Genomic DNA, 112,727 nt, shown 5'->3' on the forward strand with positions numbered 1-112,727 from the left:
TGGGGTAGAGGCAGTAAAACACATCAATCTTAATAGCAGAGAACTTTTATTTTGACAGAATTAAAGACAGTTACACCATCAATCATGCAGAAAAGGCACAAAATGGTGCATTTAAGAATCGCCAGAATGTAGGAAATTAAGGGTTTGATGCTGAAACTGTTCTGGCGGAGGACCTCCATACCCCTCCATTTCATTTGTGTCCCCCAATGTTGAAACAAAACCTACGCCCATGCGGTCTGCTGACTCTGTGGTTTCTTCTTGGCAGCTACAGACGTGTCTGTTTAGACAAGCGTTTGGGAGCTTGTTCATACTAGGTCTGCATTTTATTTATATATTGTGTATTCTTGTTGTGTGTTTTTTTTCTTCCATTATGTATTGCATTCTATGACCCCATATTTTAAATACCTTGCTCAGGCAGTCAATTAATCTTCTATGACTTTTTCCTTGTTTGTGTATAATGCCTTTGTAAAGCCTATGTCTGTGAAACAAATACAAATAATTTTAACTTACTTACATGTGACTAGATCAACAAATTCAGACTGATGCTCCGTATGAGATGAGACACTGGCACCCTCTTTCTTCTCTTGACATGCATGACCTCCTTACACCAGATACCCAACACTACACAGCTTCAAACAGAGTCGTTATCGTTCCACTGCTTGTGCGCCATCTAGTGTTGAAAGGCTGTCATGACAACTGACAGCAGAAACTCTAAAGGTGTTTGTACTGCTGCACAAACACCTTTAGATTTTCCTGCTCAGCAGTTCAAACTTAAACTGAAAGTGATTTTTATTGGGTTTTTTTTTTGTAAATGGAGCAGTGTTTGTCCCCCAAAAAGCAGTTTCATGTTACAAATCAGTGTTTCTCTGATGCTGTTGAGAATGTTGCAAACAGGCCACTGACCCAGCACCTGCTAATGCACACTCACCTTTTCTCTCTGATAACTTAATGTATGCTCAGCTTCTTTCTGATCCAGACCTGCGGGATGTTTTTACCAGGAGCTGAATTATCCGCAGAGGTCTCCTCCTCTCCAGAGCAAACAGACCCAGTGATTAAAACTGGTGCAAACATTGAATAAAGCAGTTTCATGTTGAAAAAATAAGTGTTTTTCCGACACTCTAGTGAGCCAGTGTTTGGTTTGTCCATTCTGGGCCACTGTAGACACATGGCGGTGCAACACGGCAATCTCCATGGACGAGGAACCGCTCCTTATGTGGATACAAACAGCTCATTCTAAGGTAACAAAAATACTACAATTCTTATTTTCAGGTGACTACACACTAAAAAAATCATACTTTTTATATAATATTTCATTTCTGCCAATGCATCCCCACAAACCCTACACTGGACCTTTAATGCTTGCATGTTTACTAATGGTTAAGTCACCCAGCCAGCATCAGAAAGCTGTATGACAATAATAATAATAATGAAAACACTTTCACAAACCAAATGTACAGTATACCCAGTAACAAATGGTAGGCAGACAATTCAGCAAATAGAGATGGTTGTGACCTCAACAGAGCTCTAATGCAAATGTCAGTGACTCAAAGTGTGACTGCTATGACATGTAGTTGCTGTCTGCTTATTGTGATGTTTTGCTGCTCCCTAGTGGATATACATTGACTATTATTATATGTCTCAGCAGAGTTAATATCTTGGAAAGATATTTACTACAGTTCAACCATGCAATTCTCCTGGGTGGATCATGATGATGTCATCTGAGGCATTTTTTCAACCCTTTTAGACCTGAGCAACTTGGCTTGATTTCTTTCAAAAATATGGGAAGATGGCAATGAGCAATGAAGGAAGAACCCCCCCCAAAATTGCAAGAAATTAGTAAAAAGAGAAAATTAAAAAACAAGAAAATTAGTAAAAATAAAAAATAAAAAAGGGAAGGAAAAGACCTTGAAAAAGTGCTTGAAAAATATTTTTAAAAATCCAGAGCATAATTTCAAAAAGTAATAATAATTAAAAATATAGGCTAGTTTTCCCCTAGTTTTTTCCCTAAATTTAAAAAAAAAAATAATTTCTGAATCTATTTATTTTTTGCAATTTGTGGGACATTTCTTACCAGGTTGCTCATTGCCTTTTTCCCATGTTTGTGAAAGAAATTGCAAAAATTTGCTCAGGATTCAAATTAAATACTTGCGAAAGGCATCTGAAAGCAGCACAAGAAAAGTGTTGATGCTCCAGGTTTCAAAGGGTTAAGACTTTAATTGAGGTCCCACTGATAGAAGGGCAATGTGTTGCCTGACATACAGTATGTGAAATGCAGGATGCACTTTAGATACTAGATTCAGATTGGATTAATAACACAGTGTAAAGAGGGATTCGGAATGGATAGATAGAAGTAAGTGTTAAAATGCTTCAGGCCTGTAAGATTTATCCTCTTCCAGTGCACATATGGCAGCTCTCTACTGAGCTCCAGTCTGCACAAGTTTGCTTCAATTCCACTGCATGACCACAAGATGGCAGTCTTCAATCTATTATTGCACTGAGATCTCCAAAGACATGTTTCCCTCCACCTCTCATGATGGATTGAAACTGAACCATGAGCTGTGCTGAGTTTCAAAACATCAGGAGGAAGTGGGGAAGAAATGTTTGCATTTTGGTGTGTTATAGGTCAGTATAACTTAGCCAGATTGTAACTTTAAGAGAGGCAACCAATCAACTCGAAAAATACGGTGATGGTTGAGAATTATTGGTCAAGGTCAAGAGGCAGTTCAGCTTTTTCTCTCTCTTCCTTACACATGCTGCTTATTGATTTCTATGCATTCCTACTACACTGACAAGTGTATTTTCTTTGACAGTTACAGAGTATTTTAAAAATGCAAACGTCAGCTTATCATCTCCTGCAGCTGCTGTTTTTTGTTGAACTGCAGCCACGCCAGGAACAATCACCTGCATACCACAAATTCCTCTGGAAGTATGGGGGCAGCTTAGGAAAAAAAAGGTCTCCCTTTTTCTGTCTCTCTCTTAGAATTAAAATCTGCTTTCACACAGATGCTCAAGAGTAAAATGTGCAGTTTCATGCTGTCATGTTGATGTGATAATCAGTGTATTCAGTTCTGTAAATAAAGTAATATACTCTACAGTTTCTTGTCATGATACAACCTGTACTGGGGGAATGGATTCCATTGCCCATATATGGGCTTTGGGAAGCAGCGAGCTCTGACGCAATCCTCTCTGCTGTTACTTTAAATGGCTTCAGGAAACAAGGGCTCCCACTCACGTCATGGGTTTTCCTTTGCATGTCCCACAGGAGCAGGATGTGCTTAATATGGGCATCTGTCTGTTAACCTCCACCCACCTTTTCTCTTCTCCTTCTAAAGGAAGTAACACACACTGGGGGATGGGTGAGACTGGAGCCGAGCACAGAGAGACAGTTATAGGCAGGCTTTCTTCACTGGTGCAGACAACCAGATCAGTGGAGTGGTGTTCATTCCTGGTGTGGGAAAGACTATTAATAGACAGAAATATCTTTCACAGTAGACTTTTCCTGCGTCAGGGTTTGCATATAAATCAAATACACTGTGGCTAAAGTATTTTTACTATCTGGATTAATTAAACAGCAGTCTTTTGGTCAATTTTTGATTTGGTTTCAGTGACAGAATGTCCTTTAGGTGGGTTAGATGTAATAAATCAAAAGTTAATGTGAAAATAATCCCTGATAGATTGCACTTATTGATACTTTAACCATCAGTAGGTGCAACTGCAATACCTTATTGAGCTTTGACTGTTAAAGGAACAGCCAAACACATTTGTCAGAGTCTGGATCGATTGGATCTGTGCAGCCCTACGAAGGCTAAATGCAGTAACTAACTTTTGGTTTTATCTTGTAACAAAATGTCCTAGTTCAATCTTGTTCTGTTCCAGTGAAAATAGGGTGCAGTAACAACAAATTCCACCAAAGTCCCAAAGCAAGCCACAGTAAATGGTGTTACTGAACTCTGCTTTTGATTGTTTGAGATTTTGGGTTCTACTGGGCTGAGGAAAACAACAGGAAGTGTATTACAGCAAATGGTGAACATAAGATTGAAGAGGATGTCCACGTCAAAGTGGAGCGTTGTTAACTTTTTCTAAGATGGGACTTATACAAACTGAATGATGCAAGAAATGAAAAGTTTTCCTTGTACTAATGCAGCTGTTACATCTCATGCAAAGGTGCAGCAACTACAGTTTTTGTGCATTTTTGCAGTCAATCACTGATCATGGTTTTAGGTGTACAAATTGCTTTATGAGTACCTATCTAATAAGTGCATTACCACTTTTCTACCTGTAACACATTTGGCTGGACAGCTAAAAAAACTTTGCAACTTTTCAGTAGTCAGTCTTTGCAGGACAGTACGGCCTATATCCAGTGCAAAGACAGGTGCATGTTTGGCTGAGCTCTGGAAAAATACTGGGAGGTGCAGGGAGCTGCTGAAGTCCAAAGTCCAAAGCTGGCTGCATGTGATAACCTACTTACGTAATCTAAAATCTAGAGAGATTAGTTTTAAATGCAGGGTGAAGTTATCTTCTAAAATGAATTGGCTGAAAAAAATATAACCAAAGAAATAACAGATAAGCTAGAAACTGCTATGATACATATTTTATTCATTCATTCATTTCAATCACTGTAAGGGGCACAGTGGTGCTCCGGTTACTCCGGCTTCCTCCCACCATCCACAGGTTAATTGGTGACTCTAACTTGCCTGTAGGTGTGAATGTGAGTGTGAATGGTTGCCTGTCTCTATGTGTCAGTCCTGTGATAGTCTGGCGACCTGTCCAGAGTGTACCCCGCCTCTTGCCCAGTGTCAGCTGGGATATGCTCCAGCCCCCCCGCGACCCCTAACAGGATAAACGGTTACGGAAAAAATGAATGAATTTCATTTCTATTTTACTTTATTGCTTTGTATTTACATACCTCTACGTCATACTCTTGTTCTTACTTGTTATAATTCTCTATTCTTTACACCGGAGCAACTGTAGCTAATCATAATTTCCCATCAGGCATCAACAAAGTATTTCTGATTCTGAAAGCTTTGTCTTCCGGCTCACCTGCCACCTGCGTGACCTGTCTGTATCTTAATAGGGCCTATGCTACAACATTTAAACATCGCTCATAGTGGTGGTCAGTGGTGTAATGTAACAAAGTAATAATACATTTTTGGGGAGTTTCTGTACTTGAGTATTTATTTTCTGTCAGCTTTCACTTTTACCGAAAGCAGTTATTAAATACGTGAACGACGTTTCGAGCCATCGCTCTTCATCAGGTCATGATCTGATGAAGAGCGGTGGCTCGAAACGTCGTCACTTCACGTATTACATAATTGCATTGAATAGGAGCCCTGCAGTGTGCAAGCTTTTCTTTACCTTTTCAGATTTCCACATTTTTGAGCTCAGCACCTGCACAATTTTGTTCGTGGATGTGCGTGCTTTTTGCTGCTTTGTCAGCTTTCACTTTTACTCCACTACATTTCGGACAAACAAATGAAGGATGGGGAGAGAAGGAAAAACTTGATTTTGTTCTTTAAATCCTTTAAATTGTGAAAAAGCCCTTGTCCTTCTTCAATTGTAATATAGGCTCAATTTTTTTAAAGGTGGTGTACATGTTAGGAAGAAATTAAATTCATAATCCTCAACATTCAGACTGCTTAATTTTTATTATTACCAGCATTTATTTGCACTTTCCTGTCAATATTTAACATTTAATATCTTAAAATGACTTTTGATACTTAAGTACAGTAAATATCAGACAGTGGCTCCCAAATGGCCCAGCTATGGGCTCCAGATTTCTCCTAAGTCGTCAGTCTAAGGTCTACTCAGTTTAATACGGTCAGTATCATACTTGTGTTTATAGACCCATGACCCAACTTTTGGACCGCGACCCACCAGTTGGGAAGTAATGTTCTAATAGATGACTTTAACTTGTACCAAAGTCATTTTCTGTGATTATATCTGTACTCAAGTATGGCTTTTGGGTACTTTATGCGACACTGGTTGTGGTAGTTGGAGAGACTAGTATTTCCTGAGGTGGTACGCAGTGTGAAATGTTTGCTGCTGATATCCTGTATAGCTGTATTTGAATGTTTTTCTTGTGGGTGCAAAATTGTGTGATAAAATAACACTTCACCACAATTAACCTCTATATCTGTTTGTGTAATGATGTAATAAGCAGCTCCTGTTTACTGTCTCTGTGGTAGCATGTGAGCATTGCAGTTATTTGGGGGTTGTTTGGGTGCCTGTGGGTCATTCCTTTGTTTTCTCAGCATACTTTAAGCTTCCTTTGTCTTTTTTATTTGCATGTGAGCAGTTAAATATGCTGCTGCACAGCCACAGTTGTCCAACCAGTTGTTGCAGGGCTGTTTTGAAACAGTACACCGGGTATGAGCCCGATGGGCGGGGCTCTGTCATATGACGCTGGGCGAGTGACGTCAGCGAGGTGATAAGTACTTGCCCTGCACCCAGTCTGTATTGTGTCTGTGGGTGAAGTCTGTGGGGAAACACTGAATCTACAAACCTTAACCAGTGTTTGTCCGGGACTCATTTCCAAAACAAGCCGTGACATGGAGGTCAGCGCAGAGGCCAAGAGGATCATGGTGGTGGCTTTGGGGAAACTGTACAGCTCCCGCACCCAGAGAGGGGGTCTCCGTCTCCACCGGAGCCTCCTGCTGACTCTGGTGATGAAATCCGCCCGGGACATGTACCATGCGGCCCAGGCGACGGCGGAGAGTGTTGCCCCGGTGTGTGAACAGCAGCCCATCATGGAGGTGACCACGGAGCCTGCAGGTGCTCAAATGGAGCTCCAGGGTGCCACCGAAACACCTCGGACTTTACCCGGAGAGGAGGTCGCGGCCTCCCCCACAGAGCTCCGCCACGACGCGGACAACAAGGAGAACATGTCCCCGACTGGCCCGACACAGCAGTCCAGGAAGAGACGGGGCAAAGCGGCTGTGGAGCCAGACTTCCTCCCGTGCAAGAAAGCAAAACTTGAGCAACAGCATCTCATTGTAAATACAGTTTTGCTGGACTATGTGAACTGCAGCAGTGAGCTGGGAGCCCCCCCTGCCCCCATGCCTCTACACAGAGCCATTGCAGCGTGTTGAAAACCTGCGCGGATTAAAGGCTATAAACTTTTCGACACGTCCTGGGAGCCTGAACGCACCGTCAGAGGGCCTCTTACCGGGTCCTGTGGACGGAAACTCGGGACAAGGTGTCCTGGAGCGTGACTCTGAACAAGCCCGGGCATGTCACAGGAATCACGGAAGTTGATGTGTAGTAGTCCCGGTGACTTTTGGCCTAGTTATTGGCCACAGCTCGCAGGAAGGACCGGCTTCAGCTGGCCAGAGGCGGAACTAAAGAAACTGGTTGATCTGAATGAGCTGCCTTCATGAACTCTCACAGCTCAGAATACATTTTACAAGTGTGGGGACCAGAGATGACACAATGTTGGAGACGTGTTGATGATATCAAGTGTAAAACATTCAATGACAACTACCTCAGTATTTATTAAACTTTTTTTGTACTTAAAATGAATTTGGAGTGACGTGTCATTTATCTGTGTCAAAAGCTTCAGAAGCATGATAGTAAGAAGGGTTAGATGTGGTATGTGTGGGTGTGTGTGAGTGCGACAGGAAACTGGTTTTGAGTGTGAGAAGAAGTTTGCTCTCCTTCCCCCACAACTTCACATCCCCCACACTGATTTGCAGAACAAAAGCAGGAACAATTCAGGAGATGGCAGTCAAAGGAGTGAGGGGGAGGTCGTAAACCCATTGACTGGCCACACAGGGAACAATCAGGATCCCCTGGCTCTGCAAGAAGAGTTTTAACTGTGGCCTGAACACTGTAATGATAGTAGTCATTGGTTCAGGGTGCTAAAGGTTATGTAAAGAATCAATTATTTGTGGAGTGGAGTTGCTAAACGACAGAGTGTGGGAAATTATCAGTAATTCCTTACAGTAAACTGAGATAGGGAGATAAGGGTGTTACAAAGTTCAACACTTCAAACACCAGCAGCTGGAGATGGATTTTGCAAATTTAACATCCTTCAAAGTCACAGAGTAGAAGTCAAAGTAAAATATTACATACATGCATATCGAATCAAATGAAATGTAGCTTTTATTTATTATATTAAATTAGGTAGCTGCAAGTTTTGGAATGTGATGCCCCTATAGACGACGGAGTGGGCGCAACAGGGATTCACCGGTGTTGGGGGAGGGGGGTCAGGCAGGAAAACAGAGGAAGGAATGTGGGGGGAAGTGCCTGTGTGAGCCCCATGAGGCCCCGACGGTGCTGCTTATTCTTCCGGCTGAAACCGGAGCACCCTGTCTGTGTACACAGAGCTGGGAGGGGTGGCCGGAACAGTCTGGACATGCCTGTGAAAACACACACACACACACACACATACACTCGTTCACCTTCTCATGTTAGTCCTTTTCTGATTACTCACACACTTTCATTACTCCTTTTCTCTTTCTCTCACACGCGAGCCCATTGTGAAGGAGTATGCTGACACATCCGAGTCCTCCAGGCATATGATACATGTCACTGTCTGGTGGATGTTTGGTATTCTTTAAACATCAAGCATCAGAAATATAAGAGGTGAATCCACTTGGAGCAGCTGAGGTAATTTGGATCACTTTCCCTCATCAGCTCTTTAGGTTGTTAACTTAAGGCATGACCTGCAACTCTAATACACTTTTTGTCAGATTCAGCAAATATCATTTTGCAAAATAAATTCATTGTTCATGCACAGCTCTGTAAATAGGAAACAAGGTGGCTCAGACTGAGCTACAAACACTATGCCGGCTTCCCTCCTTCATGTCCTCATCCACTAGGAATGGAGCCACGCCAGTGTCAATAGCAATGGATGGATAGCACTGATGGAAGGGGCGTGTTTGTTTGGGTGTTGAGTTCAAATATCATAAATCTTTCTCCAGAATTGTAGACTTTAAAACTGAAATAATAAATGTTCTGTATTACCAGTGGATCCAAAGAGAATTATTACTCGACTCTGCAGCTCCTCTCATGTCATCACTGATTGTGAAAAACCCACTGTACGGTATCTTCCCAGCACCAAAAGACAGACAGACAAAATCCCCTTTTACGCTGCCTGTACAAGGCGGGAATGTTGCACCATTGTACCTTGCCGTTCGGTATAAAGATACCAACATGGAATGGGAGGACAGAGTTGTTCCTCCTTTAAGCTGGCAGAAGTAACAGAGCCTTTTGACATCTGTGTAAAAAATGAGAGTTGGCAGGACGGGATGAGCGTGACGTTTTGACCAGTGGTTCTCAACCAGGGGCACGGGGATCCCCAGGGGTCCTTGAGGGAGTTCCAGGGGATGTCCCGAGACATGGGGAAAAGTTCATTTTTCACTACTTTACTCACTGTACACATAAGCCCAGTGACTGTTCGGATACAGGTTTCACTTCCTCCACAGTTATCTCCTTGGCTGTAGAATTCTGGTCTTCATCACATCCAACAACCAAATTCTTTCCAGACAGAAGTCCCTGAATTGAAATCTTATCAAATTTGAATCTGTGACCTAATGTGTTGCAATTAAGGGGGCCTTGATATGAAAAAGGTTGACAACCTGTGGTTTTGACGACGTGTTATGTGTGCAATCTGCCACCGGGTGATTTAAAAAGCTACTACTAGCAGTTAGCAGCCAACTTAAAGAAGACCAGCAACAAAAATGTCTGCAAATTACGAACACAATAGCCCTTTTGACACAGAGATTGTGCTATACAGCCACTACAAAGTCCCTTCTGTATGCCTTCTTTGCATTTTTACACAGAATCAAATGATGGCAGCATCATTCTGCTCCAGTTTGTGATCATACACTGCATCATGGCTTTGTGGAATCAAAAGAGGTGTGACGGGCGTGACATGTCACACACGTCAGCCTCTAGTGTATCAAATATCATACACTGCGGCAGCACTTTCTTAACAACAACGGCATTAATGTGTCAATAATATGTCCCTGTTATATGGCAGCTGATCACGTCCTCTACTCGAGGATAAGAAGCTCCCAGGCTTCATTGTTTTCCCAATTTTCAGACATTTACAACCGCAGTTCTTCTTCTTTGAATTAGCCCCTAACTGCTAACAGCTACTTTTTAAAACTCCCGCAGTGGGTTGCACATATATCATGTCGTCAAAATGTCACATCTGCGCTGCACATGATCCTGTCCTATTGTCTATCCTGTTATACTGACATTGTTTCAGCGCTGTCACTACCTCCCATGGCGGACTAAAGGCGAAACCACTCTGTCCCCACATTACGCGACTGTACCTTACATACAGCACGCTGAGGCGGATATGATGGCTTCAAATTCCCGCCTTGAACAGGCAGTGTAAAAGTGGAGTTGCAGAGGATGGGATCAACGGCCATATGGAAGGGACTGTATCTGATTATTATGGCCATGTTAATGCCATTGTTATAGTTTCGAAAGTGTTGCCCGACATGAACAATACATGTCACACTAGAGGCTGATGCTGTTGTCTTACATGTCACGCTTCTTTTGCTTCTGGAATACAGGCATGCTACCTTAAATCACACACTATTATACCGGCATTGTTTGTGTAAAAAAGCAAAGGTAGCATAATGAAGGTCTTCACCGCTGCTGAAAGGCCTAAACAGAGCTAAAATGTTAGACTTCCACCACAACTTTAAAGGGTGACAATATATCACTGTTGCATTTACAGCTTGTTCTACTGCCCTAAAGTGGCCCCAAACTCAAACTGATGCAGCTTTAAAGGTACCCTGTGGAGTTATTTTGTGAGTGAGCCCTGTTTTTGTTTATTGAGAAACAAGGAAGCAAGCAAAGCAAGCAGAGACAGTGAAGACAGCAGGTGAGTAAACAGAGATGTAAACAATGCACGTCATAAAAAAGGAAAAAAAAAAACAAAACTGAATTTGCAGATGTTTTTGTGGCGAAGGAAATGCATTCCACACCTTTGTCAGACCTTAAGGATTCATACAATGCATCTTGGTGAGTAACACTGTATGTAAACATCACTTCTGTTTGTTTACAATAAAGTCACACAGTCATACACGCCCACAACACACATCCTCTCAGTTATAAAGACTGAAGCAGTAATGCTGGCAAAAAAATGAGGCAAAGCGGTGTGCATTCTCTCTGGTTTTTATTCTTTAGGAAGAGTTCTGTTTGGAATTACAAAATGCACTGGTAGAAATAGCGGTGAGACAGTTCGAGAGTGCGACAGATAAGAGTGTGAGAGAGACAGAGTTAGAGAGAGAGAAAAAAGAGGGAGTGAGTGAGAGATCAAAGGTTCCACAGCCAGTTTGAATGAGTACATCATCAGATTTGGCTCGCTCCTGCACCCCCTGACCCCCCACAAAAAGTAGAAGGGAGAATACACCATCTTCTGAACTGTACTTTCTTTTCTTTGTATATATATATTTTTTTAAAACAGTTCTTTTTTTTTTTTTTTTTTGTGGTGTTCCTGAACATGGTCGTGTTGTGCCTCAACCCCATGTAACAGAAGAAAACAAACTCTCACCAAAGTCTCTTTTGTGTTTTTTATTCTTTAAACATTTTTTTTTTTTGTAATTTTTAACCTTTTTTGTTCTCAAAAATAGAAGGAAAAAAGGAAACGTTGCTTTTTAAAAACATCTATCTATTTATATATCTTTTTTTTTTTTTATCTTTTTTAATTTCCTCTGAATTCATTAATCTGCTTTTTCTTTTATGTCCTGAAGATGACTGTTAACCCACGGTGTGGCATGCACATAGCACATGCATTTCTGGAACTAGATATTTTTTCCTTTTTTTAAAATCTTTTGTACTTAAAAAAAACTCTTTTTTTTTCTCAGTAGCGGCTTTACATTGCTTTTTGAAGACTTTGTGTGGTTAATCAGCGTGTTAGTGGATTTCACTGCAGCATAGACACAAAGATGGATGGTGAATGTTTGGGGGGTTTGCATGTTTCATTCAGGGGGTTACTGACATCACACATACACACACACACATACACACGAAGATTGTTTCAATGATTTGACTAAAACATTTCAAAGATTTCAAAAGGATTCCTGGAAACAAAGAATAATAACGCAAAGCAAGCACAAAACAAAACGCCAAAAACTGACCTGAAACACACTCATCCATCTACACATACACACACACACACACACACACACACACACACACACACACAGGCAAAACCCCCACTTACACGCACACACCACAACCAGGAGCTACATACTTAGTGTGCTTTCTGATTTTAAGTGTAGTGATGTGAAAAAATACTTGTCTGTGACATTCCACTGAGGTTGGAAAGACACTAATAGGCAGTTTTTTTTCTTTTCTATTTTTTCGGTGCATTCTCTGGTCAACATGTGATAGGCCTCCAGGTTAAAAAACGCAGGTCAAATAAACAAAACAATAACAATAATGGTGGGGCTGACAGTGGTGTGCGTTAGTGACAAGTGTTAGTTTGAGGCACACAGAGAAAACACACGGATAGAAATAAAAGATATACAGGAGTGATACACACAGAACGGAGATGGTTTCTGGGACCGTGACGAGGCCCAGGCATCTTTTCTCCAACCCATCTGAGCTGTACGCCTGTGTTTACGCAGACGACGTGGTCTACAAGTGAGAGAATGAGCTACTCTCCGTGTGTGATAATCAACTCTGAATCAAAAGTGAAGTCAAAGGAGAGGTACAAAAACTATAGGGACACTGTTTGTCACACAGCGCCACTGGAAGGTCACAAGCGGTGGTGGAACTCTGCTTTAGCATCTGCAGGAGAGAAGACACATCCAAATAAATGCAGCAGTCTGTGGGGAACTGCTGAATTTGACTGATTATTTTTGCAGGGGCTCACAATCAAATTCACCCACTGTCTATGTTGACAGAAAGTGACAAGAAAGACAGACATATCGAGTGTTTTGGGAAATCTCTGACTGATGTTTGCGCTCCTGCAGACTCATTCTCCCACAGTGCAACTGTGGGGTTAGAGCTCCACCTCAGGGTTGGAAAAATGATTAGCCGAGCTCAAAATAAAACACACAGAACAGAACATCAGACCAAATATGGAGAATCTGTCTCATTATCACGATCGTCATGATCATTAGGAGTTATTATATTATCTGCTTATCCATCATTACCGTCAATAACAAAGAAAACAAAGATGAAGAGTTTCTCTCCTTTTGCTGCCTTTCTATTGGTCTCTTTCTCTCGGATCTCTCTGTTTTAACCCCAAACCCTGGAAGACTTTGAGATGTTAATGATCCGTCCGACTTGTAAACCAATATCGACATCTCTTATCCTCTTTACCCTGCTTCACGGTATATTCACCCAAAAAGTGACTTCCACAAAAAAAAACGTGCAATTCCAGCTGTATCAGTGGCAGGCATCTGGCACAGAACGTACACACAAACAAGCAAAAAGTAATCATTTTCCTTTTAGATATACATACAGTCACTCTCCAATCTCCCTTCTATCACTTTGATTTTAGTGTAGATGAAGGTACAGAGAGAGGAATGTCACACAGAGGAGAGAGAGAGAAACAGAAAGGCATTCTTACTGAAAAAAGAGAGAAACCCTACAGACCACAACAGAAAGGACCAAGTAAAATTTCCCCCCACATACAGTAGATTCTCATTGTTGCTATTATTATTATTTTTTGTATCATTCATGCAGGATTCCACAGGGTGTACAACTCCGCAAGTCTAAAAAACGAAGCTGTGTGGGGTGCAACAGAAGATTCAAGCTTCAATGTTTTGAAGAAGTAGAAGAGAAGGAGGAAGAAGAAGCAGGAATAGAAGAAGAAATACTGCAGAAAACAGTTACTGGTTTGCTTTTTTTTTGTTTCTGAAACCCATCTCCACGTTTTTTTTTTGTTTTTCTTCCTTCGTAGGTTGCGGGTTGAGGTTGGTCTAATTGTTTCTGGGAGGAGGGTGTTCTCCAAGGACGACGGTAAACGTCCCCATCACACCCGTCCCGTCCTCTAGATTTTGACCAAGGGACTCGTCAACCTCGTGCAGTGCTCCCCAACTCTCCCACCCACTTGGCCTCCTCACCTCATACAGGTGGAGGGCTCATTGTCAGATTTGTTCTTATTTAAAAACACAGATGATAAAACTCATCAATATTCAACTGGTGGCTGGGAGGGTTGGATTTGATTCTTTTTGCTGCTAACTTAACTGAAGTTAGCTTTGAGAAGCAAAAAAAAGAAAAAGAAAAAGGTCGTTCTTTTGTCTCTGACTGTAAAGTGTCTTTTGTCGAGTCGCAACTCTTGACATCTTGTAAGTGGCTGTAGCTCGTTGCCAGAGGCATAATTTAAGACACACAAAGACTAGTGTCCGTCACCCCTCCTGCTTGCATCCTTATAAACTGCAGTTTGAGGTTGGTCTTATTTGGCATCAAGATATGAATGCAACAACAATGCAAGCAGAACGTGGAGGTGGTTTCCTCTTACACCACTTGTTTCTCCAGATCCTGCCTCAGCATTCTTGTTCCACCCCTTCATCCTGACACCTATCCCTTCGTCTAGCCCACCATCACTGGGACATGCCAAGCAGTGGAGGAGAGGAAAAAATTGAACAGGCAAGAAAGAAAGAATCATGGTTTCCCTTGGCAGTCAGAGCTCCGGCTCAGAGCTTCCTATCTCCATCTTTCCGTCCATCTATCAATTCTGTTTCCTCCTTACTCCCCTCCCCCATCCCCAGAGGCTAGCACCAGTCGTCGTCCTCCGTCTCGCTGTAGGGTTCATGCAGGCCCTTGCGGGGACCTCTAGGATGCCCGGCTGGAGGGGGGACCTTGTGAGGCCCAGTATGTGGGGGTCCATGAAGATGTGTGGAAGGTGAAGAAGAGCGGTAGCCATTAGGCAGGCGACGCTGGGCGGCAGGCTGCATCTGGCCCTGTACAGGTCCAGTCAGGGCGGTAGTGGGAGGGGGCGCATGGCCGGCAGTCCTAGGTGAGGTGCGACTGGACTGTGGGTGGGGGGGAGGANGGGTGGGGGTTGCCACCCTGCATGGGGTTCTGCTCATAGGCAGGTGGTTCATGGTGGGGCTCATAGTCTTGGTAGTCCTGGTTGTAGAAGCAGCCATCCCCTTCAATGGAGCCACCTCCTCCACCTGTGTCCCCCCAGCGGGGTGGGGGATGATGACCCTGGCGGGATGGGCCGTGGTGGGCCAGGGGGAGGCCAGCGGGGGGAGGGCCCTGGCCTTGGGGAGGCTCAGGAGAGAAGCGGCGTGGGGCAGGGGCTGGGGGTCGGCCTTGTGGCCCCCCAGGTGGTGTGGGCATGGACTTACGGACCACAGGGGAGTAGGTAACATGGGGCCGGGGTGTTGCGGGGGTCTGAGGCAACTGTCGACGGCCTCGACGTGGCGTACTGGTCCCCGAGGTTGAGGGGACGGGACTTCCGCTGACCGAACTACTGCCCTACACGAAAAGTGAAATAAAGCAAATAAAAAGAACGAACCACAAATTCAACGACAGAACATGTAGAGTAAAGAGGATGGGAAAGATAGAGTATAAAACAAATAGAGAGACGGAGAGAAAGAATGCAAGATAGAGAGGCAGAGAGAGTCCAGATAGACAAGCAAGAAAAGATAAGAACAAGAACCACAGCAACAATAAGAATAAAAGCACCAGTCATAATGTGCGTGCAGTGGAGGAGAGAAGGGCAGAAATGAAAGGCATCAAAAAGTAACAGAGCAGAGGATGTGGACAAAAAAGATGGGTTTCCAAACAGCACCATACAGAGAGAAGCAACATGTCACGCAGAGGAAAGAAACAAAAGACGACAGGAGAAAAGAAGGGTAAAGGGTTGATTTCCGGAGCAACAAATGTGGCACAGGGTAAATATGGTGACTAAACATACATAAAATGTGTTTGGTTTTAAATCATCTTTAGTGAGCAGTGTGACATGTGTGTAACATGTCAAGTTATAAAAAGTTATTTTTTTATAACACCAAGGCAAAAGTTCAAATGAGAGGAGACAATTCTCCCTCAATACGTCTTCCTTTGCAAGACAACTTATAACATAAAGATTCAATAGAAAAGGCTGAATAGGAGCATCGCAGAAGTTTGTCAGCAAAGGTAGACCATAGATACTTTTTGTTTCCTATTTTAATAGGAAATGTCATAGGTTGTGTGTTTGGGAAAATAATGCCATAAAAGGAAAGGTAGTGGGGGAGGGACGTGAGGGAACAGTGGCAGTCTATAAACATTTAGGCAGGGCAGGGACAGCAGTCAGGTACTCAAATATACATTCTTTATGCATATTTGTGGGGTTGTTGGAACAGTGAAAACAGTGACTTCATTTAACAAACAAGTACTTGTATTCACACGATTATACCCACAAAGAAGAATATGTTTGTGTGCATGTAGTCAGACATATATACAAATGTACATGAAGGGCCCGCGCTATTGTTGCCACAACTTTGTGTTGTTAAAGCCACACTTCACCCACAAAATGACCATTCGTATCAATAACTCAACCCTTGATATGTTGAATTCATGTAGCAAACTTTCTTCTGGCAAGCCTCTGGTGAACGGAGAATCCAAAAAGTGAGAAAATTCTTGTTGAATTGTAGCAAAAGAGGAGCAAAGAATTTTCTCAGATCCAGATTCTTCGTTCACCAGGAAGACATGCAGGGAAGACACAATTTTGTTCTCAAATTCAATGTAACATGGGGTGAAAAATTGATATGCAAATGGTAATTTCATGGGTGAAGTATTCCTCTGAAGGACAACAACATGTCTTGGGCTCTAATTTGAGGGCAGCAGGAAAAAGTAGAGTAGTCCTATCGTAACTCATGATGTTTCAGTGTCCTATCCAGAGGTCCCTCAGATAACTAGAGGAGATCTGTTTGCCAGTAGGCAATGTGCTCATCAATGTTCTCCATCAGAGGAACTTAGTACTGTCTTTCTTTATCACCAGAAAAGACCACCTAGGCATTGTTGGCGGATTCAACCACGCAACCACTGTCAAACTAGAGGCCCTATATTTTTCAGCATAACACTGAAAATGTGGTCATACCACTGCTTTTGTTCAAACTGAACACCACATGCACACAAGTACCCAGGAGCCCACCTGTCTGTGCGTCAGGCACTCGCGACCCTCGCTGGGCGATCGCGACCAGCGCCGGTCCCTTTCTCTCTCCCTCTCCCGCTCATGCTCTCTGTCGCGGGAGTGCCTGTGTCCGTACTCGCCCCCTCGATCTGCTACATAGCGCTCCTTGTCCACGGAGCCGTGGTGGTGGTGGTGATGGTGGTGGTGCTTGCGGTCTTTGGATCGGCCGCGGTCTCTGTCACGATCCTTGTCTTTGGACGTGAGGTCGCCTGACTGGGTGGTTGTGCTCAGGTCTGTGCCCAGGCCTGGTGGTGGAGTTTAATGGAGTGGTTATTGGGGTGTGGTGAAAACATTAAAGACTGCTATGACATTAGATAACGTTTCATCATCACCTTGTATCCACCTTAAAAATAATCAGAACACAAAACCTTTTATTTACTTGTCTTAATACAGCATCTGTCAAACCATCAGGTGTTTCCTCTATGTGCTTTTGTTAATGTGTGTATGTGATCTTTCCCACCTGTGTCAGCCTCCGTGTAGCGACAGAGGGACCTCTCAGACGCCCGATGACTCCGGTCTTTTCGCCGGTGTCCATGTCTGGAAGTTCTCCCCTCCTCAGGCACACGCTCCATGTTGTAGTCGTCCACCCCTCCTTTGTCTCTGTGGCCCCGCCCAGACCTGCTGTGGCCCAGCGACGAGGCCGAGCGTTTCATGGGACTGCTGTCATTGATGGTCTGAGAGAGAAAGTGAGAGACCACCAAAGAAGGAGGGGAGAGAGAGGGAGAGATGCAGGGAGAGGTGTTTCCTTTGATTGTTGAGTTGGTGTTGTCTGTGAGCTATGGGTTAATATAAGAGACACTGTGTATGTGTGTGTGTGTATGAATGCATGTGTGTGAATAGCGTCTGTTTCTTGAACTCAAAGCCCACCCGCCTTCTTCCCATATCATACACTCCCACATTAGTAGTAATGGTCCAATCATGCTACTTCAAAAATATAAACACTGTATACAGATTATAGGGCAGGGGTCGGCAAGAAGCAGCCCATGGGCTAAATTCGACTCTCCATCATAATTAGTTAGCCCCAATTAAACATATCAGCAAATGATCTTAATTACCCCTCTAATATTCAAAATCCTCCCTCATTCTGCACCAGACTGCTGAACAAGATTTAAAGGCATAGTTCAGATCTTCTGAACTGGGGTTGTATGAGGCACTTATCCATAGTCAGTGTATTAGCTACAGTAGATGGCAGTTGTCATGCCCCCAGTTTGGAGAAACAGGCAGGAGTCCCACCATTAAAGCTAAGCAACGTACTGCTGTGGACAGGACTGGCAGTAAAACATATTTAAGCCACCTAAAAAAAATCATTATCAGTTAAAGTGTAAGCTTCATTTAGACTTCTTTTCCGCTTTACCTTGGCATTTCTGGCAGGGAGGCTGCTGACAACTTCAGTTCCCAATCTATGCTCTCGTCAACGCTACTAGACTCCTTTGACAAAACAGTAATTTTGGCTTGCCGAACACGGGAGCTGCTGCTCTTGTCATGTCTTGTCAAGTTTTGTTTTCTCATTTCAGTTCTGCATTTCCTGTTTTATTTTGTCTACTCTCCTCTCGTTTCAGATTACTTCCTGTCAAGTTTCCCTCCGGTGTGATTACCTGCCCCGCCTTAATGTGTTGCACCTGTGTCTCATTGTCTTCCCTCTCCTCATGTATTTAGTCTGTGTGCTCCCTCCTCAGTGCCAGTTCGTCTCAGTAGCGTTCCAGCCTTTTGTTTTCTAGTGTCAGGTTCCCAGTGTTAGAGCCAGTTTTGTATCTGTGTCCAATGATGTGTGGGTCACTGGTTTCCACAGTAGGTGGTGTGTAGACAATGGTGTCTGTGAAGGTAGTAGAGGAAGAGTTAATTACTCTACAGGCGTGCTGCTTACCAGGAGAAGCACACAGTTTTTTGACCGCCGTTTAGTGGCCTAACTTTGAGCCTTTTGTTTGTTTCGCATACAAGTATAATGGTATAACTGTGTGTAGGTCGACAAAGGCTACATTGTTAAATGGACCAATTGTTGCAAATAAATCTACGTTTGAGCCATGCATGGACTCTGATTCATTCAGTGGAGCCGCCACAGATGACGCGTCAATTAGAAGTCCTGGTAGCAGCCCCTCAGTGGCTTAGGTTTTTTGTTTGGTAGAAATCAAGTCATTACACCCAGTGTTTTGACTTTTGCCGTTTTTGGACTTTGACTCTGCCTTGCCCTTTTTGGTAACTTTTTCACCTTTACCTGCCGTCTTCATTAAAGACTGTTTTTGAAAAGCCCTTGAGTCGTGCGTTTGGGTCTACTCCTTGTGTGAAAACCTTGTCAGTTCTACCACTGCCTTAATCAGTTAGTTTGTTGATGTAACTGTGTGACTTTGGTGAATCTGAACTAACCCTTTAAAATGCCAAAGTCCCACAATCATGCAAACCAACTGATCACAACAGTGGTAGACCAGCAGCTCCTGTGTTAAGCAATGTTAAATTTGTGTTTTTTTTCAATGGAGTCTGGTATAGCGGTGTCAGCTTCCCGTTGACAAGCGCTGGTGCGGCAAGGTAAAGCGGTGACAATATTTTAAATACAGCGTACACTCAAACTGATAATGATTTTTTTAGGTGGGATTTTTAAAAAATGTTTTGTTAGCAGCAGCACATTGCTTAGCTTTAGTGTCGCTACTCCTGCCTGCCTCCCAAAACTGGGTGTGTGCTGACTGACATCTACTGTAGGTAATACACTGCCTGTGGATAAGTACCTCATACAACCCCACTTAAAATGATCACAACTATCCCTGTTAATGTGAAGATCTACTGGTGCTGAAATGAAGCCTAATAAAATGACCAAATAACTATCAGATGGCTACTAAAACAACTTTTAATTCATGATCTCCACTGCGCCTGTGCTAGCCCCCAAACTGCTCAGAAAAACTGACTCAGGGCTGAAACTAATTGTCGACCCCCGATACAGAGGAATTATAAAGTATATAACAAAAAAAGAATAACAAGAAATAAAGTAAAAGAGATGATGGCAAACAGCCATGCCTTCCATGCGTCTGTTACTTGCTTTGTGAAAGAAAAAAGGAGATAGAAATGTCAGTACGACTTGCATCAGTCCTCCATCATCACCACCCATAAATGGCACATTCCAGGCTGCACAAAAACTCCTCTATTTCTGCTCTGGATCAGCGTGCTGTCCTCCAGCCATGCAGTAGGTACATAGGGGTTGTCCTGAGTCCTCTACCCACATGAGAACTTCTTTCTGCAGTGCTGAGGCCTCATGCTCTGAGGTGGGACAGCAGGACAGAGCCTATGGTGCCACAAGTTGCTGACCTGGGCATGTAAACCGTATCAGGCTACTTCAGTGCTAGATCCTTTCAGCAGCTAAGCTGGCCAGTTTTCCAGTTGTTGTGTATTAGACCAATCAGCTGACAGGTTGGCAGTTGGCAGATGCATATAAAGGTTTATCTGGCCTCATAGGAGTAGCACTGAGAATCCCCAAAATATATCCATTCACACACACATATATACCAATCCTCTTTCTGTCTCTCATCATTACCCATACACACATAAACACACTCCCACTTAAACGCATTTCCTGCATGCAGGTGTGAATGGAGACTCTGACACAGACGGGGAAACGCTGACAACATCGAAATGGACGAGCACACAGGCATGAGGACATAAAGCAACAAAGCACTAGCAGCAGCTGAGAGACTGAGAGAGAGAGAGAGAGAGAGAGAGAGAGAGAGACAGAGGCCACGAGACAGTGTGGCATGACTGTTGATAATGACAGGGGACGTGCAGAGTTCAGCCCAACTCCAAACCCCATTTGTTAGGTGCATGAAGTAGCCAAGGATGCTGGGATCAGTTTGGAAGCTGGGCTGGCATCAGATTGGTTCATGCCAAAAAAGGGCTGTCCCACAAAATTTGAAAGAAAACCCCTGCCATGTTAAAGACACAACATGGAGACGTGAAAAAATGAGGAAAGAAAGAAGTTCGGAGAGCGTGAGAGGGAGAGGGAGAGAGAAAAGAGAAAGAGAGAGACGAGACAGGGAAGACAGGGTACATACACTGAGGTTACTGCCACGTTGTCTCCCTTTCCTCCGCTGCTGTATGAGCACAGAGAAGACACACACACACACACACAGAGCCACAAATACACCAAAGGTGTGGTCACACATGGAGCATACACGCAGAACCAAGAAGGGGAAAGCGAAGTAAGGGAGACAGGGATGGATAGATACGCAATGGAAGAGAAAAGAGGTACAGTGGAGTACAAGTAAAAACCAAAGAGTGTTAGGTGGAGGTTCAACCCAAAAAGAGATGGGGTGCCACAGTGGAGAGAGGAAAGACAGACAGAGAAGGAGGGACAGAGAAAGAGAGTCTGATTAGACACCGAAGCAGCAGTGAAGGTGGAGGAGAAACACTTACCACAGAGACTGGGGGTGGTTGGAGCCAAAATAGGGTTATATATATAGACAAGTTCACCATGAAAATGCTAAACCAACTGCAACACGGTCACAACAGCGATGACGACAATCAGCAAAATACACACACAAATGGATATGCATACACACAAACACACCCACACTCAAACGGCGGACAACAAAGTGACAGAAACAGTGTGAATTTCAGGGCACAGAGAACAGTGAGAGCACAGAAAAACTGCTGTACACACACACACATATACACGACACACAAACAAATGTAACACACACACACATCTGTAAAACGCAATATCATGCTGGTTCCAGTCCTGGATGAAAAAAAAAGCCCCCAAAATTCAAAAAGAGTTCAGCACAAGCAAAACCTTTAACAGGAAGGAAGAGACAGTTTAGTAGAAAAACAACAAGAAAAGATAAATAAAGAGGGGGATATAATGGTGGGCAGAGAAGTGTGTAAACTGTATGTATGTGTGCACATTTGTATTTATAAATATGTTGTGCGCATATGACAACCAGAGCACTCACCAGGATATGAAACAATATAAAACGGATGAGTGTGTTCAATGGAAACGGGACAACCACATGCAGGTGGCAGAATGAGAGGAAGAGAGGACGACAACAGGAGAGGAAGAAAAAAAGGAGCAGAAGGTCCCACTTTGCCTTGCTGTGGTCCTTTTGAATTCACGTTGGGAGCTCAACATTTCAGCAAAACATTTCCATGTTTTAGCCAGAAATATTGCCACGATAGCATATATTGTTTGATGGTAGTCACATTACTGGTGGTTCCTAGTACCTAAACATGTAACCTTTGTGCCCCAGTGTTCGAGGACTATTGTCATTTAGCAGGAATCCCTTTTGACCCTGTGCCAAACTTTCTCCAACATGGATTCGAGTAACCACAGCAATAAATCTTACGCAACAAGTCAGACCTTTGAGAATGTGATCTTTTCGAACAGAGGAGATGAGGAACAGAGACGATGGGGGAAATAGAAAGAGAGTGGAAAGGTGAGAATGCTGCTCACTTGGTTGTCGCCTGGGAGGCGGGGCATGGAAGCGGCCCTGCCATGGCCTTCCATTGGTGGAAAGTGCTCAGTATCCGAGTAACCATCCTGCCCCATCTCTCTCATCTCTACCGTCTGAAAACAGAGCAGGAGAGCAGGAGATGCTGTGACGGCTGCCATGAAAACTGACAGGGAGTAGGGGGATAGGTGGGAAAGTTTGTTATCCAAAGAAAGCAGAGAATTGAGGGTCTCAGAGAGGTAAAAATAGTCAGTGGGAGAATTTGGTGAGTGTGTGAGTGTGAGGAGGGACTTTGTCTTTTTTTTTTGTTTCTTTTTTTAGTTTTAAATCGTGCGATGAATGAGGAAAAAAAGGAGTGTTTGGATCTTAAGATCGTGAGTATACTCCAAATAAAATCAAACCCAATGTTCGCAAAGGCTGCTCTCAAAAATGGAGCATCAAGCAAATGTAAATATTCTTTGTTGAATGGCATCGACGCCAGATGGAGGAGCTCATGAGTCGCAGCAGGGAGGGAACCCATGTGCAGCCCAAAGGGCATGTGAAGAACACAACTGATCCCATGACAGTGTTGGCCAGGTGCAGAAACTGATACACTGTACGCAGCAAACTTCGGCTGGTTGGTTTGCACACATTGTTATCAAATCTAGATCCAGCATGTCGTTTTGGTGACAACAAGGCAAATGTTCCAGTGCAAATATGTCAAATTCTATTTTGTTTGGAGTATACCTGGAAAAGTGGAGATGAATCTGGCAGCTGGGGCTATTGGCTTGGCCTTGTCTTGCTTGGCCATACTTCGGTTTTTAACAGAGGCTTGGCACTTCTTTGTTTTCTCAGACCCTATTTTCCCACGTTCTTGTGTCTAAGTGACTAATGGGAACAACTATATTTGAAAGTAGTCAGTATTGAGCAAGACCGGTCAATTCCTGCCGGCAATTGAGCACTGTCGATTCACATCCACTAAAAGTGTTTGATTTTGCCACTGACAGGCTCAGATTGTTATTTTCAGTGTCTGAGAACATTACGGAAATGATCCTGAAAGAGACAGACCTTTTTGTTTAACCAGAAACAGACCTGAAAGCATATTTTCACATCTAACTAGGTGAATTTATTTCAACTAAATCGCAGTTGAGGATTGTTGGAAGAGTAGAAAGATGATCCAAGACGGCTTTTTTGAGTTTTATTTTATCTCTGTTGACTTTGAATGAGGTGTGTTTTTACAATGATAAAATTACAGTTTATTTAAATGGAGTCTGGTGGGTTTGTTTCTGGTTAAAAAAAGGACCTTACTCTTTAAAAAAGAGGTCAACCTCTGTAGGGACCCTTCCCATAATGTCAAACACAAACAATCTGAGCCTGTCAATGGCAAAAACAAGCACTTTTAGTGGACGTAAATTAACAGTGCTCAGTTGCCCACACAGATGACATTGGCTGCAGCAGTCTCACACAATACTGGACTAATTTCAGTAATTGTTGTTCTGATTAGTCACTTAGACACAAAAAAATGGGAAAACAGAGTCCAGTGCCTGCTCTTTCATTTCACTATTTCAGCATTCAATATTTAAAAACAATACATAATAAACTCTAAATTATGTAATGCCAGAAAAACTCTAAACCACTCGCAGCTGCTGCTTGCTGCTCAATGACTCCGTCTGTCATCACATTACTTGTATCTTAGTATTTGGGTGGTGTTTTCCTATAAAGGCATTTGTCATCTAATGTCTCCAGTTGTTGTTGTTGTTGCTGTATGATTTGCCTCATCTAACTGCAGGTTGTCATTCAAACTTGTTTGAATGAAGCCGACAGCCACTCTCTTCTATCCGACTCCTGAGTTTAAACTTCTCCAGACCTCTGTTGATTGATATGGAGAAGTGGCTATGTCATGGGGCTGACTGATACAGAGACCTGTCAGGCCCTTCAGGAGGTCTACAAGCAGAGAGGTTTAACAGCATGATGACAGAGACATGAACCACTCTGAAAACAGAGGCAAGATAGACTCTGAATGAAATGTGGAGAACGTACGGCGAAGGATAAGTTCAGTAAGATAGAAAACACTGTGTGAAGAGACAGGTTTGAGAATGGGACTAATCAAAGAAAGGTTAACGCCATGTCAATGCTAACTGAAAAAGTCAAGGCAAGAGAGATCACAGAAGATGGAAATGACCTACTGAGTAGAAACAATATAGGCAACAAGGCAGTAAAGATGGGACAGCATGAGCTCTGAGCTTCTCTATTTTGTGACAAAGTGGCTTCAGGATACCCAGTATGCCTTCTACTGACAAGAGTAGCCCCAACCATAAGCATAAGTTAACGTTGCTATTACTGACTGGACTGGAGAGGAGCATAACAACATTAAACAAGAAGCAAATCAATGCCCTGACTAACAATAGGCTGCTGTATTTCTACTTTTGATGGACAGTCCACCCCCAAATCAAAAATACATTTCTTCCCAGTGTAGTATTATTTGCTACACTAGATTGTTTTGGCGTGAGTTGCTGAGTGCAGATATGTCTGCCTTCTCTCAAACATTATGAAACTGGATGGCATTCAGCTTGAAGCGCCAAAAAAATACATTTCAAAAAGTCAACAGCAATGTCTGTTTCCAGAAAACATGACCCCATAAACAGACTTTGTTGTGAGCAGTTTCATGTAGGAACTATTTTCTCTTTACCAAAAACAACACCTGCGAAATGTATCACTGTGCGGAAGGACGTGTGCATCTATTCACAGACAAAAAGCTTGATGTAAACATTAATGGCGTCCTCCATAAGCTGTAACGTTAGCTAGCTCAGTGGTGCTACGCATACATTTATAAAAATAACTAGATACCGGGTGACAAAATGGCGTCTATTTATTCCAATGGAGTTGCCTGGTGCATACGCCAAAAAAGTTTCTAGCTTCCAGGTTTACATCCGCGCTATGCATCCCACTGAATACACGCAGTAGTGTCTCTCCCACGGGCCCTGCTTGCGAGTTCCCAGAGACTTTATATTGTGATGATGTCACAGATTTTTAAATCACTTCTCTCAGCTCAAAGAAAGTTTTCCAAACATAGATCAAAAATTCATAATACGAAGAGTCATAACTGACCTTGTTTGGGGTGCAAGGTGTCCTGTCAACACTTTTACAGACGTCTCTTTTATAATGGTGAGTCTATGGGGAGTTTTTTTTTTCTTTTTTCTGCAATACCGCAAGTAGCCACTGGGGAAAATTGGCTGCAAGGCTGAGCAACATTCCTGACCTGGTGCAAGGTTAACTAGCAGCAGATGCACGTTTCCTCCTGTGCAGTGATGCGTTTGGCAGGTGTGGTTTATAAGAAAGAAAATGGTTCCTACATGAAACTGCTCACAACATGGCCTGATGATTATTCTAAGTTACCGTGTCATGATTTCTGGAAAGAGGCATTGCTGCTGAGTTTTTCAAATGATATATTTTGGCACTTTGAGCAACACAAGCTAGCATCCAGTTATTTCAGGCATTCGGCAGCTCACACCAAAACAATTTAGACTGATAAATAGTGTAGCATTTTTGATTTTGGGATGAACTGTCTCTTTAACCTCAGTTATAATGAAGGGGAACACAAACCTGATGCCCTTACGTCTTCATCTCATTCATGTAACACACAGAGGTTATAATTACTGCTTCCAATGGAGATGGAGTAGCAATCCGTGACTGCATGGAGTTCATTTTACCATTTAACTGTCCTCAATTGTTCTTTGGGAGTTCATTTGGTAGCAATGACATGAAAGTAAAAACAAATGTTAAATGGACTGAGTGTTTGAGTTCCTGTCCACACAAACCTGGTGTGTGACAAAGATGTATTTCATGTGTATTGTGTGTGTGTGTGTGTGTGTGTGTGTGTGTGCTGTTAGGTGTGTGGTCCTGGGTGTGTGTTTGTATGAGCTTTCTACCTGAGAGTTGGTCATGCTTCCCAGGCCATCCTCAGGGTGTCCCTCAGGGCTCCAGCTGCCGACCTTCTGGGACATCTCCTGAGCACGAGCTGTCACCCATGATTGGCTCTCCGGGACCCCCCCCTCCACCGGCCTATGATACACACAAATACGCCGACACAGACGCATCTTCCTTTACTGATCTGCTTTCAACAAACCACCACCTGTAAAGTAAAACACGACAACCGCATCCAACTCACAGGCTGTTGACCGTCTCCGTTGTCTCAGGTGGAGGGAGGGCGTTGTTAAGTCCCGGACCCCCATCCTGGGCGGGGGAAGGTGGCTCCACGCGCTGAAACAGTAATGGCGTTCGATTCTGTGTGAGATATACAACATGGCCGTCGCCAGCTATCAGGCAGACTGACAGGGAAATGGAGGGAGAAGGGGCAGAGCAGGAAAAGAGGGGCATGTACAGAGGGGACTGTCGGCCAGGCAGAAGAGGTAATGGAAGAGGAATAAATGGGAGGGAGGGACTCTTGAGCAACTCATGTCCAGCAGCTAGCAGGAGAAAGAGATGGGTGGACTCAGGGGCACTTTGAGACCTGGCAACCCTTTGAGGCGTCCAGGTGCAGGACTCTAACCTTAAAGTGCTTTATAGAGTCCAATAAGGAAGTGGAATTCACCCACTCAGTCTGGAGCTCAGGGCAGGATCATAGGGAATGATAGACAATCATTCTGGGTTTCATCTGATGATCACTTGTCATCTGATGACGGATATAAATACTTGAATGCTGAGGAAAATACATTTCCAGAAACACAGAAGAAAATGTTTTCACAGCAGGGGACGTCAAATATGAACTGATATAAAGGGGAGGAATAAAGGAAGGGCCTCGTTCAAAGGAGGGATGGAGGACATCATGGCAGATAAACACTGCAACAATCCTGTGGAGGGGAACATACAGCAGGTGAAATGCATGACGGACAATGCCACATTCATTGTCATTCATATATTGATCATTCACTTAAGAAGTTTCAACAGTACCTATCAACCTTTTGCAATTTCAAACAATTCTATACTTACACATGCAAGTGAGATGAAAAAAATAAAACGTTGTCAACTTTCATATTCAAAATTGTAACTGTTTTGCTGCCTCCACCTTTATTCAAATCCAAACTGGAGCAAAACCTCCATCTATGAGTGCACTAATTACAATATAATACACAACATGTAAAGCGCCCTTCACACTTTCACATTGTTGTGTGATGGTATCTGCACTACTGGCATAATTGGATCATGAAACACTGCACAGGTCTCTCACTGGGTGTTGCTACAACATATGGTGGCCCAGCCGAGACAGGCAGCAGCCTACAACTCGGCAAGTGGACTACGTAGAGGGGATGATGTACAGAATGTGTTGTAGGAGAGAAGTGGACTGAGTAAAACAATATGTCTGTGTCGAGTGTGGAGCACTCCGCTTGGAGAGGACTGCAAAGGACGGAGGTAGAGGAACAGTGTACGAGACAGCAAAAAGAGGATGAAGGACGTTTGATGTTTGAGAGACGTCTTAAGTATCTTTACACATGCAATGAAATATCAGGTTGGCGAGCGTCCCCATGCACTTCATATGTTTATGATCCGAGCTGGCTACATAAACCATTAACTTAACCATTAACTACATTATCTTCTGATCTCAATCACTACAATGAAATAAAGTGGTCAGCTCTAACATTGACCTGGAGGGTAGAGTGCAGCAATATCATAATGCAAATCTAACAGTCCAAGGTTACAGGCACGGGCGGTGGGGAGTGAGGAGGTATTGTATCTTCACAAGCAGCTGATACAGGAAAGAATCGAGCTCAGCAAGAGGACTCCGGTGATGTTCAGGCACGGGCACATTAGGGGCTGTGACAACACTTCAGTCTGCTTAAAGGTATACTATGCAGGAACTGTGTAGCTTTCTCCTGGACGCGTGCATCTTACAGTCTGTGCCTCGCCTCACCTGCAGGCTGTGCCCAGAGACGTCCCAAGCACAGACAAATACGATGAAAATAAGGCAGAGGGCAACGTCTCAGCAGATAAATACACTGCCACACACTTCTGGAGGGTTGTCAGTGAGTCTATGCATTTTTTTTTTTTAGAAATATCCTGCATAGTATACCTTTAAAACCAAACCCAGCAGTCTCAATAATATTGACTGCTATATAACAGCAACTCCTTGGTATAAACTACTAAATCAGCATTTTAAATTTTGTGAAAAGTATGCCTGAACGCTAAATTATGTTTGCATTTTAACATTCCTACAAAAGCAAAAAGTAACAAACTTTGTCCAGCAGATGGCAGCACTATTTTGGCTGTTAGAGAAGAAGCATTGCATATAGGAGATAGGAGATTGCATTAGATCACTAAATGGTTGTGTTCAGCCCCTGTGTGCTCCTTTGAGGTGACAGAATTAGGACTCCTCCGTGGATCTGAGATTGTCACAGCCCAGGTTTGTATGAATGGGAGTACAGGCCCGCAGCCTTGATTTCAGTGCGTCAGTCTGCCTTTGACTTTAAAGGATTGGATGCAGCTAGAGTGTTATTTCCTTGAGACAGCAGTACCTGCTCATCACGAAGAGCCTGTGAGCGCTTGATCTTGCTCTGCCGGTAGTACTCCATGATCATCATAGCAGCGTAGATTTTCCCCACTGTCAGGTCTGTTGCTGCTGAGAGAATGACAAGTTACCCTGCAAGATTAGACCTTTTGGTATGGACCCTGAGCGCGAGGAATGGTAGAGAGGGGGTGAGGCATGCACACAAACAGAAAAAACATTACATACACACACACACACAACATTGAGCAAATAGTCTTTTCACAGACAGATTGTTTTTTTTTTAACTGTATCTTACTTTAGTTTAACTCTATGTAGCATTTATATTTGTCACAGGTAAAGTCTTGTAATCCAAGCATCTCATTGTGATATAGATCAAACAAAATTCAGTCGCTCCGAGAATCTGCAATCATGTGATCGCAAGAATCAACACAAATTGAACCAAGTCCTTAAAAATAAAATGAATCAAAATAAAATTTATGATATCTACACTGTTAATGAGTTCTTTGGACTTGGTTGCAAATGTAATGCTAAATAAACCATACACTTTGATAGCAAATCTCATGCATTTCACAAACTAAAGCAACTACTGTTTCATGCAACTAGTGCGTTAGCACCTGTGCATTTGTGTTCAGTGTAATAACACTAAAAGATATGCAGTATGTTTTATCAAGCACAGCCAGCCATCTAGTGCACAAAGCTGACCGCCCCTGAAGTGAAAAGACGTCTATAGAGAGTTGATCTATAGTGAGGCACCCTCTGATCTCAGGCACAGGGGTGGAGAAGTGTTGGGGTCCTAGAGTGGTGGTGGGTTCATTCTGGTGAGTGTGGTTTTTGAGGGTGAAAGGAGAGGTGTTAGTGCAGCTCAGTCACCAGAAGAAAATGTAAGTATTGTATGTTTATGCAAAGTACCGATACATTACATTTGTACGTTGCATGTCACTTGTCTCTGTTTCCACTGCGGATAGAGCCATGAAAAGCGGTTGTGTTGTACCGAGTCACCGCTGCATTTCCTGCAGGAACGATGCCTCGAAAAGCATCTGATTTTTTTGACTGAGACATTGCTGGGTTTCCAAGTGGGATTGTGCCACAAAAAATAGGTATTTCAAGTCAAAACATGATCTTTTCCTAACCATTACCAAGTGGTTCTTGTGAATACACCAGACCAAATATTAACCACTGTTGACGAAATAACGAAATATAAAGTTCCAAAGTATCTGCTTTATCCATGGTTTGCAGAAACATTCAATGCCAACATTTATTTTGGTGATTGGGTTGGTTAGGGTGTTGTGCATGTACTTGTCCTGCCCCTGCCATGCAGCCTGTGCTTTGTCAGTGCTTGTGCTTGTTTTGTTTTTTTTCATGTTCAAACATTATGTCTTCATATATCTGAGGTATATGGGTGTGGATGTGAGGGAGTAATGTGCCAGCTGTATCAGAGGGTGCAGCAGTGAGGGAGACTGACTGAGAGAGAAGCGGTCCTCAGGTGGCGTGAAAAGAAACAACGTTGGAGCACTGGGCGGCACAGGGTGGCTGCATCCGAGCCACATTGTTGTGCCTGCACCACACTCTGCAACTTACACTTGTGCGGCGTAACCAGCAAATCCAGAGTCTTCTGGGAGAGGTTGGGCCAGATCGCCATCATCTCTTTTCTGAGCTCGGCGTCCATCTGGTGCTTGTCAATACCACCTAAACCAGATTCAACAAGCACGCGCATGCACATTCATACAGATACATACAGACGTATATGGATACACAAACATCCATGCCCAAGTACACACACAAATTCATACACGTGAACATGCACACACAGAAATGCACATTAAGAAAGTTTAATCAGAAACATACAAGTGCACACAAGCCATTCATACCCATTCAGGTTGATACAGAGAAGGTATAAAAGAGGACATACAAACAAAGAGAAGATTTTTATTAGTGAGGTTAGAACTGCTGTGATAAAATCGTATTTGCATTGAAAAATGTACAAAGGTGATTCAGTTTACAAGCTGAAGTGACAGAGTCTCAACTCCACAGGATCTCAACCTTCAGCCTCACACACAACATGCTACACACAGCATCTACTCCCACAGAAATCTCACTGTACTTAAGCTACAGAAGGAGAAGCATCAGGATGAGCTGAAGGTTTCAGGGCTCAGCACAGAAATAGCAGACTACGGGAGAGAGGAGAAGAAAGCATGTGAAAATCGGACCAGAGGAGGTAAGAAGGATTCCAAACCTTCCGTACCCTTGGCGATCTTGATATCCAGTGCCGTGCGGATCAAGGCCATGAGGGTGGAGTTGAAGTGGACCGTGTTGTCGTCGGCCACGGGAAGATCCATTCGGAGCAGTCTCTGTGGGAGAGCCAATTAGGGTGAGCGGTGAGAAAACGGGGAAGTAAATGGGCTGGCTTATGTGGAACCTCCAGGTGAAAGGGGGAGGGGTGTTGAGTTTGTTGGCAGGAGGGGGGAAGGGGGAGTGGGGAGAAGGGAGAAGGGAGAGGTTTGGGTAAAGGAGGATGAAGGAGCTGTGCATAGAAACTGTAGCAGGCTCTGACTCTGTCTGCCTGTAGCAAATGGCTCAGCTACTGTATTAAAATGGGTAAATTTGATATTCAGTGCAGCTGTGACGGCAAATTCATGTGCAGGGATCCACACATATGAATCTGATGTCATATGAGAGAACCTGTGAGTGCAAAGGCATCAAATAAAAGCTTTTTTTTCATATATTCATTCATTTCAGAACCACAATGTTATCTATGTATGTGTGTTGGCATCCAAAAGGCCTCACAAGTTGGTTAAACTGGCAATCTTGAGCCTACAATGAAGAAAGAGGAGGACAGGCTAAGCAGCCGCTACTATTATCCAGAGCTCCCTCTAGGGGTTTGGAGGTTCACAGTGAAAACAACAGAGACCAGATGATAAACCAATAAACCAAAAACAACCAAGGGGCCGATCTAAGGTAAGGGGAACACTTTGGTTTTCGTTTATTGGTTTAATCCTTTGTGGTTTTTGTTGGTTTGTAATTTAAACAGACAACACAAAGACACACACCAACTCACAGATGACAGAGTGACGTTCGTGTGTGTTTGGTGACAGAAGACGGCGACACCCCCAACATGCAGCATATCATGCCTCCCCCCACATCCTGATTAAATGCCTCTCCTTTAATCCATCCATCAAAACTTTTTCTTTTTTAATCTCTATTCCCCCAAACCCTTCTTGCACATCCCACCCTCATGCGGCATGCGATGCACACGCAATATGCCTCTCAGGACAAGCAGCTGCGCAGCCGTACACAGAAAGCATCCTCTGTTGGCGACAGTAAAATGAGTTTGTGAGTTGTTGTAACGTGGCTGTTATTGAAGGGAGTAAGAAAATTTGTAGACGATGGGGCTAAGCTGGAATAATAGAGCAACTAGCTCTATCGCTAATTATCTGATGTCTAATGTGTGAAAAATGGGCACAGACTTGGAGGGTTAATAGGTGAGAGAGAGCAGCATTCTGTGGAAAAAGAAATAAGGAGGAACAAAAAGTGGCGAGCATGGAAGTGTTGTTTTGGTGCAAAGATGCAAAATGATTGTTCAGGTGAACATAGTCCAGGTATATGTAGGGAACATGGGGTGGTAAGAAATATTTCTACGGCCAGAAAATAGATATAATACAAGTTGAAAGGGAAAGCTTAAGGGAAAGAGATGATAGAAAAATAAAAATCAATAGGTTAATAGGTTATGAGCTGAAGCGTGTAAAGAGAAGAAGTGACCAAAAATAGACAAAACTATGCAAAGAAACATCACCACACTTAGTTGGCTGTGACTGTAAGAAAGCGGTCCTGCCTGAAGGCTCTGCTGTCTCTCTTCAGGACAGAGAAGATCAAAGTTTAAAAGCAGTGGAGCTAGATGGGTCATTGTTCTGTGGACTGGTCGGAAAGTCAAAGGTAAGGTTTGGATTTCTCTCATTGGCAAGGTGCTGAGGGAAACGGGAGGTGAGGAATAAACAGACAATCTGGAAAATTCTTCCAGTAATAAATATCAAGGGGCATATTGAGATGTTAGGGAAGTTTTGCCAAACCCATGCATGTAAAGCATGTTAGGTTGTTGAGCAGGGGGGGGCTGAGGGTCTACTTTTTAGTTCAGGGAGGAGGCTTTTAGGGAAAAAAAATTTGAGGGAAAAACCAAAAAGATGAGGAGAGAAATAGAGAATCCAATGTGAGGTTGGGGTTAAAAATAAAAACATGATAAAGAGACAGAGTTAGAGGTGCAAAAACCTGGGTCAAATAACACATTTTCATTTTCCTTATTAGTGTAGTCCAGTAGGCATCACAACCCTCGTTTCCACCACTTAGAACATTACAATGCTTATGTTTTGCATTTCCATTATATTAAGGTGTGGATGGTACCAACAGAACCGCTCCATTCCACCCAGTTCACTGACTAGAAACTAAAAGGTGGAGCTAGAAACACTTAATGAGTCAAGAGTAAACTGTCACTCTTTCTTGACTCTCGAAGAAAGAACACGAAACATTTGACGTCCCCCATTGTGTCTGTTTACTGAGTCAGGTCTCCTGTGTCACGCTGGATTTGATGTCATGCTACTTACGTGGTTGACGCAGCTAGTAACAATGCAACCCACATTTAAAGCCTTCTTTACACATGCACTGCAAACCTGGAATCTTGTAGACTCAGACGAGCTATATGTGAGAACGCGATTGTCCGAATCAGTTGGATCGAACATTAAACGGGCTTCAGCCTGCCGGCTCCCTAAAGACTGCAACGAAAATGTCTAGTTGGAGAGACAATGAGATTGTGGAACTTCTGTCAGTAAGGGCTGGAGCCAAAATCGTGACTGCGGTGTAATCCGCATCATGCCCTGCCTTCTGCACGCTCTACCCTGGCACCACTTCTCGCCTGAACCAAATGGAGTATTTCCAGTAGGCGAGAACGCTTCTTTGAGTTCTGTCTGCCGAGGAAACGCAAAACAAATCTAGGGTTTACGGACACATCTGTACATAGTACATACGGGTTCTAAGGGTACTAAAGCATTTGGTGGAAACGTGGCTATAGATGGAGATTTCTTAGAATATAAATGCAAATTAAAAAAAATTTAAAAAATTTTTTTGACTGACGACCTCCTCGTATTTAAGCCCAATCCTTGTGGAACCGTCAGTTGTACAAAATGTCAGTGCTATTTGCCCCAGGTCTGCAGGAGAAGGAGAGGGGATGGATAAAGCAATGGTTAGCGATGGAGTGATCTCCTGTGCCTACAGGCTGTTTGGCCGGCTGCCCCCTGAGGCTCACAGTGATCTGCCAATGATGTTTCATGAGACTGTCACGGTAATCACAAGAGGTGTTACAGGAACATGTAGTGACACAAAGGTAAATTTCGTTGTTATCATTCTGTGTATTTCTATTCAGATAACAATTTGTGTGAGGTTAATTGTGTCTGTGTTGATCATATGACACACAGAGGTCTGTGCGTGGGGTTGGTGGTTATCGGCCATGCAGAAGGCAGGTGAGGGTGTGTATATGTGTGGGGAGGGGAGCAATATGCAGAGATGAGGGGGGCTGGAAACAGAATAGAACTGCATTGACGACAGAACCAAAGGACAAAGAGAAGATTGGACTTGCAGATAGAAAAGGCTGCTTGGGGGCTTGGAGCTGCTACATGAAGGGTGACAGAAAAAGAACTGCTTCTGTATGGCAACCAAAGGCTCTCTGAGGAAAACACATCACTGAGACAAGCCCTTCTGCTCTCTCTACCATTAAAAATAACGGATCATATCTATGTGTAGGTTGAGATGACCTAGTTCTGTGTGTGTTTGTGTGCATGTGTGTCTGCCCCATCCACAGGGTGGAACGAGTCAGAGGACGTAAGTCTAGCGGACCTTCCAAGCCCTGCTGCACACGCATGTTTCTGTGTAAGAGTGTGTGTGTCTACATATATTAAATGTTTGTCTAATTAATTAATATGTTCAATGATTTTTGTACTTAGATGTTTAAATATTTGCATTCATGTTTACTCTAGCTACCATGAGTTTATTTACGTTTATTCTATTGATTATGATGCGTACGGCTTTTGCATGTTTGTGTAGGTGAGTTTGTGTGTCCATCGTGCACGGTGCAAACGAGCTGAGAAGGTCCCTCTTTTCGTCCCCTCCTGTGGATACACACCCCAGCCTGACTCTCATCCTAATTGTCTTGCTACCTCCGCCCGCCAATCCCACACCACCACACAACGCCACAACACCGACCAGCCCACCCCCACTTTCCACGAAAAGAAACAGAAACAGAACTAAAGAAACAACGACACTAAAGTTTACACCACGTTGAGCGCTTAAAAATCCCTGGCCCCTCCCTCCTGGACCCGCCCCCACCCCCGGACACCCGTAGGAGACTCGGGTGAAGATGTGGTCCTTTCTGACCTTGTAGGCCACCCGTGCCGGACACCTCTTCCCGAGGCCTAGTGGGGGGCACATGTGCCTCAGCATGTCATACATTTCCCTGCAACTGATCCTGCCACTGCATCATCAGCCAGTGCCATCACCCCGTTAACAAAAAAGGGAGAGATGGAGATATTGAGAAGAGGGGAGGAAGTGGGAGAAAAATAGATGTAGTAAGAGAGAGATTGAGGAGACAATTGATCAGAGGATAGAGTTAAAAAGAGAGGAGGAGGAAAGGGGAGAAAGAAAGAGAAAAGGACCAAAACAAAGTAAAAGAACAAAACAACAGGAAGACAAGGTTATTGGGCTGATTCAGAGAGACGGTGGCCGTGTGGCTTCTCTATGAGCTACAGTACTCTCTAACAGATCGTCATAAAGAGAGGGAATAAACGGCAGAGGGAAGGGAGACAACAGGAGGAAGATCAGGATTGGAATTTGAGAAATAAATGTTCTCTTGTCGTATCAAGAGACAATTCTGTGTAAGCAGGACAAAGGCATGTATATAAACGTGTGTGTATGTGTGTGTGTGTGATTGTGAGTGTATGCACAGAAGAGCAGGGCAGAGCTTGACAGCAGGCACCAAGCTGCTGCTGCTCGGACGAGGAGGGAGGGGAGGAGGAGGAGGAAGGGGTGTCAATGCAGTTTCTGTCTTTCCCCCCAACCCCCAAAAAACCAAGAACAATGCAACACTACAGTGGGCGACCGTAGCTTGCTACATTATAGCCATGGCTCCACAGCAAGCAAAAGAAAAGAATATTCAGAAAAGAATATATCTATAAAAAAAAAAAAGATTTACAAAGAGGTAAAACGTCTTAATGTGGATTTTTTTTTCCATTTCACTGAGTGCATTTCACATGCTTCTCTGGGTGTCTGCATTGTCCCGCACATTCTCTCAGCAGTTCAGAATGCAAGTCGATAATGGTGGAAAAGAAGTTGTAAAATTGAAATGAAAAAAGAAAACAAAAGCGGCATTCACTCCATTCCTGGATGCTGTGGCTAGCAAGTGTGGTTGAGAGATTTTGTTTGAATGGAAGTCAAACCTTGCAGGCCACCCTATGGGGGCATTTCTTGCCTAAGCCGAGAGGCGGGTCGATAACTCGTAATAAACTGTACATGTCCTTATAATGAATGCGCCCGCTGCAAGAAGAATACAGGGGAGTTAAGAAACACACGCGTACACACAGGAGAACACGCACACACACACCCAGAGAGAAGAGAGAACATTGGGAGGAAGAGCACAAGATTGACAAGTACACAGTATCTGAAAATACTTTACAACATGTTTACGGTAAATAACAGACTCTGTAGACACATCTGCACCTGAATGCACCTTTGCAAACTCTACACACACATTGTTAAATGTGGTCATTAGTTTCACTTTTTCAAAATATGCCTCCTTTATTCTGTTTTTTTTTCTTTCTCTTACTCCTCACCCTTAGTTCAACAACCCTTTCCTTCCTCTCTCCAGTCCAACCCCTAACTGGATGTCTGCACAATGTAATTAAGGAGTTGCAAGCAGAGTAGAAAAGCATGTGCTTGGTAAACAGCTAAATGCTTAATAACTGCTTGTGGTGTGCAGATTCCCTCCCTCTTAAATATGTGTTTAATGCCAGCCAAGTATCTTTGTTCCCTGTCTTCTGATTCCTGCGCAGTGGTGTTCGTGTCACAGTCAGTAAGGTGGGGCTGGAAATAGCGTGTTAGTTTCGAGGAGGAGAATGTTCCCAACATTTTACACATTTCTAAAACACTGTGTGATGGTTTCTAAGCTATATAAAACATAGAGTTTAGCCTTTGATAACCTGCAGTCAACCTAGTCTTGTATTCATCTTTCCTGTACATTTCATTCTCTTATTTCCTCTTGCTTTACTTTTCCTTTACACTTTCCCTGTTGAGTCCATGTGCAGTCTACAGGACAGCATAAGGGCAACACACAGGCACTGGAATACAGATACCATGATATGTAGCATGTCTACAGTCGACATTTAGACTACAGAGTTGGACAAGGGAGCTTTGTTTGAAGTGTAGACGTTGCCACAGTATTTTATTATTTTTTTTATTTTTTTTGTAGTATGCAGATTCCAGAAGAGGGAAAGGTTTGGGAAGGCATGGGAGGTATTTCAGGACAGTTTACAGAAAAGAGGAGGAACGGGAGGAGGAGAGGGGTTGTACGGTGTGAGAGAGAGATAACCAGATGCCTGATGAGGTTATGCTCAAATCCGTTACAGCCCCCTTGCAGCTCTTTTGCTAGAAAATTCTGTTCTATTAGTTGACACTTGTGCTTTGTTCATTTCTTGTGTCTATTTCAAGACCATTTCAAACACCTTGTTATGATGCTTTACAAAATCAAAATAATATAATAAAACAAGCATAAGAAATGTACAGGTCTTAAGTAATGACTTACGACTGGTTCAAATACAACCAGCGATGTGAATACATTTATGGATATAAGTTCTGTTTTCACATTAACTAATCATGAAAGGTGTATGGTGCCAGTGTCAAGGCCTGCCAAATTACTGTTGTGTGTATGTGCACCTGAGTGTGCGCACGTTACCACTCACCAAGCTGCAGGATCATACTCGGCCCATATCCTGACATACTCATCCAGGTGGTGAGGTCCCAGAATGGATGAATCTCTCGTCAGGTACTCAAAGTTGTCCATGATGACGGCTACGAACAGATTCAGCATCTACACACGATCACACACAAGTAGGAAAATGAAACATAATATTTTAATGGCAGAGCACCAGAAATGTGTTAAGTCGCCTGACTATTGATGAATTACTGATTTCCTTTCGAAGCTGTAGCTAAGAGCAGCAGAACAACCTGAGACACTGAAGAAGGGCATATTCGGTCAGTTCTTTGTTTAGATTAAAGACAAAATGAAAGTGGGACTTTCCCATCTGGACTCCTGGGATATGGAATACCTCGCTAGAGGACGATATGCTGACATAACAGGATTTTCTCATAAAGCACAATATTTTCCTGCAGGATTTTATTGTATATACCTTTCTATAAAATCTGATCCATGGGGCACGTAATGCATAATTGATATGTTTTATGCTTTCTGAACGGTACTGGATCATAAAATAGGGACAGGGTGCAAATGAAGGTGTTGGATTATGTATTACGTACTCACCAAGAATGAACAGAAGAAGATGAAGGAGACAAAGTAGAGGTAAGCAAACTGGCTGCCACACTCTGGCTCTGTGTTCCCTGACAGGGGGTCGCAGTCCTTGTTCCCGAGGCATGACAGCATGATCTCGTGCCACGCCTCTCCTGTTGCACTCCTAATACACACAAACACTTGCATTGATTTACGAAGGATTTGGAGTGTGCAATCTGCTAGGTTTAAGATGGTAACTCAAAAATTCTATGATTTGTAAATAAATTAGGGATGTCACAAGAACTCATATTTCAGTGCCAAATCGATGCTAAAAACCTCATGAATACACATAGACTGGTACTTTGTGTTTGGGTTGGATCATCAGGAATTAATGATAAAATTTAAATCAAATTCAACTTCAGTGTTTTTAATAAAGGAACTTTTGTTTAAGCAAATAGGATTTAGGTTTTTATCTCTGGCTGTTTACCATGGTATTGAAATGGGTATTGAGAATCATAGAATTTCACTGGTATTGGTTATGATGACTAAATTCATGGTATCATGACATGTCTAGTATATATACAGATTCACGCGCACACACACGTTCACACACACAAGCACCTGAATAGCAGCATGAGAGCCTGTATGAAGGTCCTGAAGTTGTTGTGCTGGTTGATGGCACTCTCTCCGTCTTCTTCAATAGCGATATTCCCAAAAAGCTGTTGAATGCAGTCAAACTGTTAACACTGAAAACCAGACTGTAGTTGCTCGTCAGTGACCTTTCTTTGCCTCTAAAGAAGAGTCACAATCTAAATACTTTAAAGCACACATGCCACTTTCATAGTCATCCTCCTCCTCCCGTTATGCACCAAATCCTTAATGACCATTATCATCATCCTCATTCATCTTCTGTACATCATCCTCCTCCTCCACATCATTATCCTACTAAATATATTTAATGCATCCCAAAAGCACTTTAGAAATTTTTAGGTTGAGGCTCTCACCCACCTGCATTCCAATGATGGCGTAAATGAAGAACAGCATGGCAATGAGGAGGCAGACATAAGGTAGTGCCTGAGGAGAGACACATTCATCGTTTGGTTGTACGCTGGATACATATGAGAGCACTGAGCGTGGTATATGAGGCTGCATTTAGGCATTGTCTTTATGTATATGCACAGTATTGGATGTATGTATTTCTATATAATCTACAAATGTGAATGCGTATGATTTCTGTGCGTGTTATGCTGTATAATTGGGTGTAAACCTTGAAGGACTGAACGAAGGTCCAAAGCAAGATGCGGATGGTTTCGCCCTGCCTCAGCAGCTTGATGAGACGAGCTGCCCTGAACAGCCTCAGGAAACTTAGGTTGATGAAATTATTCTAGAGTACAGCCACAACATGACCAGAGAGAAAGAGAAAGAGAGACAGAGAGAGGAGGGTGTAGAGAGGATTAGGATTGAAAGTTGAAGATAAGAATGTGAAGATAAAGGGGAAAGGAAACAATAGAGAAAGGTGAAAGAAGGGGGAAAGGAGTATAGAAGGATTTGGGGTTGGAATAAAGGGAAGAGTAGTTAGTCGTAGTGCAAAGTGTGCAAACAATCTTTGTTAGACATACCAAAACATAAAAAAAATTAAGAGGAAAAACAGTCAAATCCAAACTGAGGGAGATTCAAACTCAAAACAAATAAAAGAATCAGGAGCCAAACAAGTCAAAGCAAACCAAACTCAAATCAGCAAGGCTCCAACAAGCTTTTCATATCCAATAAGTAAGACAAAACCAAACAACACAAGGGAAAGGAAATCATCCAAATCTAACTAGTTTCATCCAATTGGGTTACGTAGTAGTAATTGTGGTAGGAATGGTGAGTAGTTAAAAGTGCAGGGATGTCAGGACGTTTCCTTGGAAAGACAACCAAATGCACTAATTCTCTCAAGGCAAAATATGCAGTATTTCAAAATGAAGCAAGCCCACAGCATGCAGATGTGCACCAACACAAGGCAAACTCATAAAGCTAACGGCAGCCGATGCACCATCTAGTAGGATTGGCTGCTAATGTCCTGTGACATTCTCGGTAGGGATGTCACAGACAAATAAGAGCAAGAGGGTGGCTGAAGGACCAAATAAGGTCATTATATCTTCAGTCACTTTCTTTAAAGGAGCAGTGTGTAGGATTTAGTGACATCTAGTGGTGAGGATTGCAGACTGCAGCTGAAACTTCTCCAGTGTGCCAAGAGTAAACTCCCAGTTAAGATTCCTTCAGACTGTTCAGGAGGTTTTATAGAGGAGCTGAGTTATTAATCTGACAAGGGGATTAAAACTGGTCAGAAAAAAATTAATAAAGCAGTTGTGCGTTACAAATTAGTTTTCTGACGCTGATTGGCTCATAGAGGGGACTGCTAACTACAGTGGCCAATGCAAAAGCACAAATGACTCTACCTAGAGCCAGCGTTTGGTTTGTCTGACATTTCCAGGTGACTATACACTAAAGAAAACACATTTATAATCCACTACATCCACTATATCCCCCTTAATCCTACACACTGAACCTTTCAGTTCGTATATTAGTCTCACCAGTATGATTATGGTCCCTAAAAACTGTGTTTCTATGTGTTGGTTAAAATTGATTTTCAATGGAAAGTTTACTAGTTTTATTTTTATCTTTTACTTCCAAATTATTATAATCAATTTATGTGAAATCTGTAATACAGAGTTCGTCATCTATGTATCACAGTAAACAACAAAAGAGTCCGGTTGAGAGTGAGACTTGAAGTGCTCAAAAGGGACTGGCAGCAGGCACATGCAGGTTTCATCTACAATACTGGATGTATTACATCGCTATGTGTGTATGTGTGTGTGTGTGTGTTTGTGTTGTGAAAATAAAGGGTTCCTGCCAGAGACATGCAAGGGGCAGCATGCATCACTTGTTCTCTCTGCCACGGGCAAAGCTTTGGATTCACTCTGTCGCTACTGGAAACACTCTCCCAGTCACTGTCATATGTGTGGGTGTGTGCGTGTCTATGTATGCGCATACAATGAATGGCTAATCTCAATGGATAGATGGAGCGATCTATTCCAGTTTACACAATCCGATCCTTTACAGACTGAACAGTAGAGGATGTACAGTGTGGGCAGGATTTACGACTGAATAAAATATATGTATTTATACAGTGACTGGTAGAGAGGTTAAAAAACTTGGCAACAAATGAAAATTCTACAAATTTAGAGCTCACTCATATTTGAGGGTTCTGTGTGTTGGGGGGAGTCAAGCAAAACATGCACATATCACATAGGCTGGGATGCAGTTAAAACGGATGCAGTAAAAATAAGATCTCCAAAAAATTACAAACCATCTACATGTGGATGTTGCAGACATATGGTTTATAGCAGCAAATTTTTGGATTTTTGGTTGGTTCGAAGAACAACCAGAGAGATTGACCAAGCCAGTTGTCATGGGTGGACACAGAGGATTCATAGTGCATTTTGATTGGGTGGAATCGCAGGAAGTAGTAGGTGTTGGGGGGGAGAAAGGGAATTGGGCGAAGTAGATTACAGTAGATCGTCGTTAAGTTTGTGGACGATTTAAAGAAAGCATGTAAAAAGATAAAAACAAGAAAGAAATCAACAGTCATTACAGAGAAAAGTTAACACAGAAGCAGCTTTTGGTCTGCACATTTTGTGAATTCACACAGCAGGGGTACCAAGGATCGAGGCAGCACGGGATTGTAAGGGTTCTTAATTAATAAATATGACTGTATACCAATATCAGTCAGAGAAATATTTACCAGAATCTGGCTGGACCATCAATTAAACCTCAAGAGGGCTTCAATCATTGGTATCCCTTGCTTCCTCAAACAGAACTGGTAGGTGAAGTGTCAAGGTTACAGAGCTTGATAATGGCTGTGAAGCTCTTGAATATGGTCTAGTGAACACTATACAAATTTGACTTTGTGTGTTCACATAGAACAGAAAACAAATCTTTCATCTCCTGTTATTCACATGGGTTATTTACTCCAAACAGCCACTGTACCAATTGTTTAGATGTTAGCTCTAATCCAGTAAACAAGCATTTTTCCTTTCACCTTTGTATATTCATGAAGTAGATTTATAAAACCCCAGAATAAGCGTGATATTTTTTCCCCCCAGTCAAAATATTTCCAACATGAATGGATGCCCTAGTTAGCGCTGCCCTAAGCAAATTTGTACGGGCTTCAATAGAAGTGAATGGGAAACTGAGAGAATATTTGTAGGATGGTAGTTAAATGCAATCTCGGAACCCTTCTGCTGTCAGCCCAACGGTGATAAACCTCTGGGTGCAACAGTCAGTATTTTGGGGACTCCAGCCTAGCCAGCGAATATCTTGGCCAAGACATCCTCTTCAGTGTGCTGCTCATTTTAGCTACTTTCTATAGACAGATATCTGTATATGAATTAAGACAAATAAAAGAAAAGGCTAGTAAAGACGAAAGTCGATGGGTTTCGAGACTGCACTTTACCCAATGCGTTACGCCTCTCCACATGGACTGTCTACCTGACACTCAATACTATTCAAAGTACAATTGAACTATGAATGGAAACCAGAACGCCTCAGATACCAAAATCTTTCTCCCCTACCTACAGATTCATATGCATTATCTGTTTATAGAGATGAAGTGTAATCTGACCATTTGCGTCCTCACGTTGACTGTATGTAATCATGTCGCATCTTAAATCTTTTCATGTTCTGTCTGAACACACCTTTATAGTCATTTTCAAATAAGAAAAAGTTTCAAAAATGACACTTTCCCCCAGATGCATGCATTTTCACATAGCACACCTATAAACAGATTCATGGCCAGGTGCTACCTGGTTTGTGTTTAGGGCTTAATAGGTAAGGGGCTGTACACATGCTGCGTTTTTTTGCCTGCTCAGATTCTTTGTTTTCAAATGAGGCACGCTCAAACGCCGTCGCTATGCACACACTTTCCCGAGCACCTATTTTTCAGGGCCTGATGGCTACGCTCTGAGATAAACAGAGTTCAACTTTTGGAACGTAGCAGCACGCACCGCATGTCATGTGACAAGGAACAACCAATCACTGCAGACAGATATCTTTCCCTTCTTCGGTATATATCAGTCTGTGGTAAGTATGTAAGAGTTGATAATTTTGGTGCAGAGCTGCCAGAGCTTTACATCTGTCCCACACACATTAGGCCCACACACATTAGGCCGATACACACGCCTGCAAGAAGATCAGCTCTGCACTCAGGATTTCAGGTAAATATGCTACGATACAGTACTTGTTAAGGTTGCTTAGCAACCTCAGACGCAACCTACCGCCGCACTCTTGAAAGCTGGCTCAAAAAAGGCACAAAAGTAGTGCCCAGGCGGCCAAAGATGTGGCATGTGTACGGCCCCTAAGGCTACCTCAGGGAGCTACTCTGGACGTCTGATACTGGGAAAGAACAGCTGAAACAAGTGAGTGTAATTGTTACGTAAAACTCTTAAATGAACCAGCATGTTTTTTACGTGATGATGGGTGTCACTATATTACAGCATCTCACCTTCACTGGCTCAAAGCAATTTAGTGCACTGTGTAGAAACAATGTGACGCTAACGCTAATCTAGTGAATCAGACCACTCCCTCTTAGCTATGATGTTTGAACTGTTTGTGGTCTAATGGACCTTCAAGATTTCAGCTGTAGTTACTAACAGATGTCCCATGCAACTGCAAACCTTCATTGGTCAACTTGAGATGTGATTTGATCATTTCAATAGCATTTATGTTGCTTGCAGAAGCTGTGCGCTGGCTCACTACAGAGCGTCAGCATGCTTCCCGCCTTGCTGTCAGTGGCTCAGTGCTGCCTAGCTGGAGTCTGGTCTCTTCTCGTCCCACCAACTGGGACAATTATATAAGACTTTCAAGAGATGTTCATGCATGACTGAGCAATGCAACACTCACAGTGGCCTCTAACTCATGCTCTCCTCTAACTCCTTGTCTTGTCTACTGTATGTGCTTTAGACAATGTGACAGACGTGAAAGCCCATAGACACATGCTGACGCTCACCTAACAAATAGTCATACGAGTTCAACAAACATTGCTAATACAATATAATGTCTGTCTGTTTACAGTTTTGACTCCTCAGTGTAGATATCTCAAACATACTGATATACACACAAATGCCTCAGATCCTGCTACTTACCCCGAGCTCGGTAACCAGGATGTCAGTAATGCTGCCCAGAACTGTCACACAGTCAAAAATATTCCAGGCATCTTTAAAATAATTCTGTGAACGGGACAAGAGAGAGACAAAAGGAGAGAGGAAAGAGGGAATATGAGGTAGAAATAGGGAAGGCAAGTGGGTGATGAGGTGACGTGCAGAGAGTGAGACAGTTAAATGTTGAAGGACATGGGATAGATATGAAAATAGATCAAATATTGACAGAGAAATGGGCGATGCAATGAGATAGTTAAAACGATGCAGATAGAGAATGAGATGTACAGAGTGAGACAGAGATAGAATAGAAGTCAGACAGAAAGAGAACAAGAAAGTGGAAAAAAAAAAAGGCATGTCAGTGTCCGACAGGAACAGGAAAGAAATCAGATAAGACAAATGGACCATCAGTGACGGCACGTTGGATGGATGCCAACAGACAAGCTAGGGACAACTTGTACTGCATCAGAACACTACACCGGCCATCAAACATCACATACTGTAATATCGCTGTACATCATAAACTAAACCGACACAAAGTCAGACTGAATTCTGTCTAGTTTCAAAAATGCTCGTAAAAGGGGTATCGCATCCCTCTCCTATGCGTAATTCCCTCCATCTGCCCAAACACATTCATCCACAGATATACATAATTACACATTTTTAAAATGTTCCCTTTAAAAGTAGAGCATCTCAAAGAGGAAGAGGCACAGTGAGGAACAAACTGTGATGAGCAAGGTCTGCCTCTTTTGCTCTCCTACATATTGCCTGCAGCCAAACTGTGCATTAGACAAGTGGAGGGACATGGAGGGAGCAAGGGAGGCGGCTATTAAAATAAACCACCTTGACAAACACACACACACGGACGTCTCTGAGGCCCGCTGTTATTTGTGTGTATTATTATGCATGCTGTGTGTTTGAGTGCGCTCTCCCAGATTCAAATCCTATCCTGTTTAATCTCCACCCTCTCTGTAATCTCTGCTTCTTTTTTTTTTTACCGCCTATCTGTCACTCACTCTCGTTCCTCTAATTACTGTAGCACTGTTACCCCTCTGCCCTGTATCTCCTCCCAAAATATATCCCCAAACCATCTTATATCCATTTCTTCCTCATCTGCCTCCCTACCTTTCCTCTGCAGCTCTAGTAACTGCATACTTTACTGCTGACTTGTGGCAGTTTGCATCTTTGCTTTTACCTTTAACAGCTCATCTCTTCCCCACAGTTTCTCCTTAACTATGTGAGCAATAATGCCCGACAGACAATGTGTCCCAGTGTGACTAAATAATGGATGGACTGTGATGAAGACCTCGATGACATGAAGTGAGGTGGCATTTATTTGCTGAATCCATTGTGTTGTACAACTTAGTGTCTTTAAGCCTGTTGTTTTGGTTATCTGGAGTCGCTTTAAATACTTTCTTTTAAGTGGGGCTGTACAGAATGTTTTTTTTTTAACATCTGAAGCTTCTATTAAATCTTTAAACAAAATCCACAATTTTAATAAAGAGATTTTTCAGATTAAATGAGTTACTCTTTGTACTGTAATAATATTAGAGCCAAAATAGATTTTTGGTTGTTGTGGTTATATAAATGTCAGTGAGGGAAGTCCCAATCCAATACTTTTATTTTCCTATGTAAATACAGTTGCACAATTTAAATGATTAAAAATCAAGCTTTACAGTTGAATAACTCTGTAATGCATTAAGAAAAAAATCCTACTGCATTCAAGCTTTTCCTTAGTGTTTTTTCTTCAAATTAACAAAATATACATAACAAACCCTCTCTTTAATCTTTTGGCCTCGTCACCGTCTTGAAGGGATTGCTCTGTCCCTTTAAGAGAATATTTTCCAGTGTTTGAGTTAGCCTACCTGAATGAACTGTATTCCGTTAAGTGCTTATTTTCATCATCATCTTTTACGCAGATTAGGGCACATCAGTAAGTTATTGTTTTTGGCATTTTGGTCATGGGTTTTTATTCTACTTGCAGTAGCTTGGTGAGTGAGGCTCAACACAGCTGATTGTGTCTCCTCTGAGCAGTGCGGTGAAACACCATGCGCCACATGACAGCAAAATGTAAGATACTCTCACACTGAGCTGAAATGAAACGAGTGCTCATAACTTTGGCAGACAATATTAACAAAAAGTCTCATAAGTTTTGCTGTCGTTTATGACATACTGTGTTTTGCATTTGGTGGAGCTGAGCCCACTTACACACACATGAGCAGCGGAGTGGAGGCGAGACAGACAGTGGAGAGGTGGAGAGTTGACGACAGCTGCAACCCATGTAGCTGTGCATGGAAGCTTCACAGGTGAAAACACTTGACAGCTGACTTTAAACAAAGGATTGGATTGGGCTCTATAAAGCTCAATATAGCCAATCCTGATCATTTAAAAAAGGCTTGATTGGCTCCGATACCAGTCTTTGAGATCAGATTGGGATATCCCTAATGTGATTTATGACGTCGTTGGACTGTCCCATTAATACAGGTGTGTGTGTCCCTCTGTATGTGCGGGAAACAGATGTACAAACAGTTTTTTGACAGTGAAAATGTTGTTTTGGAAAGGCTAAACTCCAGCAAATATGGACTGAAGCAGAATACTTCATTAATATAAAATGTGTTTTGAATTTTGGAAATAATTAGATCTATCTCTTTTTAATAAGTTTTGACTTTTGGACATGTTTGGATGTTTGGATCACACGAATTGTAAACAATCCTCCACAGCCACCACTAGAATCTAATCCTACAAATAATATAATACTAATAATATTAATGTGGCCTAATACTTATCTGCAACTGTGCAAAAAGACGAGTTTTAAACAGAATTATTAGACATGCATGACTTGCTGTCATCGGTTGTCATTTTTTAAAAATAAAATGTTAAAAATGTTTGCTGGATGAATCTCAGCCATTGGCCCCTCCTTTTGTCTGTCATCGCACTGTTGTAAACTGGCCTGGTAAGCAATAATAATACTGTGACATCATGTAATAATAACGACAAAAGATTTTCAGCACTCTCTACAAAGATACAGTAGAGCAGAACATCCTCACGACACAAACCCACACACACATACACTCACCAGTGCTCCAAAGGCGATGATCTTGAGTACACACTCCATGGAGAAGAGGGAGGTAAACACTATGTTCAGGTTGGCTAACACAGCTTCATAGGTATCAGAAGCTCCGTCATACTATAAACAAACACACACACACACACACACACACACACACACGTGTACACACAGGCAGCGCACACATTCATACCCACAAAGCAGTGTACAAATACAAGAGGATGGATTGCCACACACACAGATGAGGGTGCGGACACACATACAACCACAAACACACAAACACACACCGCCAGGGACAAAAAGGAGGGCGAGTATAAAAACATATAAAGAGACACACAGTTCAGCTCACCCAATGGAGTCATTACAGTTTTTATAACAGGAAATAGTGTACACAGCAACATCTGAGTAAGTCCAAGTAAGTGTTTTATGTTTTGTAACTGAGATCGAGACAGCAAGAGATAAAGGTACAAAGAGAGAGACAGATGTTAACTTCACAAACTCAGTCATAGTTAACGTTATTTTGCTGGTGTGTTTATGTTAATGTGTGCATGACTGGTTGGAGCAAGTGGACGTTTACCTTCATCATCAGCACAACTGTGTTGAGCGCGATCATTGCCATGATAGTATACTCAAATGGCGGCGACACCACAAACTCCCACATACGGTACTGGAAGCTCAGCTTGTTCTGAGGCATGTGGCGTGTCAGAGGCCTGGCATTGATGGCAAAGTCTATACAGGCTCTCTGCAAAGAACAAACAAAAAGCTTTATTTTTCTCATCCCAATACAATGCGCTGTGTTCCCTCAGCCGGTTCCGCTGTAAAAGGCCATTAAATGACCATTAAGAGGCCTGCCACACCTGCTATTAGGTTCAGAAGGCCGTTATTATATTATGATTATTATTGGGTGGTGACCTCTTGTGGCTGTAATAATTATGACTCGAACAAATGAGGAAGTCAGGTGGTGTAGTATAAAAAGCTTGCAGCAGAGATATGGCTGGATCAAACAAACACAGGACTTTTACCCAGGAGGACAGAGTTTGTGTCCCGTGTGAAAACAAAACCTTACCGAAGTGAAAATGAATGAAACTGCAACCATTTCACGATGTTGGATATGCAAACCACCATTTAATGGGATGATAACAGCAGCTGAACCTAACAGTAGATGTGGCAGGCCCCTCCTAAAACATGAGGCTTAAAACTACACATAACAGCCAATTAATGGACTGATAAGTTTCCTCTACGTAGTCCTTCTTCTCTGCCAAGTACTTCCAATCCTCCCTCTCCCACCCTTCATGTCACCTTCCCAATACTCATTGTCTTTATCTTCATTCACTTCCTTAATCCTTCCTCACCTCGTTCTTTTCTAAACTGTAGTCCTCCATCATCTTGTCTCCTTGCTCCTGGAAGGTGATGATGATGAGAGCCACGAAAATGTTGACGAAGAAGAAGGGGAAGACCACGAAGTACACCACGTAAAAGATGGACATCTCCATCCGGTACCCCGGGCTCGGGCCCTGGTTCTCATAGGTCGCATCCACTGAATGCTTCAGCACCCTGCATGGTAAGAGAAGGGATCGATGGATAGTTAAAGGTTGTCAGAAAGCGTGTGTGCTGCATCATGTAACCGTGCATGTTCACGTATACTCACTGCGGCCACCCCTCTCCGGTTGACACGGTGAAGAGGGTGAGGAGGGCCCAAGCCACGTTGTCGTAGTGGAAATCGTATTTCTTCCACTCCCGCTTCTGCGCCTTCACTTCGTTATCACGTTCATACACCAGATACTCGCCCCTGAAATACACATCACATCATCAGCACAATAAAGGGGAGAGGTTTTTATTTAGAAGGTAAACGGCACATTTTCACGACTCAGGGTGAATACAGTTGGGTATTTCCTGACCTGCAATCGCGCTCAAACTCTTTGGATTCATCAGTGCAGTAAAAGAAGCGTCCCTTAAAGAGCTGCACGGCCACCACAGCAAAGATGAACATGAAGAGTAAGTAGACGATCAGGATGTTGAGCACATTCTTCAGGGAGTTCACCACACAGTCAAACACAGCCTAAGGATGAAGAAAGAGAACAACAGATGGAGACACAATGGTTACTCTATGAAAGAAATACATTGGAGTGAAATTATTTGTGTGTTTTGGACTTGGATTTTGGCATCGGATGCTAAAGATGGTACATTTTGGCCATATTTGTACTGCTGTCTGGTAGCAAATGATGAGAAGATGCAAAATTTGCGCTATTCATGAGACATAATGAATAGCGCAAGCCTATCAGCCTTGAGATGTAGTTGAGATTCTCCTGACATTACTGAGAGTCAGAAATGGAGGACGGACTTATTGCCACCGTCTTTAGGCACCTGGAGCTCTTCCACTCACTGTCAGTACAGTACAGTGACAGAACAAAAAAGGAGCGGGCTGGGAGATTAGTGAGCGAAGCCATAGGACTACATGGTTGGTTCTGGAAATATGTATTTGTGATGCTGACTTGAACAGTAAAATAATAAAGAGTGTTGCCAGCTTGGTTCACGCTTGCTCAGGGTACAGACTCTCCATGTTTACATCACTTGATCCCAGCTATCGACTTTACTTTACAGCAAACAAAGTTAGCCTTTAGCTGACTTCCTCAAGTAGTTGGCACAACCATTAGCACAGCTGTCAAAGGCGAATATTGTCCAGTTGCGAAATACTCCAAAAAACACTCCAACAATTTTATTTTGTGAGTAACGTGACACAAAAATTTGCTTCACATTCAGTGTGAACTAACCATGAGATGCAGTGTATGTATCACTGTCAGTGTGTCAGATATATCATGTACAGCAATGAATTACAACGAATGCTGAGCCTCGTTTTATTTAGATGTCCCCTTGATGTCAAAAAAGTAAAGGTAAGTATAATCAGAGGTCAGACATTTCCTGTGTAAACATACCTTGAGTTTGGGCAGACGTTTAATAGTCTTCAGAGGTCGTAACACTCTCAGTACCCTCAGAGACTTGATAGTGCTGATGTCTTTTCCCTTACTGCTCCCCCTGTATACAACACACACATGCACACACACACACACCAACACACAGGCACAGATATATACATTCACACAAGAGTACACACACACACACATACACACACAAATAAAAAGAGTCAGCAGGTTCAGGTGGATGCGACAGGCTTAGTCCTCTCGATTCCAAAATGGCAGCGGGCAGCCATTCCTTGATGGTGTTTGTGTCCGAGTTAACTCAAAATGAGTAACTGCGTCTGGGTTAAATACATAGCAACACATGCAGCATTGCTATCATATTACGCTTATCTCTACGTGTGAGGTTAGCATTGTAGCTACATGCTAGAGTTAGGTGGTATTTTACAACTACAGTACATGCTATGGGAACAACTGGTGTCATTCCTGTCTGAATGCTAACTCGTGGCTACACTTGTTTGATACTTTGCAACGTATTTCAATGCTTTACAAAGACGGCGAATGCCTCGCCTTGCACATGCCCAGCTAATGGTGAAGTATATTCATGCTGCATTGAAACCTTGCTTCCCATGCTGCAATATTTCGTCTTTCAGCAGCAGGTTAAGTGATGGAGAACTCTAGTCTACACAGAGACATTTACAGAGAGAGTTTGAGAGCCATGTTAGCAGCTGACTAACGGGAGCCATGTTAGAGCAGCAACTTACAGAAAAATACCCTCCTGATAACATGATGAGAGCCTACAGAGCCTTCACATTGTAAAGCTATCAAGATAAAACTCTTTAAACTTAAAAACATAAGTCACAATTTGCAATGGTCGTGAAAATGAACAGCCAAACTCTCTCTTTTGGTGACTCAACCAGTTCATTCATATCAACTCTAAACTACAACTAGGATAAGCAGGTTTCACAGCATTGTTCAAACAGCATGGAATCTTGTCTTGTGGGCCATTTTGGCAAAGACAAAGATATTTTAGCGAGCATTTCTTGAGTGAAATGCTAAGCCAAACCTCTTTATTTTAAGCACTTTTTTTTCTTTCTCCGTACATGTGTGGAAAAAACCCTTTTCTTCAGTCGCAGTGGACACTTCACAAAGCTAAAAACTCGCAAATCTAAGTCCGTATGTGAGCCTCCCAGTTACCTTGCTGAATATGCACTTTTATATCAAACAAAAGTAAAAATCTTTATGCTAAAAAGGGGCAAAACAGAAAAATAATAACCCGTTTACTTAGATAACCGGATAACTAGCATCATGGCAAGAATTACGGTAGTTTTAACTCCCTGCCCTGATTCTTTTATTTCTTAACCCTGATTTCTTACTTATCCATCTGAAAATCAGGGTGAAATAAATTAAGGAACACTTGATCCACAAAATGATCATTTGTGTATCCGTCACTCGCCTCATGTTACGTCAAATTTGTAAAGAAAACTGAAAAAACTTGGGGGGGTGGAGACACGCGTTGGTCAGCGCAGCCCCCTTTTTAATTCAATTCATCAAAAATTTGTTTGTTTGAATTCTTTGTTCACTGTGAAGGCATACAAGAAAATCAAAGTTTCCTTCGTGAATTCAATGTAACACACAGTGAGTAATTAATATACAAATGATCATTCTGTGCGTGAAGCATTGCTGTAAGGTCAAAAGTCAGAGACAGTGGTCCTTAGGCGAGAAGGCAGCTGTGTGTACAGCTGCCTGTGTCTTACAGCTGTTAAACCAGATGGTCGTCTGCTGGTGGTCGTGTGCGTGTAGACTTTGTGTGTGCAAGTGAGCGAGCACACGTGTGTATGGGTGTGTGCTGTAATTGCTAGTGTATGTATCCCTGTACGTGAACCACTACTCGCTTCTGCAGTGGGTTTTTTGTTTGTTTTTTGATGCACTTCCCGGTGCTTTTATTTTATATATTTTTCAAATGTTATCTGAGTGATTCAGCTGACGACCTGATGCAGGTAAGCTTGAGGTTTAGTTGTGTTTGAGTCAGAGCTGTTCCATGGTGAACAATGGAAAAACAGGGAAAAACAGACAAGTACAGAAGTCAACTGTGATGGATGGAAAGGAAAGAGATGTGTGATCAGAAGAACGGGCGCTGAGAGTGCAGAGGGAGAAAATGAGGAGGAAAAAGACAGAGAACTTTACCCGCCGCCGCTGCTGCTGGTCCGAACGGAGAGATGAGAGAGGGGTGAGAGACAGCGAGACAAAGAGAAAGAGACAAAAAGACAAAGGGTGGGAGAAAGAAACAGAATGGGACACAGAGAAAGTAGGGATTTCGAGGGAAAACATCCATATGAGAGACAGAGAGAGAGAGAGAAAAAAAGAGAACACAAAGCCTGCTTTTTGTTAGATCAACCCTCCCAGCCATAGACTACTGTTAACAAATCTAACACACATTAACATAAAGACGCACACTGAAAATGAGACAAAATGTGTGACTAAAACACAGCACCTAACTACGCCTTTATCTCTAACATTTCATGAGTGATGGGTTTACTGACCAGATACTGCTTCTGGGAGCGACTATTACTACTATTACGACTATTTCTACCTCATGAGTTATACTGTATGGCAGAGCTTAAAATACTGTTAACGAGGACTGCAAGAAATGCATCAACATGCCCACATATGAACTCATTTTGAGCACATACTGCCGACTAGAACAAACATTGCCTGGTGAAAAGAAAATCTCAAAATGTCAAGGTATACATTTAAGCTCGCCAAACTCGCTCAGTTATCAAGTATGTCTGCATGCGCCGGGAGCCTGTCTGGTCATAAAGCTCAGTCTGGCTGCAGAAATGTGCAGGACGGCAGCACAAGCGGTCCAAGACACCAGCAGCCCTCAGACCAGACTAATTGGATTAAAGGAGCGATAAACATCTCCATTGAGACTGCTGAGCCTTTCTGGAGTGCTGTTTGATTTTCCACCAATTGAATTAAGGCACTATCTGGATGTGTATGAGTCTGTTCTGACTGGTTTGGATCTCTCCATCAGCCATTAGTGTCGTTAACCCCTATCATAGTTAAATCAGACTTTATTGCTTCAACTGGCGTAATTGATTGTTTTGAGTTTGTCCTTATGTGAAAATACAGTATTTACCAGCCTTGCCTGTATAAAAAATTGTAAATGTCGAAATCGCTTTCAATAGCTGCTTCATTGTCTCTACATGCATCTATTTATTAGTTCACAGTTAACATTTCCCCGAGAAGTACAGACTTTGTCACAGAGAGAGAAGATAAAGACCCACATGTAAATATGTGACAGAAACAGGTTAGAGGACACAAAGTTAAGGACAGAAGCACACAGATAAATAAACACAAACAGAGACACAGACAGAACCACACAACTAGAAATAGGGGGGGAGAGAGTTAGTGAACACAAAAATGATTCAGAGAGAAAGACTGTAAAAGCCAGTCTTATAGATGAGGCACCATCACTAGAACCCTGGAGCACCTGCCACGTTCATATTTTCTTTACAGGACAAGCTATTTCTCATGTTCACGCTGGCCTGCAGTCTCTACCGTTCTACTACCGAGCAGAGGAGTAGTAATTGTTCAAACTTTCTTTGTAATAAAGAGAACAGATCTCAACATTTTTGTCTCTCTCAAGCACATGCTACTTTATGATGCTAGCTTCAGCTAAAGACACATTCAGATCTTCATTCAGAGTGTGGACTTTGTATTCCCACAGACCAGCTGCAAAACAAAGACAATGTGAGACCGTGTTGATACAGGACTCAGAATAATAAAGCTGGAATCTTTCATTGATGCTACAAAAACATCAATAGACAACCTCCACCAGAGAGGTGGCACGATACTTGTTCATCTATTGACATTAATCTTACCATAGTGCAATGCAGCCATTGGACATGTAACAGTATGCAGTAGAAGACGCTTATAGTGATCACTATAAGCAGAAGATTTCAACCATTTTTTTCTTTTTCATTGTTTCCCATGCAGATCACCATCTAATTGATATTTCTACATATTTATGACAATAATATAAACCACAGGTGCTTTCCCCATGTGCGTTCGTTTCCTGTCTCGATGACTAGCAGCCAAAAGCTTCAAGAAGACTATGTTTTTCATCGAGAGAAAATGCCTTTCTTTTTCCTGTCGTGATTTGAGTGTGCATGCAGCACCAGCCTCACGTAGGCAGCTGGAAGCAGACGAGTTACGCGAGGCAAGTGTCACCGGAGTAAGGTAAAAAATAAAATAATATGGAATTACTATAGTTTTAAATTGTGCATGAGAAGACCCAAAATGAACACTGTAAACAGACTACTGGATTACAATATGCAAATTCTTTTAACTGCATTTGTATAGGAGTAATTCTAAGTTTTTGATCCATGTAACTGTAACTATGATCACAAAAAGCAGTAAAAATACAGTAAAAATAATGATAGTATAATTATGCAATGGTAGATTTTCCTTCCAGCTACTGGATACTGCTGGTCATAAACTACAGTGTAAAGGCAGGTTTGTTTCCCTAAATACACAGTGGAGAGATGTAACACTGACTTTAAGAATTCATAGTAACTCTGTAATGAGCATGGTGAGAGTGAGATTAAAAGATGCATTTTCCCAACTTCATATGTTTTTGGCATCTTTTCTTTGTCATATTTGACCTGTAAGAACTCTGTTGTGTGATATTTATTTCTAGGCCAGTAGGAAAAGAGGGGTAAAGTAAGAGAGATGTCAGGTGTTGCTATGAATGGTGAGTGAGGTGGTGAAGGGATGGACAAAGAGCAAAGCCTCTTTTGCTCTTTGGAGATAAGGGGAGATAACTATAAGTAGGGACAGCTAGGTATTTTGCTCAAGTCCTTTTTGTCTCTAATGAACAACTGAAGGCTTCAATGCCGTTTAGCTTCCACAGATTTAAGGTGATTTTAAGGCTAAGTGATCCGGACCAAACTTCAACCACATTAATTAACAGGAGGGAACAATGGTAGACAATGGTAGAGAATATCATGCCGGGAAATGCAAAGTGGAGGGGCTCTCTTTGGTTTACACTTGGTACACTTCCCATCAGCTTATGTCTCAAAGACATCAAGTTAACAAGAGTTAAGGCGGTACCAAGCATAGTTTATCAAATGCATTATGCAGCATGCATTCAATTATTTATGTCACTTAGGCATTTACATTTTGATATACATGGATATGGAGGCCTTGTGTTTGTATGGATGAAGACCATCCTCATCAACTGAGTCTATGAATGAGTCTATGAAAGTTAGTCTCAGTTTGATATCAGTTCGCTTCCACTGAAATTTGATAATAGAGTTGGATTCATGGAAACGGTTACGTGGCCTTGAGAATGTCAAATCTAAGACATATATGGTCATTTATCATCCCAGCAATAACATTTCTGTTCATACTCCTCTAAGTCAGATCTATTACTGAAGAAAACTACATAGAGGCAAAGTCATTCTCTTCCAGGGGACCACAATAAGACCTTATTGCGTAAAAATATGTACAGTACAATGGGGAAAAAACAAATAATTTTTTGATCCGTTTGAATTGCGCCATAAATTACACGTTTGTCGATTTAAAAGATGATTTTGTGAGGCAAGAACCTCGCAGTGTTGAAGCATAAAACCGTGAAATGTTGCAATTCGATTTACTACACAAAAGTAAGCAGTATGTAAGTGACGTCATAGTTTTCTCTCTGGCTGAAGCTACGATGCCTGTGTGTTTCGTACTCAAGTCTTGCTTGTTCTTTTGCTTCCCGGATGATACAAAGACCAGGAATTGCTGCATAAAACAAATCAGATTACCATAACTTTGTGCGTGCATCATAGCTAAGTAACCTAGCTAGACAGCTAGCTGGTGTTGGTGACATATATATCATGTGAGACAAGAGATGTAGTTCACTAAGAAGTAAAGAGACCTAAGACAAACTGTGACTTTTTTGACTTGTAAAACTACCTTTAAATTGGCACAATTCAAATGGGATCAAAAATTATTTCTCTCTCGCTGTTGACTACTGTGCACATTTTTCTGAATTAAGATCACATGACAGACACAGGGAGGGGCGGCACTTTGCCTCTCTATTTCATCAGTGCAGCTGTACTGTACAATTAGCTCTCATTTTACCAGTTACACCTGTCCAACCTGATACAATCCAACACAAAAGTCCGGCAATAAAGCCTCTTTTTGTGAAGCTTCTTTCCTGACACTGCGTCATGCCCTTAGAAACTAAATCTAATGAAGGGCCACTGTATTGAACTGCATTTGATCAGGTAATTTGATATATATTGCTATTTTATTGTGGCTGGAAAATTAAATGGATGGAGCAACCTCTTCCATCTTAATCCAGCAACTGTAGTATTCAACACAAGAGAGGGCTTGGCGCCATATGATATGAATGGCGAAGGAGCAAAAAGATTTGACATACAGCAACGCCAATTTTCTGAAGCCATTAAAATTAACATTTAGTGTTTTCAGCCCTGCATCACCAACACATACATTTGAGGGAGTTTCAAATGGTCACTTACTTGTGCAGTGAACACGTGGCAGGTTCAACGTAACCAGTAAGTAATTCTCTCCTTTTCTTTTCCCTCATAGAAAAAGCAATGTCCACAGGCCAAAGCATCTTGGTCTCCATGTGAAGATGCTTCCTGTGTCTACTACATCTACAATAACTCTTAACCCTCACACAAGACCACAAAAACTAAACATTTGTTGGGCATGTGTGCACAGACTTTGTTGTTTCCTGAAAATATAAACTAGATTTTTTTAAGTCATGAAAGAGTATCAAGCACAACCTCATATTCCTGCAGATGACCCGTGAGTATTTGTGTCCGGGGTTACAGCATTGCCCCTGTGAACTTATTGTATGGTATATCTTAGAACTACAGCAATATCACATTACATTTAACGCTCACTGCAGTCCTGAGGGTCTGCTTCACTTTATATTCTCCCCACCCATGCAGAAGCATGACAGCAAATCCCAAAACTCACAATTCATGCTTTGTGCCCAGCACAGTACTCATAAACTAAGCCCTAACTTAACCCAGTTATGCAAATTTAACTGTATTTTATCCACACAGTCATGCAGATTGAGGAGGGTTTAAAGTACCTGCTTTGCTGTGGAGAAGGGCGTGGAGATTTTTGAGAGCCAGCTCAGCATGACCTGGCCAGGCTTTGCATGGGGCCTTTAGCTCTAGAACGCCCTGGGCACTAAAGGGTTACAGGTGCAAAAGGTGGTCCTCACCTCTCACAGGGGGAGGAAGAGTTGGATAGGAAGGGGATGCTGGGATACTATTTTTACTACATGTTGGGGCGTAGGGGGGTTGGTGGAGGGGCTTAGAAATGGCAGGACTATAGGAGCAAAGTTGACTGAGAGAGAAAAGGCAGAAAAAATAGCCAACTATAGAAGATTGGCCATTTGTAAGCATGAGTGAGAACAAGTCTAATAGAGGAGGGGACAGGAGAGAAGATAATATAGAAATGGCGAGAGACTGAGAAAGATGTGTGAGACAGTATGAAAGAACAGAAGTGAGAGAAAGAGAAAGAAGAGGCAGAGAGAGCCTGAATTGAGCCATGGGTGAATCAAGCAGAACAGAGGAGGCTGTACTCCAAGGTGCCAGTGAGGCAGTAGAAAGGCAGGAGACAAGGAGAAGCAAGAAGGGGAGAGAGGAGGACAGCGGGAGGCAGGAGGGAGACTTACGTGAAGGCGAAGGCCACCAGAGCACCACTAACCACTATAAAGTCAAGGATGTTCCACAAGTCCCGGAAATAAGAGCCCTGGTGCAAGACCAGCCCCAAATCCACCATCTGAAGGAGGAAGAGAGAACCAGATTATGATATGTTTGTATGGATGTGCAGTTCAGCTTCAGTGTGCAATAAAAAAGTGCCTGATCCTCATTTGGGCTGGAGTTCTCAGTTCTTCAGGAGGAAGCTATTGATCATTGATTTCAAACATCGCCTTACCTTTATCAGCATCTCAAATGTGAATACTCCTGTGAAGACGTAGTCGAAATAGCGTAGGACCTGCATAAAGAGAAAGAGGGAATTATTTGCTGCTGCATCTAGCAACAATGGAAAAGAGTGATAGGTTGGATACAAATACACAAATACAAAAATACAATCCATATCATGTTTAGTCCATGTGGCAGAAGCAGTACTTGAGTTTCCCTCTGGATAAGTCTGAAACATTTTAAAATCGTAGGAGCTTTAAGTGCTCGATTTATTTTATTTTCCAATTTTCCAACTCCCCTCATGTAGAGGGCTGGAGTGCTACTACAAAGAAAAAAAAGCAACCAGCATATTAAATGGACACCAAAGCAATATGCATTGTAACAATAACAACATAGGAATATGCACATAATATTTCACGCAACAAAAGCATTGGTGTATAAATTTATGTTGACTGTCTTACATTGTTGCGAGGGGATTCGGGCCAGACAGGATCTTCAGCAGCCAGGGCAATGCTGCTCATGGCAATGACCAGCAGGATACACATCTCAAAATAACGCAGGGTGCAGACGTAGTGACACGCCCGGCGAAACCTAGGAGCAGATGAAGACATTTTTATTTTCTTGCATTAGTTTTATACGGTCTGCTTTTATGTAGTGTGTGGGTTACAGCACTTACGGGTTGGTTGTGGACAGGATGAACATGGAGCTGAAGGGAGGCATGGGCCTGGGTCCTCCTTCCCCTCCCTTCTCATCATCATCATCATCCTTATCCTCCTTCGCGGGCAGAGGCTCCGTATTGGCATTTTTATTGACTGAAGAAAATAAAAGTTTGTTCTTTAAGTGTTAAAGAGGAGATAAGATAATAGAAGACACACAACACAGACTCATTCTGCCCTTACCCTGCAGTATGGCATTGGTGGATGGAAAAATTGGCATGTCTACAGCTGTGTAGTCAGGGTGGGGCAGCCTGATGACACTGTTGGTACGGTGATGTGCGATGCTCCCGTAGCTATCTAATGTGACCAAACTCCCATGAGTGCCACTGTTAGCAAGATGGAGGGCAGATCCAAAGACAGGGGCCACAGTGTGGTTGGCAACTGGGTTAGGGTGAGCATCGCCGGGTGGGGTAGAGCCAGACACCAGTTTGGTGTTCATAAGGTTGTCCATATCCTCACTGTACTGACTGTCCTGCCTGGAGAGGGTCTTTTGAATGGGCCGTGTGGTAGAGAGGTTAGGGACACTGCATTCCCTAGAGAAGAGTTAGAAGAAGTGATTGGTGAGGAAAAAAGAAAGCGAAAGGCAGAGATGATATCCAGAAAAAGGCATGACAGGGGCACAGATAGAGAAGAGGAGAGAAATAATGAGGATAAACTTTTGGGATCAGAAGACAGACAAATCAGTGAATTGATAATTGCATCATATTTACAGCTGCGTGCAATGGACATACTTCCTTCTGTGCTGGCACATCCTCTTTCCCTCGCCCTCTGTTTGGTTGCCATGGCGACTTCTTCTTGGCCTCCTCTCATTGCCATCAACAGCTCCCTCCTGCTCTCCTCCTTCTCCACTTCCGTCAACCCCTCTGCTCTTATGTCTCCCTGTCTTTCCACCTCCTCCCCCGCCATCCTCACCGTCCTCAGCAGTTTTTCGATGTGACCTGGGCTTCCTGTGTTCTGACTGTCCTCCCCCTCGGCTGCCACTCCGGATGTGATGATGGCGCCTGGATGGCCTCTCCTCCGAGCCCGGCCCAGGAATCACTGTAGCATCCAATCGGACATGAGAGGTGTGGTGGTGGTGCTCTCCTTTACGACTCCGCCTGCTCTCTGTGGACTCGCCCCGCTCCAAGGGAGGCTTGGCTGGACCCGAGCCTCCTCCGCCACCCCCTCCTACTTGGCCACCATGTTCGTGTAGGCGGGTTTGTCTGTGGAGCTCATCAGCTGGATGGTGCTGGCTGAAGCAGAGGTCTGAGTTGTTTGCGGTGGTCTTGTTGGTGTTGTTGTTGCGGTTTTCGTGGGGGTCAACCACCAACGGTCGATCCAGGTGGGTCTTCATGTCTGGGCGGATATGACGTGAGTAGTTCACCTGCGAGGAGAAGAGAGGATAGAGGGGAAGCAAAGATGGAGGGATTGAAGATACAGAGGGAACAAAGAGGAGTTACAATATCAAGTTATAATTCAAAAGCCTTTTTATCTACCATTAACAAATACTAAACTATCCATATATAAACACCAGCTAAGCAACATGTTAACATATGTCGTCATCATTATCATAGCCGTCACTTGTGTACACTGATAGCACAAGTCTAGGGGCTTTGTTGCCTTGTCCTTTACATTGTTTTGCTCCTCCCTCCCTGTCCTTGCCTTCCAGCGTTCGTCAGGGTCCAGCTCATTATAAAGGGCCTCACGGCTGGACACCAGAGTCTGCCTCCTCAGCTCTTTGGTGCGTTGTTCCCACACTGACTTGTTTATTCCCTTATGGTTCTTCTGCTGCTCCTTACTGTAAAATGAAGGTGGAAAGGGAGGAGGGGATGGACAGCATTAAAGACCTGTTAAAACACATGTACTGCTGTGAAGATACACACACACAAAGACATGAGAATGATGTAAAAAACCAACACCAAAAAAATATAAGTACATAAAATAGCCGGGACATAAAGACACACTGGGGGCCACAGACATTGAAAGGGTCACTTGGCTAGACCTATAGAGCGAGGCGGCTCAATAAAACAAAGTTCTAGGTGTCTACACAGCTTGCCAAAGCACAAGGCTGGACAGATCTACTTTGGTAAACCATATGGGGACACAAAATGGAGGATAACACTGAGGTGAGGTTATAATTTGTTACAATAATCTATAATTAACCTACCCAAACTAGTATATACAATTCAGTGACAGGATTTTTGGACCCCTAAATCCCAACCAAGCTTAACTGAATACCGTAAAACTTCAAATAATAGCCCAGGCTTTTTTTTCTTCTTTTTTTTTTCCTGAACTCAGTCGGCCTATATTTAGGACAGACGTCTATATGGACATTATACCTAAACAGAGTAAGGTGGGGACACTTTTATTTTATAGTTAGCAAGGCATACACGACAACACAATACAGAAAGATGACAAAATATTTTTAATGTCAGTTAAAGTGTGGTCTTTGTTTGATTAACAAAGTGAGAAGACAGCAAGCAATGGATTGGAGTATACATAACTGAGGAATGGACACATATTCTGACATAATAACCGCTTCAAAGGTAGGAAGTCACCACTTTTTCGTCTCTTTTATTTACCATGCCAGTAAATCTGAATGAATTACCATAAAATGCAGTCAGTGATTTAACTGTGGAGAATCTAACCAAGCTATCGATGTGTAGCATGTCCATTTTGACAAAAGTTTAAACATTTATATTTGGATGTGCAATCTAAGCAGCTTAGCACCAGCTCAAGTGGGTAGTCTACAACTCAAATAGCTTTTATAAATCCTAAGAACTAGAATTACTGTCTCAGATTTGTACGACTCTGCGCACCAATTGTCATAGTTACATAGGACTTCTTGAGCAATGGGCAAAAATATTTTTGTGAGGTCACAGCGACCTTGACCTTCGACCTTAGACCACCAAATTCTAATCAGTTTATTCTTCAGTCCAAGTCTACGTTCGTGTCAAATTTGAGCAAACTCCCTAAAGGCTTTCTTGAGATATTGCGTTCATGAGAATGAGACAGGTGCAAGGTCACAGTGACCTTGACCTTTGACTACCACATTCTAGTCAATTTATTCTTTAGTCCAAGGGGACTTAAGTGTCAAATCTGAAGAAATTCCCTCAGGATGTTCTTGATACATCACGTTCATGAGAATGGGACAGACGGGCGGACAACCAACACGAAAACACAACGCCTCTGGTCATGGCTACGGCCGGTGCAGAGGCATAAAAATGAACTGCTTTGCAACGTCAATGGCAACTGAGACCTGTGTTTATTTGTCAAAATGTGTAGCTACAGCCACTGGTAAAAGAGACTTAGCTTTTAATTGAAGTTTTACGGTAGATGGTAAATGTCTGTCTGTGGTTATAGCAACTACAGTATTTATACCTACTTGATAGAGAAATACCCAAAAACTGTCAGTGACCACCTTTTTTAACCTTTAAAACTTCTACCAATAAACAACTTTTTTCTCTTAGGGCCAATATTCAACCACAGTAAAGTGGCATACTGCGAGGTGTGGGCAACAAAAAATGTACTCTTAAAAATAAGCCAACACAAATAACAGCTAGAGAAAGCCAGGTATGTACTTCATAAAAAAGTTAGGAACAAAAGGGACAAGGAAAGGAGGGTTTTCTAAAGCACAGAAGAAAGCAGGGAATGGTTGTAAAGTCAATAAACAGAAAGGATTCAGAAATGAATAAACAAATAAATAAATACCAGTCCAGAAAGGGGTCGGTAGCGTTGTGACACTCACTGTGTACTTTGTTGCTGAGGAGGGAAACAGCTGGTGAGTGAGATGGCACGGAAGAACAGAAGGAGGATTTCATTCCAAAATGGGCTATCCACCCGCCATTTAAAAAACAATCAGCCTACCCTGACAAATGGCCACTGTTGTTTTGCACTGCTGTAAAAAAAGGAATTACTACTAAAACAAGTCAAATATATTCCCGCAATGCAAAACTCAGCAGATCTCAGGAGATGTTAACATTTTTGCCGAAAAGATTGAGCATTTTGGAATGCAACCCTTCACACACAAACACACAGAAAACACATACACCCACACATTCACGCACACACACTCACACACTCACCTCTGCAGTTTGTTCCATCAGTGAATCTTAAACAATTCTATTTATTTTTCGCTGTCCTCCTTTTTTTGCAATCTCACAAATTGCATCTCTGTTGCATCACTCACTTATCTTGCATGACTGCTGCTGTTCTGTCCCGATCATTCTTTGCTTCTCCTACAATATCTATCTCAACTCCGAGCATTATCGCAGGTGTTCCTATTCGTCTGCCCACACAGTATCTTTAATTTCAAATATATATTTAACTGTTTCTAGCTTTCTTTTTCCTGTTAATTACACTTTTGTTCTACAGATTCTCCATTTCATCCCCTCCTTTTCCTCAGTGGTTGTATTTTAAGTCTCATTTACCGTTTTCTTGCTTCACTATGAGTCAAATTCCTCCTCTTTTATACCTAATGTCCATCTTAAGACGACACACTACAAAACTGAAATTACGAAAGTATTTCCTCACTTACCTAACAAACATGCATTTGTAACTGTGATATGTATGCACATTGCAAAAATACTGCACAAATACCCTTAATGCATCATACTGATGATGATAAACCCTATGAAGTCATTCAAGCCTTTTGGTCTCACAACAGTAAAGTGATTAAAACTGATTCACTAAATTGTCACTGTACTCCTGCACTCTGTATTGTCTGGCTGTTTAAGGGTGCACTGTGTTGTCATTTCGAGAGTACTCGTTAGAGTTATGTAGCCTTACAAGTGTTTTCCATGGGTTTTATGTAGCTTTCATGGCAGCCTCCTTCCTGAATCTACCATAGAATATCTTCTTAAGAGATTCTTCATGCTCCACTGATGTCCCAAAGTTTAAAATCCCCTCTTGGAAAAACAAGGACTTTCTCCATTGGAATTTCAATGTCTTTCCGTTTTTATTCGACAGAAATGAGGGATTTGGATTTACACTGATACAGTGGGAGGCAACGCACACTGCAGCCCTACATTGCTAGAGGTGTGATACAAAGTTTATTTCAAGAAAAACAGTTAACTAAAATATAATCCAGGACTCTACTACTGACTCTACTGTAGCCTCTTTGATTCTTTTAAGGTTCAAAAGAATCAAGCAACATTAAGAAACGCCTGTCATATTTTCTATACAGTGTGTGCAGGTGGCCCGTTTTCTGGGTAGCAAACAACCATAGCAAGATGCAGGATGCTGATTCAGTACACAAATGTAGCCTTTTCAACTTAACCAACACACACTATCTCTCTCACACACTCACACACACACACACACAGATACGAGTGCATTGTATTGACAAAGAAATACTTAACCTTAAAAGAGCAGTTCCCTCCAATATCAAAAATACACATTTTTCCTCTTACCTGTGGTAGTATCGATCAGTCTAGATTGTTTTGGTGTGTTGGAGATTTCGGCCGTACAGATGTCTGCCTTCTCTCTAATATAATGGAACTAAACGGCACTCGACTTGTGATGCTCATTCGAAAAACTCAACATTAATGTCTCTTGCACCTGCTAACCGTAGTGTGCATCTACTGCTAGCTCACCTAGCACCACTGAGCAAGCTAACGTTACAGCTCAGCCGAAGAGGACGCCGTTAATGTTTGCATTTCGTCACAAGCACGAGCCTGTCGTCCATGAGTAGATGCACGCTTTGTTCTGTGTGGTGATACAGTTGGTGGGTGTAGGTCAGTAGAAAGAAAATAGTTCTGATGTGGAACTGCTCATAATGCGGTCTGTGGATTATCTTGAGTAACTGTGTCATTATTTCTAGAAACAGACATTGCTGTTGAGTTTTTCAAATGTATTTCTTTTTAGGCACCACAAGTTGAGTGCTATTTAGTTCCATTATATTCGAGAGAAGGCAGACATTTCTACGGCCGATACCTCCAGCACTCAGCAACCCACACCAAAAATCTAGACAGACTACAGGTAAAAGGAAAAGTATGTATTTTGGGGTTGAACTGTCCCTTTATTAAGACTCCCAGGTAAAATAAAATGTTCTGATACACAGACACAAATGCTCACAGCACAGTGAGGCACAGTACACACACCACACACACTAACCAGAAACAGCGTGATTCACAAAATGATGAGCACATTATGAGCATGTGTGTGTTTAACTCTCGGGCATTCATTGCATCTGTGTGTGATAATATGTGTGTGATTTAGAGTGAGCCGAGGCTGATGTATCAAAGCGGCTAAGGTCAGAGCTGTGTGTATGTGTCGTGTGTGTGGTATTTGGAAGCAGACGTGGGCTCCCCCGTTGTGCTTTTTTAGGGACAGACCACAGAGTGTTACGTGTGTGTCTCTGTGAGTGAGAGTGTGTGAACTTTACCAGGAGTGAAAGGAAAGACCCCTGTGTATACAGAGAAAAGAGATCAAAGACTCTGACTCTCCTGACCAGAGGAGGGCTGGCCCGGATCAATCCAACACTGGCTTGTGTGTGTGTGTTTTAGTATGCACAAAAGAGTGTGACAGAGAAAGAGGAATGAAAAGAAGAAGGAGAGGGAGAGGCTGAGAGAGAGGAAGAAAGAAGCGTGCATGCATGTCTTGGTTTGTCACAAAATTTACTGTTGTCAGATACAATGAAATTCTGATATCACGATTATTGTCAGACAAAATATCACGGTTTTTAATGATTATTAATACAGTGAGCTTTTTTTTATTGTTATGTTTACTTAAAGGTGTGTAAGATTTGGGTGGATTTAGTGGCACATAGTGGTGAGGACTGCACATTGCAACCAGCTGAAACTTCTCCTGGTTAAAATTCCTTCAGGGCTCACTGCCCAAGAAGTTTTTACAAGGAGCAAAACTGTCTGCAGAGGTCTCTTCATCTCTTAAACAAACAGACCAGATGCTCATAATCGGTAAAAAACACTGAATAAAGCAGTTTTTACGTAACATATTAGTGTTTCTCCGATGCTGTTTGGGATGTCGGAGATGGGGGGCTCGCTCACCAATGTGTGCTCACCTTTTTTTCTATGCTAACTTAAGATCCAGACAGTGAGGAGATTTTTATCGCAAGCCAAATTATCCGCAGAGGTCTCTCTCTCTCTAAAACAAACAGATGTGATGGTTTCAACCAGTAAAAACACTAATAAGAAATGCTGCTCGACAGCGATGGGCTTCTTACTACGGTAACCGGCGTGAAAACACGAATGCCCCCAGGTAGAACCGTTCTGGGCTTCTGTAGAGTAGAAACATGGCGGTGAACATGTGGATGTTTCAAGTGATAATACACTAAATCCTTCACACTGGACCTTTAAACACTACTTAGACTACTTGAGAATCATTTATAGTGGTTAAACGGAATATGCTATACAGAACATAGGCTACAGAGAGAGAGAGAACGACAGCCCCTCCCACAGTCATCCTCAGTTGGTCATACGATACACCCACAAGATCCAGTAACATGTTGTGAACGACTACCAGCGAGTTTACAGGAGTGGATGATTATCTTGAAGATGCTGGAACATATTCAAAGTGCTGGACCCCTTTGCAGTCACTTTTCGACGGCATGTTTTACAAATTAGATATCCATCTTCAAACACAAAATTTTGTAGGTATCCAAAACACTCTCACACTGCCAATTTAAGGTGCTTTTTTGGCGGATATAAGGATCCCTCTGATATTTTTAGAGCTCTTCTTCTCAACGCTATAGGTGAGCAGCACGACTCTCCCACAAACTGGCACCCAAACACGTGTTTTGTGACTGTTTTAGCAGGACAACAATGCAGGAATCAGGACACCATAGATATGGTAGCTTCTACATTCCTTACAGTTATGAAACCATGACCTTCTGTAACCACGGATATAGCAAATCTCGTTAATCCCCACATCCCTGGCTTCAACTGTGCATGTCTACCTATGAATGTAAAAAACTGCAAGATCATTTATTCTATGAAAGGCAGTATTTTAAGAAATGTTGTTGTTATTGTATTGCTGAAGTGTTTGTTCCATTTTAACTAAAAGAGAAAAAGAAAATGACTTTGGATGAGGGTAATTTAAGGGGTGATTTACTTCTGAATGTCCGACAGTCAGAATGTCAGTCTACTTCCAAACTTAAGCAACATGTGGATGTGTGCTTTAGGTCTGAATTCTAATATAATGTTTTGATGTGGGCCAAAGTGTGTGAGGCTCACTGTCAACAAACTGTGATGTAGAAAGCACTTTGCAACATGACAGAGGTTTATAAACAATTTGCCTCATTCCAAAAAGTCTTTGCCTTAGTGCAGCATCCTGCGCTTTCTCCAAGCTGCTGAATCTTGCATAAGTGCTCGACTCATAGCTGCTGAATGAGTTTCTTTAAAGATATGTGCGAATGTTCCGCCCTGAAATTCCTGCCTGGTGTGAAAAATGTTTTAAAATGGATACAAAAACGAGAGTGCGACAGTAATAGAGAGAGAAACTCACGCTGCAATGGAGAGGTTGGCAGCAGACAGTGGGCTGACTTCGGCCACCTCCTTGGCTTTCTGCAGGGCGATCTTCTGACTGGCAGCCTCCTCTTCCTCCTGCTCATCCTGCAAAGAAGAGATTCGGAAGAAAATCAAAAGCAAGAGATGAATGAGGTGGGGACACTGCAAATGGGGGAAACTGAAAGAATCTGTTGAGTGGAGAAGCATAACTCTAGATTTTTAGCATTCAGAGAAGAAATGCTACTGCTGTTTTGATTCAATTGGACTGTAGTGTACCTTGGTTAGTTCCTGTGCGTTGGCTAAATTGTCCACAGCGATAGCCAAGAACACATTCAGCAGTGTGTCTGAACACAGAGTTAAAGGAAATCCAGCATGTAGGAGTTTGTTTGTACAAATGTATAAAGCATGCACATACACAACGGAAAATGATCTGTTAAATCTCATAAAAAGCAACATCTTAGCCAACATACCACTCATGTTTATTAACTTCCTGGTCACAGATCCCTTACCAGGGTTATATATTATATATTATTATATACAATAAGATGGGTAAGAACAGTATGTTTTATCCAACATGATAAATGTTTACAGCCATAAAATAGATCCAGGAGTCTCTCTCAGACATGCATCGGGTCTGGTCTGTAATATCTTGAGCTAAAACAGGTTGGGTATGATCATTTTTAAAAAATGATCAGATCTATTTCAATCTCAGAATGAATGTCCCAGGTCCACTAGGGCTCGGGGCTCTCATTTTGGACGCGTAGAGACCTCTTATCTAAAGTCAGAAATTGAACTACAATTAAAAGAATAACCACATGTGTCTTTATATATGTGTGTTTTGTGTGCTTCTTTGCATTTTCACTGCCAAGGGATACAGTTGCCAAAAAGTGTGAGCACGATGAAGAAGACAGAGAAGGCCATGCCCTTGTTGACTCCGCCCTGAGACTTGATGCCGTCATACATCACCATGTTCCAATCCTCACCGGTCAGGATCTGACACACACAAACAAACACACATTAAAATAGTCAGATGAAGCCATATTCACTCCAAGTACATGTAGCTATTTGATGATTAATTATTCTTTGATATAAAAACACATATACACAATATGATGGGCTATAGTCAAAACACACAATCACCCTCACACACTTACACACCTTAAACACACTGATATGCTTTAGCACAATTATGCTGTTAACTATTGACTCTTTAGCCCTTAAACTGTTTTGTCGTAATCCACTGCCTCCTCCTTAGATTTTGCCCCCCCCCCCCTCTTTTGCATCGTCTCCTCTGCTCACCTGGAACACTGTCATTATTGCTGCGGGGAAGGTATCGAAGTTGGTCGGAGGAGTGCCATTTTCAAAATTAAACCTAGCAGGGGGAAAAAATCAAATGGATGAGAGAGATGGAGAAGAGAAGTGTGAGGGCAAAACACAGAAGCATCTCACAAAGAGAACAAATGCCTTTATATTAAAAAACGACAGTTTCTTAGTAGAATATCAAATGCAAACTGTAAAAAAAAAAAAGAAGGCTAAAGAGAAGCCAAGGTGAAGGGAAACAACACTGACTGTCCCCCGAAGAGCTGCATGCCCAGCAGAGCAAAGACAACTATGAAGAGGAAGAGCAGGAAGAGCAAGCTGATGATGGACTTCATGGAGTTGAGCAAAGAGACGACGAGGTTACGCAAAGATGCCCAGTACCTGGCAGAACAGACAGAGAGCGTGTTTAACCGAGTGCAATGTTATGTCCATTTTCTGAATATGAGAAATACAATGAAAGCGATAATAAATTAGACTCACTTGGTGACTTTGAAAATCCTCAATAACCTGAGAGCTCGGAGCACACTGATGCCAAACGATGTGCCCGGCTGGATGATGGACCACAGCACTTCAAATATACTGCCGCATATCACCTAATGCAAATACAAGCATATGCAGGTATAATTATTCGATTCAATAAGCAAATAATGTGCATACACCAGCAGATCATCACTGTATTTTTGTTTGTAAGGTCTTCTGTACAAGGTTATGTTTTCACATGTGCAGATAGGTGTGAAGTAAGTGTTTGCACCTGCTTATGAGTCTGTGCTTATGTGTGTGTTTCTTTGTGTGTGTTTCTTTGAGGTAACCAAGTGCTGTGGGACTCACAATGCAGTCGAAGCAGTTGAAGGAGGAGTTGAGGTAGGCCTGCCTGCCCAGGCCATACATCTTTACCATCATCTCTGTCAAGAATATCCCCAGGAAGATAAATTCAGCAAAATCTACATGAGGAGAGGAAGACAAAAATAGGAGAGGGAGGAGGAGGAGGAGGAGGAGGAGGAGGAGGAGGAGGAGGAGGAGGAAAGGCAGTGTTTTGTGGTTAATGTATGCATTTAAAATACAAAAAGGCATTTTGTAATTTGTATTTGTCACAAAACCTGTAATTTTCTTTCAAAATACATTCAAACTCTTCATTTTTTTGTGTTCTAAATGAGGAAATATACTTTTTGTCTTTTTGTAGCCTAGGTTATACGTCATTTAGGTGATGTATAAACCATGGGTATGATTCTTACATACATTTTTTAAATGTTTTTATTTCAATGCATCTTCTTGTGTCCATATTTTGATGTCTTTATAATTGGTTTATCTATATTTTGTGTGCCATTTCAATTAATTTAATTTAATTATTTTTATTTGTGCATGTTGTGTGTGTGTGTGTGTGTGTGTGTGTGTGTGTGTGTGTGGATATATAGCATATATATATTTAAAAGAAGAGAGAGAAACAGCAAGAATCTGTGCAAGGGGGAGACATTGTGTGTTCGGATGTGCTTGTGTTAACTGGTTGGGTCAGCTCTTTCATGGATTTAGTCACATTTACTTAAGAATTTGCTCACCCACTCCCTTCCACTAATCTGTGATGAGTGTATTTGTGCATTTGTGGAGATAATCTGTGCATGCTTGCACAAAGTACGCATGTACCCTCCCTCCCTCCTACTCACATAGAAAATCTGACAGTGGGTCTGGCTGGTCATAGTGCACTACAGCCACACACAACGTGTTGAGGCCCACCAGACACAGTACGGTCCAGTAGAAGGCCTGGGACTTCACGACGTGTCGGATGAAGAAGCGGAGTCGTCGCTCCCGCCGCTTGAAATTTGAACCTTCAAGCTTGGAGCTCTTCAAGCTGGCACGGGCAAACGGTGAGCCTGAAAGGACAAGCAAGGTGAATATTATAATGTTAGCTTAACAGTAAAGTGAACAGTGGTTTATTTAGCATCTTGAAAAACATATAGATCCCAATGTCCTTGTGGTATATGGAAAAGTATGGGGAATAAACACGAGTGAATATCATTAAGGAATAATAGCTTCAACAGCTCGAGAAAGAGGGGCTGGAGGAGAGAAGTAGGAAGGAGGTAACAAGGGCAGGTGAGAGAAAGAAAGGTCGTAAGATGAGGGGGTTTAAGGAAAGGGGAAAAAAGTAACACGAGGAGAGAAGTGCAGAGCAGCAGAGGAGAGGAGAGGAGAGGGAAGGAGAGGAGGGTCAGGTAATGCTGATATGCAAGATAAGATAGCATCTGTATGTACCTGTGGTTTGCCTTTGAGTGTGTGTGTGTGTGTGTGTGTGTGTGTGTGTGTGTGTGCGTGTGTGTGTGTGTGTGTGTGAGCGAGGGTGAGACAGAGAGCTTGTATCTTACCGACTGCCAGATCTCCCTCTCCTTCCTCTGGGTTTAGCAGCTCAGCTTTGCTCTTATGGTTCTTTGTGGCTCTTCTACGGGAGCCTGTAATAGAAAAAAAGCATGCACGTTTAATCTATAATACAACAGTACAGATATGTTACATTCATTCCCATCATTTTCTTAATTACAGTTATGTATGCACAAACACAGTGAATTCATACCATCATAATCATTTTCATTCTCATCATCCGCCAAGATGACCTCTTCTACAAAACAAACAAACATGTTAGTACAGTATCGCCACATCAAATGTATTTTTTTGACTTCCACAATATCTGTCGGTCTTCTCTCATCATCAACTGCCATTTCTCATTTTAATTAAAACTGGAAATGGTCTCTGGCCTGCACCTGTGCTTGCCACTGTTTTTTTTAAGCTTCCTTGTTTTTATGTAGATAGTCTTTTCAGGAAGATCAAAGGTCTGTGCTTTCTATCTGCCCCTTCATCCACTCCTTCCAACAAACCCTCTTATCTTCTCTACATCTTTCCTGCCCTGAGCAGATGGGTCAGAGTAAAAAGACAAGCCAGATAAAGAGAACTTGGGACAAACAGTGGGTCTTCTCTACCTGGGCATCAAACAAGTGTCTTTAATGTGTGCCACAAGGTTTAAATATATTTAACTATACCTCCCCAGAAACTTGCCTGTTAATTGAAGCTTCATGATTGTTTGATTGTGACTGATTTTTGAAAACATACCAGCTTTGCAGATCCATTCCAGATAACCATTAAGTTCCCGCTCAATCTGCTGTTGTCTTCTGAGCTTCAAGAACTCACTCCTGTTTTCCACACGCTCTCTCTCTTTGGCAAACTCCCTGCAGACACACACACATATGCACACACACGCCACACGTAGACACTTCTAATGCAGGTGCTTTGCATTTTCATTGTGACATACATGTGATAAAATTCAAACATCAATTTAAACTGTTAATGTACAGTATATGGGATGTAAATTATGAATAAACAGCCTTTTACACTATCTTTGTCAGAGGCAGCTTCTCACAAATAGAAACAGAATCACACACACTTACCCTGACAACACACCCAGCACCAGGTTGAGCATGAAGAAGGAGCCAATGATGATGAGGGGAATGAAGTACATCCAGTTCCATGCACTCCCTGAGGCATCGTTGCTCTGGAAACACACACACACATACACACACACACAAAGACATCAGACAGAGTAACTGATGTTTTGCTCTGGGAAATTTGCCACAACTCATGATGACCAATGATTTGATCGACTAAGGTAAAAGACATTCTTGCGACTCCAGAACTGGGGATGCCATGGTGAGGAAATTTTCCCAACAGTTTAAAAACCTGTAAAAACACCAGTGTTTCCAGTCACGTTTCACAAGAAAAGATATTTGTCCATGACACTAAATATCTGCAGGGCGCTAACTCTGGTCTTTAACAATGCATCTTCAGATCTTTCCCTCATTTTAAACAAAGCGTAACAGGAACAGTTGATGTGGCACTGGCAGCGCCTGCTTTTCTTTATAATATACTTGCTAAGGTTTTTTATTTCTTCTGCTCTGCAGCTAGGGCTCAGCTCCCTCTTCTCCATCTCCCTTTTCATGGGGTGCACTCTCCGTCTGAAGATGACTGCTTCTTCCTCTATCATCCTCTTGGTCGCCTCAACATTCTGGTCGTAGTCACCTCAGTGGACCATGAATGTTGTTTCTGGTGGGTTTGGCAATGACAATTTTGGTTGAACAAAAATGATCTGATTCTTTGACAAAAAGGTGTATCTGTGTATGGGTCCTTTCCAAAATGTTGTCAGAAACTTAGTATAATATATGAGCCAGTTTCACTGCTGCCTTAAAGTCATCATTAACTGTCCAGACAATGCAGCCATTAAAAAAAATGGAGGCCAGTGCACTCAAAAGGGCTGTCCACCGCTGTTAGAAATATAAACAACAGCAGGGCTGACATGGTTTTGCTTTAAGTCATCTCAATAAGTAAATGCATATCTGCCACTCTATTTAGCTGCTCAGTGCAGAGTAAATAATGTATAACAAATGCTTTGGTCTCTCCCTCTCTCTCTCTGTCTCTACCATCAGATTGTCCAGACTCCCCTTCCGTTTTCTCTATTTGCTCCTTATTGTTTTCTCTCTCTTTTTGCATGCTTCTTTGGGACCCATTTCTTCTGCTTTCCCCCTCCTTATTTCACTCATTTTGATGTTTTCTTCTTTCCTTCATTCCTACCTTCTTTTTTTTGTGCAATCTATCCATTCCTCCCCACTCTGACTGATCAGCCTCTTCACTGATTCTTCATTTCACCCTCTCCCACCTCCAGACTCCCCTCTTCTCCATCCCCCCCGCGCTCTCTTTCTCATAGCCTCCCTGTCTCACCTCCCCCCCGTCTCCTCCTTCCTCCATCTTTCCTTCTTCCTGCATGTAAGTTGGTATTGCTGCTGTGTACCCAATGTACCGCAGACCCTTTTTTCTACCATTAAACTTTTATCGCTCCCCTCCCCAGCAGCTGCAAGAATAACTTGGGCTGAACAGGCCCTTTTAAATATAGAGCAGCACCGGGAAGGAGGGACACAGGGAGAGAGCCACAGAGTGAGAGGGAAAGAGAGGAAGGAGGGGAGGAGAGAGAGAGAGAGAGAGATAAGACGGAGAAAATAAAGAAGGAATAAGGAAGGAAAAAGAGCAATGGGGAGGATACGACGGAGAGGGAGAGGAGAAGGGGAAAGAGACGACTACAGTTACACTCGAAGACCCTCATCTACCTCTGGTTTCCTAGCAACCGTTGCCACTGACAGCAGGGAACTATTCAGTCCTGGGTATGAGTGATGACGCTGTTAAAGACCTGGTACCTATTTTATGGGCAGACTCACAGTGTGCACAGGTGAATATAATTGCATGTTTGAACACTTGAAATTTTGCATTTTACCAGAGAAAATCATCTTAGATTTTACAGTGAAAAAACAAACAAACAAACAACTGAGACGAGTGACGTAAAGCCAACCGTAATTCCAAAGCTCAGCTGCATTTGATTAGGTTTTTAATTTTTGCTTCTTTTCAGATATTCAGTGACAGTTTCATCCTCACAAAATGTCCACCAAATACGTCAATAACAAATATACAAATGCCAAACCAGGCACTGTCTCTAAAAATGGCTCTGCACAGCAAACAAACTGATACTGTATAATTTCCACTCTGAATCTAATTAATTGACTAGGGTGTTTGTCTGCTGGTGCAGCCCATCCATGACAGGGACTGATGGGTTTTGCACTCTGGGTTATCAGTCTCCTCACTTGAATGATCCTCTCTTTTCTCGCCTAAATCTACTGGCACAGAGACCTGCAACTCTCAGCTGACTGACTGGTTACCCAGTAGCCCATTCCCTTAAGACCCCTCGACAGTAACGGGTCTCTTAAATGCCTTTCATTCCTCCTTTACTACATGCAGAGCTTTCTATTTCCTGAGCAGGATGAGGGGGATAATAGGGTGGTCACTGAAGTCCTGTTTATAGTTTAATTGAATTGAAAAAGAGGGAAGTAGCATAGGGTATACCTGGTATTAGCATGCATCTTGGGTAATCCAATCACAAGTGGACAGCACTTAATACAAGCATCAACTACCACAGAGACACATTGGGATCCGATCACTCAAACACGTGCCAAGGTGGTCTGGGACACATTTGACTACATATCTTTTGTAGTGTGAATGCTAATCCTTCTTGATGCATCCCCAACAAGGACTAAGTCATCAGTGTAGGACATGGTGGCTGTTTTAATGACAGCGTGCTAATGCTCTATAACTTGCACAAATACGACTATTTGGATGAAGTGTTGCATGATTGTCCATCATTTTGCTCTATGGAAGGAGATATGTTGAATTCTGCAGACAGCAATTTCTCTGGCTGTACCGACAGTTAGCTAGCAGGAGTGCGGAAGTAATACCTGTGCATGGGGCCCTTTGACCCTCTAGCGCAAAGTGAGGTAGGCAGTAACGAAATCTGAACACAAGTGGTCAGCTGGCAACACATGATAGACACAGTTGTGAACGGCAGTGTGTCTTGGCTGTCCACTTCTGTTTAGATCACCAAAAAGCACGCTAATACCAGGTGTAACTAGGCTTTGAGTGTGAGCATGTGTCCCAAACACTGCTTAGCAGTACTTACATAGTAGAGCAGGTCAGTCCAGCCCTCCATGGTGATACACTGGAAGACGGTGAGGATAGCAAACAGGATGTTGTCAAACTGGGTGATGCCGTAGTTTGGTCCCAGCCAGTACTGTCTACACATGGTGCCCTCTGGACACAGCCGCGACGGAGGCTCGGTCCCACATGGAAACTCTTCTCGGATCTCACCTGAGCATGGATGAAAGTAAGGAGGTGTTTCCGAACAAAAGGCACGCATATGAAAATATGCTGTCTGTTCTATAAAAATAATAAGTGCTATCTTTTGGCTCAAAATCTGATTTTGCCCCTCTTTATGTTGTGGAAATAAATATGTGAAGGAACTGACCACAAAAAGAAGGAGAGCTATGACACAGAAAATAATGCTAACCTACTTGATTATAAAGACATTTAAGATTCATCTTACACAATTTCAACTTTTTGAATTCTTGGTAGGTGTAACATTATTTATGATCCCCACTCCAAACAGGGGAAAGGGTCAAATAGAATAGAATGGAAGTACTCCACACAATTTAACGCCACAGAAGTTATTTAGTTGAACCAAATAGCTTTTCTAATTTTAGCAGTGCGACTATTTAAAGTCTACCTCAACCGGAACAAGTCTTCATTGGGGCAACCAGTGAGCAAATCAATCCTGACTGCACTATTATTGGTAAACACAGACCGTACACACACTCCTTTACCTGTGTGATTGTCAAAGCAGGTTGTGTGGAATTTGCCCATGTAGAACTCTAGGCCGATGATGGCGAACATGAGGATGGCGAAGAAAAGGAGCAGGCCAATTTGCAGCAGAGGAATCATGGCCTTCATGATGGATTTGAGCACCACCTGTAAGCCTGGACGACACAGCGTATACAGATCATTATTATTATTATGCTGCCTCCTCTCTCTTATTACTGAGCAGTTAAAACCCGTTCATGTCCTCCACTACCAGCTGGTCCTGTTTAATGCAAGTGTTGCCATGAAGATAACCATAGGTATGATAAGACCATCAGCTTATGGCTATATCACATACTTTGCTGCAGTCACTGGAGGAGGCAGTCTAATACCTGGCACACAGTACACTACAGTATATGCTGCACATTAAATACCAGAGGTTTTTCTCATGTGTTTTTGTAACAAACAAAAGGTCTCAGAGGCAACATTTTGTTGCAAGTCATATTTCATGCAAACTGTTGTTTTGTGAAAACCCAATCACACTTTTCAAATGTATATCACACCCTGTAATGGAACTCTAATTTGGCTTTCATAGGGAGCTTATGACTTTTATGATGAGTAAGCCTTGGTTTGCCTGTTCAGCCCTGTAGTGGAGTCCATGCTATTAATAACACTGCAGTGGTGCTGGAACACTACTGCCGCTATAACATTTTTTTTTTTTTTTTTTTTTTCTAAAAGAGCGGAGAGTGCACAGAAGAACCACTTTTGTTGGAACACTTTGGGTGCATTATGCAGAACAACACAGAAGCTGCATAAAACCTTGACACAAAATGCGTCTCCGTGCTATTTCGATCCTCAAATAAAATCTGTAACTGTCCTGTGCTTAAAGAGATGTAATTTTTTTGGGCCACGAATAGCAGCTAATCTGTAAAAAGTCTTTATTTTTCAATGTCATAGTTAGTTCAAATGGGGAGTTTTGACTTACTGGGAATACCGGACACCAGTTTGAGGGGCCTCAATACTCGCACCGCCCTGAGGGTCCGCAAGTCGAAATCTGAACCCACAGTGGACAGGATCCTAAAGGGACAGAGACAAAAGTGTGCACAGACAATCAATGTTTAAGCACGTCAAGCTTGTCACTGTCAGTCAGCCTCACTCATACACACATTTAGCCACAGCCCCCATGCCGAGTCATTACAAGAAACTGGGGTGAGCGCTGTATGTAAATCCTGTAAGAGCCGAGCTGATCAATAGAGCTGACAAGTGAAGTAGGACAGAGAAGTGTATCAGGACGAGAAAGGGATGGGCTGAAAGGACAGTGTTTTGTAACGGGATGACAGCGGGACTATAAAGTGAAAAAGGAGAGATGGAGTGATGGAGAGGAGAGGGAAGACGGGAGGACAAAGAGGGAGGGTAGAAGAGAGAGAAAGTCAGGGCGGCGTGGAGAGACAGAGCGAGAGCAGCAGAGGGAGGGAGCGCTGGCAGATGGTGAAAATCAGAGATGCTGACTTGCTTATTTCTACCTATTTTTATTCTCAGTACGTTTAAAATGTTTCTCCTCAAGCCGTCGCCAGACTGCGGAGTAAACGTGCTGTGGTGTGTGTTACAGCACCTGTATCACCGCTCATCATCTGAATAAAGACTTGTAAACACCGTGCGTGTGTGTCTGTGTGTGTGTGTCTGTGTGTGTGTGTGTGTATATGTGTGTGCTTCAGATGGTTAAGATGTTCCCTTGTGCCGCCAGACTTCCAGTCAGTCCCCTCGTCTGACGCACACTGTGAATCATCCTCCTTCCCACTTCTCGCTCCCTCTCTCTCTCCCTCTCTTTTCGGTCTCTCTGACACATTTCCACTTTCCTCTGTTCCACTAAGAGGCTCAGTGACACAGCAGAGCCTTAATCACAGGTTTGAAGTCAGCCTGCTTTGCTTGGAAACCTAAAAAAAAAAATGGCGAGGAGGGAAAAGTAACACCGACCCAGGATCTATGGCTGAATGCTGTATTGAATTACCAGGAAGCCCCCCCAGTGGTATGTGCTCCATCGCTAGTGAGGGCTAGGGTCCTTGTAATGACATTGTGTGATATCAAATGCCTCATCAGAGGCTGACTTGTAACTGAGAGGTTCCTGGTTTGGTCACGAGGCAACACTGTACTTCAGCTGTGTGCGTGGCTACAACATTATGCCAGCTGTGCCCTTTAGCAACTCACTGCACGCTGTATTCTTAGATGATCTTCAGATGTCTTACTGAAAGTGACACTAAAATCAGAGCTAAACTGTATGTCAGCCGCTAACATACTGTATCGGTAGCAGCATATATAGCAGCATAAGATATTGAAGTTCTGAAATGCCAAAGATACATTTGAGGTGAACTAGAAACAGTTTTGCCATTACAATCTTGTAAGTGCTATATCGTTCTGAAGAACTGAAGAAGCTTCTTGGATGAGAGGTGAAATGTCTTCAAGAAACGCAAGCAAGACCAGGTGCCTACGATATAGCACTTACGAGTAACATGACCTGGATGACTGAGAATCTTCACCGACAAGTCTCCATTACAGTGTTGGTCTACCTCAGGGCACTGATCTTTTATTTTTTTTACTTGTAAAATGTCCGCAATTTTTAATCAGGGTTTTTTAGCTAAAAATGTGTTTATGTTAGGTTGATACGAAATATATAGGTATCATAACCATATTATACTGTATGCTCCTTGATAGATTTTTGATTTCCTCAACGGACATTATGTTGACAGTCTCAAGTATTTGTGTATCTGTTTTTGGTATCTACTGCAGTAACTTGAATTACAATCTCTGACACACATCCCTTTGATTGCAGATTTGGGTGGAAGCATCAATTCTCCTGAAAATATATATATGTATATTTTCCCAAACAACTTCCCCTTCTTAACAATTATGTAATTTCCACATTGATTTCCACAATACTTTGACTGCACTTCCATTTTGAGGTTTTTAGGGTTGGTAACTTTATGTTATTTATTCTGGAACCTGGATGACAATACTTGACAATGGTGATTAATTTGACACATTGTTGTATTTCCAGTGACTATATAGTGCTACTCTTAATATCAATATGATATTGTTGAGCACTCTGCTTCAAAGGGAGGTCAGAGAGCAGGCTCAGCTACACAACATCACCTACAGCACACAGAGATTTAGTGTTTTGCTCAGAGATACATTAAAAATACTTGGCAGCACAGATTACTGCACTGATGCAACAGTCTACTGCAGACATGAGTCCTAAAACCTGCAAATAAGTTAGCATTTTTTTGCACCTCCAGTTTTCTGGTCTTGAAGTCAGTGGGTTTTTGAATGGGTTTTTGGTTAGATGTCTGAAATAAGGTCTGTGGTTACCCTAGTTTAAGAGATTTTCATGTTTTGTTCTACAACATAAAATGCGTCAGTGTATAGCCTACCCCACTCTTGACGATTGAAGCTTTTACATGTCTTAAAATAGGCAGTTGCTAACAAGAGGATGAATTAAACTACTGACGTTGTCAGGGACATTAAACGTCATCGCACCGAACACCACCTTTACAGCCTCTTTGTGGTGGCGACAACTCCGCGCTCCCTCCCTCCTCTGTTAAATGGTATCTCACAGGCGCACTACGTCATCAAACCATGTGATGTTTGGTATCACCGGATTCAGGAAGCTCTCGGCTTCCTGAATCAGGCATCGTTTTTCTTTTATTCCTTATGGATTTCGCACCAGAGCAGCCTAAATACACGAAGTCCAAAATCGCGATGAGTGGTGACAAGTCATGTCATGCCATTTTTTGAGGGGAAAAGTTAAAGGATTACTCGCGATCTCATGCCGAGCCGTCAGTGGACACGTAGCTGGTTTATAAAAGGTAAAAGTCTCACTCCTACCACTATTTTTGGCTGAGATATACCGCCTAGAAAGTAGGATCACAACTTTCACGTTTCATATGGCTTTATTTGGTGATATTTTATGGTGTTTCTGTCATAAACAACATCAGCTATCATAATCACCCCTGATTTCAATAAGGTACGATGTTTGAAGCTGGCTGAGTGTTGTTTGATCACTGATAGTACTGTTTTGAAGCGGAGTGAGCGCTCTGTCATTTGGAGCTCCGTCTGGATCTTTTTATGGAAAAAACACTGCAGAATGGTCATACTTTGAGCAATCTTCTTCAAACTTGAAACAAATGTTCATTCATAGTGTGCCTACAGCCCCACAGTGTCATTTACCTGCTCAGATGAAGCCACAGACAGTTATTCATCCTGAAAATCATTTTTTATTTTATTTTAGGCAAAATCTTCAACTTTTACTGACTTCAGAGGCCCATTTCTCTGTCTCTGTATCACCTAGAGTGTTTTCACAAGAAACTTCAGAGTGTTTGCTTTCTGGCAAGACCTCATGCATGCATGTAGTCAGAGCGGTTCAGAGGCTACAGTCATTTTAATTTGGGTATGTCATTTTAGGCGTTTTCCCTGCAAAATGGGGGTGGAGTGCAAGAGGTTAAAGTCATGCAATTGTGGTGTAGCTCCTTTATAGTATAACATTAGATTTTTATTTCTGGCGATTGCATTTAAGCTTAAAAAATCATAAAAGTGGTGTCAATTTGGGAAGATTACCTATTGAACAAAATGTGTAAGTATCATAAATTTTTGTTTGTCACAGAGCTTATTTTCTACAACAAAAATCCAGTGGGAACAGCTCATCGGCTGGTTGTGCTAACTTCCATGCTGGCCTACAAAAAAATATAAATAATTCCTGCAGCTTTCTACGAATGATGGCAAAAAAGCAAGAGGCACGTGATATAGGAAAGGAAGGTAATATATGCTATGCATTGCACACAGGAAAATAAATGTAATCAACAGAAAGAACCAGTCTAAATAAAAGATAATGATAAAATGATGAACGAGTAACATAATTCAGGCTGGGGATCAGTGGAGAACTATAAATGACATGATGGCTAGCTGGCCTTGTGTGTTCCATGTTAAGCTAATATCCATGCTATAAACTGAGGGTGTACGGGTGTGAATGCCTGTGTGGAGGAACACTTTAATGCTGCTGACATCTGGAGTTTTCTGAAAGGAATTACCTGCATATCCTCCTGGGAATACAGAGCCAGTATCTCACTGATATGTGTGACATAATCACACACATACACATACATGTATGTTTCATATGTCTGTGTTGTGTGTCTCTGCATCACTGGGGGTGCAATGCAGAGGCTATTTAAGTATTACATACTATGTTACATAAGCTATTTCTGTGACGTGACTGTGATTATAGTAAAATCACTGATAATGACGATGATGATAACGTTGACGATGATGATGATGATGATGATGATGGTAATAATGAAGAATTCAGTTTCTAAAACAGCATCCGCCGTCAGAAAACAGTGTCAAGCCGATGAGGCAGTTCCTCATTCACACCGTCTCCACGGTTACTGGGCCCTTTCTCATTCATAAGTGTTTCCATGGCAACAGGGACCTTGGCTCATTGATAGAATCTCTGTATCACCTTGGTAACAGGGCCAAGGGAGGAGCCTGATTGATTGTTTTTTTTCCTCCTCTCTTCTCTCTATAATGTAAATGTATCACAACTCACACAGACAAACACACACATACACGCAGATACAAGAAAAAGACACACAGATGACAGGAGCGCACACAGACACACACACACACATCTGCACAACAAACGGGCGCTGGTTGGAGATCAAACATATTGAGTGAGTGATAATTTTATTCACATATGCACACTAGAAAGTAGGTCATTTGGAATAACCAATGGAAAACAATTTCTTCCTTGTCAGGGACAGAGATGCTGCCGACAGTACATCTTCACACTTGAACTGAATGCACACACACACAGGTAAACGCACCTGCAGTGAATGCAGAGGAACACAGCTGATTAAGGAGAAACACATTAAGCAATATTGCTATTACACAATCTCCCCATCGACCCGCTCTCATGGGACACCAACACATTATACAAACACCATCTTTTTTGCCTGCTCTCTCCGCCTGCATTCCTGCTGACTTCAGCTAAATTCGGCTAATTATCTCTGTCCACATCACTGACCAAATCGCTTCATCTCTTCCCCAAACTCTCCACTTTCCTTGTCTCCTTGCTTTTCTATATTACCATGATTCAACTATGTCATACTTAATGTGTCTGCATACTTATATAGCTCTCCTATATCAATGTTATACCCTACATATGAAAGCAAAGGCGCTACTAAGATTATCAATATTATATTATTCCTTCTAATTAACATCATGTAACATCGAAGAAGATGAAAGGTGAAGAAAATGTCACTCACATAGCTTCGGATTACGTATTACCTCTACATGGTCCTATACAGTATTCAGTTATCTAAAAGTGAAAGCTGCTGCGAGCTGCAATAAATCTTTACAATATCCTCAAAACACATTTTAAACTGGGACACGTCAGGAGAGCATGATTTCACAATCCTTCGAAAGTGATAAAGGAGGGTGAGGGAGACCATGTTTAACCTGCAGATCAGTCATTATTCTTACTGTCATTCTTCCACTACGAGCATAGATGTAGCAAATTTCAATTTCAGCTGATTACAAGGTCACTGAAAGGACTCTCCATGCTTCCTTCCTTTCCCCCCTTTTTTCCCCCTCACTTCCCCCGTGCCAGTTGTATCTAATCAAAAGAACCTCAACAAGGATACAAGAAGGAGGAACTGAGGGGAGGATGCAAGGCAAGACTGGCTGTAAACTAAGGGTAATTGGACTAATAATCAATACTGGGCATAAAAAACAACTAGCTTATTCCCAGCGCCAAATCACTCAGGCAATTTACGACAAGAGATAGGTCAACACACACACATGCACCCACAAACAGACACACACACACACACTTGGGCACGGAATTAAGGGTGCACACAAATCCGCTTACGTCCACCAAGGTTGTGAAGTAAATAGCTAATCTATTCACACATGTTAAGTGCCGTTTGTGTGTTTGTCTTCCTATGTGTCGTGCAAGCGAGTGCACTAGGACTGAGGAGGAAATGGAGAGGAATGTTTGAAGTGGAAATGTGTATGTGTGTGTGTGTATTCGCGTGCGTGCATTGGTCAGTGTGTTATCAAAGGTTTCGTCCAGGGGTGGATAGAAAGGCCAAGTAGCCTTTCATCTTCAAAGAGCTGCACTGCTAAAAACACAACCTCAATTCATAGAGAGCACAACAAAGAATGTGTGTGTGCGTGCGTGTGTGTGTGTGTGTGTGTGCGCGCGCGTGCTCGAGAGAGAGAGTGTAAAATGGATTGACTTCAGTCGGCGTACATAATGTATTATGAGAATGTACAGTATGTGTGCTGTAAGTGCTGCAGCATATTCTCTATGGCACATCATGCTGTAGCTTTCTGCTTTACTGCAAAATGGTAACAACGCAGCTGGTTAACACAGAGATAAAGACCACCGGGTGTGATGTATGGCTGTTGTTTACACTGCAAAATGCATATACTTTTTATTTTTTCTTTGGTTTAACTCGTTTTTTTCACATCTTGCTTCACCCTTCTCAGGCTGTGTCCAGAATGAATCACTACTCCCTAATTTGCATTTCCCTATATAGGGCAAGGAAAGTATGAAAGAAGGAAAGGTCATGACGTCAGTGACAGTGTTCGAATTCGACACGGCAAATCACACTATAACCCATCATATCTTTGTAGTTTTACCTTCAAATAAAAATTCTCCGTCAAAATTAAAACACATTACATGATGTTAACTAACATTTTGTCTAAATGTGCACCTTTCCTTTTCTTGTTATTGGTCTCCAAACAGACTACAGATCTGCCTCAAGCTCCTGTTTGGACCAAAATTGCCAACATGACATCATGAAACATAAACAAACAGGGCAGGTCCGACCTGTTACCACTGACCAAACTGCAATATAGCCAGATCCGTTGTTAATGGCACTGATTACTATTCTGGCTGGACTTAATGATATGGCCTGTCAGTTTGGTAAATATAAGCCAAACTACGAGTTGACCGCATGTTATAATGCCTGGCAGCTTGCCTCAGTGATTTTCAATCATACTAACCTTAGTCATCTAACATTCATTAGCTGGCACACATATAAGTCATGACAACGATTAGGCTAGAGAGGCTGTAACATTAGCTATCACTCGCCAACACCGCAGCTCACTGTCTGTTTCCTTCACACCTTCACAAGAATTATTTCTTACTCATGTTTACAGTCCAAATTAATGTGGGTGACTCACCAGAGATATTGCTTGCTAACATAAGCTAAACAAAGTGCAAATGCTAACTTAGTTCACTGACAAACAAGTTGACAATTATAGGAAACATTATCTAATGTTGACCCTCCTGAATATTACTAAATATCATTAACAGCTTAAGATTTGGTTAGTTACTGATAACCAAACACGTGTTCCTTACAGCGGACAGCGTTAGCTATGTGGGATCCAGCAGGGGCTTGAGATGCAGCAGCTGGAGAGAATCCTGATCTGTTTGGAGACCAATAACAAAGAAAACGAACCCACATATTTAGATAAAAAACGTCAGTCAACATCATGTAATGCTGATTCATTTTTCGTAACAGCTTATCCTGTGGGGAGTCACGGGGGGGCTGGAGCCTATCCCAGCTGACACTGGGTGAGAGGCAGGGTACACCCTGGACAGGTCGCCAGACAATCACAGGGCTAACACATAGAGACTGACAACCATTAATGCTAACGTTCACACCTACGAGTCACCAATTAACCTGCATGTCTTTGGACTGCGGGAGAAAGCCAGAGTATCTGTAGAAAACCCACGCTGACACGGGGAGAACATGCAATTTCCACTAATATGTTTTCACCAAGTCAGACATGGCGTGTGTCATTTCCACCAGCTTTTCATAGGATCCAGGAGTGGTTTGTAACCTCTTGGACTATACATCCACGAAATGATTTGCCTCAGACAAACCATTTACGGTGCATGTGTCCATCTTCTATTGATAAAACTATCAATTTTAATATGGTTGCAGGCCTATTAGCAGTCAGCACAGGTGGAGCAGTGATCACCCTGTGGTCAGCTGACACCTCACATCAGAAGAACCTTCCAACAGACCTATATAGATAACAAGATTTAAACCTAGCATCTCTTGTCTAGAGGAATGTGGGATTTTCAGTTAACAACACATGATTTCCACAATTTCAGAGTTGGGTTGTCATTACAGACAGTGGCATTACTCTCATCTGGACATTAAATGTGAGAAAATGCACTGCTTGCATGTTGGATCAACATCTGCACTAAAACACCAGCGCTGCTTCTGCCTATAAACGAACTAATTTTTTTACTGCTGTGTCACGCTCGCTCAGAGGGTTTCAGTGTCTATACAGATTTCCTACTGTACAAACGCAGAGGGGCGGGGGGGATTATGGGAGACCAGGCATTTACTGGAAGTTTTAAGGACTGCCTCGCTTCCTTCTGCTCTACCTCTCCTTCCTCTCCTTCCTCCTCTCTGTATCTTGATACTTCCTGCTGTCTCACTGACACTCGTCTTCTCACTCCTCCTCTCTCTTACAGTCACACTGTTGTGCCACGCTGAGATGAGCTTGGCATCATGATTGCTCTTATTAAAGCATAAGGACATACTGCCAGACTGAGTGCTCACTCACTCACACTGTATGTGTGTGTGTGTGTGTGTGTGTGTGTGTGTGTGTGTGTTTGTATGTGAGAGAGAGACAGAGAAAGAGAGGTGGGCAGAGGGGGGCAATCACCAGTTTCCCCGGTGCTTTGTCAGCAAAGATGCGCAAGGTTTATGTAACCCATGAAGCTCTCCAAATCACCACATGCATGCACACAAGCATGCGATGACCTCAACACATTAATCTGTGCCAGCACTTCCACACAATCATTTACTTATCACAGTGGCCCATAGCTGTAGTAACACAGTTTCACTAAATGACTTCTCTAATGAGTGAATGACACAGGAGAAGAGTATTACTGCTGTCACAATGCAGCGATTTACTCTATACTTTGCTGTTTTAATACACAGAATCAGTGAAGTGTGATATTTGCAAGGTTGGAAATAAAAAAATAAAAAAATCAACCAGTATTTTCAGGGATAATTTGGATTTTTTAAGGAGGATTGTTTGAGGTCCTTATCCATAGTCAGTGTATTACCTACAGTACATGGTGGTCAGAATGCTCCGGTTTGGAGAAGCAGACAGGAGTACCACCACTGAGGCTACTGTAAGCAATGTACTGCTGTGGACAAGGGTAGCAGCTATTGTAGCCACCTAAAAAAAATCAATATCACTTTAAGTGTAAGCTTTTACTCAAAATATTTGCATTGCTTCCTCGCCATCAAACAGACCTTTCTCACAGGGAACTGAAGCCATTATCTATGCTCTCTTAAAAGCGACAAGCCGTCTTTGACAATACAGTAATTTTACCTCGCAGAACAAGGGAGTTGCTAATCTACTGCTCCCTGGATCAGTTAGTTAGTTTGTGTTATTGAGGGACTTTGGTGTTTTTAAAGGTTAGTTTGGATTCACCAGAGTCACAATAACACGAACAAACTAACCAGTCGCAGCGACGGGAGACAAACAACTCCCGTGTTCTGCAAGGAGTCTGGTGGCTTTGAAGAGAGCATAAATTACGGCTTCCATTCCCCTTTGGACACGGGTTCCTGACAGCAAGGTAAAGCAGTGAAATTCATACAAATAGAGTGCACACATAAACTGAAAGTGATTTTCTTTGGTGGCTAAAATATGTTTTGCGCAGAACATTGCTTAGCTTCCATGGTCTGCTTCTCCAAACTGACAGCCAGCCGACAGCCATGTGATGTAGGTAATTCACTCACTATGGTCATTCAACCCGTCATACAACCCCACTTAAATAAAAAATCTGAGCTATTCCTGTAAGTATGTTGTTAAAACGGACATAAAAAAAAAACAATTCTAAAGCTTTGTGAAAGTCTCAAGATGTGCTGTTTTGTGGTTGAGTTAACTGAGAGTATGCTTACATCAACAATAACATATTCTCTTCACTAACCGATCACTTATGCAATCACAGTCATGTAAATCACATTAATCATTTAACAAAAAACTGCAGCCGTACGCCAGCATATCAGCACACAGCCTGCGATACTCACATGAGAAACAAAGTGTCTTGAAAGAAGGAATGTCATTTGACAGTCATATGGGTGGAAGGATCGACAGACAGACACGTGTTGGGAAAACAGAACCATCTGGCACTGACAAATCACTGCACCTTTTCTACATCAGCCAAAGATGAAATGTAAACGTGCTGCAAGTGTGTACAGACAATCATTCTGCTCCTCTTCCCTTTTTTCATGTCTGTCAATTTGAATTATTATCCATTTACTCCAGACTTTCTCTAAGATATGTGATCTAATCAGTGATTGTACCTAATCATGCTAATCCTATCAACTGTCTAAACTCACCCTCATTGACACCTTTTCCATCACAGTCCTTACTCTGTGAGGTAACAGTTTACCTCTCTTTGTAAAGGACTTGTTTTAGCAAGGCACTTGACATCTAAAGTCCCAGTTCTGCTATTAAAAAGTGTTCAATTCGCAAGTCGAGTCTTATTTTATGTTGGAGTTATTGTACTGCAGACGATGGCTTTATTTTGGAATGGAGTGTTTTTCCTCCCTTGCTTGTTTTACTTTTCTTCCTGCACTCTTCATTAGTCTTTTTCAATTTGTTCCCATTGGCTCTCTGTCTCTATTTAGCCATCAGCACCTGTGAATTTTTGCACATTCTTTCTTCATACCTTCTATTCAGTGTCTATTCCCTCTGTGACCCCCCACTCCCTCTGTCTCTGTGTGTGTTGTGGTGACATTTGTTCACTACCCAGGCTGCTGGCTGCCTGCAGCTCTGCTCTGTGATCTGACTGCTGCCTTGCCCAGAATGGGGCCATTCATTAGGGCGAAGGAGCAGGGATAGGACACTCACAAACACACACACACACATACACATGTACAAACACACACTAAAACACATGACAAACTACTTCATTTTCTCCGGTTTCAGTTGAATAAGAAAAGAGAAAGCCACATCTTATTCCGACCTCATGTTTTCATAACTGCGTGCGCCTTTTTGAGTGCTCACGCAGGTACTCGCTGTTCATATATGTGTGCGCTCGGCTCGTCTATTTGCGCGCCACTCACCCTGTGAGCACCACCACAAAGTCCATGACGTTCCATCCATTCCTCAGGTAGGAGTTCTTGTGGAAGGCGAAACCAAGCGCCAGGATCTTTATTCCAGACTCAAAACAGAAGATTCCTATGAAGTACGGCTCTGTATCATCCTGCGGGGAGAGACAGGGAAGACAGCAAGAAGTAGAAAGGTTAAGAGGGATGGAAAATACAGCGAGACAAAGTGAGACACCTATCAGTAGCGAGACGAGTCCGTGTTCAGAGGGAGCATTTTTATACACGTCGACTTCTGGTGGGCACTTTCTTAAATTCGTAACAGTACGTTCAAATACAACATCTGTATATTTACATGTGGATCTACTGCATGTCTTTAATAATATTATGTGTATATACTGTATATTTTCCTTTGGTATCTTTAAAAATGTTTCTGATGTGTTGTGTCGTGCATAAAACATTTGGATTATTGCATTTCCTCAGTGTGAAAAGAAGGCTTATTTTAACTACCTCTTTGTGCATCTCCTCAATAAACATCAATCAGGAGTCAGAACACATTCTGACATGTTGTATCATGTCTGTTTAACATACCAGGCGCTCAGACAGCGGTGTCTTGTCCCCATCAGGCAAATGTTGTTCCAGAGCCAAGACGATGCAGTTGGCAATGATGGTGGCTAGAATCATCCACTCAAATGGAGTGAGGAAGGTCAGTCAAGGAACAAATACATCTCAGGACATAAATAAAAACAGTTTATATTCCAATAAATACACAACATTAAAAAAATACAGCTTAAAATGATAAGTACTTTTTTTGTACATAGTCATGGCATATTATGCGTCATCTTTATAACTGGCCAACAAGAGGTGCTGTAATTACAATACATTACTCTTTAGTAAATATTATGAGGTCACCTGTCCTCACACACTTGTTTGCTACATTTGCATCATATCAATATTACGTGTTTGAGAAGGCCTGCTGGCAGTCTGGGTTTTAATTTAGCATGAGTCATTACTGTCAACATCTCACATCCAGTACATTTAATATGCATCTATTTATATTATTTATACATAAAAAATGTTACACAGATCATCTGCAACATAGGTTCATTATTAATAAGTACTATTTACAAATGGAATTGGGTTTTCTGAGATGTGTGATTGTTAATTGATTGTTAAAGGTTAAGGGTAGAATTTAAGGTCAAATGTGTGCAATCTGAATGCACTGAATGTAAGTGAGACAGACAGACAGCAGGCCTATAGGTCAAACGGACTGATGTCTGGCCTCTCACTGCTATTGCCGCCTGCTCATACACACACACACACACACACACACACACACACACACACACACACACACACACACACACACACCCTCACAGACCCACAAGCCATCATTATGAGTCAGTTAAATATGCTAAGTGTATGTTCTGGTAACACACCACCCACACAGACAAACAAAACAAACAAACACACACACAAACAGACACGGGCTATATTAAAGTGTTAGTGTGTAATAGCACGCCTGGACACTGAATGAGATTTATTGTGACATCAGCGTTTGGCTCTATGCGCATAACGTCTAGGGGCTAGCTCAGTGAGGGACAATGAGAGACAGAAAGACAAATAAAAAGAAAGAGGGAGTGTGTCATACATCTAATTGTGTTTGTCACAATCTCTCTCTCTCTCTCTCTCTCTCTCTCTCTCTCTCTCTCTCTCTCTCTAACACAAACACAAACACACACACACACACATACACACACTCTCTGGTGTTGTCTTCTTAAATCAATCCCCCTGTCTCGTTAAGGTCACAAGATGAATAGTCACATTTACAAGAGAAAGCGAATGGAGAGAAAGTGACCAAGAGATAGAATGTGAGAGCAGATGAATGAGTGAGCAAGAGGAAGGATGAGGAAGGAAAAAAAGGCAAGTACGTAAAGACGAGAATATTGGGAAATGCATAATTGCATGCATAATTAAAATCATAATTATGTGTACATATCATGGATATCTACAGCTATTCTATTCTATTCTATTCTATTCTATTCTGTTCTAGTCTTTCTCCTCATCTTCACGTTTTCCCTCCTTCCTCCTTGCTCGCTACCTTTGGGAGCAGTCACTCCCAAGGTAGTGTGGAGGAGGGGAAAAATTGAACCGCGAAGAGCCGAAGAGAAAGAGCCTATTTATGGAAACATACATCATCGTATTTATGCATGTGTGAAACATGTCTGTTACATGCCTGTGTGTATGTGTATGGGTGCATGTGTATGCTTGTTTTCCTCAGTCATGATCAAGGGAAACTAAAAAGCTGCTCTCGCCTGGTCCAAACCCACAATGTGTGTGTGTGTGTGTGTGTGTGTGTGTGTGTGTGGTTTGTGATCGTCTATTTGACCGCTCTTTACTCACACGCACACATTACTAGAACACCCAGGGCACCACTCAATTAGCCTCCCTGCCCCCCAGCAATGCGTGTGTATAAATGTGAGTGTGTGTGCATGCACATATGTATATGCATGTGTGTATGTGTCAGGCTGTGAGAAGGCGGGGTGTAGTTAACTGAAAAAGGGGAAGAGAGACGAGGAGAGGGAGAAACAGAGGAGCAATGAGACGGGGAGAGAGAAGGAGAGAGGCTGATATAGAAACACGAGGACAAAGGGACAAATGTGTGTGTATGGTGTGTTTTAGAAATGCTCCCCATGAGGGATGACTGTTCGATGTGTATGACGACCATTTGGCACATGTTGTCCCTGCGTTACATTTCAAGACACACATGCTTTGCTCCCTCTTTAAGGCCTTTACACACTGGGGGTGTGACAAATAAACAGTGGCGGTACTTCTTCAGTTAAAGGTTTTCATGTGACTAGATAAGGATCCCATTGACCCAGAGAAACGTCGGGCAGTGTGTCTGAGGTCAGCTGTTATATAGCCTTAGCTGTGCGCTATTTCACTGGGTTGCCTTCAAGCGAAATGCTCTGATTCCACTTCTCCATCAACACGGAGCAGGTTTCGTTCTGGTTCCCGCACCTAATTTTGAACCGTGCGAAGCATTTCGACCAAAAATAAATTGGTTGGGAACCCAAAAAATAGCAGGTTTTCCTTGACCTGAAGTGTGAACCGTGACAACATCAGTGGGCAGAGAGGAGAGAGGACGGAGAAGGCAACAACAGAGATGCTGTGTGAGAAATCATTGGAAAATCCAGTTAATATTTGGTCCGTGCTTTTTTCTGGGATAGAAATATTTATCTGTAATAACAGAACAAAGTGTGCTGGTAATCAATGTGATCTGCCATCTTGTGATTTACTTCTGTGGTGCGTTATGCAACACCCTCTCTTTATGATGCATCATTAATCACAATGGTTGCGTTCAAGACTGTTAGAGAGGCTGCCTTGTTCACTAGATGGCACCAGAAGTTTCCTCGAGCTAATCTGGTGAGCAAAAAAAAAGGGAATGAATAAATTTAGGTTCCTCTGGTAAAAAGTTATTCAGTTTATATATTTCGGGCTTTAATTGTAAAAACAAAACAGGATGGAAAGAGTGGATCTGGCGTGCACTTCCTCTGTCAAGGTTGAAGGACATAAAGTTTGCTGTCTTGGCTCGGACTATGGAGCCTGTATATTCATACTTTATAATCCTCATAAAGTGCAGGCGCAATGTGATTGGTTGTCTTTCGTTTCATTCCAAAAGCTCAGAAAGTCCTTCTTCCAAATAAAAATGATGTCGCTTTTTCACTGCGTAATATCCATATTCTGTGTTAAAGAACAGCTCTAACAAAACGCATAGATGTGCCAATTAATCGCATGGAAAAAAAACGCCCTTGGTGTGTTAAGTCTATTACACTGGCAGTGTGTGTGTGTCTATATCGGTGTATGAAATATTCAAAGAGGCACCAGTATCATTAAAGATGCTCCCTGCGCACAAACACATGCACATACAGTATAATTCAGAGTATGGATAAATGACTCACACTCACTGCCATAAACCATTCAATAATGAATCTCTTCCTTCTTCCTCTGTGGCTATATATAGCAATATGACAGTTAAAAGCAAGGGAAGAATCGGGGGTGGGGGAGAAAGGGAGGGAAGGAGAGACATGAGGATATCGTGCTCCCTCAACATGCTCCCACCCTTCATCTTTCTGATGTTTTCTTTGTCCTCGGGTCTCTCTCTCTCTTTTTTGCCTCCCCTGTGTTTCTCGCTCCGCCCCAAGTTCTGCATATGCTTGCTTTTTATTATCTGTCTAGGTGTGCATCTGTGTGTGTGTGTGTGTGTGTGTATACACTGTAATGGGGACAGTAGTAGGTCGTAGACGGAGATGTCTCGCCAAGTAAAAGGGAAGTGAGGCCTTCAAAGTGCACCAGTGGAGCCAAATGACGCACGCACACATACGCACAGTTTCTGGCCTTTTCTTCACCTTGTCCATCAGCGCTCCATACAGTCCTCATGGTCACTCTCTCTCATACCTTCTCCCGCTCCTCAGTAAAGCCCCTGCCTGTTCCTCGCTGATATATTTCTCTCTCTAGCTGCCCTGTTAAGCCTCCCCTCTCTTTCTTCCATATCGCTCTGCTTTTATATCCCCATCTCCTTTTACATTCTTCTCTCTTTCTCATTTTTCCTCCTCCCTGCTCTGCTTGTTTTTTGCTGCTGGCTCCCTCACTGTCTTGCATCTCTCCTTCCCATCTCTCCTCAGTCCACCTTTCTCTCACTGAGTCCGCCCATCAATCATCCCTATCTCTATCATGCCATCTCCATTCAATATCGAATGAGATGCCGCGTCAGCAAGCACACGAGGACACAGACAGCAAGAGGCAAAGTATGAGAAGGGATGTAAAAAATAAAAAAAAAACAAGGTTGGATAGGAGGAAATATATGGAGGGCTAAATGAAAGAGAGAGGAGAGTATGAAAGATAGAAATAGAGATAGAAAGAAAGAAACTGTCCTGTGGGCACAGACATGATTGAAAAGAGCGAGTGGTGAGGAATAAAAGCGAGGGAAGGGGGGAGGACGTAGCAGAGGGAGGAAAACAACAGTGAGGAAGAGAGAAGGGCAGAGACGAAGAGCATAGGAGTGCTGAATGGGGGATAAAGCGAGAGAATGACAGGGGTGTGTGAGGGTATTGCGGTATTTTCTTCTTCTGAGCGGTGTGTATGCTCTGTCGAAAGTAGGTTAGTAGCAGAACACACACACATATATAAAGGGAGGGGGAACGAATGGAAGAGAGTGGGTGGGAGACATTATACTGTCACATACAGTATGTATGTGTGCATGTATGTGTGCCACTGACACATGGCGGCACCATATGAAACCACAGCAGCCATATATCGACACGCTTCACACATTTCCGCTCCACCACATGAGCATCTGTGCTTTTTATAATACCTCACACGACTTACAATCGGAAGTGCCTAAATGTGCCAGCATCGTGGCAAGTATACACACATGTATGAAAACACACACATATATGCAGACACACACATACCCTCCTGTCAAAATGTCCACCCCTTGATATCCTCCACAGCCCCGCCTCTCTCCACCCCATCAATGCACGTGCCATATTGCCATTTATACGCACATATTCATACGTGCCCTGTGCACACAGAGACCAACACTAGACCACTTTCTTACACTCCACTTGTCTGCCAATAGAGTCCAGACCAGCTGCTACCCTTTGGGAAGGTGCCAGCTTCCCTATTAATAAAACCAAGCCTGATAGTACGGGCCTTTCTCACTCTGACACTCACTATCTTCTGAGTTTATTTCTGATAAACCACACTTATTTGTTTACTCTGACGCATTCGCTTGATGTGTTTGTAGATGGAAAAAAGCCTCAGCTCAAGCCTCAACTTTAAAAAGTTAACGTCAGAGCAACAAAAGTCATGAATACCAAACACAAGGATGAAATAATCTGCTTGCCTACTAGCACTTTCTACCTTTCTATATCTGTTTCTATTTGTGTGTGTGTGTGTGTGTGTGTGTGTGTGTGTGTGTGTGTGTGTGTGCGTGCGTGTACAGGAAATTATTTCGAATATTCTTTTATTGAACATATTAAACTTTAAACTGAATACAAAAGGCACCAATAATACAAACATATTTAAAATTTAAAGTGCAGTTTTCTACTGAAATTCTATTTCAACTAACTCAAAAAATCCTTATTTGTGACATATCTTCGCAGTCTTTTGTGATGTCTTTATCACGCTAGTTGTCGCTGTGGTGACAAAAAAAAAAAAATATATATATATATAGTGCAGCCGAGTAGTGAAGGATGTACTCTAGGTCTTTTAGGTATACTTCAAGGGCTGCATAGTTAATCAGAATATTATCAAAACTGCAATAAGGCCTAGTGCAGTATCCAAATTGCAGAAGCTACATTATTAACGAAGCACTGTGGTGCTACAGAGACCTAAAAATCATATTCCAAACACAAGGCAACATGCTTGTTTGCTACAGACCCCCAAAAATCACATCATCATCTTTTTTTCCAGTGAAAATGAAATCCAAAAATTACCATTAGCATTAAAATCACAAGGGAAATCACAGTCACAATATGCATCAAAATAATTGCAGTATGACTTTGCATATTGTGCAGCCTTATATATGTTAAAAAATCTTGTTAACAAACATCAAATATAATTTATGAACGTACTTGTGCACGTAAATGTTCTGTGCTGTTTTTAAGAAGAAAACAAAAAGGAGAAGAAAATAGGACGAAGTTAAACTCATAACTTAACAGCCTCTCCTTTTCCCTGTCAGTTTCTTTATATCCCTCGCTCCTCTCCCCTCCCTCCCTCTTTCCCTCTCCCTCTCTGTCCTGTTACATTATGCAGCAGAGCGCTGGCAGAACAGCTCAAATGATTACTTCATTTTCTTGTCACTTTTCCCTCAGAAGCACTGATTTGATAAAATGAATGGGATTAAGCACTGTGGTTGAGACCTATCTAATTATTTTGATAATCAGCAGCCACAGAAGATAAGAGACACGGTTGAAGCGCCTCGTTTTATTCCTGCGTCGTATATTTTAAATAGAATCTCACAGTTTTAGTTCCTCTGTGCGTTTCAAATATTGCCTTGCATTTTCACCTTTAGCAACATTTTCATTTGCAAAATATGAATAGATATAAGTTATTGTCTTTGCAAGCTTAAGTCAGGAATCAAATATTGTTTATATTCTGAGGAGCAATTACTATATAATTTTGCTATCTCATTCCAGAACGAGGATATGCAGTAAATCACTTTGCTTGTGTCTCTGAATGGGAGCAAGAAAATGGCCTCCGCTGAGAGGTGCTGTCACATGGGACAATATTCCTCCAAAACAAAAACCTATGATTTTTGCTGTCGTATTCAACCTGATGACCAAAAGCATCAACATCACCTGGGATCAAAATACTGTCCGACATGAAACCCAAACCAAACGCATGCCCGTGCCTCAGTGCTACACAAAAATGTAATGATCCTACATTTATCCCACTTTGGCACCATGTCCGACTGTGTTGCCAAACAAATGGGAGTGCCCGAAGGCCAGTTTAGCCCCGCTTGGCCTCTCTCAGTCTGATTTAGCATCAATCAGTGTGTATAGTCTTTACAGTCACCCACCTCTTCTGCCTGTTTATTCCATACGGCATATGTTGTGTCTCTATCTCACCCCTGCCACTGCCTCTCCCTCACCACCCACATATAGCCGAGTTGTCACTTTGTACAAGATGCTGACGGTGGTGTGTTTGCATGTGTGTGTGTGTGTGTGTGTGTGTGCTGTGGCCTGTGTGTAGAGTATCACAGTAGCATGTGACATTCTCTTTTACATGAGCTGTATGTTCAGGAAGGCGGCGCAGGTGTGTTAGTATGAACGTGCGTTTGTATGCCCACCGGTGCTCGCTGATTTAACCGTGTGCGCTCGCCTGTTTTTCGCTGCCAAAGTGTAAGTGTGTGTATGTGTGTGTGCGTGTGTGAGTGTGTGCCAGCACGCCCTGCAGGTAGAGCGCAGGTTTCCAGCAGGGTTTGTCTAGTAACAGCCGCAGCACGTGACTAAAGAACACGGGCATGAAAAAATCGATCCATCACAGACTCTCTCCCTCTCTCTTTATTTTTCTCTCTCTCCACGTATCCGAATCCCAAAAATAGTGCTGCCCCACGTCACCGCACCCCCCCTTTCTCTTACACACACAGACATATGCATTCTCAAAGACACACACACACACACACACACACACACACACACACACACACACACACGTCCAAACTAGCCAGCAACTGAGACTGAATTATTCAACAGAGCCAGAATGCACAGCTAAGAGAAAGGGGAAGGAGAAAAATGCAGAGAGAAAGGACGGAGACAGAGAAACAAAGAAAAATGAAAAAGAGACAGATATGATCTTCTACTCAGTGTGTGTACAGTAAACATGAACAGATGCACACTAGATCTGTTGCCAGCATATCAAGAAGTAAACATAAGTTTTTACTAAAAGGTCTTACATATAATTCGACCATTAAAAACAAACAAAGGTGATTCCTGGCACCGTTACAATGCTTGTCAGGTCTTCTGTACTATAAGTAAGCGAACAGCAGCTGCTGTGATATTTCTATTGTGATTTATGCCTTACACAGCAGCATGTTTCCATATTGATTTTGCTTCCATTTCTCAATTGCCATATATGTTACAAGGGCACCCATCTGCAGTATATCACAAAACAGCCAGCGCGATGCATTCATCAGATTTCCGAGGATCAATTTACAATCTGAAAACGGTACAGCTCGTTGTTTTCAGTTGCTGTTGGTGAACCGTTCCTCCTAGTTGCTCTCTATGTCTTCTTACATTTATTCATTTGGCAACATGTTAGCCATTAAACAGGTTAAGCCAATGGAATAAAAGTGCTATGTGGATGTATGATTGTCTTCCAGACTGTCTGCTTGCCAGTTGTCCAAAATACCCACTGTGCAATTTTGAGAATGTGAATAAAATATCAATTCACTTGTCAACGGGAAGTCAGAGACAGACAGAGAGACAGAGACAAAAGAGAAACAGAATCAGAGAGAAGGAAATGTAGATTCCTCACTACCTCGAATGACCTCGAGTGTTCCTCCACGTCTATGTAAGAACACGGTGGGAGGACAGACAGATATATTTCAGTAAAACACACGCACATGCACACACCCAGACAAGGTAAAAGCAAAATCACAGAGTGAAGATATAGTACCAAAGATGTTGCTGTCTACATTTTCTTACAAGCATTATTTGAAATGACCAGATTGTCTATATTTTAAAAATACTGACAAAATAATCAGTTTTTTTTTCCAGGAGACAACCCTACAGATAAAAAATATATAGAGCACATAATATGAAAAATAAAATGTGCTGTCCACGTGGGGGGAAAAAGCACAAAAAATCCCCATCTAAATAGATTAGGCTTTCTTATAAGCTCAATTTTGTTTCTACCTCTGTGAGTGTGCACCTGTGTGTGCATGTGTGTGTGTGTGTGTGTGTGTGCTCATGCAAACCCCAGTGCCGAGTCTGCCCGTAGGGAGTCAGGATACAGATCAATTCACACATTTATTACCAGACAGTCAAAGGTATGAGGTAGGCAGATTGAGCCCAGAGGGCACATACACACACACCTACACCAACACACACACACACACAGGAAACATAACACATACGCAGACAGACGCACTTCTTACCGCCAACAATTACGAGCAAACTAAACTAAACAAGACTTGCAGCTGTCAGGATGCTCCGCAAAGTATCCCCCAAAACTTCAAACAAATGCTTTAAAAAATTAGCATTGCAGAAGGCGGAAGGAGCCAATTAGAGGGAGGACGAGATGCGGCGGAGGGGAGCGAGTGGAGCAGCAGTGGCAGGCAGGGAGGGGAGACGGAAAAAAAAGGAAGAATGATGGATCGGCTCTGAGCGAAAGACAAAAAGTACAGGTAGTGAAACGTGAGAGGAGACGACCAAGCTTCACTTCCTATCAGTCAAAGGGAGAGGGAAAAGAGGGGGATAGAGAAATGAGGGGGGAGGAGAGGGGGAAAGGACAGAGGTAAAAAGTGTGTGTTTGTGTTGGGGAGGTGGGGGCTGGCATTAGCAGAAACTCACTGTAACACTCACTGTGTGTGTGTGTGTGTGTGTGTGTGTGTGTGTGTGTGTGTGTGTGTGTGTGTGTGTGTGTGGCTCCCTAGACGAAAATCTGTTCAGTCACATTACGGGAACTGGCCTCCCATTCGGAGACAGAAAAACAGTCTTTGGTTTTTAGTACAGATTAGAGTTATGATTGAAGTTATGATTGAAGTTAGGCATGTAGCTGCTGTGGTAGGGTAAGTCCAAAAAATACATATCAGTCAATGCCATGTCTGTCTAAGTGACAAAGACAAGTTTGTGTGTGTGCTGTGGCTGCAGTGTAGCCGGCCAACCCTGAGTGTTTGACTCTCCACCGCTTTTTTGTTAAATGATTTATATGCAGACGGGCAGTTTGCTTCTCTCTCTTTCTCTCTCTCCATAGTTTCTCATTAGTCTACCCCTCTCTATAATGTCGCTGTCTTACTGCCCCCTCCTTTTTTTTTTTATATCTGTCACTCCATGGTCCATCTAACCATTCTGTCTCTCTGCTCCAGCCGCATATTAGAGGCAGTCTGGAACAGCTTTTTACCCCATGTCTCTCTGACTCTTGTCTGTCCTGTCCGTCTGTGCTTTGGGAAAGCTCATTTTATCCCACAAAGAACGACCCTTCAATTACTGCAATTAACCCCTTACCCACATATCTGAAAGACAAAAACATATACTAGCTTTGTTTTAAACCTCTGTTAACAGTGTGGCAACTAGTGCTGGGCAATGTGGGGAAAAAAATAATTGGTATATATTTTTAGCTTTTTTCCTGGTTTAATGATAGTGAGAGACAAATGTGGAGGGGGAGAGAAGGGAGGACCTGCAGCAATGTATCGGAAATGGGCGACAACATGTTTTTGCCAACACTAGATATCAAAAAAAAGCCAGAGACTCTATTGTATTAAGGTGCTGTGAGCTGTACATTCATAACTTCTAAGCAGAAGTATTGTTAAAGTCAAGAGCGCTCACTCTGCAGCTAAATCCACGGACCAAATCTTACCCAGAAGCACACTGCATCGCAAACTGACTGGCAAAAAAATAAATAAATATATAAAAAATGGCCGCTCAACTTGAAGCAATCTGACTCGACTGAGGGGTCTCCAACTCTCCGACTTTCAGGTGTCAACCCTATCAATAATACGCAGTAATGTGATATAATGACTAAGTGGGCAACATCGAGACACGAACACGTGCTCCACGATAATGCTGTAAACCTGTCTAATAATCAGGTCTCTATGTCACCTGGATATTGTAAAGGGAAAGAGGGTTGAAGGACGGGGGCACTGTATCGTGACTGAAAAGTGCTCGTTTCACGTGGCCCCTGTTATTTTTAGGCTGGCCTGATGGGAAAGATAAAGACTTGTGGAAGTAACCAGATTGAGGAGAGAGGTGGGGGGGACCCCTATGAGCGGCAGTGTGTCCTGTAAGAGTGCATGTGTGTGTGTGTTTGCGTATGTTCTCCAAATGAAAGGAGACAGAAAAAAATTGGCAGCATAAGAGTAACTGCCCAACAGACGATGATAGACTTGTAAACTAATGAATAAGCACATGTGCATTCAAACACACAAATCCTACACACATACACACACACACAAAAAAACTAAGCTGATGTGAAGTCTGTGTAGTTATCAGCTGACAGTTGCAAGCTGGAGAAAGGCCAATAAATAATTTAGATTCTGCAGTGAACGTAGATCACTGACTCTCCACATTCACCCAAAAACACCCAGGTCCCTCTCTCTCTCTCTCTCTCTCTCTCTCTCTCTCTCTCTGTCTGTCCCTCTGTGTTCCTGGGTGTGTCTCACTGTCTCCCTGTCTGTCTCTCCTAATCACTTATATACACCCTGCTGCACTGTTGCAAAGGAAGTGAGCGACCTGACTCTTCTCTGAGGTGGGGGTCAGGTACACTACACATGAGGAAAAAACAACTGCTACCGACTCAGACCTGAAAAACATTAGTGTGCTCCCCTTGGCAATGTGTTGACACAATCAGGAAGTAGCACAAACAACAAGCGTTACATCAACCAGCATTTGATAGCAACTGTAGGAAAGGTCAGTCGATCACAATTTACTTACACTACAATACTTAAAATCCTTTATGATTGACTGACACATCTTCATGTACATTATTAGCACTAGTAATAGTGGCGTTGGTGTAGAGTTACCATCCAGTGGGTAGGTGACACCATGTGTATGTGGTTAACACAAAGGCAAATTTGCAAGAACACAACCAACTGTAACACATGGAATCAAATCTATGATCCCGAGACCAGCGTGCCAAACATATGTTTTACGAAATGCTGTATTTTTTTTTAACCACAAAGAGGAAGGAGGTTGACTCTTCAGTGAAACAGCTGAGCCGAGAGATTAAACCTTGTCCTGAATGGTCATTTGATCTGTCATTGATTCTGGGTCATATAGGATCAGATACGGAGCTGAGATTAAGGCACGACTACTCACTCACAAGCACACACAAGCACACAAACACAAAACTCTTGGCATCTACAGAAAGCAAAACCTAACATGCTAATTATATTAGTTATGTCGTCCATATAATAATCTAAGCAAATTTTCTAGCTTAATATCTTCTAACTATGAGAGGGTGGCTAATTTATAAAACACATTACCTGTATTAGGTTTCATATTGAGCTTGACACTATAGATAGCATGAACATATATTGACTTCCTCTCCTTTTACAACAGCACAGGAAAACGCACTTAAGTGTACTCTGATGACGCAAGCAACACCATATGGTGGTTGTGTAGTATGTGTGTATGTGTGTGTTTGTTTGTGTGTTTAAATGCTTGCGGGTGGTAAAATCAGTGTTCTGCAGATGTGCACATTATGATTAATATTATCTACACAGAAACAAACAACACGAAAATACATTTAAAGGGTTGCCTGGTCATTAACTCCTAATATGGATCCTACAAGGTCAAACAGGCATTTAGGGTCAAAGGTCGCAGGACAGCCAGTGGGGATTTCATTTTTACAGCCTTATAGGATGACCTGTTTAGTTTCAACTTTCCCCCAGCATGTAACATGAGATGTTACCTCAGAGCACATTCAGTAGCACAGTCACAATTTATACACTGTACACTGTAACATCTGCTCTCAACCTTTTTCCATGTTAGATATGATCAAGACCAGAATTATATAGTCGTCAGTAGGGCTGCCCCCGACTAAGAATTTTCCTAGTTGACTGGTCGCCCGCATGTTTACAATATTAATTTCATTATTAAATGATATATTTTGGGCGGGGCAACACAATGGTTTGAGTTGAAGGTCTGAGAAAGAATAGTATCAGTAACATTGTTAACACTGTGCTACATTACAGAGAAATACAAAACCGTACTAATGAACCTTCATTAATATAGGCCTATATTTTATCTACAAGTGCACGTCACACACTGAGCGAGCCGCCTGTTAATGACGCTGTGGGCTAATGGGCATGTAGCTACTTCCATGTTTCAGCATGTTTTACTAAGCAACCAATGAAATCTTGTCGACTAATGACCTTTCTGGTCAACTAACATCTGATAGACCATTAGGGGGCAGCCCTAGTCGTCATCTACAGTTGAGGAGATAACCGTGGAGAAAGTGTAATCTATCAGAATAGTCACTCTTATTACACTTCCTCACATTGGGCTCACTTCTATAGTCACTTTTCTGGGGGCCTCCTGGAACACCTTCAAGGACTCCTGGGGATCTATGGACCCTTGGTTGAGAACCACTGCGCTGTAATAGAGTGCATGCCCTGTGCAATAATTCTGAGGCGTGTATGTCTTCATCTCAGATGGTTTGCTACGTAGGCTATCTATGGTCCACCATCCAGTGCAATTCAATGTAATACAATTCCACTGTGATTTGATATTGACCAAAGTCAGATTTAATAGCCTTATACACTCACTGCCCACGTTATTGGGTACATCTTGTTATTACCAGGTTGGACCCCTTTTCCCTTCAGAACTGCCTTAATTCCTTGTGGCATAGATTCAACAAGGTGCTGGAAACATTCCTCAGAGATTTTGGTCCATAATGGCACCATGGGATTATGCAGCTGCTGCACACTTCTCACCAACAACCATGCCACGTGCAAAGTCACTTAAATCACCTTTTTTCTCCATTCTGATGCTCAGTTTGTACCTCACCAGGTCGTCTTGACCATGTCTACATGCCTACATGCATTGTGTTGCTGCCACGTGACTGGCTGATTATCTTACGTTAATGAGCAGTTGAACAGGTGTACCTAATTAAGTGGCCAGAAAGTGTGGATTTTACTTGTAGCCTACGGGAATGTAAGTACAGGCAATTCGTTTTTACTAGTAATGACATTTAAAAATAATTTCTATTTGACATAGGCCTCCCGAAATGTTCCATACCTGCAACAGTAAACATGGGAGACATTTTAGCTAGTGTCCAATGTTGAGGATTTTTTTAGTCAAATACAAGCTGAGTGCTGTTTTAACAATTAATTACCTCAGGTCCAGCGTCAATGTCTTCCTTCTGGAGTTCGCCATTTTCAAGACAGGTATGTGCACATGTTCTTGTACATAAAACCACTTTTCCTCACTTGACAGGGCGAAGTTAGCCTTTGGAAATAGCCTAGCTCCTAGATGCTAACGTTAGCTGCTAGGTAGCTGCTAACGTCTAGTAAACGCGTCGCCGTGGTATTCGCCATTCATGACGTTTGTGGTGACGCCAGTGTAGTAGTTTATGATGTTGATGCGCATTTTATTTTTCTTCAGATTTCAGGCACAAGTACACAAGAGTCCGACCAAGTTTTTGAAAGAAAAGGGCTGGAGTAGGTATTTCATGGAGTGCGTTGCTAGGTAACTTTAGCAGGTGAGGGGGTCACACGCTGCATTCACGCACGCACTGACGTGAGGAACGAAGGAACGCAAGAGAGTTACCGTAAATTACCAAATATATAAATCAGTAGGATAAATATATTTGTCAGTAGTTAGGACTGAAAAAACTGAATAGTTAATCTAGTTTTTTTTATGTCACTCCAGAAAATAAACACTTTCCACCTCTGTCACAACAAAGATATTGAAAGGAAAATGTTTCAAAATGTATTTTTTTTTTTTGCATGGTGTTAAATGTAGAAGTACTTGCATAGTAGGTCGACTATATGCACTAATTTGAGATGGGATTGTATCTGAACACTATGCTTTGTGTATCTAAGCTTCAGCATGTTAATCAAACTCAGTGTGAAACATAAATGCTGGTATTAATTGTACATCACAAGGCATTATTTGCCCACCACTTGCTCCATTTAAAAAAAAAAAAAAAAGGCACAGTAACAGACCTGAACTCTGTAATGCTAATTCTAATTAAACAACCAAATATCTGTCTACTGTATCTAAATGTGGATGTGAGAGAGAATAGTTATTTATATGGTACTCCCATGGGCCCAGAGTCGGTTCACAACTAAATAAAGCCGTGGGTCATAATTCTGCTGAGTGGTGAATCCACTGAGGCTCACACATCTGGTGAATCAAAAAGGTGCTTCAGTCTCTGTTCAGTGAAACATCAGTCAGTTGACTAAACATGCATCTGGTGACACTTCTGCTGGCTGCAGGTTCTAATGAATGAATCACAGTCCTGCTTTATATTGTAATGAACTGTATCACCAGTGTTTCTGAGCACTTTTCTTCACTGTGTTTTGCAGTAACATTTACTTTTATGCTACTTAAAATCAGGGTTGTTTAACAAGTCTTATTTTGGGTTCATTAATGCAGTGTTTGCCTGGATGAACCTGATATTCATTTTTTCCAACATAACAAAATGTAAAGTGCACATCTTTTATTTATGGCTATACTATCGCTGGTGGGGGGGATTGCAAATGTGGACCAGTTGTGGTAAGATTCGGACAGAGAGCCTCTTTTTGAGGATATCTTAACTGAAACTACTGGGTGCCCCTGAGGATTATTTGCTGGTAATGTTGTACTGTATGGGTTTTAACAAAGTGCAATGGGAAAGATACAACAGCTACATGACACATGGTATATCCAGAGCACAGTATGTTAAAATAGATAACACCCATTCTTGAGAATTAGGACAAATCAAAAAAAAAAAATATATACTGTTTGTTGATAATTGTTACCTATCAACACACTAAATGTGTTTCTGGGGTGAAACATTATTTTTAAAGGATTTATTTAAATGAATTAAATGTGATTTATATATTTTAACCTGCTATATTTTTTCTGTAATTTATTCAACCTCTAAACTTGCTTTGTGCCTGAAAATCACCAATTTCAAAGCAATTTGCAATTAACTAAAAACAACTAAAAAATGTGTAAAAAGCTTTCAAAATCTAAAACCAACAGCATGGACAGATATCATTGGTGTAAATGTATACAGCTGTAAATATCTTTGTTTTAAAATATATTGTCTATGAAAATATGGGCCCTCTAAAGATGTGTCCCACATTTTTGTCAGCTTCATCAGATTTCTGCAAACACTTAATTTAATCAGGCAAAATAGGGGTTAACTATGTCCTAAAGACCCCTGTGTCACTTCCCAGTTTGCAAAAAGGTGGGAGTGCTGATAAGCTTTCTGTTTTTTGATCAAGTCATTCAAGAGTATTGCTAGTGGGTGTGTCTCCACCCTAACAGGTCAACTCTAAAGCCCTTCTAATTTAAAAACTAAATAAGAATTATGGTGTAAAAAAATATGTATTTTTATCAGCATTAGGAGAACTCTTCGCAACTCACTACAACTGCTGTTAAAATAAGAAATATATAACTTTTTGTAAATGCCGTAAGACATCAACCCCATCACATCTAACCTCTGATATCCATTATGTATGCTAGTGAAGAAATTAAATCACTGTGAGGTTGGCCCATTACAACGTTTAATAGACTTTGATCTTTTAAAATATATTTTCCCAGCCTAATTGAAGAGTAAAAATTAAAAAAAAACAAAAGTAAGGTTTTGTCCCGGTCTTCAGGAATGAGTGATAAATGACTTAGATTGTGACAGTGATTCATTTTGCCAATAATAATCAATGAAAGCCTACTGTCCCTTTATATAGTATCAATTAAATGCCAGTTATTTGGGTCTGTACATTCTACAAATGTGTGAAAGTACATCAGCTGAGACACTTGACACCTTGACACCACAGTGTCCACAGAGGTGCAGTGGGGCCTGGAGTTACCTGAGATGCCCTCATGATTGATATGGGTATTGTCCCCACACCACTGTTTTGCACACCGAGGACGACCTCGACTGGCTCAAGCTTTAGCACATTAAGTAATTTAGCAGGACCTAATTCGTTCAAAGGACAATTAAACATGAACCAGATATAACAAAATCCTTAACAAAAAAAGAGGTTGATTTAATACCTGATTATTAATGAGACCTTTACTAGAAAGAGTTTCAAACATGCTTTGGGTTTAGTCTTTGAAATATCGACTGAAGGAGGTTATGAAAATCTCAAAACAGCATTTAATCCCATTTTGTTCCTTCTAGCCTCAGCTTGGTTAGTTTGCCCACATTAAGCCCCACAATAACATCAGCTGTATCTTAAACGTACTCAAGATCGCCCACAACACACATCATACAGAGGATGGACAGTGAATGTTTTCCCTGGGGAGGGGGATAAAATGCTGTAATAGCCACACCTCACAATTTATTACAATCCAATAAACACCACCACCGCAACGCACGACTTCAGAAATTACAGATATATTGAATCAACACCCTGACACAGTCTCAGTAAATATTGAACATTATAAGCTTCACAAAGGTAGGAGTTATTGCAGAGCTATTGTGTTGGATTACATTAGGTCGCACTAGTGTTTGTGTTATTGGATAAAACACCTCTACTACGTTGGTGTTGGGACTGTGCACCTGAAAGACAAATATCCCAAATAGATACATTACGGCAAATTCAGAAAAAAATATATGAAAGCCTCCCCAACAGCTGCTTTTGAGAGCATCAGAAACCAACCATGAAGTTCCAAGAAACCAACCAGCCTCACTAAATCAGAAGAGCACTCTCTAAAATTATTGCCCACACAAACCCATTTACATTAGTACACTGCTATTCTTTCACCGCTGTTTGTTTCCTGCATTCACCAGACACATCATCATACGGCTATGGACATGTCCCATGCTGCCAAATATACTGATGGAGAAATTATGGACTAATGTTGTCTGGAATGGGGGAAAAAAATGATATATTGCATACTTAAAGATGTCTAAAGCTATGTGGGATCAACTATACAGAGTGCTACAGGAATGAGTCCTGAAACCTGGAAATGAGTTAGCATTTATGCACGTCCGATTTCCTTGTGTCGAAGTCAGTGGGGTTTTTTGGATGACTTTTTGGCGAGATGCCTGAAATATGATATGTGGTTAACACAAGCTTCAAAGATTTTCACGTTTGGATCTACGAAAAAGTCGATCAAAGCACATGAGTTAATATCCCACTCGTAAATTTGAAGCTTTTGTGTGTCTTCAAAAGGGCGGTTGCAAGCGGCTAAATGAGACTACAGATCAAACACGGCTTTATAGCTTCCTTGAGGTGGCGACGTTGAAGTCATGCAACCCTGGTGAAGCTCATTTATAGCCTAACGTTAGCTTTTTACTTGTGCCAATTGCATTTTGGGTTCAGAAATCAAAGTATCATAAACTTTTGTTTTATTTACTGCAACAATCCAAAAGCCAATGGAAAAGTCCAATTGGCTTTTTGACAAAGGAACTAGGAGGATGCTAAATTCAGAGTCAGCTGATCACTGCAGCACACTATGACAGTGTTCACGGTGAGGCGTAGGCCTTTTCTCACAGCAGACTACTTGTCATAGTAGGAAAAGCACAGGTGTTACTAATAACAATAACAATGGCTCTGTTTCCTTCGTGTGTTGCAGTTTGCCATGACAGTGTGACAGTGAGCCAGCACGCACATTACCAAGGCCCTGAAACTCAAGCAGTCAAATAGAATTCAGCTGTTGTTAATTTTATTATTGTGCATTTGCTTTTCCTCCTGTCAAAATGTCTTCTGTAAGGTGTGTCGCAACTGCTACTCACAGAAAAGTAATTTGAACTTTGACCTTACGAGGTCCAGCTTTGGCCACTTTAAAAAGTATTTCAAAGACAGGTAAAAGGAAAACTTGAGTTTCCTGTGCACTGCCTAACATGTTGGATGCTTCGGATCAAATCACCCCTCTACCATTGGCCCTTTTTTCTTCCCATTACCGTTAGCCTTTCTCCATTTTGTGACCAGTACAGTCAAAGTTGAAATCAGCTAAACGATTCTTTGTCTCTAAGCCATCAGTAAGTTTAACATTTCTTTTTGTCTTCTTATGTAAACACAAGCAGTCAGCATTTTTATTAAAATGGAAACACTATGACTAGTGTTTATATACCAAAGCATGAACACTTCCTGACTAATAACCAAACTGACACCCTCATTCCAAAAGGTTTTTGTGTTCAACAGTAAGAAATCTGCCCTTTGAAAACGCACAAATGACTAGCTTCACTCAAAATAAATGTACTACTTCAAGACTGCATGGAAGTCTTCGAGTTCTTAAATCGCTGTATGATATTTTGGAAATCAAATCAGATTTCCTGTGCACACTCGCTCTCTCTCTCCCTAACACACACATCTGTCATTTAGACGGTGAATAGACATGATTCAGAGGCACTATAAGTAGCTCCTGCATTTCACCAGAGCAGCCCAATTAGTGTGTGTAGTTATGTCACGGCTCAAGCATCAGGATGGATCAATACAATCATTACTCCAATTTCCCCTCTTGTCATTAACACTCACACAGAAACTTACTTCCACATTTGCGCACATTCACACGGACGTATACACAAAATCCTGCAAATGAAAATACTGAAATCACTTGCTGTTTCTTCAACCCTGCCGAATGGTGCAATACGTGCTGGTTTCATGAAAGATGAAAAATGCAGGGAATTGCTGGGAATTTAACACTGTCACACTTAGTGATTGTAGTACATGCACACACACACACACACACACACACACACACACACACACACACACAGTTTGAAATGGTGGCATATTCATTCAGTGACACCTGCAGCTTGTGTGATTAAGAGGAGGCTCAAAATGGGGAAAAAATTAAATGCTGTGTCAATGCACAAGTTAATAGCCTACTACTCACACTTACATACCTTCCCTCTCTCACTCACTGACACACACACACACACACACACACACACACACACACACACCATATCTAGAAAGACACCTGCATCATGCTGATATGGGAGCTTGTATGTGCATCATTGCAAGGGTACACACACGCATACACACACAAAAAAATTGTAGCTGCTTATTTTCATCTCTCTCTAGGTCTCTCCCACCTTTCCTCCTCTACTCCCCTCCCCCCTCTCTCTCCTTCCTCTCTATACCCGCGCCAGGCGCTGGGCCTATACTGCACATGCTGACATCAGCAACCAGCAGCGCCCCCTAGACCCCCCCCCCAAAAACCACTACCACCACACACACACACACACACTATATCAAGCTGGCCCCTTGTGACTGTGTGACTGTGACATGAAATTACTAACAAATGTGATTGATGGTGATCAACAGCCTCATAAAAGGGGCCGCTGGTTCATGTCCCCCTCCTCTTAATTAACTATAAATTACATGTCCAGCATTCCCTCTGACACCTCCTGTAGCCTACCTCACATGAGGCTGATGCACTTGCTTGCAATTCCTCATGACTGAACTCATGGCATAAGAAAACATGTGAAACATTCAATCAGACATGTCTGCACATTAGCTGGTCCTCACACAGGGCCTACAGTAGCAGCTCTTACTCACTGTACAGTGGCAGGTAAAGGATATGGCCATTCGGTGATCTTTTTGGCGTATTTTCTGACGAAGTTATCCTCACTGAAAATGAACAGCGAGCGGTTGACAGTGAAGCAGTTCTGGCGCACGGGGATGGGGTTATAGAGGGCCATAGTCCGGGCTCTCTGCGCCATAGACTGCTTGTACATTCTCTGGCCCCCGGGCCCTCCAGGTGGACCGTGGCCATGCCCGTGGCCGTGGCCGTGCCCGTGGCCGTGACCGTGTCCATGGGGTCCTCCTTGCCTGCTACCACCGCGGCCGCCCGGGCCCCCTCCGCCGGGCCCTCCGCCATACCTGGCCGGTACCTCATCTCCGAACCGCGCCATTCTCTGGACACCGAAAGCCAATCTTCACGAAGCAGCGGAGAAGGAGACCAATGCTCAGCTGTGCAGCCACACAACATTACATCCCATCTGGATCAGAACGTCTCATATGCACAACGGGTTGTCTTGTAAGCTTATGCTGAACACCTGCAACCGGCGAGCAGTTCTATGCTGGTTTTAGCAGACGAGGACGCCCATGTACTGTCTCCTTCTCTGTGCGTCTCTGCCAACGGCCAATTGTGGGTGTGAGGAAATTAAATGTGTGGTCGGTTGGCTGACTGGTTGCACTGTAGGGTAGTGCTGTGGGGTGTCTCAGTCTTAGTCGGTTCTGATGTCCGTATAAAGCAGGATTCGCCCCCAACATGAAATCATGGGGAGATTGTAGCGAGTTAACATGAATGTTTCATGTTCTCCATGGTTCATGCCTGTATCAGAGCGCACCACAGCCTCCTGCACCTTTTCTGGACGATTTATTTCTTTACTCCCATGACAGCATGTAATGGCAATCAAACCGCCTCTAACATCACACAGGCCTCAATAAATCAGATTGTCGAAAAATGAATCTGAAAATAATGAACAGCCTATAGCTACGGCCGTCAGTGACGTTCAACTTGGCATTTTGGAAACGGTCGCGTTTCCGAAGACTTAAAAGGCATTGAAAAGGGAAAAGCTACTATTATTTATTTATTTAGAAACATCCGCAATGTTTGGCACAGTGTGTGGCAATAATGTGGCTCCCGCCACCTTACAGTTGTTTTACCAGTGCGCTCTGACAAGCCTTGAGACCAGGAAAATTGTGACATTTGTTATTAATGCGTCTTATTTCAGAGTGCACAATCTCGAGTAGAAAGGAGAAAGAAAAATACCGTTTTCCTTTGAAATGTCGGTGTCATTGTTGTCGAGCGCTGAAGATGAAATATATTTTTCTCTCTCAAACGAATTCAATAACATCCTCCCTCGTTGCAACCGTCATCTTCTCTCCCGTCACCTGCGCGGCCATCCAGAAGCTGAGAAAGGGACACACGGACGGCGTCGTCAAAGACAAGGGTATGACGGCCGCTTCTCCGCCGTCTTACACCCTCTCATGATCTTGGTTTGGCTGGTCGAGGTGCAGCAGTGCCGAGAAAGTCCCTCACCATCCCCGCCCCGAAAAGTCTACCTTCGTCCGCACTGATAAGCCCGAATGTCCTGGCAGAGCGTCCTTTCTCTCTCTCTCATTGGAGTAGGGTAGAGCGTTCCTCACGGCCTCCTCTCTCTTCGTCCAGCGGCCCCAAGGGGAGGAGGAGAGGGACAGACGGACGGACGGATGGATAGATGGATCGGTGAATGGATGGAGACCAAAAAAAAAATGAAAGGGAGGGGACCGGCTGTTTCTTTGGAATTCAGGCCGGTCTCTGCCTATAAATTAAATCACTCGCACCGCGCGCGAAATCGGTGTCTTTCAGTTTGTGTGAACTATAATGAGAGGCTGATCGGTTCTGCAGCCGCAGCACATGACGCACGCAGCTCGTCCAACTTCCAGACGTAGCCTATGTCACGGACGGAGGCATCGACTATCGCCTGTTTATTTTAAGGTGCTTCGGGCTGTAGCCCTGCCCAGTTGGACTGGACCTCTCGAGCCGCCTAACTCCAAAGCAATTTCAAATAATGCGTAAAAGAGCCTGGTGGCGTAAAGGATGAGGTGACACCGGCAACTGTGTGACAGTGTTTCTCATTTCCTTTCACCTCTGTATAAGTGTGTATTTCATAAAGACCTAATAAGTATCCTTATTATAGCCAGATGCGCGCGTGTGTGTGTCGGAGAGGCGGGGTGTTGGCATCATGCAGCTTGTGCAAAGATACAGCTGCAACCCAGCTGACAATGACTGCGCGCGCACGGGCGCGTGAGTAAGAGTCCATGCGCGTCAGAGTGGGCGCGCGCGAGTCTGCGTGTGTTTGTTAGGGAAGGTGGAGGGGGGAGGCTATTCTTAGCAACAGACATTTGGAAATTAATGGACGAAGAGAGCTCTCTCCTCCCTCCCTCCCTTCCTCCCCCGAAACCAAGTCGAGGATCTTCTTCCCTTCCTCTCCTCCTTTCTCCTCGCCTCTCCTCTCATCTCCTCTCCTCTCCTGAGGCTTAATGGCTCCACCAAAACACTGGTGCCTGTTCAAGGTGCGACCTGCATGCGCTAAAGCCCAGGCACAACAAACATTTCCAATGACATAACACAGAGAGAACACAGACAACGTGGATGGACAGTGTCGAGAGATAATAAGAACTGCGGTCTTTTACAGAAATCTGAGACTGAAATCTCCAAGGATGCAGTTTCAGTTTGAAAACCGACTGTATTTCCATCTTTAATTGTAAAGGTTGTGTTTTCTGGTCACCGGAGAGTGATGACAAAGAGTGGTCTCATATTCAATGAATGCCATGAGTCACTCACAACTACAGTGTGAGCAAAAAATACTGGTGCCACGTTCCGTTGAGCCCCGGAGAAGAGGAGAGGAGAGGAAGGGCTGCAGCCCACAGCATCACAGGACGAGATTCCTTTAATCTATTATGTGACCTAATTGATTGACTCCAGAAATAGCCGCCTCAGTGAATGGGAAATGATCATACATATGATTTAAGGGTGACCGGGAGAATTCACTCACCTCACTAGGAGAGTGAATCAGGAGAGCAACACTGCACGTGCGAACGCCAATCGATTACAGCACGTCCTTAAACGTCTATCCGATATGTCAGAAAGGGATCGTTTTTGCTTTGTGTCCACTTAAGCAAAGGCTTCCGGCCGTGAGCGCGAGGCTGACCCCACCACAAGGGCATGCAGGAACACAAATCTTATTTCTGATCAGAGAGATGACCAGAAAGATAAATACAAGTCACTGAAATAGCATTAAAAAAATCTGAAGTTTGCCATCATCCCTAAATGCCATCAGTTCAGGACCCTGGACAGCACCCTGTGATCAGCACTACCGCCCTGCACGCGTCAGGACCA

General features: G+C 42.4%; 2 protein-coding genes across 2 annotated transcripts; one reads left to right on the plus strand and one right to left on the minus strand.

Moving 5' to 3' along the window:
* The first annotated feature begins 6,426 nt into the window (after window positions 1-6,426).
* Window positions 6,427-7,514, plus strand: ier2a (immediate early response 2a). Its single transcript, XM_050070111.1, has one exon. The coding sequence runs from the start codon at window positions 6,549-6,551 to the stop codon at window positions 7,086-7,088; it is 540 nt and encodes a 179-aa protein (XP_049926068.1). The 5' UTR covers window positions 6,427-6,548; the 3' UTR covers window positions 7,089-7,514.
* A 3,444-nt stretch (window positions 7,515-10,958) lies between these two features.
* On the minus strand, window positions 10,959-111,216 carry cacna1aa (calcium channel, voltage-dependent, P/Q type, alpha 1A subunit, a). The gene is given in 49 exon segments (XM_050070112.1): window positions 10,959-14,961; window positions 14,963-15,399; window positions 17,057-17,340; window positions 17,556-17,769; window positions 21,127-21,162; window positions 22,524-22,637; window positions 26,430-26,562; window positions 26,669-26,784; window positions 29,010-29,113; window positions 30,581-30,688; window positions 31,245-31,350; window positions 36,475-36,571; window positions 37,993-38,120; window positions 38,571-38,721; window positions 39,159-39,256; window positions 39,546-39,611; window positions 39,805-39,921; window positions 44,723-44,806; window positions 47,811-47,921; window positions 48,379-48,543; window positions 49,154-49,355; window positions 49,450-49,590; window positions 49,700-49,860; window positions 50,735-50,834; window positions 58,428-58,534; window positions 58,691-58,750; window positions 59,139-59,268; window positions 59,354-59,489; window positions 59,577-59,926; window positions 60,125-60,756; window positions 61,035-61,170; window positions 67,836-67,942; window positions 68,114-68,181; window positions 68,713-68,830; window positions 69,137-69,209; window positions 69,407-69,538; window positions 69,638-69,750; window positions 69,986-70,098; window positions 70,816-71,022; window positions 71,512-71,595; window positions 71,715-71,759; window positions 72,248-72,363; window positions 72,583-72,686; window positions 75,687-75,874; window positions 76,387-76,539; window positions 77,346-77,437; window positions 88,522-88,661; window positions 89,095-89,200; window positions 109,421-111,216. Coding segments are annotated over 49 exon segments (7,389 nt in total). The 5' UTR covers window positions 109,753-111,216; the 3' UTR covers window positions 10,959-14,687.
* Between the last annotated feature and the right edge of the window lie 1,511 nt (window positions 111,217-112,727).

This window comes from Epinephelus moara, chromosome 18 (assembly GCF_006386435.1).
Source record: "Epinephelus moara isolate mb chromosome 18, YSFRI_EMoa_1.0, whole genome shotgun sequence".
Classification (NCBI taxonomy): domain Eukaryota; kingdom Metazoa; phylum Chordata; class Actinopteri; order Perciformes; family Serranidae; genus Epinephelus; species Epinephelus moara.

Coding starts and splice junctions, on each gene's coding strand:
- ier2a (XM_050070111.1), top strand. CDS start 6,549: ATGGAGGTCAGCGCAGAGGCCAAGAGGATCATGGTGGTGGCTTTGGGG.